The following is a 140,735-nucleotide window of genomic DNA, read 5'->3' on the forward strand; positions in this document are numbered from 1 at the left end:
ACATATATAAAAGAATGAGTCATAAATGATGAGAGAACAAATATAACAATAATGGAGTGATAGTGTGATTCAGATAGACAAATGATGTTATTTGAGTATTTTGGGAATCTCTCCTGTTTGACAATGTTGAAAGAGAAGAACATAAAATTTGATGATTTTCTTTTCCTGAGACATAGACATGTAGATACTAACTCTGAGAATAAAGTGGTTTGCACATCTTCCTCAACTTACATTGGGGTTATGTCCTGATAAACATATTGTAAGTTGAAAATGTCATGAGTTTAGGGGTGCCTGGGTGGCTCAGTCAGTTGAACATCTGACTTCAACTCTGGTCATGATCTCATGGTCCGTGGGTTCAACCCCCATATTGGAGGGCTCTGTTTTGACAGCTCAGAGCCTGGAGCCTGCTTCAGATTTTGTCTCCCTGTCCCGCTCTGCACCACCACCCTGCTCACACTCTGTCTCTCTCAGAAATAAATAAACGTTTTAAAAAAATGTCATGAGTTGGAAATGCATTTAATAAACCCAACATACCAAACATTGTATTTTAGTCTATCGTATTTTAAATATGTTCAGAATATTTACATTAGCTTACAATTGGGAGAAATCATCTAACACGAAGCTTATTTTATAATAAAATGTTGAATATCTCATGTAATTTATTGATTACTGAAAGTGAAAAGCAGAGTGGTTGTATGGGCATAGAGTGGTTATAAGTTCATCACCCGTTTGCCCTAATTACCACCTGGCTGCCTGGGAGCTGCTACTTGCTGTCTCTACCTAGCATCACAAGAGAGTATCATGCTGTATATCACTAGCCTGGGAAAAGGCCAAAATTCAAAATTTGAGCTTCAGTTTTACTGCATATGTACCTCTTTTAGACCAGCATAAAATTTAAAAAAATCATAAGTTGAACCATTATAAGACAGGGACTGCCTGTATTTTCAAATAATGGGTAAAACCCATTAAAATGTCTGAATTTAGGAAATTCAAATAGGATTGTTGTTGTGGACTCTCTTCTAAGTATATGTTCCTTGTGAATGTTTTATAATTCTCATTTAGCCATGGCACTTGGCTAACTCTTTAATTTTTTCAGGGAAGGGAGAGGACCACCACTGATACCACTTTGGGCCTATCATCAGGTTTATTGTGATGCAAGGGAAATGCTCTCTCTGCTCCCTGTGGAAATATAAGGGCTCAATTGTGTCATTTGCTGTGACTTTTGTTTGATACTGCTTAAAAACTACTTTATTCCTAAAATGTTTTTAATTGAGATATAACTGACATACATAGTTATAAGATCTTTAAAGTATAATATCTGTAAAGTGATATTTAAAGATGATTTAATGTATATATATTATATACACACAAATGTATATGTGTATATACACACATAGTTTTATAATTGAAATAATTACAGTTACATGTTTTAAATTATATAATTATAATATTTTTTCTATATCCATCTTATGTATACACACACCTCATTTTTCCTTATTGAGTCATTTGGGGTTTTTTGTTTTTTGTTTTTGAGTCATCTGTTAATGGACATGTGGATTCTTTCCATACATTGGCTATTATGTGTAATGCTGCTGTGAACATTTGAGTACAGCTGCCTTGTCAAGATAATTTTAATTCCTTTGGATATATACTTAGAAGTGGGATTGCTGGTTGATCTGGTATTTCCATTTTAGTCTCTTGAGAAACCTACACACTGTTTTCCGTAGTGGGTATATCAGTTTACATTTCTATTAGTAGTGTACAAGGGTTCCCCTTTCTCTACATTGTCAACAGCATTTATCTCCTGTCTTGTTTATAATAGACACCCTAACAATTGTGAGGTAATATCACACTGTGGTTTTGATTTGCATTTCCCTCATGATTTGTGATGTTAAACACTTTCTTATGTACCTGTTAGACATTTGTATGTGTTTGGAATACAGGTCCTTGCCCATTTTTAAATTGGGTTATGTTTTTTGTTTGTTATTTAGTTACAGGAGTTCCTTGTATATTTTGGCTATTAACCCCTTATCAGATACGTGGTTTTCAAATATTTTTCTCCCATTATATAGGTTGTCTTTTCATTTTTCTGATGGCTTCCTTTGCTGAGCAGAAGCTATTTAGTGTGATGTATCCTCACTTACTTATTTTTGCTTTTGGTGTCTCATCCAAAAAGTTATTGCCACGATCAGTGTCAAAGAGTTTATTCCTATGGAGTTTTATGATTTCAGGTCTTACATTCAAGTCTTTAGTACATTTTGAATTGCTTTCTTGTGTATGGTGTAAGATAGGGATCTAATTTTATTTCATTTTATTATTTTTTACATGTGGCTGTCCATGGTTTCCAACACCATTTGTTGAATAGACTATCTTTTCCCTGTTGTGTATTCTTGGCTTCTTTGTTGAAAATTAATTGACCAAAGATGCATGGTTTTGTGTCTGGTCTCTGTATATTGTTCTATTTTTTTATGTTTGTTTATTATGTGAGAGAGCACAAGTGAGATGGGGCAGAGAGATAAGAAAGAGAGAATCCCAAGAAGGCTCCATTCTGTCAGCACAGGGACTGATGTGGAGCTGAAACTCACAAACTGTGAGATCATGACCTGAACCAAAACCAAGAGTTGGATGCTTTACTGACTGAACTACCCAGGCACCCCTGTATATTGTTCTCTTGATCTGTCTGTTTGTGTCAATACTGTCCTGTTTTGATTATTATAGCTTTGTAATATAGTTTAAAATTAGGAAGTGTGATACCTCTGGCTTTGTTATTTATCAAGATGTCTTTGGCTATCCAGAGTCTTTTCTGGTTTCATAAAAATTTCATAATTTCCCTACTTTTGTGAAACATTCAATTGGTGTTATAGAGATTGCATTTAATCCGTGGATTGATTTGGGTGTATGGACATTTTAACTATTCTTCCAATCCATGAAAACAGAGTATCTTCTCATTTATTTGTTTCATTTTCATTTTCTTTCATTAATGTCGTGCAGTTTTGAGTAAGCAGATTTTCACCTCGTTTCAATTTATTTCTAAGTATTTTATTATTTTTAATGTTATTGTAAATCAGATGATTAATTTCTCCTTTTTAACTTTTTTAAAGTTTATTTATTTATTTTGAGAGAGAGAGTGTGAGCAGGGGAGAGGCAGAGAGAGAGAGAGAGAGAGAGAGGGAGAGCGAGGATCCCAAGCGGGCTCTGCACTGCCAGCACAGAGCCTGATGTGGGGATTGAACTCAAACCACAAGATCACAACCTGAGCAGAAACCAAGAGTTGGACACTTCCCTGTCTGAACCTCCCAGGTATCTAATTTCTCCTTTTGATAGTTTATTGTCAGTATATAGAAACAGGACTGATTCCTGTATATTGATTTTTGTATCCTGCAATTTTACTGAAATTGTTTACTAGTTTTAAAGGTTTTTTGTTGGATTCTTTGCAATTTTTTATATATAATATCAGGTCATCTGCAAATAGTGACAGTTTTCCTTTTTCTTTCTGATCTGTATTCCTTTTATTTATTTTTCTTACCTAATTGCATTGTCTGGGACTTCTAGTACTGTGCTGAATAAAAGTGGCAAGAGTGGCAGTTTTGTCTTGTTTCTTAGAGGAAAAGCTTTCTGCTTTTTACTATTGAGTATGATGTTAGCTGTGGGTGTGCCATACATGGCTTTTTTTAAATATTGCAATATATTTCCTGTAAACCCACTTTTATGAGAGTTTTTATCATGAAGAGATGATGATTTTTTTTCAAATGCTTTTCTGCAACTGAGCTGATTCTATGACTTCTTTCTTTCATTTTGTTTTTATGGTATATTTATTTATTTGCAGATGCTGAACCATACTTGCATCCCTGGAATAAATCTCATTTGATCATGGTCTTTGATCTTTGTAATGTTTTGTTGAATTTGGTTTGCTGATACTTTGTTGAAAAGTTTTACATCTGTATTCATCAGGGATATCAGCCTGTAATTTTCTTGCGTGTCCTTGTCTAGTTTTGGTATCAGGGTAATGCTGGCCTCATAAAATGAGTTTGGGAGTGTTCCCTTCTCTAGGTTTTGGAAGATTTTAAGAAGGATTGGTATTAGTTCTTACTCAAATGCTTGGTAGAATTTACTAGTGAAGCCATCTGGTCCTGGACTTTTCTTTGTTGGGATGTTTTTGACTACTGATTGAGACTCCTTAAGAGTAATTAATCTGTTCAGATGTTTTCTTTTTCCATGATTCAGTCTTGAAGTTTTATGTATTTTAGAACTTTGTCTATTTCTTCTAGATTATCCAGTTTGTTGGCATACATTGTTTATAATACTCTTATGATTCTTTGTATTTCTGTGTCTCAGCCATTATGTCTCTTCTTTTATAATTTTATTTATTTTTGTCTTCCTTTTTCTTGGTAAGTCTAGTGGAAGTTTTTTTCTGTTTTGGTTATCTTTTACAAAAACTTGCTCTTAGTTTCACTGGTATTTTCTATTGTCTTTAGTCTCTATGAATTTCTGCTCTGATCTTTGTTATTTCTTTCCTTTTATTAACTTTTGGCCTAGTTTGTTCTTTTCCTTGTTCCTTGAAGTGTAAAGTTTGTTTATTTGAAATCATTTTTTTTCTGATTGTAGGTGTTTACCACAATAAATTAGCCTCTTAACACTGCTTTTGCTGCATACTTAAGTTTTTTTATGTTGTATTTCCATTTTAGTTTGTCTCAGGATACTTCTTTATTTCTCTTTTGATTTTTTAATTTTTTTTTGGAATATTTGTAAATTTTACAGTTTGCTTGTAATTGATTTCTAGTTTAATACCATTGTGCTAAGGAAAGCTGTTTAATAGGAGTTCAATCTTCTTAATTATTAAGACTTGTTTTGCGGTCTAGTATCTGTCTCATAGAACAGCAGTTTGTATTCTGCTGTTTTTGAATAGAATGTTCTGTGTATATCTGTTAAGTATATCTTGTCTAATACATAGTTGAAGTTCAGTGTTTCCTTATTGATTTTCCATCTGAATGATCTAATCATTGTTGAAAGTGTGTTATTGAAGTTCCCTGCTATTTATTGTATTGTGTATTTTTCCTTTGGATCTGTCAATATTTATATATTTAGGTGTTAATGTTGGGTGTATAAGTATTGACAATTGTCATATCCTCTTAATGAGTTGATCCCTTTATCCTTATATAATGACTTTCTATGTCTCTTCTTACAAACTTTGGCTTGAAATATATTTTTTTCTGATATAAGTATAGCTACCCCTTCATTATTTTGGTGTTTGTTTGCAGGGAATATCTCTTTCCATTCATTCATTTTTGTTCTGTGTATGTCTTTAAAGCTTACTTGAATCTCTTCTAGGCAGTATATAGTTGGGTCTCGTTTGTTTATTTAATTTTATTTTTAATTAAAAAATCAGTTAAGCCACTTTGTCTTTTGATTGGAGATATTAATCCATTTGCATTTAATGTACTTATTGAGGGGTGAGTGTGAGCATCGCACTGGGCTCTGTGCTGACAGCTCAGGGCCTAGAGACTGCTTCATATTTTGTGTGTCACTCTCTTTCTGTCCCTCCCCAACTCGTGCTCTGTCTCTCTCTCTCAAAAATAAATTAAAATTATAAAAAAAAACACAAAAGGCTAATGTACTTATTGATAGGTTTGGACTTAATGGTGCTATTTTAATTGTTTTCTAAATTGTTGTTTTGTAATGCCTTTGTTTCATTTCTCCTCTCTTAATCTATTATTTTGTAATGTGATAATTTTTTATAGCAGCATGCTTTGACACCTTTCTTTTCATCTTATGTGTATCTAGTATAGACTTGTCCTTTGTGGTTACCATGAGGATTACATAAAATGTCTTTTATGTACAGCAGTCTATTTTAAGCTAATAACTTTAAATGTATACCAATGTGCCCCTAACACAACATATTACGTTTTTGATGTCACAGCTGGCATCTTTTTTACATTGTCTATCCATCAACAAATTATTGTTATTATAGTTGTTTAATTGTTTCTTTTAATCTTTATTGTAGTTATAAGTGATTTACTCATTACTATTACAACCTTAGACTATTCTCAATTTATATTTTTACGTTTACTAGTAATTTTTATACTTTAATATGGTTTCTTATGATTAATTAATATCCTTTTTGTTTCAGCCTGAAGAACACCCTTGAACTTTTATTATAGGGCTGTTCTGGTGGTGATAAACTCTTTGATCTTTTGTTTGCCTGGAAAGTTCTTAATCTCTTTTAATTCTGAGGTCGGAGGAACTACTTTGCTGGGCAGAGTATTCTTGCTTTGTTTTTTTGTTTGTTTGTTTTGTTTTGTTTTTTGTTTTTTTTTAAGCAGTTTGAATATATCCTTATTCTCTCTCTTGTCAGTAAGGTTTCTGTTGAAAGATTTATTGATAGTCTTATGGAGGTTGCCTTGTATGTAACAAGTTCCTTTCGTAACAAGTTCCTTTCTCTTGCTGCTTTTAAGATTTTATTCCTAGTCTTTGAAAATGTAATTAGAATGTGTTTTTTTTATGAATCTTTTTGGGTTTCTTTTATGTAGTATTTTCTGGGATTTGTGGATCTGGATATCTGTTTCTTTCCCCATTTTAGGGAAGTTTTCAAGCATTATTTCTTTGAAAAAGCCTTCTGATCCTTGTTTCTATCTCTTCTTTTTCTGAGACATCTATAATGTGTATTATTGGTCACATTGCTGGTGTTTCCTAAGTCCCTTAAGCTATCTTCACTTTTTCAATAATTTTCTACTCTGACCGGATAACTTACCGTTTACTCAATTTTGCTAATTTTTCTTTCACTTGTTTTAGTCTACTTTTAGACCCTTCTATATGTAGTTTTTTTAGTTTAGTTATTGTATTCTTTAGCTTTGTGAATTTAGTTTGCTACTTTTTTTGTTTACAGTTTTTGAGGTATACCTACATACAATGTTACATTAGTTTTAGATGTACAACAGAGTGATTTGACAATGCTGTACATTATGTAGTGCTCACTACAGGAAGTGTAGTTAACCATCTGTCACCATACAAAATTATTGCAAGATTATTGACTATATATTTCCTATGCTGTACTTTTACTAGTGACTTATTTTATAACTGAAGATTTGTACCTCTTAATCTCTTTAACCTGTTTAGCTCATCCCCCCCAACCCTCTCCTCTGGCAATCATCAGTTCTCTGTATTTATGAGACTATTTTTGTCTATGTGTGTGGGGTGTGTGTATATCTGTGTTCATTTCTTTTGCTTTTTGGATCACACATATAAGTGAAATCATATGGTATTTTTCTTCCTTTGATTTATTTCACTTATCATAATAACCTCTAGGTACATCTATGTTGTTGTGAATGGCTAGATTTCATTCTTTTTTACAACTGAGTAACATTCTATTGTATATGCATGCCACATCATCGTTATCCATTAATCTGCTTGATACATTAAAGAAAAAAAAAATTAGGGGCCTCTGGCTGGCTCAATCAGTAGAGAGTGAGACTACCGATCTCAGGTTGTAGGTGCAAACCACACATTGGGTGTAGAGATTACTTAAGAATAAAATCTTGTAAAAATTTTTACTATCTCTGTTGAAATTTTCACTTTGTTTATGCATTGCTCTCCTGACCTTGCCAAATATGTCTGTGATCATTATTTTGAACTCTCTTATCAGATAAATAACTTACCTTTTAATTAGATTTGTTAACATTAATTAGATTTATTAGAATAGTCTCTTCTAGATGAACCTCATTGATCAATTCAGCCTAAGTTCCTAGTTATCTTTCAAAGCTTTGTGATGTCCAAGCCTTCTTTGTGGCTCTCATTAGTTGTGGATGTAGCAAGACTCATTAGTGTCTGTACCAAAGGGGAGGATCACAATCAGCACCTAATTACAGGCTGATTAGAACCTTGCATCTTAGGCAGCAGGTGGGAAACTATATAATTAAACTCCTTCCAGAGGTTAACCTGTGATATGGACTTTTTTGTCTGTTCCGTTGGATGTGGGCCTGGATATATAGCCATTGGAGTGTGCTCCTAAACCATTAAAAACTACTTTGCTAAAGTCCTGTGGAACTTGTGAATGCAAGCCCTCTTGGCTGTTAGAGCCAGGTGATCTTGCGGCCTGTCCCTCAGGTGACTGCTACAAAAACTGGGGCACCAGATATCTGTAGAAAGTTCTTCCAGGGATATAATGGTAATTTGGTTTTATTATTGGAGTGGGATAAAGGGAGAAGGTGTGAGACATGTCCACCCACTTCCTTGTCCTCTGTGAAAGATTTCAGCCAGATCCTAGATATTTGCCAGATTAGAAGCCTGGCCCTCAGGCAGCAACTTTTATAGTATTCAGATAAACCTCTTATGGGAAAGCTAGGGAAATGGGCAATTTTATTTTCTCCTTATGAACTGATCTCTGATGGGATAGCCTCTTAGAAATTGCTTATTTGTTTGCTACAGGCCTGTGGGACTTGTGAATGGAAGCCCTTTTAGCTATGGAGTCAGACTGACCCTTCCTCAGTTCACAGCTATGAAAGCTCACTAGACTAGTGAGAGGAGGCAGTGGTGTCTACTTCCCAGTCTGTGGGAAAGATGATGGCCAACCCCTAGAGCATACTAAATTAGATGACTGGCCTTTAGGTGGCAGCTTTCAAATAATGCGGGGAAGTCTTTTTTCAGAGAAAGACTGTGAGATGGGCAATATTGCCTGTTCTCTCCTGGGCTGATTCCTGGATTGATAGCCCTGATGAATGCTTGCATGCCTGGTAAGAATTACTTCTTTGTTTGCTATACTCTTGTGAGGTTTTTGGATGCAAGCTTCCTTGGCTTTTAGAGCTAGGGGTTTTGTAAACCCAACCCTCTCTCTGGTGGGAGTCTTAAAAGTTGGGGTGCTAGATACAAGGTTCAAGCCCTTTGCTATTCAGGAAGAAGCTAGAAGTTGGGGGTTGCTTAATGATTGATTGTGTAGTGTTATCCTTGGGGTTTGTTTATGGTGACAGTGTGTCTCCGCCTGTACTACCTGTTTCCGTGTGGCGATTTTCTCATTTGTCCAATGTGTAGGAGTAGCTAGCTAGTTTCTAGATCTCTTTCAGAGGAAATTGCCCAATATATAGCTATACATTCAGTCTGTCCGAGAAAGGAGATAAGCTCAGGAGTCTCCCGAGTCACAATCTTGAGTGGTTCTCAATAGTTTGAATTGTGGTTCTCAGTCAACATTTTTGCCTTTGCTCTAACATTTTTTTCCAAATTCAAAGTATTTTCTTCAATAGTATTTTTAATAACGCAAGTTTATTTGACCTTGGTAAAATGCCTTACTTTAATGACAGTGTAAAAATATTTACTTCTGCCAGATCTTTTCCTCAGGTGTGAAATCATTATTCAGGAGTTGTATTTTAGTTCTTTGTGGACTTAGTCTTTCATATAAGGATTGCTTAACTTTAAAACAGAACTAAATTAAGAACATATAATTGTGGAATATCAGAGAAAATGTCATTAGCTACACAAATACATATGTCCTTCACTGTTTTTTTTTCTTTAAAGATATTTTAGTTTATTGATTTCCAATTTTTATTATGGTTATTTAAACATATTCTCTATTAGTTGAATGATTTTTGAGACTTGGTTTTTGGCCTAATATGTGGTTGATCTTGGTAAATATACCATAGAAAATTTGAACAAAAGTACAGTTGTTCTAAAATCCTTGGCTATAGTGTTTTATAAATGTCCATTAGGAGAGGGTTGGTGGTGTTCACATCTTCCATGACTGATATTTTATCTTGTACTATAAATTAATGAAAGAGTTGAAGTTAAATTCATCAGTTATGATTGTGAATTTGTGTTCTACTTCATTTCTTTTGGTTTCATTTCACATAATTTGAAACTTTTATTAGTCACAAACATTCATGATTATTAATGTATTCCTTATAATTTGACCCTCTTATATTATAAAATGTCTCTATCTCTGGTAACATAGTCTTGAAATTTATCTGAAATCAATACAGCCACTCTAGCCTTCTTATGCTTCCTGTTTGTATGGAAATCTTATCTTTTTTTTTTTTTAGCCTGTATGTTTATATGTAAAGTTTTGTCATTTTAGATGGCATATAGTTGGTATATGTTTTAAGTTTTAGAAGTTGGATTAGTTATTAAATTTACATTTAATTTTTGAAACAATAGATTAATGTCTACCATTTTTATCATTTATTTTTAAGTCTGAACTCTCCTGCATTGTCTCTCTCCTGTTTGTTTTTGTTGTTGTTGTTCTGTTTCCTCTTTCCTGCATTCTTTGGTTGTTTGAATTTCTTTTTCAGAATTCCATCTTCTTTTACCTTTTTAACTCTACCTCTTTATATATTTTAGGGGGTATTCTAATGATTAAGATATAGATATTTAATTGTTTGCAATATTTTGAGACTAAATCTTATATCACTTTACAAAACACAAGAATCTTGCAACCATATATGTCAATTTTCCTAGTCTCTGACCCTTTTTATGCCAGTTGTCAGATATCACATGTGCCATTAATCCTACAGCCAATGATAAAATTGTTCCAAGTAGGTATGTTTTTGAAAACATCATTTTCAAACAAAATTCAAAACATTTTCAAAACAAAAATTCTATTTATTTATTAACCAGTTCCAGTGGTCTTCTATCCTGAAGATCCATGTTGCCTGCTGTTATTATTATCTGCCTTCCCAATGAATTTTCTTTAGCACTAGCACTACTGGTGATAATTTTTCTGTTTTCTTCCATCTCATAGGTTTCTTCTATCTGAGAATGTCTTTATTTAGCATTAAAAATTTTTTTTAAGTTTGTTTAGTTTTGAGAGAGAGACAGTGAGCCAGGGAGGGGCAGAGAGAGGGGGAAACACAGAATCTGAAGCAGGCTCCAGGCTCTGCGCTCTCAGCACAGAGCCCAATGCAGGGCTTGAACTCAAGAACTGGAAGATCATAACCTGAACCGAAGTCGGATGCTCAATTGACTGAACCACCCAGGTGCCCCTTTATTTAGCATTTTTAAAGCATTCTTTAGTGAGGTATATTGTTACTGAATATATAATTATCGTTTGACTTTTTTATCCCTAGAATTTTAAAGATAATATTAAAGATAATACTGCATATTTTTTTAGTTTTTTATTTATTTGTTTTTTAACATTCACTTTTGAGAGAGAGAGACAGAGCATGTGTGGGGGAGGGGCAGAGAGAGAGTCCAGTTGCAGAATTGAAAGCAGGCTCCAGGCTCTGAGCTGTCAGCACAGAGCCCAACATGGGGCTCAAACCCATGAACTGTGAGGTCATGACCTGATCCAAAGTCAGACCCTTAACCAACTGAGCCACGCAGGCACCCCTGTTTTTTTTAATGTTTGTGTATTTTTGAGAGAGAGAAAGAGAGTGAGCATAGGTGGGAGAGGGGCAGACAGAGGAAGACACAGAATATGAAGCGGGGTCCAGGCTCTGAGCTTTCAGTGTGGAGCCGGCCGATGGGCTCAAACTCACAAACTGTGAGATCATGACCTGAGCTGAAGTGAGATGCTTAACCAATGAGCCACCTAGGTGCCCGTTGCATATTTTTTTCATTGAATATAACCACTTTCTTTGGATTGCAGAAACAAAACTTTGGCTAACAAAGCAGGATTTGATACTTTAACAAAGGGTATTTCTGAAGAGCTCTTAACAGTTTTATTTGTCTTCCTCTCTGTTTCTCTTTCACAGTTTTGATAAAATGAGCTCCTTTGGCAGGGAATACACAACGTTTTATATAATATAATCATACCATGTTTTTAAATGACTGGTTTAGCTTTCATATTTCCAGCGAAAAAGTAAGAGAGTGTGTGGATAATTATGTTAAGGAGAAAAGCCAAGAGAAAATGATTAGGGTGAATTGATGACAGAAATATCATTTCATTTAACTAATTGGTAACCCTACCATTATGGTCAAAGAATAGAAATATGGAATATTTTGTGTAGTATACACTGTTATTAACATTTTATGTGACTTCTCTTACTGTAGAATTAATCTTGAAATACCATCTTTTTATTGAAGATAAGTGGGACATAGGCATGTTACAACTTGTGAATTTGGGAAATATAAAATTTGATTTGAATGGCATTTTTTGTCACTTTGGCATGACTCCCACATGTCAACCCCATGACAATCATTCAAGAAAGTAAAGCTGTTGCAGTTTTTGCCATGCATACCATCAAAACATATGATTGTTCTATGATGTTATGAGAAATTTAGAAATAAAATTCCAGTGGACATGTAAGATAAATATTCCATGTTTTTGTGGAAACAAATGCTCAGTCTTGAGAAACACTATGATGTTGTTATGTCTTATGTTAATGATTCTTAAATTCTGCCCAATTCTACTTTTATCTCTCATCCATCTACCTATCGATTTATTTTCCATAATCTGTCTGTAGTATATCTCTTCCTATCAATAATCTATCATCCATCTTACTCCATCTTACTTGTTTACCTATCATCTATCTATGTATCTGCCTGTCTATATATCTTTTTTTAAATGTTTATTTATTTTGAGAGAGGGACAGAGAGATAGTGTGAGTGGTGGAGGGGCAGAGAGAGAGGGAGACACAGAATCCAGGCTCTAAGTGGTCAGCACAGAGCCTGATCCAGGGATCTAACTCATGAACTGTGAGATGCTAACCTGAGCTGAAGTCAGACACTCAACCCACTGAGCCACCTGGGCACCACTGCCTGTCTATGTATCTAATGGCAGGATGGATATATAGTTATAAGAGGCAGAAGAACATAGAAATGGAGGACCAAGGGAGTTACTTTGCATGTGTGTGGACAGTGGTAACAGTGGTCTCTTTGGTGATGATGTATAGAAAGAGAAAGCAAAAAGAGAGCATGACTACTGAGGGCCATTAAGTCAGAGACCTACCCAGAAAGAATTCTGGCCTTATTACCATACTTGATTTCAGAAAACCAGAACAAAGCTTCCTCATCCTATAAGCTGGAAATGGGAAAATATAAACTAAATATAATGACTCTGCTTTTCCAGCCTTCCTATACTTCCATATTTTAATAATCAAGTTTTAATTACTTGGAATTATTGCCTCAGTCTGTATTATACTAGACCATGAATTGGCAAATCTTTTCTGTAAAGGAGCAAATGACAGTTTTACTTTTTCAGGCTGTATAATCTCTGTTGCAATTAATCCATCCTGCTGTTGTAGTATGAAAGCAGACAAACACAGTGTGTAATTGAATAAGTGTTGCTGTATTCCAGTAAAACTTTACAACAGCAGCCTATAGGCTTGAATTACCAATTCCTGAACTATAGCATTGGTTAAACAAGAACCTGAATAATGATCAGATTAACTCAGACACATAGTAAAAATATCTAAGAATTACTTCTCCATTTTATTTTCATTAAAATTATTTTCCCTCCTTTGCCGTATTTTCTTCACAAGAGAGTCCTATGAGTGCTACATTCCACCATAATCTAAACAATGTAAAACCAGCACTGTATAAAGAATTAGAGTGACATGAACTCCTTTCCTGTTATAACCAATAAATTATATTTCAAAATTGAATGTATTTCTCTCATATTCCATCTGTAAGGTTGCCAAGGAATTTGTGACCAAAATCTTGCCTGATTTCTTTTCTCCTTCAGCATAGTTTGAATCAAAATGGTATCTCTGAGCTTCCTTCATTGTATCCAGCCTCCTTATACAATGACTTTAGTCTATTCTGATTTCATCTGAGCAGTTGTAATTGTTTCAGCATCCCAGAACAGGATTCATATATTCTAAATCTATTATTTAACCTAGTTTATAAAAACTTGAAATAGTCAACAGTACACGTCTTCCAAGTTTACTCTTGTTTTCTCATGTTAATTGCATGGAGGGTTTAGACGAGAAAAAGTCTCTAAAATCTGGTAACTTAAAATTACACTTGGGCTATTTCTGTTTTTGAAGTCAAATAAAACATATATTTACTTAAAATTTATATGACCAATTTTGTGTTAATATTCTATGCAAGCCTCACTCAGATAAGCATCCCAGTACATAATTGGGATATAGATAGGAATAATTCAGAAAAGAAAAGCATTGTGAATGGCCAGGAGCATATAATATGCTCAACCATACCAATCTTTATAATATATATGAAATAATTATAAATTATTATAAATATATAATAAAATTAAATGTGTTTTTGCACATACACACACACCCATAATGCAATAAGTCAACAATTGTCTTTTTTCACCTATCAGATTAAAAGGTATATTTGTTAACCAACCATGGAAAATTTGGCAGTCCTGGTGTTTTATAATCTTTCCAGAAGACAGTGGAAAATAGATGGAAATTAGCACATTTTGACTTACAATTTTATTTTTAAAAATTTACCTAAGTGTTCAAAGATGTATGTAAACTCAAGGATAATCATTACAGCCTTAGTTGTACTTGTAAAATTGTTAGTAACCTGTTTATCTAAAGTCATGATTTTAAGTAAATTAATGTTGATACATTTATCCAACTTGTTTATATTCTATTCTATCTGGTAATGTATGTTTAAATTAATTGGTTTGAAAACCCAGGCTTTATATACCCATTATTGAGTACCAAGTATGTTTGAGGCAATAACATTGTATTTCATTCTTGTAAAATGATATACAAATGTGATTGTGCAGATATGGTCAATAAACCAATTTTATAGGAAGAATATTTTAAAATGTTGATAATGAGTTCTGGTCATTATTTTGCTATTTCATTTTTGTGTTTGTGTGTGTGCGTGTGTGTGATTTCAAATACACGTATTTCAATTACAAATAGCATTTATTGAGTTCTTAGTGTAGGTACCAAATGCCAAGATAAATGCTTTCATGAACTATCTCAATTAATTCTAATAGTAATTGTACAGATATTTATTACTTTTTAAAAAATAAAATAGAAACAGTCTGTGCTAGAAACTGAGTCTGATTGTGTAAATAGGTTGTGTTTGATTATGTGATTCATACTATTACTTTCAACTTAAAAAAAAAAACCCCACAACCCTATGGTATAACAGCCATTGGAAGATAATTAAAAGTGCTTGTATTTTGCCTAACCCATTGAGTAAAACAATGTTTTGGGGAAGAATGCATATTTCTGAGGTTATATTCATTCTCCCTGTGTTTTTAAGGTCAGAGCCATAAGAATTTTCCAGTGCAATTCCTCATGCTAAAAAGTATAAGTATTGAGATATTGTAAGAATAGGAGAAAATTATGCCAAGATACTGGTTTGTGGAAAATTCCATGGTGTAAAGCTACAGACAATGATCTCTGGAAATATGGGGAGGCAGTGCTTAGGAGATGGGATACTGTCTTCCTCAGCAGAAACCACTTCATAGATAGAGCTCTGGGATCCCATGGGAGCACAGTTCAAAGTACAAACCAATGGCCAACAGGAGGAGTGTCACTAAATGGAAGAAACCACCTTTGGAAGAGATATAATGATAGGCAATATCCAAACATAAATACTGCAGATAGTAGGGGGAAAGCCAGTGAGGATCTCAGAGTGAAGACACAATCCCCAACTGATAGAAACTTAAATGTTATAATCTCATATTGGAATATTTTGTGTGTGTAATTTATGACCATATAGTCTGGATTCTAAACTATCTCCTTTGACTATATGTTTCATAATCAGTTCACTTTCCCCCAGTTATCTCCATTCATTCTAACCCTTTTCTGAAGCGCACACTTTGTGTTTTGCAAGTATAATTATCAACTCATAGCTAATAGGTAAAATGTTGGCCAAAATAATAAAGAGAATTGTGACAAATTCTGCCTGACTATGCCACAACAGTGGCTAGATTATGTTTAGAAAAATTGGTTTATAGTTTCTAACTTTGCCTTTTTATCTTCTGGTATTTTGAGGGGGAAATGGACTATTTAAGATACTCCCAGTTGGGGCTCTGGAACATCGTGGAAACCAAAGGAGGAGTAGAAGTACAGAAGGAGAAAGCTTTCATAGATGGGTAAGGCTGCGTCTGTTGAAGAGGACTGCTGGACACAGCAGTGAGCCATCTCTGGTTTTGACTGATAAAATTCAGAGATGTGTGAACATGTAAAATCTCTTTAAGAATGAAAAGAACTGGTTAATAATAATGATGTTTATAACATTAATCTGAATGAACGAGTGAATGAATGGATAAGTAGTGTAGAAACTGAAGTCCCATTAGACATAAAGTTGTAATAAATGTGGTAGAAGTGATATAAAATATTTGGGAATGATCATAATAATTGTTTCAACCAGGAAACATCAAAGGATGCTAAAATTTCTTGGAGAAAGTTTGAGGAGAAACAAGATACTTTTATAGATTGTTATTATCTCCTCCATGATATACTTATTATTTACAAAGAGAAGATAACCAGGTTCTCCACCACTAAGTTGACACTACCTGAATTAAGTAAGAGATAAAAGATAATACCATCAGTGATGGAATCATCTGGCATCACTATAGGAAGCACCTAGAAGAACGTAGCCTTATTTCTGTAGTATCTCAGACAAAAGTGAATAAATGTGAATCAACTCTGGAGAACATATTAGATTCAGCTGGCATGACATTATACAAAACAAAAAACCCCTCCACAAAAACACTGGGATTTAGTCTTTAAACATAATATCTAGATTAAGTTAGACTAAATAGATATGAAAACTGAATACAATATTGATTCAGGATTTCTATAAAAGACATTAAAGGGAAACTGGAAAAATTCTAAAAAAGTTCATAAATAGATTATAGTATTATATAAGGCAGATATTAATTACCAACTTTGATAACAATACTGTAGCTATGTAGTAGAAAATCCTTGTTTTGAAGAAATTAAAATGATTTAGGGGATAAAAGCGAATCATAGCTTGCAATGTATTTGGTCCAAATGCAGGTGCATACAGGTATTACTTAGCAAAGTTCAGCCATGTTGATCAGGTATCAGATACCCATTCCTTTTTTATGGATGAGCAATATCCCATTGTATGGATATATCAGATTTTGCTTATCTATTTATCATTTAGTGGATATTTGCATTTCCCCTTTTTGTTTATTATGAACAACTTTGCTATGAACATTTGTATAGAGGCTTTTGTATACACGTATTTTTTTAAATTATTTTTTAGGGGTGAAAATATGGTAAATCTATGTTACTATTTTGAGGAACTGCCTGACCAGGACTTTTAATATCATATTTGTTGCATCTGTGCACAGTTAATATTCTGTTGAATATTGGTGGAAATTCTTATTGTAGACATAATTAATTAAATTGAATAAGTTTGATATACACAGTTGAAGTCTATTTCCTCACACTTTGTTTATTCAATGGGTGTATATGTTTTTCATCGTTGCACATTTTTGCTTTTGTATTCTCAGGTTTAAATGTTATGGAATCAATGTAGGTTTGAATAAAAAGCATTTCCTTGCCTTATAACATTAAGATATAGAACAGGTATCTAGAAAAAAATGAATTAAATAATACTCAAGGATAGTAGGGATTGTTCAGAGGAGTAGTATTTTGCCACAGAAATTATACTGGTTTTCTTCATAATATTCATGTAGAACTGCAATGAAAAACTTCCTCTTGTGGGCTTCATCGTTGATGTGGTGCATCAACCAAGTGGTTCAGTATGTTTTAGGGTTATTTTATGTTACATTATATATGTTTTTTAGTGTGATTTCATGAATGACTTCAGGGTCTATCCTTTCTCACAAGCATCAAGTGAAAAGTGTCCTTTTGAATGATAATGCTTGGATTGTACATTCATACATTGTGAAAAATCTGAAGAAAATGAAAAACAAAGTCACTGTTGGTGAAAGGTACACTGTTTCTTTTCTAAACAGACGAGGGTGGTCTTCTACTTACTATTTTAGAGCTAGCCTGCAATTTTGATGAGTTTGAATTATACCACTCTTGTATGTATTAAACATTTAATCTATGAATATCTTGTTCGTTGGTTAAATGGTGTTCCTGTGCATATGTGCCTGCTAATAAATATACAGGTTTAATACACAGGAGTGTGCAGTGGGTATTATGAACACTAGTCCCAGTGTTCTGTCCCAGACTGTTTTCAAGTTTATATTTGTACTTGTTATGTAATTTATTTTTATTTTACCTACATTAAATTTCATTTTTTGTCATGTGCAGTTATATGGGTTGTGACAAATTAATAGTATATAAAACACCATAATTTTGATATGGAGGGGTTCCATTGCCCCTAAAATCCTCTTTGTCGACACTCTGTAGTCAACCCTCATTTGACTCCATAATCTCTTACAACACTGTTTTTATAGTTTTGCCTTTAACAAAATGTCACTCAAGTAGAATCAAACAGGGACACCTCGGTGTTAAGCATCTGACTTCAGTTCAGGTCATGATCTTGGGATCTGTGAGTTCAAGCCCTGCATCAGGCTCTGTGCTAACAGCTCGGAGCCTGGAGCCTGCTTCGGATTCTGTGTATCCCTCTCTGACCCTCCCCTGCTCTTGCCTCTGTCTATGTCTTTCCCTCAAAAGTAAATAAACATTAAAAAAATGTTTTTAAGTAAATGGAATGAAATGTTGTATAGCCTCTGAAGTCCAGCTCCTGTTCCTAACACTTCGAGTTCCCCAGTTCACTTGAATTTATCCTTCAAAGACCTCTGCTAGCCTATCCATGAATTCCCAGGATTGCATTCTCTGTTAAATAAGGATCAGCCATGCTTATTCCATATTAGTCCTCTTATGTCTTGCCTTTATGATGTTCTTTTCCATTTGTTTTTTATAATTTCCATTATCTTATGAAATTTTCCATCTGTTATTTTTATTCTTACCATTGTTTCATCAGTTTTTGTGTTGTTTGTAATAGATTTTCAAAGTTCTTATCTATTACTTCCCAAATATAAGGCTCACAACACCCTTGTCATGTGCTCTTCATTTTACCCACCAAAGAGCATTTTCATCAAGTCTTTATTTGGTAGAATATAATTTTAGAATTTCTCAAAGAGAAAATTGCTGTGGCACTAATTTCCATAGTAGAGAGGATTGTTGACTATTTACAGAGTGAATAATTCAAAGAGGAAATAAGTGAAGAAATGAGATGGCAAAGATGGCAAAGGACCAAGCAGCTGTGATTTATGTGGCAAGTGTTAGAAGTGTGGGGATGCATTATGGTGATCACTACAGAATCGATGAATTTCATGTATTTTATGATCTTATTTATATTATTTGTGGTGTTTTGCTGCAGGTCAAAGACTGGAACAACTTACCATACTTCAGGGAAAAGAGATGAACAGCTGTTCTGATGCTTTTGAAATCACACAGGATTTGTGGCCAGTGATGTCAGAAATTCGGGATTCTAGGCTCATTATTTCAGAGGCCCAAGGTAGAATATTTTTATAATAGGCTTCTCCCCCACAAGTGCCTAGTTTCTTAAATATTCATTATTGTTAATTTCCCTCATTAAGCAAAAAAAATCTCTTTGAAGTAACCTGAATAATCTCAGGGAATCATTGATATATATGCAAATTATCTTGTAGAGATAATTAAATGTGCCAAAATATTTATTTATCTTTTTATTATTGGAAAATCAAGAGTATTTTCCAAATGTTTCTACTCATATTCTACTATAATCACACCTTTTTTGCTACCACATTTGTAAATACTTCCCCATTACTCCTTGAAATTTCAGTTGACAATTTTTTTTTATTTTCCCAATAGATTTTATGTAATTTTATTAGAAAAGTCATATGCTTTTTTTGCCCTGTGTACATTAGAGTTCAATTATTTAGATACTAAATAAACTATCCATTACACATTTACTTTATAATTCAGTAGATAAGACTGAAGAAAATAAGCCTGGCTATGGAAATGCTTATTTGTTTGGGAGGATGTTTGTCTGGATCAATGATGAGCACAATTGTCTGAGGATGCTGAGGGACTCATTCCAGATGTCAATCTGAGGTCCAGATGAGTGGCCCTCTAATAGGACAAATAAGACTCTCAGAGCCTGGCTGTATTTGATGATCCTAAGTGACAACACAATACCACTGTGAGCATGCCTTTTATTTCTTTTGGTGCAGGGCATTAGCCTTCTATCTCATGAAGCAGTATGAAACTTTAGATATACTGTATGACCCAAAACTTGCTTCATTTTGTTCACTTTGAATGGAGAGTTGTACGTAGGTATTAGTATATAGGAAATATGTTCTTAAGTAATAAATGAGGAAACAAAAGAAAGGTTGAATTAAGAGGTCAAGCAACTGTGACGAGTACTGAAAGTTTCACTAGTGTTGGCTGAAAGAAGGGAACACTGCATACCTATATTAAATATTGACAATGGAATCAATTTTAGTGTTTGTTATTTTTCACTGTAGAAATTTTTCAGAGACTGTGTCTTTGCTTTTCTTTCTGTCATGTTTTTCTGAGTTAGACGGGGTGGAATGAAGTCCTCCACTTCTAAGAAGAGCAGTGAGTAACTATACCAGCTTTCTTTAAATTCATATGTCATGTGATCTGTGCCATACCCTAAGGTCTCTGTGTTCATCTTTTCAATGACTTTCTGGAGAATATTTTCATTATGTGTCCTTTTATTTGGTGAGTGTATCCACCCTCATTTCCAAATTGTAAATTTTACTTTATCAGAGTTTTGTGTGGATTAACAAAATAAGGAACTTTGGAAAATTGTTTAGTTGTTTTGTTTTGTATTGCAGTGAAATACTATTTTATGAATTAAGGTATGCTTGGAAGTTCCCTTAAAAATTACGATGGTTTTGTAATGTTGATCCCATGATTAAGATTATCATAGTCAGATCATTTTGGTCAGATTTATAAGATCATTATGGATCATTATTGCTACTTTTTTCATCATTGAGATTTTACATTAATTAGATATTTTTGATGTGGACAATTATATGCTAGATTTTATGAGCTCTTTCTAAGGCCTTCATTTAATTGATAAATACCCAAACACAATAAAGTTTTTCTAAAACACAAAGCAGTTCAATTTTCCATATAATATTTGTCTCATAAACGATATTAGGTTGAATTAATCAGGTGGATAGATAATGAAATTTCATATATTAAATTATTAATCATTATTTTCTGTTAAATTTGAAACATCTGTCAATAAGGGAAATAGTCTGTATCTTCCTTGGCATGATTACATAGAAGGTTTTATGTTACCTTGAGGTTGGTGTTCATACTTTGGGAATAGGTAAATGGTTTTTTTCTTGATAAAGTTCTTGTCATACATTGTTTCAATGAGAAATTGTTTTTGTGTTCTCTTTATGCTTATATATGTGTTTATGTATGTATGTATTTTAATGTGTGTATTTATTTCTCCAGAATCTAGCAAGACAATTCAAATGAACTCAATGAATAAAATAACCATGAACACTAATAATTGTAACATCAGAAAATAAAAAAGCCCTACCAGATACTGAAATGGACTCTAAAACTTCCATTATTAAAAAAAAAAAATTGAGAAAAAAATTGAGAATGAATGTAAATGAAAGGAATACTAGCACATAATTTGGTCTAATAAATATCCTACAAATACCCACTTTTATATTTTACTATCTGTATATTTATATAATACTTACATTAATGTATGTTTGCAGTGCATAGCTGCTATCTCCAAGTACCGAAGTATATCAACATACAATATTTATGCTGTTAAGGGTAGGTATTAAAAGTGTACTACCCAATGTGTTTTTTTCTAAGTACTTTCTTCCAAGACTGGGAACAAGACAACAATGTCCTCTCCCATCACTTCTATTTATATTGTTCTGTACAGTAATGACCATGCAACAGGGCAAGAAATGTAAATAAAGGCATAAAGATCACAAAGTAAGAAACAAAGATTTCTTTGCAGACAACTCAATTACTTATGTTAGAAAATCCCAAAGAGCCTACAATAACACTCCCAGAACTGAAAACTTAGTTTAGCAAGTTTGCAAGATACAAGGCCAATATACAAAAGTCAATTATATTACTATATAATAGCAACAAACAATTGAACTTTGAGATAAATCCCATTTATAATAGCACAAAAAATGAGGGACTTCTGTAATGCAATAAAATATGTACAGTATCTTTGCAAAACACTGATCAAGTTATCAAAGAAGACCTAAATAAAAGTAGAGATATATTCTGTTTATGGGTCAGAAGTTTCAAAATAGTGGAACTGTCAGTTACCCCAATTTCATTTGTAGATTCAGTATAATCCAAATAAAAAATATTGCAATTTCTTTGTAGATATCAACAAGGTCATTCTAAAATTAATGTCAAAGGTAAAACAACTATAATAGCAAAAGATATTCTGAAAAACTTATAAAGTCAGAGACTTTACACTATGTTATTTTAAGGCTTACTATAAAACTATAGTAAAAATTAACACATAGGGCAAAGAAGATAATATCTGTTAAAGATAGTCATGGAGAAAGATACCTGGGTGGTTTCTGGAATGCTGGTAGTGTTTGTTTCTGGATATGTTTATTGATTACCTGCTGTTTTTGGAAGATGCAAATTTATTGATTTCTATAATTTAATGCATGCACTTTGCTGTATCTATATTATACTTCAATTGAAAGTTTGAAATATCAAATAATACTAGTCTAAATATTGGTTAATACACTTGTAGTAATATTGTCCTATAGACTGATGATTGATTTTCTTAGGGTGTGTCAAGAGTCTCTCTTTGGGGCACCTGGCTGGCTCGGTCACTAGAGTTTACTACTCTTGATTTTTGGGGTTGTGAGTTCAAGCCCCACATTGGGCATAGAGCTAACTTTTAAAAAAAGAGTGTTATCTCTTTAACACAGGCATTTCAGCAAATAATATCAGGTAGTATTTTTTATTCACATTTTTTATATAATTGAGTATTTTTTCATGTGTTTATTTACATATCCATTTTTCTCTTATGATAATGTGCTTAGGTATTCAGAAGTCTTAATATTGAAGGTATTTTATTCTTGTTACTTTTGACATCAAAATCTTTTTAAGTTATTATAAATTCTGTTTTTTTTTTATTTTGGTGTATATTTCTTTGAATTTTAACATGTGTGGATTTTTGTATTGATGACCAAAATCAGTATACAGAACTGTTGTTTATTTTGTCCTTTAACTCCCCAAATTTCCTTAACCCTTTACAGTTATATCCTACTCCTGGTATACACTAATTAATTTTCTCTATTCCTATGGTTTTGTCTTTTGGGAATGTTAGATAAATGAAATCATACCTAATGTAACTTTTAGGATATTTCACTAAGCATCATTCCCCTGAGATACATTGAAGCTATAGTTTGAATCAATAGTCTCTTTTTTATTGTAGAACAATATTCCATTCTGTGGATGTACACCATTTATTTATCCATTCATCCATTGAATGGCATTCGTGTTGTTTCCAGTTTGGGTCTATTATGAGTAAAACTGCTATGAAAATTCATCTATAGGTTTCTCTGCAAACCTAAGTTGTTTTCAATAGCAGGGATCAGCAAACTTTCTCTTGAAGTGTCAGATAATACACTGTCTAGATTTCAGGTCCATACAGTCCCTGTCGCAGAGTACACATCTCAGTTACTGCAGCTTAAATTAATGAGTGTGGCTGTGTTCCCATGAAACTTTACTTACAAAAGTGGCAGTTGGCCATTGGGACATATTTTGCCAACCCTTGCTATACAGTAAATATTCATTATTGAGTTTTGCTATATTGTGTGGTGAGTATGTTTAATTTGATAGAAACTGCCTAAATATTTTCCTAAGTTTTGGGATCATTTTATATTCCTGACAGAAATGCATAGGACATCCTGTTGCTCTGCATCTTTATGAGCACTTGGTACAGTCAATATGTTTTACTTTAGCCATTTAAAAATTTTTTAATATTTACTTATTTTTGAAAGAGAGACAGAGTGCAAGTGAGGGGAGGGGCAGAGGGAGAGGGAGAGACAGAATCTGAAGCAGGATGTGCTGATGGCTCAGAGCCTGATGTGGGGCCCAAACCCATGAACTGTGAGATCATGACCTGAGTGGAAGTCAGATGCTTACCTGACTGAACCACCCAGGCACCCCTTACTTTAGCCATTTTAAAATGTGTGTGCATAATCTAACCAGAAAATTAACAAGAAACCAGTGACTTTGAATGACACACTGGACAAGATGTACTTAACAGATACAAGAAAATGCAAGAAAAGCATTTGACAACATACAGCATCCATTCTTGATAATCACCCTCAACAAAGTAGGGATAGAGGGAAGGTACCTCAACATCATAAAGGCCATATATGAGAGACCCACAGCTAATATCATCCTCGGGAAAAAATAAGAGCTTTTCCCCTACAGTCAACTTATCCTAAGAAACAGATTCTTACACATTCTTTTCCAGTGCACATGGAACATTCTCCACAATAGATCACACACTGGGTCACAAATCAGCCCTCAACCAGTACAAAGAGATCAAGATCATTCTGTGCATATTTTTAGACCACAACACTATGAAACTGGAAGTCAGCCACAAGAAAAAAAATTGGAAAGACCACAAATACATGGAGGCTAGGGGCTAAAATGGCTCAGTCATTTAAGTGCCTGACTCTTGATTTTGGCTCCAGTCATGAACTAGTGATTTTTGGGACCAAGCCCTATGTTGGGCTCTGTGCCGACAGTGTGGAGACTGCTTGGGATTGTCTGTCTCTTCCCTATGCAACCCCCCCACCTCTCAAAATAAATAAATAAATAACATAAAAAATAGCATCCTACTAAAGAATGAATGGGTCAATCAGGAAGTTAAAGAAGCAATTAAAAAAAGTACATGGAAGCAAATAAAAATGAAAACATGGCTGTCCAGAATCTTTGGAATGCAGCAAAGGCAGTCCTAAAAGGAAAGTATATTGCAATACAGGCCTACCTCAAGAAGGAAGAAAAGTATCAAATACACAATCTAACTTTATACCTAAAAGATCTAGAAAGGAACAGCAAATAAAGCTTAAAGGCAGCCAAAGAAGTGAAATAATAAAGATTAGAGCAGAAATAAAAGATACAGAAACAAACAAACAAAAAACAGTAGAACAGATCAATGAAACTAAAAGCTGGTTCTATGAAGAATTAATAAAATTGGTAAACCCCTTGCCAGAATTTTCAAAAAGGAAAGAGAAAGGACCCGAATACATAAAATCACAAATGAAAGGGGAGATATTATAACAAATACCACAGAAATACAAATGATCATAAGGGAATATTATAAAAAATTATATAAAATAAACTTTGGAAGGGCAATTTGGAAGAAATGGGAAAATTTCTAGAAAAATACAAACTACCAAAATTTAAACAGGAGAAATAGAAAATTGTAACAGACCCATAAACAGCAAATAAATTGAATCAGTAATCAAAAATCCCCCAATAGGGGCCCTTGGGTGGCTCAGTTGGTTGAGTATCGACTTCGGCTCAAGTCATGATCTCAGAGTTTGTGAGTTTGAGCCCCACATCAGGCTTGCTGCTGTCAGTGCAGAGCCCGCTTCAGATCTTCTGTCTCCCTCTCTCTCGGCCCCTCCCCTGTTTGTATTCTTCTCTCTCAAAAATAAAATGTTAAAAAAAATCTCCTCATAAACAAAAGGCCAGGGCCCAATGAATTCCCAAGGCAGTTTTACCAGACATTTAAAGAAGGTGTAATACCTGGGACAAAACATAAGAGACTCTGAAATATGGAGAACAAACTGAGGGTCATTGGATGGGTTGTGGGAGGGGGGATAGACTAAATGGGTAAGGGGCATTAAGGAATCTACTCCTTAAATCATTGTTGCACTATATGCTAATTAACTTGGATGTAAATTTAAAAAAATAAATTAATAAAAAATAATGAATAGGTAATACCTTTCTTCTCATATTGTTCCAAAAAATATAAATGGAAGAAAAACATCCAAAAGTCTTCTATGAAGTTAGCATTACCTTGATCCCAAAACCAAAGACCCCACTAAAAAGGAGAATTACAGGCCAATATCCCTGATGAAAATGGATGCAAAAATTCTCAACAAGATACTAGAAAATCAAATACAACAGTACATTAGAGGAATTATTCACCACAGTGGGGTTTATTCCTGGGCTTTCAGGGCTGGTTCAATATTCACAAATCAATCAGTGTAATACACCACGTTGATAAAATAATGGATAAGAACCCTATGGTCAGGAAAAAGGCAGGAATGTCCAGTCTCACCAGTACTATTTAACATAGTCCTGGAAGTCTTAGCCTCAGTACTCAAACAAAAAGAAATAAAAGAGATGCACATTGGCAAGAAGGAAGTCAAACTTTCACTATTTGCAGATGATGTGATGCTCCATGTAGAAAACCCAAAAGTCTCCACCAAAAAAATTGATAGAACTAACACTTGAATTCAGCAAAGTCACAGGATATAGAATCAGCATACAGAAATATGTTGAATTTTAGGGGCGCCTGGGTGGCTCAGTCGGTTAAGTGGCTGACTTCGGCTCAGGTCATGATCTTGTGGTCCGTGAGTTCGAGCCCCGCGTTGGGCTCTGTGCTGATAGCTCAGAGCCTGGAACCTGCTTCTGTTTCTGTGTCTCCCTCTCTCTCTGCCCCTTCCCCATTCACGCTCTGTCTCTCTCTGCCTTTCAAAAATGAATAAGTGTTAAAGAAAAAAAAAGAAATATGTTGAATTTTATACACAAATAATGAAGCAGCAGAAAAAGAAAAGAATCAATCCCAGTTACAATGACATCAAAACCCATAAGATACCTAAGAATAAACCTAACCAAAGAGGTAGAAGATCTGTACTTTGTATTTTTTTAATTAATTAATTAATTAATTAATAGAGAAAGGAAGAGGCAGAGAGCGGGGGTTGGTGTGGGAAAGAATCCCAAGCAGACTCCACACTATCAGTGCAGAGTCTGATGTAGGGCCTGAACTCACGAACTGAGATTATGACCAGAGCCAAAGTCAAGAGTTGGATGCTCTACTGACTGAGCTACCCACACTCTCTGAAGATCAAGAAATGGAAAACATTCTGTGTTCATGGGTTGGAAGAACAATCATTTTTAAAATATCTATACTACCAAAAGCAATCTACACGTTTAATGCAATCCCTATTAAAATACCACCAACATTTTTTCACAGATCTAGAACAGATAATCCTAAAATTTGTATGGAATCACACACACACACACACACACACACACACACACACACACATACACACACAGCACAAATATCCCAAGCAATCCTGAAAAGGTAAAGAAAAGCTGGAGGCATCATGATTCCGGACTTCAAGCTATATTACAAAGCTGTAGTCATCAAGACAGTATGGTACTAGCACAAAAATAGACACATATACATCAATGGAACAGAATAGAAAACCCAGAAATGGACCCACAGCTATATTTTCAAGTAACCTTCGACAAAGCAGGAAAGAATATCCAGTGGGAAAAAAGACAGTCTCTTCAAATGGTTTTGGGAAAACTGGACAGCAACAAGCAGAAGAATGAAACTGGACTGTTTTCTTATACCATACACAAAAATAAATTCGAGATGGGTGAAAGCTAAATGTGAGACCATAAAGCATGAAAATCAAGAGGAGAACATAGACACCAACGTCTTTGACCTCAGACATAGCAACTTCTTCCTAGACACATCACTAGATGCAATGGAGACAAAAGCAAAAATAAACTGTTGGGACTTCATCAAGATTAAAAGCTTCTACACAGTGAAGGAAAAAAATCAACAAAAATAAAAGGCAGCCTACAGAATGGGACAGGACATTTGTAAATGACCTATCTGATAAAGGCTAGTATGCAAAATCTATAATGTGCTTATCAAACTCAGAACCTAAAAAACAAATAATCCAGTTAAGAAATGGACAGAAGACATGAATAGACATTTTTCCAAAGAAGACATCCAGATGACTAACAGACAAATGAAAAGATGCTCATCAGGGAAATACAAATCAAAACCATAATGCAATACCACCTCACACATGTCAGAACGGCCACAATTAACCACACAAGAAACCACAGATGTTGGTGAGGATGAGGAGAAAGGGGAACCCTATCGCACTGTTGGTGGGAATGCAAACTGGTGCAGCCACTTTCAAACAGGGAGGTTCCTCAAAAAAAAATAGAACCACCCTACAACATAGCAATTGCATTACTATTTACCCAAAGTATACAAAAGTACAGATTTAAAAGTGTACATACACTCTGATGTTTATAGCAGCATTTTCAATAGTCAAACTATGGTAAGAGCCCAAAGATGAATGAGTGTGTGTGTGTGTGTGTGTGTGTGTGTGTGTGTGTGTGTAAAATGGAATATTACTCTGCCATCAAAAAGAAATCTTGCCATTTGCAAAAATGTGGATGGAACTAGTATATTATGCAAGTGAAATAAGTCAGAAAGGTATCACAGGATTTCACTTGTGATATTTAAGAAACAAAGCAGATAAACATTTGGGAGGTGAGGTGAAGAAAAAAGAGAGGGGTAAAGAAACTGCAAGAGACTCTTAGAGAGCAAACTGAGTGTTAATGGAGAGAAGTTGAGGAGGATGGGCCAGATGGGTGATGGGTATTAAGGAGGGCACTTATTATGCTGTTGTATGTAAGTGAGGAATTACTGAAATCTACTCCTGAAACCAGTACTTCAGTGCATGTTAACTAGAATTTAGATAATAATTTGAGAATAAAATAAAAATTAAAACTGTGTGCACCATTCTAATGAATAATGATATTGAACATTCATTTTGTGCTTCTCACCCATGTATCTTTAAGTTTCAGTTTATATTTTTGCTCTTTTTCTAACAGGATTGTTATTTTCTTATGCTGAGATTAGAGAGTTTGCCATATACCATGAAAGTCTTTTGTGTTAGATACGTGATTTCTAAGTATTTTTTCATAGTCTGTGGCTTATTGTTTTCATCCTCTAACAGTGTATTTCTCACAGGAAAGGTTTATATTTTTGGTTGCATGTTTAATAGCTAACTCCAGGTCATAAGGATTTTCTCTTAGGATATCTCCTATAGTTTAGTGTTTCATAAAGATGTATAATTTAGACCTATATTCATTTTGAGTTGATTTTTCAGTGTTTATTTATTTGTGTGTGTGAGAGAGAGACAGAGTGCAAGTGGAGGAGGGACAGAGAGAGAGGGAGACACAGAATCTGAATCAGGCTCTAGGTTCTGAGCTGTCAGTATAGACCCTGATGTGGTGCTCGATCCCATGAACCTTGAAATCATGATTTGAGCCAAAGTTGGATGCTTAGCTTACCAAGCTACTCAGGTATGCCTATCTTGAGTTAATTTTTGTATATGGTGTGAGGATTAGTTTGAGGCTTTGTTTTGATTTTTTGTTTTTGTTTTGTCCTTGGTGTTGTATGATAATTATTCTAACACCATTTGCTGATAATCAAATTGAGTTCTTCTTGTATCTGTGAAAAAACAAATGGACATTTTATATGGATCCGTTTCTGAAATCTGTCCTATACATCTCTGTGCCTACTCCTTGATTAATGTATATTTATAATATTTTTTAACTATAGTTTGATTTCTCTAACATAATTCTTCCTTATCAAAAACTGCTTTGGTTATACCTTTGCCTCTATATATATATATATATATATATATATATATATATATATATATAAAATCAGCCTGTATCTACAAAAAAATCTGCTCTAATCTTAATAGCTATTGCAGAAGATCTTTAGAAAACTGTGGGTATAATGAACAATTTTCCTATGTTGAATCTACCAGTCTATAAATATGATATCTCTTTTACATTTATTTAGGGCGTCTTTCATTTTTTTAAACTTGATTTCTTTATTTTGTGAAAGTAACAGAGCATGCACATGAGAAGGGAAAGAGGAAAGGGAAAGAGAGAATCCCAAGGATTTTTCTCCACGTGTAGAGTTGGCTCCTAGAGGGGCTTGATAGTCCTACTGGCTCAGTGGTGTGGCTCTGCCTGGCTCATGTCTCTGGAAGACTCTGAGGCCATAGTCTTATCTCTCAGAGCTTCCTAGCCTGCCTGGTTCAGTTAGCCAGGCAGCCCCAAATGTGCTCAGATTGATGATGCCTCCATCAACACCATTCCGTGGAAAGCTGAACAAAAAGAATGAGAACTCACTATAGTCATTCTCATCGAAATTGAGGTCCAGAACGTTATCTGCCCCAGGGAACATAAGCGTGAGGGACAGCAGCTTCCCCTGGGTCACACTCCTTCAACTACCAGCACCGAGGACCTCAGCATAGGAGAGCTTTCCTGAGGCCTCACGGTCCAGGAACTGTTTCCCCAGCTTACTGGGACATCCAGGGCTCGCAGGTCCTGAGGGGGATGGCCAGTGTCTTGGGTCGCATGGGGCAAATGGTCCCCAAGGCCTACTAGGATTTCAATGGCATGACTGATGCCAGCCCTGGGAGCCGAGGGCAGGGACCTGTGTGGGCCAGGATGGCACCTCGGGCATAGCTCATGGCCGAGAGTGTTGAGTTGCCAAGCATGGGAGCTTGCCTAGCCTTGCGGGGAACCCCAGCTTGAGCCAGATGGGATTCCTGGATGAGCGCCTTCCCTCGCTGGCATATGTGGAGTGGCCCATGGCTCGGGGTGGTGGGCCAAGGCATAAGTCTGGTTTGCAGCACGTGCCACCTTGGGAATAAACCCCGGTCCACACACAAGTCGGCAAGCAATGCCTGTGCTTTGGGCCCAGGGTGGAAGTCAAGATGCTGTGCTGACCATTGGACTGGACGGTAAAGGCACGGTCTGCAGAGGACTGCACCCTGGGTGATTCCATAGGCCTGCTCAGATCTAGTGTCTCATGGTATTCCCAGGTCAGTTGTGGGTTCCTGGGAAGGCTCAGGCCTCCTCTCAGGGGGTGAAGCATGTCTACCAGGGCTGGCCTCAGGGTGCACAGATTAGCCACTGCGGTCCCACTCCTGTGTGCACTCCTGGCCCTGGGGCTCCCAAGGAAGGGCACCCAGCGGCGGTGTTCATGCCTTTCAATGGGCCCTGGACGAAGAACTTATTGCCAACCAGTCCTGCCATGGAGACCTTGTCTCTGTGGTCACAGAGCTGGGGAGGTGAAAGAGTTACTCTACAAGGTTCTGTCTATTGGACTTGACACAGTTGTTCCATGTCTGTTCTGGTGGGTTGGAGACTCCTCTGTGGTGGCCTCGCAGCTGGGCGGGGGCCTGAGAGCTACAAGGCCAGGCACAGTGCCATGGCAGCACATGGAGTTGGGAAGGGGTTGGCCTCCCTTTGTGACAGAGACGTCTTCTCTCACTGTGCCCTTGGCCTGTGGGGCTGCAGCCCTTGTGCTCACTGTGAGGGCCACACTGGTGTTCCTGGACCATGGGAAGGGGACATGTTGCCTGCAGCGGGCCGCATCCTTGCAAAGGCCAAAGTCTGTCTGCGGATGCCCACGCTGCAGCATCCTGTGGCCAACAGGGGAGTCCGTTGGGCAGAGGGTGCCAGAGGGTAATTCCATGCGGGCAGGAACACGCTCCCATGGACCGGGCAGCCCAGGGGATGCTCATTCCCTTGGAGGCCAAGGCCCTGGCACCCATTGGCTCTGGCCTTACCGACACGCTGGGCTAGAACACGGCTGTGGTTCAGTCGGGATTGTCACTGGTGTTTGGTGGGGGCAAGGCCCATGCCGCTCAGGTCATTCTGGCAAAGTGGAGAGGAGTGGGCACCTGTTGTCATGTGGCCACCTCGGGGGGCTCTGTGTTGGCCTCTGCCCCATAGCCTGGAGGCCAGGGCGGCCAGCCTCCCTGCGGGCAGTTTTTGGGTTTTCCTTTGACCCCTGAGTTTCCATCCAGTGCTGGCGTCCAAGTTGCCAGGGTGGCCAGCTGTGGGAGTGGATGGGTGTCTGGGCCGGTGGGCGCTTCTTGGCCAGAGTGGCTTTGGGAGAGGGAAACCCTGCCCAACGTTAGTGGCCCAGAATTGTCCAAGGAGGCTCCGTGGTGTGCAAGGCCACCGGTCCTGTGCTGTTGCGTGGCGGGACTCCAGGGCCAGGATCTGCGCACCAGGTATGTCCGTGGAGGGCCCCAGGCCTGCACGGCGGAGCAGCCACACACACCCCTAGCCCAACCTCCCAGCACACACTGACCCTCCACACACAAGAAGAGGCACACACTCCTGCTCCTACAGTCCCCTGTGCCCGCAGCTTCTTGCCTATTCGCAGACAGCCCCAAGGGGCCATGGGACAGGACAGGCAGAGAGGCACAAGGCTTGGTCATGGATTCCTTCTGCACTGTGTGGTGAGTGGAGGCCCTGGGTACCTTGCTCACTCCCACGGATGATTGTTCCCCTTTTCTCAGGTGCAGTGGACATGTCAGGCTTGCCATCGGCCAAGAGAAGAAGGCCTTCCTGGCCCCCGAGTGCCTGTGGTTGGCGGGACCACCAGAAGAAGTGTGCCCCACTATGGGCACCTTGCCGACAGGAGTGACCAGACGGTAAGCCTTCCCCAGTGTAAGCTTGTACCGTGGGCTTTAGGCTTTCACGGGCCTGCCCAAGAGGCCACCAGTGAAGGTTGCCAGCAGGGCGTGTGGGGTTTTGATGCCAGAGGGGCCTGCCCGTTCCTCTGGCTTAGTGGCATGGCTCTGCATGACCCGGACTGCGGGTGGACTCTGAGTCCCTCGGCTTGTCCCACTGAGCTACTCGGCCCACATGGGTCAGCTGTGCAGGTGGCCCCAAATGTGCTCGGATCGATGATGACTCCCTCAACAGCATTCCTTGGAAAGCTGAACAAAATGAGTGAGAACTCCCTACCGTCTTTCTCATCGAAACTGAGGTCCAGCACGTTGTCTGCCCCAGGGAAGGTAAGCGTCAGGAACAGCAGGCTTCCCCTTGGTCACACTCCTTCAAGCACCAGCACCCATGGCCTCTGCCTAGGAGAGCCTCGCGGGGGACTCATGGTCAGGGAAGCATTTACCACCTGAGCAAGGTTTCCAAGGCACAGAGGTCCTGAGGGCAATGACTGGTGTCTGGGGTCAGTGGGGCCTCTGCTCCCCAAGGCCTCGGACTCAAAGGCATGTCTGTGGCACCAGAACGGGGAGTCAAGGGCTGGAGACTGGGCCAGAACAGACCCTGGGGCATAAGCTCATGGAAGTGTGGGTTGAGAGGCCAAGCATGTCAAGCTTACCTGGTCCACGGGTGGGGGTGTGGAGCCCCAGCCTGAGGCAACGGTGATCCCTGGATGAGTCCTTTCTCTCACTGACACATATGGAGTGGGCTCCTGGCTTGGGCTGGTGGGCTAAGGCAGGAAGCCAGGCTGTGGCACCTGCCAGCTTGGCATCCTTGGCCCTACCTGGCGACAAACAAGGCAGCAAGCAGTGCCAGCACTCCGTGCCCAGGGCGGAATACAAATTGCTGTGCTGGCCATTTGCCTGGATGGTAATGGTACAGTCCAGAGAGGGCTGCACCCTGGGAGACCGCACGGGCCTGCCCAGCTCAGGTGTCTTGTTGAGTTCCCAGGCCATTCATGGTTTCCGCGGAGGCGTCAGTCCTCCTATTGCAGAGGGCAACACGTGGCTCCCAGGGCCAGATTCAAAGTGCACAGGTGTGGCATGGCGTTCCCCTTCCTGCGGGCAGTCCTGGCCCCTGGGTTCCCAAGGAAGGGCACCCATTGGTGGTGTTCCTTGGGCCTTTCAGTGGGGTCCTGGCCAAAGAAGCTACCCCGGCTGGGTGTGCCACGGAGACCTTGTCTGCTCGGCACAGAGCTGGTGAGGCGAAAGTGATACTCTGGGATATTCTATCCCTTATTTGGCACAGTGTGTCTCACATCCTCTCGGGTGGGCCGCAGACCCCTCTGTGGTGGCCTGGCAGCCAGGCACTGGCCTGCTAGCTCTGAAGCCAGGCGCTTTGCCTCAGCCCCATGGGCCGCTTGGCAGTCGTCCGCCTCCCTTTGGGAAGGAGATGTGTTCTCCTCTCAGTGTGTCCCTAGCCTGCAGAGCTGCAGCCTAGGGCTCTTTGTGAGGGCCACGCAGGTGTTTCTGGGCTGTGGGAAGGGGCCACATCGCCTGCAGAGGGCCACATCCTTCCAAAGGCCAAAGCCCATGGGAGGCTGCCCTTCCTGGAGTATCCTTCTGCTGATGGGGGCGTCCATTGGATGGAGGGCGCTGGAGGGACTTTCCATGCAGGTAGGGACACACTCCCGCGGATCAGGCAGCCCAGGGAATGCTCGTTCCCATGTGGGCCGGGGCCTGGGTGCCCACTGGCCCTGGCCTCACCAATACCTTGGGCAAGAAAGTGCCTGTGGTTCGGTCGGGTTTGGCACCTGATTTGGTGGGGGCTAGGCCTGTGTAGCCTAGACGCTGAGGGCATTCTGGCAGAGTGGAGAGGAGCGGGAAGCTCTTGTCGTGTGGCTACCTCAGGGGGCTCTGTGTTGGCTTTGGCCCTGTAGCCTGTGGGCCAGGGCAGCCAGCTTCCCTGTGGGCGGTTTTTCCATCCCGTGCTGGCATCCATGGTCCACACTGACAGGGTGGCTAGTGGCGGAAGAGGATGCGTGTCTGGACTGGTGGGTGCTGCTTGGCCAGAGTGGCTTTGGGAGAGGGAAACCCTGCCCAATATTAGTGGCCCAGAGGTGTCCAACATGGCTCCCTGGAGTGCAAGGCCACCGGTCCTCTGCCGTTGCCTGGCGGGACACTGGGACTAGGATCTGTGCACCACAGGTGCTCTTGCAAGGCCCCAGGCCCTCACGGTAGAGCGGCCACACATGCCCCCTAGCCGAAACCCCCAGCACACACTGACACTCCATGCACAGGAACAGGCACACACTCCTGCTCTTACAGTCCCCTGTGCCTGTGGCTTCTTGCCCATCCGTGGGCAGCCCCAAAGGACCAAAGGACAGGACAGGCAGAGAGGCACAATGCTTGGTCATGGATTCATTCCATCCTGTGTGGTGAGGGGAGCCCCTGGGTACTTTGCTCACTCCCACGGGTGATTGTTCCTCTTTTCTCAGGTGCATTGGACAGGCCACGCTCGCCGTTGGTCGAGAGAAGGCCTCCCTGGCCCCCAAGTGCCTGTGATTGGCGGGACCACTGGAAAAGGTGTGCCCTGCTATGAGCATCTTACTGACAGGAGCACCCAGACGGTAAGCTATCTCCAGTGTCAGCTGTGCTGCTGGCTTTAGACTTTGGGAACTTGTCGAAGAGACCGCTAATGAAGGTTGCCCCCAGGGCGTGTGGGGTTTTGATCCCAGAGAGGCCTGATCATTCCTCTGGCTCAGTGTCAAGGCTCTGTATGGCCCAGGTGGTGGGCAGACCCTGAGTTCTTCGGCACACCAGGGTCAGGTGTGCAGGTGGCCCCGAATGTGCTCGGATCGATGATGACTCCCTCAACAGCATTCCTTGGAAAGCTGAACAAAATGAGTGAGAACTCCCTACCGTCTTTCTCATCAAAACTGAGGTCCAGCACGTTGTCTGCCCCAGGGAAGGTAAGCATCAGGGACAGCAGGCTTCCCCTTGGTCACACTCCTTCAAGCACCAGCACCCATGGCCTCCGCCTGGGAGAGCCTTGCTGGGGGCTCATGGTCAGGGAGGCATGTACCACCTAAGCAGGGTTTCCAAGGCATGCAGGTCCTGAGGGCAATGGCCGGCAACTGGAGTCACTGGGACAGCTGGTCCCCAAGGCATTGGACTTGAAAGGCGTGTCTGTGGCACCGGCCCAGGGTGTCGAGGGCTGGGTCCTGTGTGGGCCAGGATGGCCCCACGGCATAGCTTGTGGCAGTGTGTGTTGAGAGGCCAAGCATGGCAAGTTTGGCAGGCTGTGGGGAGCGCGGGAGCCCCAGCCCGAGGCAGCAGCAATCCCTGGAGGAGTCCTTCTCTCACTGATGTACGTGGAGCGGCCCCTGGCTTGGGCTTCTGGGCCAAGGCAAGAGGCCAGGCTGTGGCACCTACCAGGTTGGAAACATCAGCCCTGCCAGGCGCCACACAAGGCAGCAAGCAGTGCCAGTGCTTCAGGCCCAGGGTGGAAGTCAGGATGCCGTGCCGGCCGAAGGCCTGGACGGTAATGGCACGGTCCAAAGGGGACCACGCCCTGGGGGAGTGCCCGGGCCTGCTCAGCCCTGGTGTCTTGTTGCGTTCCCAGGTCAGTCATGGGTTACGTGGAGGCCTGCAGCCTCCTCTTGTGGATGGCAAAGCGTAGCTCCCAGGGCCAGCTTCAGGGTGCACTGGTGTGACACGGTGGTCTCCGTCCTGAGGGCCCTCCTGGCCGCTGGGCTCCGGAGGAAGGGCGCCCAGTGGTGATGTTCCTCAAGGATTTCAGCGGGGCCCTGGCCAAAGAAGCTACTCTGGCTGGGCCTGCCACGGAGACCTTGTCTCCTTGGCACCTTGCTGGTAAGGCAAAAGTGATACTCTTTGATGGTCTCTCCCTTGGAGTCGGGCACAGTGTGTCTCAAGTCCTCTTGGGTAGGCCGCAGATTCCTCTGTGGTGGCCTGGCAGCCGGGCAGGCATGAGAGTTCTGAGGCCAGTTGTAGTACCTTGGCCCCATGGGCCACTTGGAAAAGGTCAGCCTCCCCTTGGGAACGAGATGTGTTCTCCTCTCAGTGTGCCCCTGGGCTGTGGGGCTGCAGCCTAGCGCTCTTTGTGAGGGCCATGATGGTGTTCCTGGGCCGTGGGAAGGGGCCACGTCACCTGCAGAGGGCCACAGCCTTGCAAAGGCCAAAGCCTATGGGCAGCTGCCCTCCCTAGAGCATCCTGCCACTGACAGGAGCCTGTGTTGGGCGGAGGGCACCAGAGGGACTTTCTGTGCAATCACGAAACACTCCCCTGGACTGGGCAGCCCATGGGATGCTATTTCCCTTGTGCCTGGGACCCTGGCGCACACTGGACCTGGCCTCGCCGACACCCCGGGCAAGAAAGTGCCTGTGGTTTGGTCAGGATTGGCACCGGATTCAGTGGGGACAAGACCGGTGTAGCCTAGCCACTCAGGCCATACTGGCAGAGTGAAGAGAAGCGGGCAGCTGTTGTTGTGTGGCCGTCTTGGAGGGCTCTGAGTTGGCTTCTGCCCCGTAGCCTGAGGACCAGGGCGGCCAGACTCCCTGCGGGTTGTTGTTGGGTTTTCCTTTGACTCCTGAGTTTCCATCCCGTCCTGGCGTCCACGGTCCATGTTGACAGGGTGGCTAGTGGTGGGAGAGGATGCATGTCTGGGCCAGAGGGCTCTGCTTGGCCAGAGTGGCTTTGGGAGAGGGAAAACCTGCCCAACGTTAGTGGCCCAGAGGCGTCCAACATGGCTCCCTGGTGTGCAAGGCCACTGGGCCTGTGCCATTGCTTGGCAGGACGCCAGGGCCAGGATCTGCACACCAGGCATGCATGCCCTTGCAGGGACTCGGGCCTCCCAGTTCAGCAGCCCCATACACCCCCTAGCCCAGCCTCCCAGCACACATGACCCTCCATGCACACGAAGAGGCACATGCTCCTGCTCCCACAGTGCCCTGTGCCCGTGGCTTGTTGCCCGTCCGCAGGCAGGCCCAAGGGGCCGAGGGACAGGACAGGCAGACAGACTCAAGGCATAGTCACAGATTACTTCTGACCTGTGTGGTGAGCGGAGCCCCTGGATACCTTGCTCACACGCACGGGCAATTGCTCTCCTTTTCTCAGGTGCAGTGGACACACCAGGCTCACCATTGGCCGAGAGAAGAAGGCCTCCCTGATCCCCGAGTGCCTGTGGTTGGCAGGACTGCCAGAAGAGGTGTTGCCCGCAACGGGCACCTTGCTGACTGGAGCGAGAAGACGGTAAGCCATCTCCGTGTCAGTTGTGCTGCTGGCTTTAGGCTTTCGCAAGCCTGTCCAAAAGGCCACTAAGGAAGGTTGCTGGCAGGACGTGTGGGGTTTTGAACCCAGAAGGGCCTGTCCTTTAATGGCTCTGCACGTCCTGGGCCACGGGCAGACCCTGAGTCCTTCGGCTTGTCCCGCTGAGCCATCCGGCCCACCAGGTTCGGCTGTGCAGGTGGCCCCGAATGTGCTCGGATCGATGATGACTCCCTCAACAGCATTCCTTGGAAAGCTGAACAAAATGAGTGAGAACTCTCTACCGTCTTTCTCATCGAAACTGAGGTCCAGCACGTTGTCTCCCCTAGGGAAGGTAAGCGTCAGGGACAGCAGGCTTCCCCTTGGTCACACTCCTTCAAGCACCAGCACCCACGGCCTCTGCCTAGGAGAGCCTCATGGGGGACTCATGGTCAGGGAAGCATTTACAACCTAAGCAGGATTTCCAAGGCATGCAGGTCCTGAGGGGAATGGCCGGCGACTGGGGTCACTGGAGCAGCTGGTCCCCAAGGCGTTGGACTTGAAAGGCGTGTCTGTGGCACCAGCCTGGGGTGTCGAGGGCTGGGACCTGTGTGGGCCAGGATGGCCCCACGGGCATAAGCTCGTGGCAGTGTGTGTTGAGAGGCCAAGCATGGCAAGCTTGCCTGGCCCATGGGTGGGTGTGCAGAGGCCCAGCCCGAGGCAGCAGTGATCCCTGGACGAGCCCTTTCTTTCCCTGACATTTGTGGAGCAGGCACCTACTCGGGCTGGTGGGCTAAAGCAGGAAGCCAGGCTGCGGTACCTGCCAGCATGGCATCCTCGCCCCTACCAGGTGACAAACAAGGTGGCAAACAGTGCCAGCACTTCGTGCCTAGGGCGGAATACAAGTTTCTGTGCTGGCCATTTGCCTGGATGGTAATGGCACAGTCCAGAGAGGGCTGTGCCCTGGGAGACCTCAATAGCCTGCTCAGCTCAAGTGTGTCATAGCGTTCCCAGGTCTTCCATGGGTTCTGCAGAGGCCTCAGGCCTCCTCTTGACGACGGCAAAGTGTGGCTCCCAGGGCTGGCTTCAGGGTGCACGGGTGTGGCATGGCGGTCCCCCTCTTGAGGGCCCTCCTGGCTTCTTGACTCCTGAGGAAGGGTACCCAGTGGTTGTGTTCCTCAGGGCTTTCAGCAGGGCTCTGGCCAAAGAAGCTACCCCGGCCAGAGACCTTGTCTCCTTGGCACGGTACTGGTGAGGTGAAAGTGATATTCTCAGTCTCACTTGGACTCAGGCACAATGTGTCTCACGTCCTCTCTGGTGGGCTGCAGACTACTCTGCGATGGCCTTGTGGTCAGGCACGAGCCTGCGAGGTCTGAGGGCAAGCCCAGTACCTCGGCCCCATGGGCTACTTGGAAGACATCTGCTTCCCTGTGGGAAGGAGTTGTATTCTCCTCTCATTGTGACCCTTTCCTGTGGGGCTACAGCCTAGCGCTCTCTGTGAGGGCCACGCTGGTGTTCCTGGCCTGTCGGAATGGGCCACATCGCCTACAGAGGGCCACATCCTTGCAAAAGCCAAAGCCTGGGGGCAGCTGCCCTCCCTGGAGCATCCTGACACTGATGGGGGTGTCCGTTGGGAGAAGGGCGACGAAGGGACTTTCTGTGAAAACAGGAACACACTCCTGAGGACGGGCAGCCCAGGGGATGCTCGTTCCATTGCGGCCCAGGGCCCTGGTGCCCACCGGCCCTGGACTTACTGACACCATGGGCAAGAAAGCACCCATGGTTCAGTCGGGTTTGGCACCATATTTGGTGGAGGTTAGGACCATGTAGCCTAGCCATTCAGGGCATTCTGGTAGAGTGGAGAAGAAATACACCTGTTGTCGTGTGGTTGCCTCGGAGGGCTCAGCTTTGGCTTCAGCGCCGTAGCTGCAGGCCAGGGTGGCCAGCCTAACTGTGGGTGGTTGTTAGGTTTTCCTTGGACCCCTGAGTTTCCATTCTGTGCTGGGGTCCAAAGTCCACGTTGACAGGGTGGCCAGTGGCGGAAGAGGATGCATGTCCGGGCCAAGCGCATTGCTTGGCCAGAGTGGCTTTGGGAGAGGGAAACCATAACCAACGTTAGTGGCCCAGAGGCATCCAACGTGGCTCCCTGGTGTGCAGACCACCAGTCCTATGCCATTGTGTGGTGGGATGCCAGGGCCAGGATCTGCGCACCAGGTCGGCTCTTGGGTGGCCACAGGCCCAAACGGTGGAGCGACAACACATACCTCCTAAACCAACCTCCCAGTGCACTCAGACACTCCATGCACATGAAGAGATACAAGCTCGTGCTCCTCCAGTCCCCTGAACCCAAAGCTTCTTGCCTATCTGCAGGCTGCCCCAAGGGACTGAGGGAAATAACAGGCAGAGAGGCGCAAGTCTTGGTAATGGATTCCTTCTGCCCTGTGTGTAGACTGGAACCCCTGGGTAACTTGCCCATGCCCATGGGTGATTGCTGCACTTTTCTCAGGTGCAGTCGACACGCCAAGCTCGCCACCGGCTGAGAGAAGAAAGCCTCCCTGGCCCCCGAGTGCCCGTGGATTGCGTATCTACCGGAAGAAGTGTGCCCCACTATATACAATTTCACGAAAGGAGCACCCAGACGGTAAGCCTTCTAAAGTGTCAGCTGTGCTACTGGCTTTAGGCTTTCCAAAACCTGCCTGAGAGGCCGCTAATGAAGGTGGCCCGCTGGGAAAGTGGGGTTTGCAACTCAGGGGGGCCTGTCCGTTCCTCTGGCTCAGTGGCGTGGCTCTGCACGGCCCGGGCACCGGGAGGACCCTGAGTCCCTCGGCTTGCCCCGCTGAGCCACCCGGCCCACCTGGGTCAGCCGGCCAGGCCGCCCAGAATGTGCTCGGATCGATGATGACTCCCTCAACAGCATTCCTTGGAAAAGCTGAACAAAATGAGTGAGAACTCCCTCCCGTCGTTCTCATCGAAACTGAGGTCCAGCACGTTGTCCGCCCCAGGGAAGGTAAGCGTCAGGGACAGCAGGCTTCCCATTGGTCACACCCCTGCAAGCAGCAGCGCCCACGGCCTGCGCCTGGGAGAGGCTCGCGGGGTGTCTCCGGGTCAGGGAGCCGTTTCCCCACCTTCGCAGGCTTTCCACGGCTCGCAGGCAAGGAGCCTGAGGGCAATGAGCGGCATCTGAGGTCGAGTGGGGCAGCTGGTGCCCAAGGCCTAGGACTTCAAAGGCGTGTCTGTGGCACGGGCCCTGGGAGCCGGGGGCAGGGACCTGGCTGGCAGGGCCTGCGGGCAGTGGCTGGCGACTGGGGTGGAGTGGGGCAGCTGGTCCCCCCCAAGGCCTAGGACTTCACCGGCGTGTCTTGTGGCACCGGCCCTTGGGAGTCGAGGGCTGGGGCCTGCGAGGGCCCGGAGGGCTGTGCGGGCCTAAGCGCGCGGCGGTGTGTGTTGAGGGGCCGGGCGAGGCAAGCCTGGCGGGCCGTGGGGGGGCGCGGGAGCCCCAGCCCGAGGCGGCGGCCATCCCTGGACACGAGCCCTTTCTCTCACTGACGTACGTGGAGCGGCCCCTGGCTCGGGCTTCTGGGCCGGGGCAAGAGGCCGGGCTGCGGCACCGGCCAGGTTGGAACCATCGGCCCTGCCCGGCGGCCACGCAAGGCGGCAAGTGGCGCCGGCGCTTCGGGCCCAGGGTGAAGCCGGCATGCCGGGCCGGCCGAAGGCCTGAACGGGACTGGCACGGTCCAGAGGGGACCGCGCCCTGGGGGAGTGCCCGGGCCTGCTCAGCCCTGGTGTCTCGTGGCGTCCCCGCGTCCGTCGTGGGTTACGCGGAGTCCTGCGGCCTCCTCCCGTGGATGGCACAGTCAGTGGCTCCCAGGGCCGGCTTCAGGGTGCAGCGGTGTGGCACGGCGGTCCCCCTCCTCAGGGCCCTCCTGGCCGCTGGTCTCCGGAGGAAGGGCGCCAGGGGTGGTGGCCTTTCAACAGGGGCCCTCAACAGGGCCCCGGCCAAAGAGGCTGCCCCCCAGCCCCCGCCCGGGCCTGCCACGGGGGCGCTGTCTCCTCGGGCACGGAGCTGGTGGGGCCAAAGTAGACACCCCGGGAGGTGCTGCCCCTTGCAGTCGGGCACGGTGTGCCTCCCGTCCTCTCGGGTGGGCCGCAGGTTCCTCTGCGGTGACCTGGCAGGCAGGCGCGGGCCTGCGATCCCTGAGGCCAGGCGCGGTGCCTCGGCCCCGCGGGCCGCTTGGCAGAGGTCCGTCTCCCGTGGCGAGGGCGACGTGATCTCCTCTCGCTGTGGCCCTGGCCTGCGGGGCTGCAGCCCTTGTGTTCCCTGTGAGGGCCACGCGCGTGTTCCTGGGCCGTGGGCAGGGGCCACGTCGCCTGCCGCGGGCCGCATCCTTGCAAAGGTCAAAGCCTGTCTGCGGCTGCCCTCCCTGCAGCTTCCGGCCGTCGGCGGCCCGGTCCATTTGGCAGAGTTGGCGGGGCAGGTGGGAACACACTCCCACGGAGCGGGCAGCCCAGGGAATGCTCGTTCCCTTGCGGGCCGGGGCCCTGGCGCCCCGTGGCCGTGGCCTCGCCGACTCCCTGGTAGGGAACGCGCACGCGGCTCGGTGGGCTTTGGCGCCGGCGTTAGTTGGGGGCCGGGCCCGGGCAGCCTAGCCGCCCCGGCCATTCTGGCGGAGTGGAGAGGTGGGGGCACCGTTTGTCCCGTGGCCGCCTGGGAGGGCGCTGCCTCGTCCTCTGCCCCGTAGCCTGCGGGCCAGGGCGGCCAGACTCCCTGGGGGGCAGGTTTTGGGTTTTCCTGGGACCCCTGAGGTTCCATCCAGTGCTGGCTTCCACGGTGCACGTGGAAAGGGTGGGCAGCGGCGGGAACGGATGCGTGTGGAGGTCGGTGGGCACCGCGTGGCCAGAGAGTGTTTGGGAGGGGCAGAGCCTGGCCCGCGTCAGTGGCCCAGAGGCGTCCAGCGCGGCTCCCTGGTGTGCAAGGCCACCGGGCCTGTGCCAGTCGCCTGACGCGACGCCGGGGCCAGGACCTGCGCCCCAGGCACGCGTGCTCTTGCAGGGACCCAGGCCGCCCGGCTCAGCAGCCCGCTACAGCCCCTAGCCCAGCCTCCCAGCACACATGACCCTCCGTGCGCACGAAGAGGCACGCGCTCCCGCTCCCACAGTGCCCTGCGCCCGTGGCTTGTTGCCCGTCCGCAGGCAGCCCCAGGGGGCCGAGGGACAGGACAGGCAGACGGACGCAAGGCGTGGTCGCGGATTCGTTCTGCCCGGCGTGGCGAGCGGAGCCCCTGGGTACCTTGGTGACGCCCGCGGGCGATTGCTCCCCCTTTCTCAGGTGCAGTGGCCACGCCAGGCTCGCGGTCGGCCGAGACACGAAGGCCTCCCTGGCCCCCGAGTGCCTGTGGTTTGCGGTACGGCCGGAAGAAGCGTGGCCCGGAACGGGCACGTTGCTGACGGGAGCGTCCAGACGGTAAGCCTTCCCCGGGGGTCAGCTCGTGCCCCTGGCTTTAGGCTTTCCCGGGGCTGCCCGAGAGGCCGCTAGTGCAGGTGGCCCGCTGGGCACGTGGGGTTTTGCTCCCAGAGGGGCCTGTCCGTTCCTCTGGCTCAGTGGCGTGGCTCTGCACGGCCCGGGCACCGGGAGGACCCTGAGTCCCTCGGCTTGCCCCGCTGAGCCACCCGGCCCGCCTGGGTCAGCCGGCCAGGCCGCCCAGAATGTGCTCGGATCGATGATGACTCCCTCAACAGCATTCCTTGGAAAAGCTGAACAAAATGAGTGAGAACTCCCTCCCGTCGTTCTCATCGAAACTGAGGTCCAGCACGTTGTCCGCCCCAGGGAAGGTAAGCGTCAGGGACAGCAGGCTTCCCATTGGTCACACCCCTGCAAGCAGCAGCGCCCACGGCCTGCGCCTGGGAGAGGCTCGCGGGGTGTCTCCGGGTCAGGGAGCCGTTTCCCCACCTTCGCAGGCTTTCCACGGCTCGCAGGCAAGGAGCCTGAGGGCAATGAGCGGCATCTGAGGTCGAGTGGGGCAGCTGGTGCCCAAGGCCTAGGACTTCAAAGGCGTGTCTGTGGCACGGGCCCTGGGAGCCGGGGGCAGGGACCTGGCTGGCAGGGCCTGCGGGCAGTGGCTGGCGACTGGGGTGGAGTGGGGCAGCTGGTCCCCCCCAAGGCCTAGGACTTCACCGGCGTGTCTTGTGGCACCGGCCCTTGGGAGTCGAGGGCTGGGGCCTGCGAGGGCCCGGAGGGCTGTGCGGGCCTAAGCGCGCGGCGGTGTGTGTTGAGGGGCCGGGCGAGGCAAGCCTGGCGGGCCGTGGGGGGGGCGCGGGAGCCCCAGCCCGAGGCGGCGGCCATCCCTGGACACGAGCCCTTTCTCTCACTGACGTACGTGGAGCGGCCCCTGGCTCGGGCTTCTGGGCCGGGGCAAGAGGCCGGGCTGCGGCACCGGCCAGGTTGGAACCATCGGCCCTGCCCGGCGGCCACGCAAGGCGGCAAGTGGCGCCGGCGCTTCGGGCCCAGGGTGAAGCCGGCATGCCGGGCCGGCCGAAGGCCTGAACGGGACTGGCACGGTCCAGAGGGGACCGCGCCCTGGGGGAGTGCCCGGGCCTGCTCAGCCCTGGTGTCTCGTGGCGTCCCCGCGTCCGTCGTGGGTTACGCGGAGTCCTGCGGCCTCCTCCCGTGGATGGCACAGTCAGTGGCTCCCAGGGCCGGCTTCAGGGTGCAGCGGTGTGGCACGGCGGTCCCCCTCCTCAGGGCCCTCCTGGCCGCTGGTCTCCGGAGGAAGGGCGCCAGGGGTGGTGGCCTTTCAACAGGGGCCCTCAACAGGGCCCCGGCCAAAGAGGCTGCCCCCCAGCCCCCGCCCGGGCCTGCCACGGGGGCGCTGTCTCCTCGGGCACGGAGCTGGTGGGGCCAAAGTAGACACCCCGGGAGGTGCTGCCCCTTGCAGTCGGGCACGGTGTGCCTCCCGTCCTCTCGGGTGGGCCGCAGGTTCCTCTGCGGTGACCTGGCAGGCAGGCGCGGGCCTGCGATCCCTGAGGCCAGGCGCGGTGCCTCGGCCCCGCGGGCCGCTTGGCAGAGGTCCGTCTCCCGTGGCGAGGGCGACGTGATCTCCTCTCGCTGTGGCCCTGGCCTGCGGGGCTGCAGCCCTTGTGTTCCCTGTGAGGGCCACGCGCGTGTTCCTGGGCCGTGGGCAGGGGCCACGTCGCCTGCCGCGGGCCGCATCCTTGCAAAGGTCAAAGCCTGTCTGCGGCTGCCCTCCCTGCAGCTTCCGGCCGTCGGCGGCCCGGTCCATTTGGCAGAGTTGGCGGGGCAGGTGGGAACACACTCCCACGGAGCGGGCAGCCCAGGGAATGCTCGTTCCCTTGCGGGCCGGGGCCCTGGCGCCCCGTGGCCGTGGCCTCGCCGACTCCCTGGTAGGGAACGCGCACGCGGCTCGGTGGGCTTTGGCGCCGGCGTTAGTTGGGGGCCGGGCCCGGGCAGCCTAGCCGCCCCGGCCATTCTGGCGGAGTGGAGAGGTGGGGGCACCGTTTGTCCCGTGGCCGCCTGGGAGGGCGCTGCCTCGTCCTCTGCCCCGTAGCCTGCGGGCCAGGGCGGCCAGACTCCCTGGGGGGCAGGTTTTGGGTTTTCCTGGGACCCCTGAGGTTCCATCCAGTGCTGGCTTCCACGGTGCACGTGGAAAGGGTGGGCAGCGGCGGGAACGGATGCGTGTGGAGGTCGGTGGGCACCGCGTGGCCAGAGAGTGTTTGGGAGGGGCAGAGCCTGGCCCGCGTCAGTGGCCCAGAGGCGTCCAGCGCGGCTCCCTGGTGTGCAAGGCCACCGGGCCTGTGCCAGTCGCCTGACGCGACGCCGGGGCCAGGACCTGCGCCCCAGGCACGCGTGCTCTTGCAGGGACCCAGGCCGCCCGGCTCAGCAGCCCGCTACAGCCCCTAGCCCAGCCTCCCAGCACACATGACCCTCCGTGCGCACGAAGAGGCACGCGCTCCCGCTCCCACAGTGCCCTGCGCCCGTGGCTTGTTGCCCGTCCGCAGGCAGCCCCAGGGGGCCGAGGGACAGGACAGGCAGACGGACGCAAGGCGTGGTCGCGGATTCGTTCTGCCCGGCGTGGCGAGCGGAGCCCCTGGGTACCTTGGTGACGCCCGCGGGCGATTGCTCCCCCTTTCTCAGGTGCAGTGGCCACGCCAGGCTCGCGGTCGGCCGAGACACGAAGGCCTCCCTGGCCCCCGAGTGCCTGTGGTTTGCGGTACGGCCGGAAGAAGCGTGGCCCGGAACGGGCACGTTGCTGACGGGAGCGTCCAGACGGTAAGCCTTCCCCGGGGGTCAGCTCGTGCCCCTGGCTTTAGGCTTTCCCGGGGCTGCCCGAGAGGCCGCTAGTGCAGGTGGCCCGCTGGGCACGTGGGGTTTTGCTCCCAGAGGGGCCTGTCCGTTCCTCTGGCTCAGTGGCGTGGCTCTGCACGGCCCGGGCACCGGGAGGACCCTGAGTCCCTCGGCTTGCCCCGCTGAGCCACCCGGCCCGCCTGGGTCAGCCGGCCAGGCCGCCCAGAATGTGCTCGGATCGATGATGACTCCCTCAACAGCATTCCTTGGAAAAGCTGAACAAAATGAGTGAGAACTCCCTCCCGTCGTTCTCATCGAAACTGAGGTCCAGCACGTTGTCCGCCCCAGGGAAGGTAAGCGTCAGGGACAGCAGGCTTCCCATTGGTCACACCCCTGCAAGCAGCAGCGCCCACGGCCTGCGCCTGGGAGAGGCTCGCGGGGTGTCTCCGGGTCAGGGAGCCGTTTCCCCACCTTCGCAGGCTTTCCACGGCTCGCAGGCAAGGAGCCTGAGGGCAATGAGCGGCATCTGAGGTCGAGTGGGGCAGCTGGTGCCCAAGGCCTAGGACTTCAAAGGCGTGTCTGTGGCACGGGCCCTGGGAGCCGGGGGCAGGGACCTGGCTGGCAGGGCCTGCGGGCAGTGGCTGGCGACTGGGGTGGAGTGGGGCAGCTGGTCCCCCCCAAGGCCTAGGACTTCACCGGCGTGTCTTGTGGCACCGGCCCTTGGGAGTCGAGGGCTGGGGCCTGCGAGGGCCCGGAGGGCTGTGCGGGCCTAAGCGCGCGGCGGTGTGTGTTGAGGGGCCGGGCGAGGCAAGCCTGGCGGGCCGTGGGGGGGGCGCGGGAGCCCCAGCCCGAGGCGGCGGCCATCCCTGGACACGAGCCCTTTCTCTCACTGACGTACGTGGAGCGGCCCCTGGCTCGGGCTTCTGGGCCGGGGCAAGAGGCCGGGCTGCGGCACCGGCCAGGTTGGAACCATCGGCCCTGCCCGGCGGCCACGCAAGGCGGCAAGTGGCGCCGGCGCTTCGGGCCCAGGGTGAAGCCGGCATGCCGGGCCGGCCGAAGGCCTGAACGGGACTGGCACGGTCCAGAGGGGACCGCGCCCTGGGGGAGTGCCCGGGCCTGCTCAGCCCTGGTGTCTCGTGGCGTCCCCGCGTCCGTCGTGGGTTACGCGGAGTCCTGCGGCCTCCTCCCGTGGATGGCACAGTCAGTGGCTCCCAGGGCCGGCTTCAGGGTGCAGCGGTGTGGCACGGCGGTCCCCCTCCTCAGGGCCCTCCTGGCCGCTGGTCTCCGGAGGAAGGGCGCCAGGGGTGGTGGCCTTTCAACAGGGGCCCTCAACAGGGCCCCGGCCAAAGAGGCTGCCCCCCAGCCCCCGCCCGGGCCTGCCACGGGGGCGCTGTCTCCTCGGGCACGGAGCTGGTGGGGCCAAAGTAGACACCCCGGGAGGTGCTGCCCCTTGCAGTCGGGCACGGTGTGCCTCCCGTCCTCTCGGGTGGGCCGCAGGTTCCTCTGCGGTGACCTGGCAGGCAGGCGCGGGCCTGCGATCCCTGAGGCCAGGCGCGGTGCCTCGGCCCCGCGGGCCGCTTGGCAGAGGTCCGTCTCCCGTGGCGAGGGCGACGTGATCTCCTCTCGCTGTGGCCCTGGCCTGCGGGGCTGCAGCCCTTGTGTTCCCTGTGAGGGCCACGCGCGTGTTCCTGGGCCGTGGGCAGGGGCCACGTCGCCTGCCGCGGGCCGCATCCTTGCAAAGGTCAAAGCCTGTCTGCGGCTGCCCTCCCTGCAGCTTCCGGCCGTCGGCGGCCCGGTCCATTTGGCAGAGTTGGCGGGGCAGGTGGGAACACACTCCCACGGAGCGGGCAGCCCAGGGAATGCTCGTTCCCTTGCGGGCCGGGGCCCTGGCGCCCCGTGGCCGTGGCCTCGCCGACTCCCTGGTAGGGAACGCGCACGCGGCTCGGTGGGCTTTGGCGCCGGCGTTAGTTGGGGGCCGGGCCCGGGCAGCCTAGCCGCCCCGGCCATTCTGGCGGAGTGGAGAGGTGGGGGCACCGTTTGTCCCGTGGCCGCCTGGGAGGGCGCTGCCTCGTCCTCTGCCCCGTAGCCTGCGGGCCAGGGCGGCCAGACTCCCTGGGGGGCAGGTTTTGGGTTTTCCTGGGACCCCTGAGGTTCCATCCAGTGCTGGCTTCCACGGTGCACGTGGAAAGGGTGGGCAGCGGCGGGAACGGATGCGTGTGGAGGTCGGTGGGCACCGCGTGGCCAGAGAGTGTTTGGGAGGGGCAGAGCCTGGCCCGCGTCAGTGGCCCAGAGGCGTCCAGCGCGGCTCCCTGGTGTGCAAGGCCACCGGGCCTGTGCCAGTCGCCTGACGCGACGCCGGGGCCAGGACCTGCGCCCCAGGCACGCGTGCTCTTGCAGGGACCCAGGCCGCCCGGCTCAGCAGCCCGCTACAGCCCCTAGCCCAGCCTCCCAGCACACATGACCCTCCGTGCGCACGAAGAGGCACGCGCTCCCGCTCCCACAGTGCCCTGCGCCCGTGGCTTGTTGCCCGTCCGCAGGCAGCCCCAGGGGGCCGAGGGACAGGACAGGCAGACGGACGCAAGGCGTGGTCGCGGATTCGTTCTGCCCGGCGTGGCGAGCGGAGCCCCTGGGTACCTTGGTGACGCCCGCGGGCGATTGCTCCCCCTTTCTCAGGTGCAGTGGCCACGCCAGGCTCGCGGTCGGCCGAGACACGAAGGCCTCCCTGGCCCCCGAGTGCCTGTGGTTTGCGGTACGGCCGGAAGAAGCGTGGCCCGGAACGGGCACGTTGCTGACGGGAGCGTCCAGACGGTAAGCCTTCCCCGGGGGTCAGCTCGTGCCCCTGGCTTTAGGCTTTCCCGGGGCTGCCCGAGAGGCCGCTAGTGCAGGTGGCCCGCTGGGCACGTGGGGTTTTGCTCCCAGAGGGGCCTGTCCGTTCCTCTGGCTCAGTGGCGTGGCTCTGCACGGCCCGGGCACCGGGAGGACCCTGAGTCCCTCGGCTTGCCCCGCTGAGCCACCCGGCCCGCCTGGGTCAGCCGGCCAGGCCGCCCAGAATGTGCTCGGATCGATGATGACTCCCTCAACAGCATTCCTTGGAAAAGCTGAACAAAATGAGTGAGAACTCCCTCCCGTCGTTCTCATCGAAACTGAGGTCCAGCACGTTGTCCGCCCCAGGGAAGGTAAGCGTCAGGGACAGCAGGCTTCCCATTGGTCACACCCCTGCAAGCAGCAGCGCCCACGGCCTGCGCCTGGGAGAGGCTCGCGGGGTGTCTCCGGGTCAGGGAGCCGTTTCCCCACCTTCGCAGGCTTTCCACGGCTCGCAGGCAAGGAGCCTGAGGGCAATGAGCGGCATCTGAGGTCGAGTGGGGCAGCTGGTGCCCAAGGCCTAGGACTTCAAAGGCGTGTCTGTGGCACGGGCCCTGGGAGCCGGGGGCAGGGACCTGGCTGGCAGGGCCTGCGGGCAGTGGCTGGCGACTGGGGTGGAGTGGGGCAGCTGGTCCCCCCCAAGGCCTAGGACTTCACCGGCGTGTCTTGTGGCACCGGCCCTTGGGAGTCGAGGGCTGGGGCCTGCGAGGGCCCGGAGGGCTGTGCGGGCCTAAGCGCGCGGCGGTGTGTGTTGAGGGGCCGGGCGAGGCAAGCCTGGCGGGCCGTGGGGGGGGCGCGGGAGCCCCAGCCCGAGGCGGCGGCCATCCCTGGACACGAGCCCTTTCTCTCACTGACGTACGTGGAGCGGCCCCTGGCTCGGGCTTCTGGGCCGGGGCAAGAGGCCGGGCTGCGGCACCGGCCAGGTTGGAACCATCGGCCCTGCCCGGCGGCCACGCAAGGCGGCAAGTGGCGCCGGCGCTTCGGGCCCAGGGTGAAGCCGGCATGCCGGGCCGGCCGAAGGCCTGAACGGGACTGGCACGGTCCAGAGGGGACCGCGCCCTGGGGGAGTGCCCGGGCCTGCTCAGCCCTGGTGTCTCGTGGCGTCCCCGCGTCCGTCGTGGGTTACGCGGAGTCCTGCGGCCTCCTCCCGTGGATGGCACAGTCAGTGGCTCCCAGGGCCGGCTTCAGGGTGCAGCGGTGTGGCACGGCGGTCCCCCTCCTCAGGGCCCTCCTGGCCGCTGGTCTCCGGAGGAAGGGCGCCAGGGGTGGTGGCCTTTCAACAGGGGCCCTCAACAGGGCCCCGGCCAAAGAGGCTGCCCCCCAGCCCCCGCCCGGGCCTGCCACGGGGGCGCTGTCTCCTCGGGCACGGAGCTGGTGGGGCCAAAGTAGACACCCCGGGAGGTGCTGCCCCTTGCAGTCGGGCACGGTGTGCCTCCCGTCCTCTCGGGTGGGCCGCAGGTTCCTCTGCGGTGACCTGGCAGGCAGGCGCGGGCCTGCGATCCCTGAGGCCAGGCGCGGTGCCTCGGCCCCGCGGGCCGCTTGGCAGAGGTCCGTCTCCCGTGGCGAGGGCGACGTGATCTCCTCTCGCTGTGGCCCTGGCCTGCGGGGCTGCAGCCCTTGTGTTCCCTGTGAGGGCCACGCGCGTGTTCCTGGGCCGTGGGCAGGGGCCACGTCGCCTGCCGCGGGCCGCATCCTTGCAAAGGTCAAAGCCTGTCTGCGGCTGCCCTCCCTGCAGCTTCCGGCCGTCGGCGGCCCGGTCCATTTGGCAGAGTTGGCGGGGCAGGTGGGAACACACTCCCACGGAGCGGGCAGCCCAGGGAATGCTCGTTCCCTTGCGGGCCGGGGCCCTGGCGCCCCGTGGCCGTGGCCTCGCCGACTCCCTGGTAGGGAACGCGCACGCGGCTCGGTGGGCTTTGGCGCCGGCGTTAGTTGGGGGCCGGGCCCGGGCAGCCTAGCCGCCCCGGCCATTCTGGCGGAGTGGAGAGGTGGGGGCACCGTTTGTCCCGTGGCCGCCTGGGAGGGCGCTGCCTCGTCCTCTGCCCCGTAGCCTGCGGGCCAGGGCGGCCAGACTCCCTGGGGGGCAGGTTTTGGGTTTTCCTGGGACCCCTGAGGTTCCATCCAGTGCTGGCTTCCACGGTGCACGTGGAAAGGGTGGGCAGCGGCGGGAACGGATGCGTGTGGAGGTCGGTGGGCACCGCGTGGCCAGAGAGTGTTTGGGAGGGGCAGAGCCTGGCCCGCGTCAGTGGCCCAGAGGCGTCCAGCGCGGCTCCCTGGTGTGCAAGGCCACCGGGCCTGTGCCAGTCGCCTGACGCGACGCCGGGGCCAGGACCTGCGCCCCAGGCACGCGTGCTCTTGCAGGGACCCAGGCCGCCCGGCTCAGCAGCCCGCTACAGCCCCTAGCCCAGCCTCCCAGCACACATGACCCTCCGTGCGCACGAAGAGGCACGCGCTCCCGCTCCCACAGTGCCCTGCGCCCGTGGCTTGTTGCCCGTCCGCAGGCAGCCCCAGGGGGCCGAGGGACAGGACAGGCAGACGGACGCAAGGCGTGGTCGCGGATTCGTTCTGCCCGGCGTGGCGAGCGGAGCCCCTGGGTACCTTGGTGACGCCCGCGGGCGATTGCTCCCCCTTTCTCAGGTGCAGTGGCCACGCCAGGCTCGCGGTCGGCCGAGACACGAAGGCCTCCCTGGCCCCCGAGTGCCTGTGGTTTGCGGTACGGCCGGAAGAAGCGTGGCCCGGAACGGGCACGTTGCTGACGGGAGCGTCCAGACGGTAAGCCTTCCCCGGGGGTCAGCTCGTGCCCCTGGCTTTAGGCTTTCCCGGGGCTGCCCGAGAGGCCGCTAGTGCAGGTGGCCCGCTGGGCACGTGGGGTTTTGCTCCCAGAGGGGCCTGTCCGTTCCTCTGGCTCAGTGGCGTGGCTCTGCACGGCCCGGGCACCGGGAGGACCCTGAGTCCCTCGGCTTGCCCCGCTGAGCCACCCGGCCCGCCTGGGTCAGCCGGCCAGGCCGCCCAGAATGTGCTCGGATCGATGATGACTCCCTCAACAGCATTCCTTGGAAAAGCTGAACAAAATGAGTGAGAACTCCCTCCCGTCGTTCTCATCGAAACTGAGGTCCAGCACGTTGTCCGCCCCAGGGAAGGTAAGCGTCAGGGACAGCAGGCTTCCCATTGGTCACACCCCTGCAAGCAGCAGCGCCCACGGCCTGCGCCTGGGAGAGGCTCGCGGGGTGTCTCCGGGTCAGGGAGCCGTTTCCCCACCTTCGCAGGCTTTCCACGGCTCGCAGGCAAGGAGCCTGAGGGCAATGAGCGGCATCTGAGGTCGAGTGGGGCAGCTGGTGCCCAAGGCCTAGGACTTCAAAGGCGTGTCTGTGGCACGGGCCCTGGGAGCCGGGGGCAGGGACCTGGCTGGCAGGGCCTGCGGGCAGTGGCTGGCGACTGGGGTGGAGTGGGGCAGCTGGTCCCCCCCAAGGCCTAGGACTTCACCGGCGTGTCTTGTGGCACCGGCCCTTGGGAGTCGAGGGCTGGGGCCTGCGAGGGCCCGGAGGGCTGTGCGGGCCTAAGCGCGCGGCGGTGTGTGTTGAGGGGCCGGGCGAGGCAAGCCTGGCGGGCCGTGGGGGGGGCGCGGGAGCCCCAGCCCGAGGCGGCGGCCATCCCTGGACACGAGCCCTTTCTCTCACTGACGTACGTGGAGCGGCCCCTGGCTCGGGCTTCTGGGCCGGGGCAAGAGGCCGGGCTGCGGCACCGGCCAGGTTGGAACCATCGGCCCTGCCCGGCGGCCACGCAAGGCGGCAAGTGGCGCCGGCGCTTCGGGCCCAGGGTGAAGCCGGCATGCCGGGCCGGCCGAAGGCCTGAACGGGACTGGCACGGTCCAGAGGGGACCGCGCCCTGGGGGAGTGCCCGGGCCTGCTCAGCCCTGGTGTCTCGTGGCGTCCCCGCGTCCGTCGTGGGTTACGCGGAGTCCTGCGGCCTCCTCCCGTGGATGGCACAGTCAGTGGCTCCCAGGGCCGGCTTCAGGGTGCAGCGGTGTGGCACGGCGGTCCCCCTCCTCAGGGCCCTCCTGGCCGCTGGTCTCCGGAGGAAGGGCGCCAGGGGTGGTGGCCTTTCAACAGGGGCCCTCAACAGGGCCCCGGCCAAAGAGGCTGCCCCCCAGCCCCCGCCCGGGCCTGCCACGGGGGCGCTGTCTCCTCGGGCACGGAGCTGGTGGGGCCAAAGTAGACACCCCGGGAGGTGCTGCCCCTTGCAGTCGGGCACGGTGTGCCTCCCGTCCTCTCGGGTGGGCCGCAGGTTCCTCTGCGGTGACCTGGCAGGCAGGCGCGGGCCTGCGATCCCTGAGGCCAGGCGCGGTGCCTCGGCCCCGCGGGCCGCTTGGCAGAGGTCCGTCTCCCGTGGCGAGGGCGACGTGATCTCCTCTCGCTGTGGCCCTGGCCTGCGGGGCTGCAGCCCTTGTGTTCCCTGTGAGGGCCACGCGCGTGTTCCTGGGCCGTGGGCAGGGGCCACGTCGCCTGCCGCGGGCCGCATCCTTGCAAAGGTCAAAGCCTGTCTGCGGCTGCCCTCCCTGCAGCTTCCGGCCGTCGGCGGCCCGGTCCATTTGGCAGAGTTGGCGGGGCAGGTGGGAACACACTCCCACGGAGCGGGCAGCCCAGGGAATGCTCGTTCCCTTGCGGGCCGGGGCCCTGGCGCCCCGTGGCCGTGGCCTCGCCGACTCCCTGGTAGGGAACGCGCACGCGGCTCGGTGGGCTTTGGCGCCGGCGTTAGTTGGGGGCCGGGCCCGGGCAGCCTAGCCGCCCCGGCCATTCTGGCGGAGTGGAGAGGTGGGGGCACCGTTTGTCCCGTGGCCGCCTGGGAGGGCGCTGCCTCGTCCTCTGCCCCGTAGCCTGCGGGCCAGGGCGGCCAGACTCCCTGGGGGGCAGGTTTTGGGTTTTCCTGGGACCCCTGAGGTTCCATCCAGTGCTGGCTTCCACGGTGCACGTGGAAAGGGTGGGCAGCGGCGGGAACGGATGCGTGTGGAGGTCGGTGGGCACCGCGTGGCCAGAGAGTGTTTGGGAGGGGCAGAGCCTGGCCCGCGTCAGTGGCCCAGAGGCGTCCAGCGCGGCTCCCTGGTGTGCAAGGCCACCGGGCCTGTGCCAGTCGCCTGACGCGACGCCGGGGCCAGGACCTGCGCCCCAGGCACGCGTGCTCTTGCAGGGACCCAGGCCGCCCGGCTCAGCAGCCCGCTACAGCCCCTAGCCCAGCCTCCCAGCACACATGACCCTCCGTGCGCACGAAGAGGCACGCGCTCCCGCTCCCACAGTGCCCTGCGCCCGTGGCTTGTTGCCCGTCCGCAGGCAGCCCCAGGGGGCCGAGGGACAGGACAGGCAGACGGACGCAAGGCGTGGTCGCGGATTCGTTCTGCCCGGCGTGGCGAGCGGAGCCCCTGGGTACCTTGGTGACGCCCGCGGGCGATTGCTCCCCCTTTCTCAGGTGCAGTGGCCACGCCAGGCTCGCGGTCGGCCGAGACACGAAGGCCTCCCTGGCCCCCGAGTGCCTGTGGTTTGCGGTACGGCCGGAAGAAGCGTGGCCCGGAACGGGCACGTTGCTGACGGGAGCGTCCAGACGGTAAGCCTTCCCCGGGGGTCAGCTCGTGCCCCTGGCTTTAGGCTTTCCCGGGGCTGCCCGAGAGGCCGCTAGTGCAGGTGGCCCGCTGGGCACGTGGGGTTTTGCTCCCAGAGGGGCCTGTCCGTTCCTCTGGCTCAGTGGCGTGGCTCTGCACGGCCCGGGCACCGGGAGGACCCTGAGTCCCTCGGCTTGCCCCGCTGAGCCACCCGGCCCGCCTGGGTCAGCCGGCCAGGCCGCCCAGAATGTGCTCGGATCGATGATGACTCCCTCAACAGCATTCCTTGGAAAAGCTGAACAAAATGAGTGAGAACTCCCTCCCGTCGTTCTCATCGAAACTGAGGTCCAGCACGTTGTCCGCCCCAGGGAAGGTAAGCGTCAGGGACAGCAGGCTTCCCATTGGTCACACCCCTGCAAGCAGCAGCGCCCACGGCCTGCGCCTGGGAGAGGCTCGCGGGGTGTCTCCGGGTCAGGGAGCCGTTTCCCCACCTTCGCAGGCTTTCCACGGCTCGCAGGCAAGGAGCCTGAGGGCAATGAGCGGCATCTGAGGTCGAGTGGGGCAGCTGGTGCCCAAGGCCTAGGACTTCAAAGGCGTGTCTGTGGCACGGGCCCTGGGAGCCGGGGGCAGGGACCTGGCTGGCAGGGCCTGCGGGCAGTGGCTGGCGACTGGGGTGGAGTGGGGCAGCTGGTCCCCCCCAAGGCCTAGGACTTCACCGGCGTGTCTTGTGGCACCGGCCCTTGGGAGTCGAGGGCTGGGGCCTGCGAGGGCCCGGAGGGCTGTGCGGGCCTAAGCGCGCGGCGGTGTGTGTTGAGGGGCCGGGCGAGGCAAGCCTGGCGGGCCGTGGGGGGGGCGCGGGAGCCCCAGCCCGAGGCGGCGGCCATCCCTGGACACGAGCCCTTTCTCTCACTGACGTACGTGGAGCGGCCCCTGGCTCGGGCTTCTGGGCCGGGGCAAGAGGCCGGGCTGCGGCACCGGCCAGGTTGGAACCATCGGCCCTGCCCGGCGGCCACGCAAGGCGGCAAGTGGCGCCGGCGCTTCGGGCCCAGGGTGAAGCCGGCATGCCGGGCCGGCCGAAGGCCTGAACGGGACTGGCACGGTCCAGAGGGGACCGCGCCCTGGGGGAGTGCCCGGGCCTGCTCAGCCCTGGTGTCTCGTGGCGTCCCCGCGTCCGTCGTGGGTTACGCGGAGTCCTGCGGCCTCCTCCCGTGGATGGCACAGTCAGTGGCTCCCAGGGCCGGCTTCAGGGTGCAGCGGTGTGGCACGGCGGTCCCCCTCCTCAGGGCCCTCCTGGCCGCTGGTCTCCGGAGGAAGGGCGCCAGGGGTGGTGGCCTTTCAACAGGGGCCCTCAACAGGGCCCCGGCCAAAGAGGCTGCCCCCCAGCCCCCGCCCGGGCCTGCCACGGGGGCGCTGTCTCCTCGGGCACGGAGCTGGTGGGGCCAAAGTAGACACCCCGGGAGGTGCTGCCCCTTGCAGTCGGGCACGGTGTGCCTCCCGTCCTCTCGGGTGGGCCGCAGGTTCCTCTGCGGTGACCTGGCAGGCAGGCGCGGGCCTGCGATCCCTGAGGCCAGGCGCGGTGCCTCGGCCCCGCGGGCCGCTTGGCAGAGGTCCGTCTCCCGTGGCGAGGGCGACGTGATCTCCTCTCGCTGTGGCCCTGGCCTGCGGGGCTGCAGCCCTTGTGTTCCCTGTGAGGGCCACGCGCGTGTTCCTGGGCCGTGGGCAGGGGCCACGTCGCCTGCCGCGGGCCGCATCCTTGCAAAGGTCAAAGCCTGTCTGCGGCTGCCCTCCCTGCAGCTTCCGGCCGTCGGCGGCCCGGTCCATTTGGCAGAGTTGGCGGGGCAGGTGGGAACACACTCCCACGGAGCGGGCAGCCCAGGGAATGCTCGTTCCCTTGCGGGCCGGGGCCCTGGCGCCCCGTGGCCGTGGCCTCGCCGACTCCCTGGTAGGGAACGCGCACGCGGCTCGGTGGGCTTTGGCGCCGGCGTTAGTTGGGGGCCGGGCCCGGGCAGCCTAGCCGCCCCGGCCATTCTGGCGGAGTGGAGAGGTGGGGGCACCGTTTGTCCCGTGGCCGCCTGGGAGGGCGCTGCCTCGTCCTCTGCCCCGTAGCCTGCGGGCCAGGGCGGCCAGACTCCCTGGGGGGCAGGTTTTGGGTTTTCCTGGGACCCCTGAGGTTCCATCCAGTGCTGGCTTCCACGGTGCACGTGGAAAGGGTGGGCAGCGGCGGGAACGGATGCGTGTGGAGGTCGGTGGGCACCGCGTGGCCAGAGAGTGTTTGGGAGGGGCAGAGCCTGGCCCGCGTCAGTGGCCCAGAGGCGTCCAGCGCGGCTCCCTGGTGTGCAAGGCCACCGGGCCTGTGCCAGTCGCCTGACGCGACGCCGGGGCCAGGACCTGCGCCCCAGGCACGCGTGCTCTTGCAGGGACCCAGGCCGCCCGGCTCAGCAGCCCGCTACAGCCCCTAGCCCAGCCTCCCAGCACACATGACCCTCCGTGCGCACGAAGAGGCACGCGCTCCCGCTCCCACAGTGCCCTGCGCCCGTGGCTTGTTGCCCGTCCGCAGGCAGCCCCAGGGGGCCGAGGGACAGGACAGGCAGACGGACGCAAGGCGTGGTCGCGGATTCGTTCTGCCCGGCGTGGCGAGCGGAGCCCCTGGGTACCTTGGTGACGCCCGCGGGCGATTGCTCCCCCTTTCTCAGGTGCAGTGGCCACGCCAGGCTCGCGGTCGGCCGAGACACGAAGGCCTCCCTGGCCCCCGAGTGCCTGTGGTTTGCGGTACGGCCGGAAGAAGCGTGGCCCGGAACGGGCACGTTGCTGACGGGAGCGTCCAGACGGTAAGCCTTCCCCGGGGGTCAGCTCGTGCCCCTGGCTTTAGGCTTTCCCGGGGCTGCCCGAGAGGCCGCTAGTGCAGGTGGCCCGCTGGGCACGTGGGGTTTTGCTCCCAGAGGGGCCTGTCCGTTCCTCTGGCTCAGTGGCGTGGCTCTGCACGGCCCGGGCACCGGGAGGACCCTGAGTCCCTCGGCTTGCCCCGCTGAGCCACCCGGCCCGCCTGGGTCAGCCGGCCAGGCCGCCCAGAATGTGCTCGGATCGATGATGACTCCCTCAACAGCATTCCTTGGAAAAGCTGAACAAAATGAGTGAGAACTCCCTCCCGTCGTTCTCATCGAAACTGAGGTCCAGCACGTTGTCCGCCCCAGGGAAGGTAAGCGTCAGGGACAGCAGGCTTCCCATTGGTCACACCCCTGCAAGCAGCAGCGCCCACGGCCTGCGCCTGGGAGAGGCTCGCGGGGTGTCTCCGGGTCAGGGAGCCGTTTCCCCACCTTCGCAGGCTTTCCACGGCTCGCAGGCAAGGAGCCTGAGGGCAATGAGCGGCATCTGAGGTCGAGTGGGGCAGCTGGTGCCCAAGGCCTAGGACTTCAAAGGCGTGTCTGTGGCACGGGCCCTGGGAGCCGGGGGCAGGGACCTGGCTGGCAGGGCCTGCGGGCAGTGGCTGGCGACTGGGGTGGAGTGGGGCAGCTGGTCCCCCCCAAGGCCTAGGACTTCACCGGCGTGTCTTGTGGCACCGGCCCTTGGGAGTCGAGGGCTGGGGCCTGCGAGGGCCCGGAGGGCTGTGCGGGCCTAAGCGCGCGGCGGTGTGTGTTGAGGGGCCGGGCGAGGCAAGCCTGGCGGGCCGTGGGGGGGGCGCGGGAGCCCCAGCCCGAGGCGGCGGCCATCCCTGGACACGAGCCCTTTCTCTCACTGACGTACGTGGAGCGGCCCCTGGCTCGGGCTTCTGGGCCGGGGCAAGAGGCCGGGCTGCGGCACCGGCCAGGTTGGAACCATCGGCCCTGCCCGGCGGCCACGCAAGGCGGCAAGTGGCGCCGGCGCTTCGGGCCCAGGGTGAAGCCGGCATGCCGGGCCGGCCGAAGGCCTGAACGGGACTGGCACGGTCCAGAGGGGACCGCGCCCTGGGGGAGTGCCCGGGCCTGCTCAGCCCTGGTGTCTCGTGGCGTCCCCGCGTCCGTCGTGGGTTACGCGGAGTCCTGCGGCCTCCTCCCGTGGATGGCACAGTCAGTGGCTCCCAGGGCCGGCTTCAGGGTGCAGCGGTGTGGCACGGCGGTCCCCCTCCTCAGGGCCCTCCTGGCCGCTGGTCTCCGGAGGAAGGGCGCCAGGGGTGGTGGCCTTTCAACAGGGGCCCTCAACAGGGCCCCGGCCAAAGAGGCTGCCCCCCAGCCCCCGCCCGGGCCTGCCACGGGGGCGCTGTCTCCTCGGGCACGGAGCTGGTGGGGCCAAAGTAGACACCCCGGGAGGTGCTGCCCCTTGCAGTCGGGCACGGTGTGCCTCCCGTCCTCTCGGGTGGGCCGCAGGTTCCTCTGCGGTGACCTGGCAGGCAGGCGCGGGCCTGCGATCCCTGAGGCCAGGCGCGGTGCCTCGGCCCCGCGGGCCGCTTGGCAGAGGTCCGTCTCCCGTGGCGAGGGCGACGTGATCTCCTCTCGCTGTGGCCCTGGCCTGCGGGGCTGCAGCCCTTGTGTTCCCTGTGAGGGCCACGCGCGTGTTCCTGGGCCGTGGGCAGGGGCCACGTCGCCTGCCGCGGGCCGCATCCTTGCAAAGGTCAAAGCCTGTCTGCGGCTGCCCTCCCTGCAGCTTCCGGCCGTCGGCGGCCCGGTCCATTTGGCAGAGTTGGCGGGAGGGAATTCCCACGCACGTGGGAACACACTCCCACGGAGCGGGCAGCCCAGGGAATGCTCGTTCCCTTGCGGGCCGGGGCCCTGGCGCCCCGTGGCCGTGGCCTCGCCGACTCCCTGGTAGGGAACGCGCACGCGGCTCGGTGGGCTTTGGCGCCGGCGTTAGTTGGGGGCCGGGCCCGGGCAGCCTAGCCGCCCCGGCCATTCTGGCGGAGTGGAGAGGTGGGGGCACCGTTTGTCCCGTGGCCGCCTGGGAGGGCGCTGCCTCGTCCTCTGCCCCGTAGCCTGCGGGCCAGGGCGGCCAGACTCCCTGGGGGGCAGGTTTTGGGTTTTCCTGGGACCCCTGAGGTTCCATCCAGTGCTGGCTTCCACGGTGCACGTGGAAAGGGTGGGCAGCGGCGGGAACGGATGCGTGTGGAGGTCGGTGGGCACCGCGTGGCCAGAGAGTGTTTGGGAGGGGCAGAGCCTGGCCCGCGTCAGTGGCCCAGAGGCGTCCAGCGCGGCTCCCTGGTGTGCAAGGCCACCGGGCCTGTGCCAGTCGCCTGACGCGACGCCGGGGCCAGGACCTGCGCCCCAGGCACGCGTGCTCTTGCAGGGACCCAGGCCGCCCGGCTCAGCAGCCCGCTACAGCCCCTAGCCCAGCCTCCCAGCACACATGACCCTCCGTGCGCACGAAGAGGCACGCGCTCCCGCTCCCACAGTGCCCTGCGCCCGTGGCTTGTTGCCCGTCCGCAGGCAGCCCCAGGGGGCCGAGGGACAGGACAGGCAGACGGACGCAAGGCGTGGTCGCGGATTCGTTCTGCCCGGCGTGGCGAGCGGAGCCCCTGGGTACCTTGGTGACGCCCGCGGGCGATTGCTCCCCCTTTCTCAGGTGCAGTGGCCACGCCAGGCTCGCGGTCGGCCGAGACACGAAGGCCTCCCTGGCCCCCGAGTGCCTGTGGTTTGCGGTACGGCCGGAAGAAGCGTGGCCCGGAACGGGCACGTTGCTGACGGGAGCGTCCAGACGGTAAGCCTTCCCCGGGGGTCAGCTCGTGCCCCTGGCTTTAGGCTTTCCCGGGGCTGCCCGAGAGGCCGCTAGTGCAGGTGGCCCGCTGGGCACGTGGGGTTTTGCTCCCAGAGGGGCCTGTCCGTTCCTCTGGCTCAGTGGCGTGGCTCTGCACGGCCCGGGCACCGGGAGGACCCTGAGTCCCTCGGCTTGCCCCGCTGAGCCACCCGGCCCGCCTGGGTCAGCCGGCCAGGCCGCCCAGAATGTGCTCGGATCGATGATGACTCCCTCAACAGCATTCCTTGGAAAAGCTGAACAAAATGAGTGAGAACTCCCTCCCGTCGTTCTCATCGAAACTGAGGTCCAGCACGTTGTCCGCCCCAGGGAAGGTAAGCGTCAGGGACAGCAGGCTTCCCATTGGTCACACCCCTGCAAGCAGCAGCGCCCACGGCCTGCGCCTGGGAGAGGCTCGCGGGGTGTCTCCGGGTCAGGGAGCCGTTTCCCCACCTTCGCAGGCTTTCCACGGCTCGCAGGCAAGGAGCCTGAGGGCAATGAGCGGCATCTGAGGTCGAGTGGGGCAGCTGGTGCCCAAGGCCTAGGACTTCAAAGGCGTGTCTGTGGCACGGGCCCTGGGAGCCGGGGGCAGGGACCTGGCTGGCAGGGCCTGCGGGCAGTGGCTGGCGACTGGGGTGGAGTGGGGCAGCTGGTCCCCCCCAAGGCCTAGGACTTCACCGGCGTGTCTTGTGGCACCGGCCCTTGGGAGTCGAGGGCTGGGGCCTGCGAGGGCCCGGAGGGCTGTGCGGGCCTAAGCGCGCGGCGGTGTGTGTTGAGGGGCCGGGCGAGGCAAGCCTGGCGGGCCGTGGGGGGGGCGCGGGAGCCCCAGCCCGAGGCGGCGGCCATCCCTGGACACGAGCCCTTTCTCTCACTGACGTACGTGGAGCGGCCCCTGGCTCGGGCTTCTGGGCCGGGGCAAGAGGCCGGGCTGCGGCACCGGCCAGGTTGGAACCATCGGCCCTGCCCGGCGGCCACGCAAGGCGGCAAGTGGCGCCGGCGCTTCGGGCCCAGGGTGAAGCCGGCATGCCGGGCCGGCCGAAGGCCTGAACGGGACTGGCACGGTCCAGAGGGGACCGCGCCCTGGGGGAGTGCCCGGGCCTGCTCAGCCCTGGTGTCTCGTGGCGTCCCCGCGTCCGTCGTGGGTTACGCGGAGTCCTGCGGCCTCCTCCCGTGGATGGCACAGTCAGTGGCTCCCAGGGCCGGCTTCAGGGTGCAGCGGTGTGGCACGGCGGTCCCCCTCCTCAGGGCCCTCCTGGCCGCTGGTCTCCGGAGGAAGGGCGCCAGGGGTGGTGGCCTTTCAACAGGGGCCCTCAACAGGGCCCCGGCCAAAGAGGCTGCCCCCCAGCCCCCGCCCGGGCCTGCCACGGGGGCGCTGTCTCCTCGGGCACGGAGCTGGTGGGGCCAAAGTAGACACCCCGGGAGGTGCTGCCCCTTGCAGTCGGGCACGGTGTGCCTCCCGTCCTCTCGGGTGGGCCGCAGGTTCCTCTGCGGTGACCTGGCAGGCAGGCGCGGGCCTGCGATCCCTGAGGCCAGGCGCGGTGCCTCGGCCCCGCGGGCCGCTTGGCAGAGGTCCGTCTCCCGTGGCGAGGGCGACGTGATCTCCTCTCGCTGTGGCCCTGGCCTGCGGGGCTGCAGCCCTTGTGTTCCCTGTGAGGGCCACGCGCGTGTTCCTGGGCCGTGGGCAGGGGCCACGTCGCCTGCCGCGGGCCGCATCCTTGCAAAGGTCAAAGCCTGTCTGCGGCTGCCCTCCCTGCAGCTTCCGGCCGTCGGCGGCCCGGTCCATTTGGCAGAGTTGGCGGGGCAGGTGGGAACACACTCCCACGGAGCGGGCAGCCCAGGGAATGCTCGTTCCCTTGCGGGCCGGGGCCCTGGCGCCCCGTGGCCGTGGCCTCGCCGACTCCCTGGTAGGGAACGCGCACGCGGCTCGGTGGGCTTTGGCGCCGGCGTTAGTTGGGGGCCGGGCCCGGGCAGCCTAGCCGCCCCGGCCATTCTGGCGGAGTGGAGAGGTGGGGGCACCGTTTGTCCCGTGGCCGCCTGGGAGGGCGCTGCCTCGTCCTCTGCCCCGTAGCCTGCGGGCCAGGGCGGCCAGACTCCCTGGGGGGCAGGTTTTGGGTTTTCCTGGGACCCCTGAGGTTCCATCCAGTGCTGGCTTCCACGGTGCACGTGGAAAGGGTGGGCAGCGGCGGGAACGGATGCGTGTGGAGGTCGGTGGGCACCGCGTGGCCAGAGAGTGTTTGGGAGGGGCAGAGCCTGGCCCGCGTCAGTGGCCCAGAGGCGTCCAGCGCGGCTCCCTGGTGTGCAAGGCCACCGGGCCTGTGCCAGTCGCCTGACGCGACGCCGGGGCCAGGACCTGCGCCCCAGGCACGCGTGCTCTTGCAGGGACCCAGGCCGCCCGGCTCAGCAGCCCGCTACAGCCCCTAGCCCAGCCTCCCAGCACACATGACCCTCCGTGCGCACGAAGAGGCACGCGCTCCCGCTCCCACAGTGCCCTGCGCCCGTGGCTTGTTGCCCGTCCGCAGGCAGCCCCAGGGGGCCGAGGGACAGGACAGGCAGACGGACGCAAGGCGTGGTCGCGGATTCGTTCTGCCCGGCGTGGCGAGCGGAGCCCCTGGGTACCTTGGTGACGCCCGCGGGCGATTGCTCCCCCTTTCTCAGGTGCAGTGGCCACGCCAGGCTCGCGGTCGGCCGAGACACGAAGGCCTCCCTGGCCCCCGAGTGCCTGTGGTTTGCGGTACGGCCGGAAGAAGCGTGGCCCGGAACGGGCACGTTGCTGACGGGAGCGTCCAGACGGTAAGCCTTCCCCGGGGGTCAGCTCGTGCCCCTGGCTTTAGGCTTTCCCGGGGCTGCCCGAGAGGCCGCTAGTGCAGGTGGCCCGCTGGGCACGTGGGGTTTTGCTCCCAGAGGGGCCTGTCCGTTCCTCTGGCTCAGTGGCGTGGCTCTGCACGGCCCGGGCACCGGGAGGACCCTGAGTCCCTCGGCTTGCCCCGCTGAGCCACCCGGCCCGCCTGGGTCAGCCGGCCAGGCCGCCCAGAATGTGCTCGGATCGATGATGACTCCCTCAACAGCATTCCTTGGAAAAGCTGAACAAAATGAGTGAGAACTCCCTCCCGTCGTTCTCATCGAAACTGAGGTCCAGCACGTTGTCCGCCCCAGGGAAGGTAAGCGTCAGGGACAGCAGGCTTCCCATTGGTCACACCCCTGCAAGCAGCAGCGCCCACGGCCTGCGCCTGGGAGAGGCTCGCGGGGTGTCTCCGGGTCAGGGAGCCGTTTCCCCACCTTCGCAGGCTTTCCACGGCTCGCAGGCAAGGAGCCTGAGGGCAATGAGCGGCATCTGAGGTCGAGTGGGGCAGCTGGTGCCCAAGGCCTAGGACTTCAAAGGCGTGTCTGTGGCACGGGCCCTGGGAGCCGGGGGCAGGGACCTGGCTGGCAGGGCCTGCGGGCAGTGGCTGGCGACTGGGGTGGAGTGGGGCAGCTGGTCCCCCCCAAGGCCTAGGACTTCACCGGCGTGTCTTGTGGCACCGGCCCTTGGGAGTCGAGGGCTGGGGCCTGCGAGGGCCCGGAGGGCTGTGCGGGCCTAAGCGCGCGGCGGTGTGTGTTGAGGGGCCGGGCGAGGCAAGCCTGGCGGGCCGTGGGGGGGGCGCGGGAGCCCCAGCCCGAGGCGGCGGCCATCCCTGGACACGAGCCCTTTCTCTCACTGACGTACGTGGAGCGGCCCCTGGCTCGGGCTTCTGGGCCGGGGCAAGAGGCCGGGCTGCGGCACCGGCCAGGTTGGAACCATCGGCCCTGCCCGGCGGCCACGCAAGGCGGCAAGTGGCGCCGGCGCTTCGGGCCCAGGGTGAAGCCGGCATGCCGGGCCGGCCGAAGGCCTGAACGGGACTGGCACGGTCCAGAGGGGACCGCGCCCTGGGGGAGTGCCCGGGCCTGCTCAGCCCTGGTGTCTCGTGGCGTCCCCGCGTCCGTCGTGGGTTACGCGGAGTCCTGCGGCCTCCTCCCGTGGATGGCACAGTCAGTGGCTCCCAGGGCCGGCTTCAGGGTGCAGCGGTGTGGCACGGCGGTCCCCCTCCTCAGGGCCCTCCTGGCCGCTGGTCTCCGGAGGAAGGGCGCCAGGGGTGGTGGCCTTTCAACAGGGGCCCTCAACAGGGCCCCGGCCAAAGAGGCTGCCCCCCAGCCCCCGCCCGGGCCTGCCACGGGGGCGCTGTCTCCTCGGGCACGGAGCTGGTGGGGCCAAAGTAGACACCCCGGGAGGTGCTGCCCCTTGCAGTCGGGCACGGTGTGCCTCCCGTCCTCTCGGGTGGGCCGCAGGTTCCTCTGCGGTGACCTGGCAGGCAGGCGCGGGCCTGCGATCCCTGAGGCCAGGCGCGGTGCCTCGGCCCCGCGGGCCGCTTGGCAGAGGTCCGTCTCCCGTGGCGAGGGCGACGTGATCTCCTCTCGCTGTGGCCCTGGCCTGCGGGGCTGCAGCCCTTGTGTTCCCTGTGAGGGCCACGCGCGTGTTCCTGGGCCGTGGGCAGGGGCCACGTCGCCTGCCGCGGGCCGCATCCTTGCAAAGGTCAAAGCCTGTCTGCGGCTGCCCTCCCTGCAGCTTCCGGCCGTCGGCGGCCCGGTCCATTTGGCAGAGTTGGCGGGGCAGGTGGGAACACACTCCCACGGAGCGGGCAGCCCAGGGAATGCTCGTTCCCTTGCGGGCCGGGGCCCTGGCGCCCCGTGGCCGTGGCCTCGCCGACTCCCTGGTAGGGAACGCGCACGCGGCTCGGTGGGCTTTGGCGCCGGCGTTAGTTGGGGGCCGGGCCCGGGCAGCCTAGCCGCCCCGGCCATTCTGGCGGAGTGGAGAGGTGGGGGCACCGTTTGTCCCGTGGCCGCCTGGGAGGGCGCTGCCTCGTCCTCTGCCCCGTAGCCTGCGGGCCAGGGCGGCCAGACTCCCTGGGGGGCAGGTTTTGGGTTTTCCTGGGACCCCTGAGGTTCCATCCAGTGCTGGCTTCCACGGTGCACGTGGAAAGGGTGGGCAGCGGCGGGAACGGATGCGTGTGGAGGTCGGTGGGCACCGCGTGGCCAGAGAGTGTTTGGGAGGGGCAGAGCCTGGCCCGCGTCAGTGGCCCAGAGGCGTCCAGCGCGGCTCCCTGGTGTGCAAGGCCACCGGGCCTGTGCCAGTCGCCTGACGCGACGCCGGGGCCAGGACCTGCGCCCCAGGCACGCGTGCTCTTGCAGGGACCCAGGCCGCCCGGCTCAGCAGCCCGCTACAGCCCCTAGCCCAGCCTCCCAGCACACATGACCCTCCGTGCGCACGAAGAGGCACGCGCTCCCGCTCCCACAGTGCCCTGCGCCCGTGGCTTGTTGCCCGTCCGCAGGCAGCCCCAGGGGGCCGAGGGACAGGACAGGCAGACGGACGCAAGGCGTGGTCGCGGATTCGTTCTGCCCGGCGTGGCGAGCGGAGCCCCTGGGTACCTTGGTGACGCCCGCGGGCGATTGCTCCCCCTTTCTCAGGTGCAGTGGCCACGCCAGGCTCGCGGTCGGCCGAGACACGAAGGCCTCCCTGGCCCCCGAGTGCCTGTGGTTTGCGGTACGGCCGGAAGAAGCGTGGCCCGGAACGGGCACGTTGCTGACGGGAGCGTCCAGACGGTAAGCCTTCCCCGGGGGTCAGCTCGTGCCCCTGGCTTTAGGCTTTCCCGGGGCTGCCCGAGAGGCCGCTAGTGCAGGTGGCCCGCTGGGCACGTGGGGTTTTGCTCCCAGAGGGGCCTGTCCGTTCCTCTGGCTCAGTGGCGTGGCTCTGCACGGCCCGGGCACCGGGAGGACCCTGAGTCCCTCGGCTTGCCCCGCTGAGCCACCCGGCCCGCCTGGGTCAGCCGGCCAGGCCGCCCAGAATGTGCTCGGATCGATGATGACTCCCTCAACAGCATTCCTTGGAAAAGCTGAACAAAATGAGTGAGAACTCCCTCCCGTCGTTCTCATCGAAACTGAGGTCCAGCACGTTGTCCGCCCCAGGGAAGGTAAGCGTCAGGGACAGCAGGCTTCCCATTGGTCACACCCCTGCAAGCAGCAGCGCCCACGGCCTGCGCCTGGGAGAGGCTCGCGGGGTGTCTCCGGGTCAGGGAGCCGTTTCCCCACCTTCGCAGGCTTTCCACGGCTCGCAGGCAAGGAGCCTGAGGGCAATGAGCGGCATCTGAGGTCGAGTGGGGCAGCTGGTGCCCAAGGCCTAGGACTTCAAAGGCGTGTCTGTGGCACGGGCCCTGGGAGCCGGGGGCAGGGACCTGGCTGGCAGGGCCTGCGGGCAGTGGCTGGCGACTGGGGTGGAGTGGGGCAGCTGGTCCCCCCCAAGGCCTAGGACTTCACCGGCGTGTCTTGTGGCACCGGCCCTTGGGAGTCGAGGGCTGGGGCCTGCGAGGGCCCGGAGGGCTGTGCGGGCCTAAGCGCGCGGCGGTGTGTGTTGAGGGGCCGGGCGAGGCAAGCCTGGCGGGCCGTGGGGGGGGCGCGGGAGCCCCAGCCCGAGGCGGCGGCCATCCCTGGACACGAGCCCTTTCTCTCACTGACGTACGTGGAGCGGCCCCTGGCTCGGGCTTCTGGGCCGGGGCAAGAGGCCGGGCTGCGGCACCGGCCAGGTTGGAACCATCGGCCCTGCCCGGCGGCCACGCAAGGCGGCAAGTGGCGCCGGCGCTTCGGGCCCAGGGTGAAGCCGGCATGCCGGGCCGGCCGAAGGCCTGAACGGGACTGGCACGGTCCAGAGGGGACCGCGCCCTGGGGGAGTGCCCGGGCCTGCTCAGCCCTGGTGTCTCGTGGCGTCCCCGCGTCCGTCGTGGGTTACGCGGAGTCCTGCGGCCTCCTCCCGTGGATGGCACAGTCAGTGGCTCCCAGGGCCGGCTTCAGGGTGCAGCGGTGTGGCACGGCGGTCCCCCTCCTCAGGGCCCTCCTGGCCGCTGGTCTCCGGAGGAAGGGCGCCAGGGGTGGTGGCCTTTCAACAGGGGCCCTCAACAGGGCCCCGGCCAAAGAGGCTGCCCCCCAGCCCCCGCCCGGGCCTGCCACGGGGGCGCTGTCTCCTCGGGCACGGAGCTGGTGGGGCCAAAGTAGACACCCCGGGAGGTGCTGCCCCTTGCAGTCGGGCACGGTGTGCCTCCCGTCCTCTCGGGTGGGCCGCAGGTTCCTCTGCGGTGACCTGGCAGGCAGGCGCGGGCCTGCGATCCCTGAGGCCAGGCGCGGTGCCTCGGCCCCGCGGGCCGCTTGGCAGAGGTCCGTCTCCCGTGGCGAGGGCGACGTGATCTCCTCTCGCTGTGGCCCTGGCCTGCGGGGCTGCAGCCCTTGTGTTCCCTGTGAGGGCCACGCGCGTGTTCCTGGGCCGTGGGCAGGGGCCACGTCGCCTGCCGCGGGCCGCATCCTTGCAAAGGTCAAAGCCTGTCTGCGGCTGCCCTCCCTGCAGCTTCCGGCCGTCGGCGGCCCGGTCCATTTGGCAGAGTTGGCGGGGCAGGTGGGAACACACTCCCACGGAGCGGGCAGCCCAGGGAATGCTCGTTCCCTTGCGGGCCGGGGCCCTGGCGCCCCGTGGCCGTGGCCTCGCCGACTCCCTGGTAGGGAACGCGCACGCGGCTCGGTGGGCTTTGGCGCCGGCGTTAGTTGGGGGCCGGGCCCGGGCAGCCTAGCCGCCCCGGCCATTCTGGCGGAGTGGAGAGGTGGGGGCACCGTTTGTCCCGTGGCCGCCTGGGAGGGCGCTGCCTCGTCCTCTGCCCCGTAGCCTGCGGGCCAGGGCGGCCAGACTCCCTGGGGGGCAGGTTTTGGGTTTTCCTGGGACCCCTGAGGTTCCATCCAGTGCTGGCTTCCACGGTGCACGTGGAAAGGGTGGGCAGCGGCGGGAACGGATGCGTGTGGAGGTCGGTGGGCACCGCGTGGCCAGAGAGTGTTTGGGAGGGGCAGAGCCTGGCCCGCGTCAGTGGCCCAGAGGCGTCCAGCGCGGCTCCCTGGTGTGCAAGGCCACCGGGCCTGTGCCAGTCGCCTGACGCGACGCCGGGGCCAGGACCTGCGCCCCAGGCACGCGTGCTCTTGCAGGGACCCAGGCCGCCCGGCTCAGCAGCCCGCTACAGCCCCTAGCCCAGCCTCCCAGCACACATGACCCTCCGTGCGCACGAAGAGGCACGCGCTCCCGCTCCCACAGTGCCCTGCGCCCGTGGCTTGTTGCCCGTCCGCAGGCAGCCCCAGGGGGCCGAGGGACAGGACAGGCAGACGGACGCAAGGCGTGGTCGCGGATTCGTTCTGCCCGGCGTGGCGAGCGGAGCCCCTGGGTACCTTGGTGACGCCCGCGGGCGATTGCTCCCCCTTTCTCAGGTGCAGTGGCCACGCCAGGCTCGCGGTCGGCCGAGACACGAAGGCCTCCCTGGCCCCCGAGTGCCTGTGGTTTGCGGTACGGCCGGAAGAAGCGTGGCCCGGAACGGGCACGTTGCTGACGGGAGCGTCCAGACGGTAAGCCTTCCCCGGGGGTCAGCTCGTGCCCCTGGCTTTAGGCTTTCCCGGGGCTGCCCGAGAGGCCGCTAGTGCAGGTGGCCCGCTGGGCACGTGGGGTTTTGCTCCCAGAGGGGCCTGTCCGTTCCTCTGGCTCAGTGGCGTGGCTCTGCACGGCCCGGGCACCGGGAGGACCCTGAGTCCCTCGGCTTGCCCCGCTGAGCCACCCGGCCCGCCTGGGTCAGCCGGCCAGGCCGCCCAGAATGTGCTCGGATCGATGATGACTCCCTCAACAGCATTCCTTGGAAAAGCTGAACAAAATGAGTGAGAACTCCCTCCCGTCGTTCTCATCGAAACTGAGGTCCAGCACGTTGTCCGCCCCAGGGAAGGTAAGCGTCAGGGACAGCAGGCTTCCCATTGGTCACACCCCTGCAAGCAGCAGCGCCCACGGCCTGCGCCTGGGAGAGGCTCGCGGGGTGTCTCCGGGTCAGGGAGCCGTTTCCCCACCTTCGCAGGCTTTCCACGGCTCGCAGGCAAGGAGCCTGAGGGCAATGAGCGGCATCTGAGGTCGAGTGGGGCAGCTGGTGCCCAAGGCCTAGGACTTCAAAGGCGTGTCTGTGGCACGGGCCCTGGGAGCCGGGGGCAGGGACCTGGCTGGCAGGGCCTGCGGGCAGTGGCTGGCGACTGGGGTGGAGTGGGGCAGCTGGTCCCCCCCAAGGCCTAGGACTTCACCGGCGTGTCTTGTGGCACCGGCCCTTGGGAGTCGAGGGCTGGGGCCTGCGAGGGCCCGGAGGGCTGTGCGGGCCTAAGCGCGCGGCGGTGTGTGTTGAGGGGCCGGGCGAGGCAAGCCTGGCGGGCCGTGGGGGGGGCGCGGGAGCCCCAGCCCGAGGCGGCGGCCATCCCTGGACACGAGCCCTTTCTCTCACTGACGTACGTGGAGCGGCCCCTGGCTCGGGCTTCTGGGCCGGGGCAAGAGGCCGGGCTGCGGCACCGGCCAGGTTGGAACCATCGGCCCTGCCCGGCGGCCACGCAAGGCGGCAAGTGGCGCCGGCGCTTCGGGCCCAGGGTGAAGCCGGCATGCCGGGCCGGCCGAAGGCCTGAACGGGACTGGCACGGTCCAGAGGGGACCGCGCCCTGGGGGAGTGCCCGGGCCTGCTCAGCCCTGGTGTCTCGTGGCGTCCCCGCGTCCGTCGTGGGTTACGCGGAGTCCTGCGGCCTCCTCCCGTGGATGGCACAGTCAGTGGCTCCCAGGGCCGGCTTCAGGGTGCAGCGGTGTGGCACGGCGGTCCCCCTCCTCAGGGCCCTCCTGGCCGCTGGTCTCCGGAGGAAGGGCGCCAGGGGTGGTGGCCTTTCAACAGGGGCCCTCAACAGGGCCCCGGCCAAAGAGGCTGCCCCCCAGCCCCCGCCCGGGCCTGCCACGGGGGCGCTGTCTCCTCGGGCACGGAGCTGGTGGGGCCAAAGTAGACACCCCGGGAGGTGCTGCCCCTTGCAGTCGGGCACGGTGTGCCTCCCGTCCTCTCGGGTGGGCCGCAGGTTCCTCTGCGGTGACCTGGCAGGCAGGCGCGGGCCTGCGATCCCTGAGGCCAGGCGCGGTGCCTCGGCCCCGCGGGCCGCTTGGCAGAGGTCCGTCTCCCGTGGCGAGGGCGACGTGATCTCCTCTCGCTGTGGCCCTGGCCTGCGGGGCTGCAGCCCTTGTGTTCCCTGTGAGGGCCACGCGCGTGTTCCTGGGCCGTGGGCAGGGGCCACGTCGCCTGCCGCGGGCCGCATCCTTGCAAAGGTCAAAGCCTGTCTGCGGCTGCCCTCCCTGCAGCTTCCGGCCGTCGGCGGCCCGGTCCATTTGGCAGAGTTGGCGGGAGGGAATTCCCACGCACGTGGGAACACACTCCCACGGAGCGGGCAGCCCAGGGAATGCTCGTTCCCTTGCGGGCCGGGGCCCTGGCGCCCCGTGGCCGTGGCCTCGCCGACTCCCTGGTAGGGAACGCGCACGCGGCTCGGTGGGCTTTGGCGCCGGCGTTAGTTGGGGGCCGGGCCCGGGCAGCCTAGCCGCCCCGGCCATTCTGGCGGAGTGGAGAGGTGGGGGCACCGTTTGTCCCGTGGCCGCCTGGGAGGGCGCTGCCTCGTCCTCTGCCCCGTAGCCTGCGGGCCAGGGCGGCCAGACTCCCTGGGGGGCAGGTTTTGGGTTTTCCTGGGACCCCTGAGGTTCCATCCAGTGCTGGCTTCCACGGTGCACGTGGAAAGGGTGGGCAGCGGCGGGAACGGATGCGTGTGGAGGTCGGTGGGCACCGCGTGGCCAGAGAGTGTTTGGGAGGGGCAGAGCCTGGCCCGCGTCAGTGGCCCAGAGGCGTCCAGCGCGGCTCCCTGGTGTGCAAGGCCACCGGGCCTGTGCCAGTCGCCTGACGCGACGCCGGGGCCAGGACCTGCGCCCCAGGCACGCGTGCTCTTGCAGGGACCCAGGCCGCCCGGCTCAGCAGCCCGCTACAGCCCCTAGCCCAGCCTCCCAGCACACATGACCCTCCGTGCGCACGAAGAGGCACGCGCTCCCGCTCCCACAGTGCCCTGCGCCCGTGGCTTGTTGCCCGTCCGCAGGCAGCCCCAGGGGGCCGAGGGACAGGACAGGCAGACGGACGCAAGGCGTGGTCGCGGATTCGTTCTGCCCGGCGTGGCGAGCGGAGCCCCTGGGTACCTTGGTGACGCCCGCGGGCGATTGCTCCCCCTTTCTCAGGTGCAGTGGCCACGCCAGGCTCGCGGTCGGCCGAGACACGAAGGCCTCCCTGGCCCCCGAGTGCCTGTGGTTTGCGGTACGGCCGGAAGAAGCGTGGCCCGGAACGGGCACGTTGCTGACGGGAGCGTCCAGACGGTAAGCCTTCCCCGGGGGTCAGCTCGTGCCCCTGGCTTTAGGCTTTCCCGGGGCTGCCCGAGAGGCCGCTAGTGCAGGTGGCCCGCTGGGCACGTGGGGTTTTGCTCCCAGAGGGGCCTGTCCGTTCCTCTGGCTCAGTGGCGTGGCTCTGCACGGCCCGGGCACCGGGAGGACCCTGAGTCCCTCGGCTTGCCCCGCTGAGCCACCCGGCCCGCCTGGGTCAGCCGGCCAGGCCGCCCAGAATGTGCTCGGATCGATGATGACTCCCTCAACAGCATTCCTTGGAAAAGCTGAACAAAATGAGTGAGAACTCCCTCCCGTCGTTCTCATCGAAACTGAGGTCCAGCACGTTGTCCGCCCCAGGGAAGGTAAGCGTCAGGGACAGCAGGCTTCCCATTGGTCACACCCCTGCAAGCAGCAGCGCCCACGGCCTGCGCCTGGGAGAGGCTCGCGGGGTGTCTCCGGGTCAGGGAGCCGTTTCCCCACCTTCGCAGGCTTTCCACGGCTCGCAGGCAAGGAGCCTGAGGGCAATGAGCGGCATCTGAGGTCGAGTGGGGCAGCTGGTGCCCAAGGCCTAGGACTTCAAAGGCGTGTCTGTGGCACGGGCCCTGGGAGCCGGGGGCAGGGACCTGGCTGGCAGGGCCTGCGGGCAGTGGCTGGCGACTGGGGTGGAGTGGGGCAGCTGGTCCCCCCCAAGGCCTAGGACTTCACCGGCGTGTCTTGTGGCACCGGCCCTTGGGAGTCGAGGGCTGGGGCCTGCGAGGGCCCGGAGGGCTGTGCGGGCCTAAGCGCGCGGCGGTGTGTGTTGAGGGGCCGGGCGAGGCAAGCCTGGCGGGCCGTGGGGGGGGCGCGGGAGCCCCAGCCCGAGGCGGCGGCCATCCCTGGACACGAGCCCTTTCTCTCACTGACGTACGTGGAGCGGCCCCTGGCTCGGGCTTCTGGGCCGGGGCAAGAGGCCGGGCTGCGGCACCGGCCAGGTTGGAACCATCGGCCCTGCCCGGCGGCCACGCAAGGCGGCAAGTGGCGCCGGCGCTTCGGGCCCAGGGTGAAGCCGGCATGCCGGGCCGGCCGAAGGCCTGAACGGGACTGGCACGGTCCAGAGGGGACCGCGCCCTGGGGGAGTGCCCGGGCCTGCTCAGCCCTGGTGTCTCGTGGCGTCCCCGCGTCCGTCGTGGGTTACGCGGAGTCCTGCGGCCTCCTCCCGTGGATGGCACAGTCAGTGGCTCCCAGGGCCGGCTTCAGGGTGCAGCGGTGTGGCACGGCGGTCCCCCTCCTCAGGGCCCTCCTGGCCGCTGGTCTCCGGAGGAAGGGCGCCAGGGGTGGTGGCCTTTCAACAGGGGCCCTCAACAGGGCCCCGGCCAAAGAGGCTGCCCCCCAGCCCCCGCCCGGGCCTGCCACGGGGGCGCTGTCTCCTCGGGCACGGAGCTGGTGGGGCCAAAGTAGACACCCCGGGAGGTGCTGCCCCTTGCAGTCGGGCACGGTGTGCCTCCCGTCCTCTCGGGTGGGCCGCAGGTTCCTCTGCGGTGACCTGGCAGGCAGGCGCGGGCCTGCGATCCCTGAGGCCAGGCGCGGTGCCTCGGCCCCGCGGGCCGCTTGGCAGAGGTCCGTCTCCCGTGGCGAGGGCGACGTGATCTCCTCTCGCTGTGGCCCTGGCCTGCGGGGCTGCAGCCCTTGTGTTCCCTGTGAGGGCCACGCGCGTGTTCCTGGGCCGTGGGCAGGGGCCACGTCGCCTGCCGCGGGCCGCATCCTTGCAAAGGTCAAAGCCTGTCTGCGGCTGCCCTCCCTGCAGCTTCCGGCCGTCGGCGGCCCGGTCCATTTGGCAGAGTTGGCGGGGCAGGTGGGAACACACTCCCACGGAGCGGGCAGCCCAGGGAATGCTCGTTCCCTTGCGGGCCGGGGCCCTGGCGCCCCGTGGCCGTGGCCTCGCCGACTCCCTGGTAGGGAACGCGCACGCGGCTCGGTGGGCTTTGGCGCCGGCGTTAGTTGGGGGCCGGGCCCGGGCAGCCTAGCCGCCCCGGCCATTCTGGCGGAGTGGAGAGGTGGGGGCACCGTTTGTCCCGTGGCCGCCTGGGAGGGCGCTGCCTCGTCCTCTGCCCCGTAGCCTGCGGGCCAGGGCGGCCAGACTCCCTGGGGGGCAGGTTTTGGGTTTTCCTGGGACCCCTGAGGTTCCATCCAGTGCTGGCTTCCACGGTGCACGTGGAAAGGGTGGGCAGCGGCGGGAACGGATGCGTGTGGAGGTCGGTGGGCACCGCGTGGCCAGAGAGTGTTTGGGAGGGGCAGAGCCTGGCCCGCGTCAGTGGCCCAGAGGCGTCCAGCGCGGCTCCCTGGTGTGCAAGGCCACCGGGCCTGTGCCAGTCGCCTGACGCGACGCCGGGGCCAGGACCTGCGCCCCAGGCACGCGTGCTCTTGCAGGGACCCAGGCCGCCCGGCTCAGCAGCCCGCTACAGCCCCTAGCCCAGCCTCCCAGCACACATGACCCTCCGTGCGCACGAAGAGGCACGCGCTCCCGCTCCCACAGTGCCCTGCGCCCGTGGCTTGTTGCCCGTCCGCAGGCAGCCCCAGGGGGCCGAGGGACAGGACAGGCAGACGGACGCAAGGCGTGGTCGCGGATTCGTTCTGCCCGGCGTGGCGAGCGGAGCCCCTGGGTACCTTGGTGACGCCCGCGGGCGATTGCTCCCCCTTTCTCAGGTGCAGTGGCCACGCCAGGCTCGCGGTCGGCCGAGACACGAAGGCCTCCCTGGCCCCCGAGTGCCTGTGGTTTGCGGTACGGCCGGAAGAAGCGTGGCCCGGAACGGGCACGTTGCTGACGGGAGCGTCCAGACGGTAAGCCTTCCCCGGGGGTCAGCTCGTGCCCCTGGCTTTAGGCTTTCCCGGGGCTGCCCGAGAGGCCGCTAGTGCAGGTGGCCCGCTGGGCACGTGGGGTTTTGCTCCCAGAGGGGCCTGTCCGTTCCTCTGGCTCAGTGGCGTGGCTCTGCACGGCCCGGGCACCGGGAGGACCCTGAGTCCCTCGGCTTGCCCCGCTGAGCCACCCGGCCCGCCTGGGTCAGCCGGCCAGGCCGCCCAGAATGTGCTCGGATCGATGATGACTCCCTCAACAGCATTCCTTGGAAAAGCTGAACAAAATGAGTGAGAACTCCCTCCCGTCGTTCTCATCGAAACTGAGGTCCAGCACGTTGTCCGCCCCAGGGAAGGTAAGCGTCAGGGACAGCAGGCTTCCCATTGGTCACACCCCTGCAAGCAGCAGCGCCCACGGCCTGCGCCTGGGAGAGGCTCGCGGGGTGTCTCCGGGTCAGGGAGCCGTTTCCCCACCTTCGCAGGCTTTCCACGGCTCGCAGGCAAGGAGCCTGAGGGCAATGAGCGGCATCTGAGGTCGAGTGGGGCAGCTGGTGCCCAAGGCCTAGGACTTCAAAGGCGTGTCTGTGGCACGGGCCCTGGGAGCCGGGGGCAGGGACCTGGCTGGCAGGGCCTGCGGGCAGTGGCTGGCGACTGGGGTGGAGTGGGGCAGCTGGTCCCCCCCAAGGCCTAGGACTTCACCGGCGTGTCTTGTGGCACCGGCCCTTGGGAGTCGAGGGCTGGGGCCTGCGAGGGCCCGGAGGGCTGTGCGGGCCTAAGCGCGCGGCGGTGTGTGTTGAGGGGCCGGGCGAGGCAAGCCTGGCGGGCCGTGGGGGGGGCGCGGGAGCCCCAGCCCGAGGCGGCGGCCATCCCTGGACACGAGCCCTTTCTCTCACTGACGTACGTGGAGCGGCCCCTGGCTCGGGCTTCTGGGCCGGGGCAAGAGGCCGGGCTGCGGCACCGGCCAGGTTGGAACCATCGGCCCTGCCCGGCGGCCACGCAAGGCGGCAAGTGGCGCCGGCGCTTCGGGCCCAGGGTGAAGCCGGCATGCCGGGCCGGCCGAAGGCCTGAACGGGACTGGCACGGTCCAGAGGGGACCGCGCCCTGGGGGAGTGCCCGGGCCTGCTCAGCCCTGGTGTCTCGTGGCGTCCCCGCGTCCGTCGTGGGTTACGCGGAGTCCTGCGGCCTCCTCCCGTGGATGGCACAGTCAGTGGCTCCCAGGGCCGGCTTCAGGGTGCAGCGGTGTGGCACGGCGGTCCCCCTCCTCAGGGCCCTCCTGGCCGCTGGTCTCCGGAGGAAGGGCGCCAGGGGTGGTGGCCTTTCAACAGGGGCCCTCAACAGGGCCCCGGCCAAAGAGGCTGCCCCCCAGCCCCCGCCCGGGCCTGCCACGGGGGCGCTGTCTCCTCGGGCACGGAGCTGGTGGGGCCAAAGTAGACACCCCGGGAGGTGCTGCCCCTTGCAGTCGGGCACGGTGTGCCTCCCGTCCTCTCGGGTGGGCCGCAGGTTCCTCTGCGGTGACCTGGCAGGCAGGCGCGGGCCTGCGATCCCTGAGGCCAGGCGCGGTGCCTCGGCCCCGCGGGCCGCTTGGCAGAGGTCCGTCTCCCGTGGCGAGGGCGACGTGATCTCCTCTCGCTGTGGCCCTGGCCTGCGGGGCTGCAGCCCTTGTGTTCCCTGTGAGGGCCACGCGCGTGTTCCTGGGCCGTGGGCAGGGGCCACGTCGCCTGCCGCGGGCCGCATCCTTGCAAAGGTCAAAGCCTGTCTGCGGCTGCCCTCCCTGCAGCTTCCGGCCGTCGGCGGCCCGGTCCATTTGGCAGAGTTGGCGGGAGGGAATTCCCACGCACGTGGGAACACACTCCCACGGAGCGGGCAGCCCAGGGAATGCTCGTTCCCTTGCGGGCCGGGGCCCTGGCGCCCCGTGGCCGTGGCCTCGCCGACTCCCTGGTAGGGAACGCGCACGCGGCTCGGTGGGCTTTGGCGCCGGCGTTAGTTGGGGGCCGGGCCCGGGCAGCCTAGCCGCCCCGGCCATTCTGGCGGAGTGGAGAGGTGGGGGCACCGTTTGTCCCGTGGCCGCCTGGGAGGGCGCTGCCTCGTCCTCTGCCCCGTAGCCTGCGGGCCAGGGCGGCCAGACTCCCTGGGGGGCAGGTTTTGGGTTTTCCTGGGACCCCTGAGGTTCCATCCAGTGCTGGCTTCCACGGTGCACGTGGAAAGGGTGGGCAGCGGCGGGAACGGATGCGTGTGGAGGTCGGTGGGCACCGCGTGGCCAGAGAGTGTTTGGGAGGGGCAGAGCCTGGCCCGCGTCAGTGGCCCAGAGGCGTCCAGCGCGGCTCCCTGGTGTGCAAGGCCACCGGGCCTGTGCCAGTCGCCTGACGCGACGCCGGGGCCAGGACCTGCGCCCCAGGCACGCGTGCTCTTGCAGGGACCCAGGCCGCCCGGCTCAGCAGCCCGCTACAGCCCCTAGCCCAGCCTCCCAGCACACATGACCCTCCGTGCGCACGAAGAGGCACGCGCTCCCGCTCCCACAGTGCCCTGCGCCCGTGGCTTGTTGCCCGTCCGCAGGCAGCCCCAGGGGGCCGAGGGACAGGACAGGCAGACGGACGCAAGGCGTGGTCGCGGATTCGTTCTGCCCGGCGTGGCGAGCGGAGCCCCTGGGTACCTTGGTGACGCCCGCGGGCGATTGCTCCCCCTTTCTCAGGTGCAGTGGCCACGCCAGGCTCGCGGTCGGCCGAGACACGAAGGCCTCCCTGGCCCCCGAGTGCCTGTGGTTTGCGGTACGGCCGGAAGAAGCGTGGCCCGGAACGGGCACGTTGCTGACGGGAGCGTCCAGACGGTAAGCCTTCCCCGGGGGTCAGCTCGTGCCCCTGGCTTTAGGCTTTCCCGGGGCTGCCCGAGAGGCCGCTAGTGCAGGTGGCCCGCTGGGCACGTGGGGTTTTGCTCCCAGAGGGGCCTGTCCGTTCCTCTGGCTCAGTGGCGTGGCTCTGCACGGCCCGGGCACCGGGAGGACCCTGAGTCCCTCGGCTTGCCCCGCTGAGCCACCCGGCCCGCCTGGGTCAGCCGGCCAGGCCGCCCAGAATGTGCTCGGATCGATGATGACTCCCTCAACAGCATTCCTTGGAAAAGCTGAACAAAATGAGTGAGAACTCCCTCCCGTCGTTCTCATCGAAACTGAGGTCCAGCACGTTGTCCGCCCCAGGGAAGGTAAGCGTCAGGGACAGCAGGCTTCCCATTGGTCACACCCCTGCAAGCAGCAGCGCCCACGGCCTGCGCCTGGGAGAGGCTCGCGGGGTGTCTCCGGGTCAGGGAGCCGTTTCCCCACCTTCGCAGGCTTTCCACGGCTCGCAGGCAAGGAGCCTGAGGGCAATGAGCGGCATCTGAGGTCGAGTGGGGCAGCTGGTGCCCAAGGCCTAGGACTTCAAAGGCGTGTCTGTGGCACGGGCCCTGGGAGCCGGGGGCAGGGACCTGGCTGGCAGGGCCTGCGGGCAGTGGCTGGCGACTGGGGTGGAGTGGGGCAGCTGGTCCCCCCCAAGGCCTAGGACTTCACCGGCGTGTCTTGTGGCACCGGCCCTTGGGAGTCGAGGGCTGGGGCCTGCGAGGGCCCGGAGGGCTGTGCGGGCCTAAGCGCGCGGCGGTGTGTGTTGAGGGGCCGGGCGAGGCAAGCCTGGCGGGCCGTGGGGGGGGCGCGGGAGCCCCAGCCCGAGGCGGCGGCCATCCCTGGACACGAGCCCTTTCTCTCACTGACGTACGTGGAGCGGCCCCTGGCTCGGGCTTCTGGGCCGGGGCAAGAGGCCGGGCTGCGGCACCGGCCAGGTTGGAACCATCGGCCCTGCCCGGCGGCCACGCAAGGCGGCAAGTGGCGCCGGCGCTTCGGGCCCAGGGTGAAGCCGGCATGCCGGGCCGGCCGAAGGCCTGAACGGGACTGGCACGGTCCAGAGGGGACCGCGCCCTGGGGGAGTGCCCGGGCCTGCTCAGCCCTGGTGTCTCGTGGCGTCCCCGCGTCCGTCGTGGGTTACGCGGAGTCCTGCGGCCTCCTCCCGTGGATGGCACAGTCAGTGGCTCCCAGGGCCGGCTTCAGGGTGCAGCGGTGTGGCACGGCGGTCCCCCTCCTCAGGGCCCTCCTGGCCGCTGGTCTCCGGAGGAAGGGCGCCAGGGGTGGTGGCCTTTCAACAGGGGCCCTCAACAGGGCCCCGGCCAAAGAGGCTGCCCCCCAGCCCCCGCCCGGGCCTGCCACGGGGGCGCTGTCTCCTCGGGCACGGAGCTGGTGGGGCCAAAGTAGACACCCCGGGAGGTGCTGCCCCTTGCAGTCGGGCACGGTGTGCCTCCCGTCCTCTCGGGTGGGCCGCAGGTTCCTCTGCGGTGACCTGGCAGGCAGGCGCGGGCCTGCGATCCCTGAGGCCAGGCGCGGTGCCTCGGCCCCGCGGGCCGCTTGGCAGAGGTCCGTCTCCCGTGGCGAGGGCGACGTGATCTCCTCTCGCTGTGGCCCTGGCCTGCGGGGCTGCAGCCCTTGTGTTCCCTGTGAGGGCCACGCGCGTGTTCCTGGGCCGTGGGCAGGGGCCACGTCGCCTGCCGCGGGCCGCATCCTTGCAAAGGTCAAAGCCTGTCTGCGGCTGCCCTCCCTGCAGCTTCCGGCCGTCGGCGGCCCGGTCCATTTGGCAGAGTTGGCGGGAGGGAATTCCCACGCACGTGGGAACACACTCCCACGGAGCGGGCAGCCCAGGGAATGCTCGTTCCCTTGCGGGCCGGGGCCCTGGCGCCCCGTGGCCGTGGCCTCGCCGACTCCCTGGTAGGGAACGCGCACGCGGCTCGGTGGGCTTTGGCGCCGGCGTTAGTTGGGGGCCGGGCCCGGGCAGCCTAGCCGCCCCGGCCATTCTGGCGGAGTGGAGAGGTGGGGGCACCGTTTGTCCCGTGGCCGCCTGGGAGGGCGCTGCCTCGTCCTCTGCCCCGTAGCCTGCGGGCCAGGGCGGCCAGACTCCCTGGGGGGCAGGTTTTGGGTTTTCCTGGGACCCCTGAGGTTCCATCCAGTGCTGGCTTCCACGGTGCACGTGGAAAGGGTGGGCAGCGGCGGGAACGGATGCGTGTGGAGGTCGGTGGGCACCGCGTGGCCAGAGAGTGTTTGGGAGGGGCAGAGCCTGGCCCGCGTCAGTGGCCCAGAGGCGTCCAGCGCGGCTCCCTGGTGTGCAAGGCCACCGGGCCTGTGCCAGTCGCCTGACGCGACGCCGGGGCCAGGACCTGCGCCCCAGGCACGCGTGCTCTTGCAGGGACCCAGGCCGCCCGGCTCAGCAGCCCGCTACAGCCCCTAGCCCAGCCTCCCAGCACACATGACCCTCCGTGCGCACGAAGAGGCACGCGCTCCCGCTCCCACAGTGCCCTGCGCCCGTGGCTTGTTGCCCGTCCGCAGGCAGCCCCAGGGGGCCGAGGGACAGGACAGGCAGACGGACGCAAGGCGTGGTCGCGGATTCGTTCTGCCCGGCGTGGCGAGCGGAGCCCCTGGGTACCTTGGTGACGCCCGCGGGCGATTGCTCCCCCTTTCTCAGGTGCAGTGGCCACGCCAGGCTCGCGGTCGGCCGAGACACGAAGGCCTCCCTGGCCCCCGAGTGCCTGTGGTTTGCGGTACGGCCGGAAGAAGCGTGGCCCGGAACGGGCACGTTGCTGACGGGAGCGTCCAGACGGTAAGCCTTCCCCGGGGGTCAGCTCGTGCCCCTGGCTTTAGGCTTTCCCGGGGCTGCCCGAGAGGCCGCTAGTGCAGGTGGCCCGCTGGGCACGTGGGGTTTTGCTCCCAGAGGGGCCTGTCCGTTCCTCTGGCTCAGTGGCGTGGCTCTGCACGGCCCGGGCACCGGGAGGACCCTGAGTCCCTCGGCTTGCCCCGCTGAGCCACCCGGCCCGCCTGGGTCAGCCGGCCAGGCCGCCCAGAATGTGCTCGGATCGATGATGACTCCCTCAACAGCATTCCTTGGAAAAGCTGAACAAAATGAGTGAGAACTCCCTCCCGTCGTTCTCATCGAAACTGAGGTCCAGCACGTTGTCCGCCCCAGGGAAGGTAAGCGTCAGGGACAGCAGGCTTCCCATTGGTCACACCCCTGCAAGCAGCAGCGCCCACGGCCTGCGCCTGGGAGAGGCTCGCGGGGTGTCTCCGGGTCAGGGAGCCGTTTCCCCACCTTCGCAGGCTTTCCACGGCTCGCAGGCAAGGAGCCTGAGGGCAATGAGCGGCATCTGAGGTCGAGTGGGGCAGCTGGTGCCCAAGGCCTAGGACTTCAAAGGCGTGTCTGTGGCACGGGCCCTGGGAGCCGGGGGCAGGGACCTGGCTGGCAGGGCCTGCGGGCAGTGGCTGGCGACTGGGGTGGAGTGGGGCAGCTGGTCCCCCCCAAGGCCTAGGACTTCACCGGCGTGTCTTGTGGCACCGGCCCTTGGGAGTCGAGGGCTGGGGCCTGCGAGGGCCCGGAGGGCTGTGCGGGCCTAAGCGCGCGGCGGTGTGTGTTGAGGGGCCGGGCGAGGCAAGCCTGGCGGGCCGTGGGGGGGGCGCGGGAGCCCCAGCCCGAGGCGGCGGCCATCCCTGGACACGAGCCCTTTCTCTCACTGACGTACGTGGAGCGGCCCCTGGCTCGGGCTTCTGGGCCGGGGCAAGAGGCCGGGCTGCGGCACCGGCCAGGTTGGAACCATCGGCCCTGCCCGGCGGCCACGCAAGGCGGCAAGTGGCGCCGGCGCTTCGGGCCCAGGGTGAAGCCGGCATGCCGGGCCGGCCGAAGGCCTGAACGGGACTGGCACGGTCCAGAGGGGACCGCGCCCTGGGGGAGTGCCCGGGCCTGCTCAGCCCTGGTGTCTCGTGGCGTCCCCGCGTCCGTCGTGGGTTACGCGGAGTCCTGCGGCCTCCTCCCGTGGATGGCACAGTCAGTGGCTCCCAGGGCCGGCTTCAGGGTGCAGCGGTGTGGCACGGCGGTCCCCCTCCTCAGGGCCCTCCTGGCCGCTGGTCTCCGGAGGAAGGGCGCCAGGGGTGGTGGCCTTTCAACAGGGGCCCTCAACAGGGCCCCGGCCAAAGAGGCTGCCCCCCAGCCCCCGCCCGGGCCTGCCACGGGGGCGCTGTCTCCTCGGGCACGGAGCTGGTGGGGCCAAAGTAGACACCCCGGGAGGTGCTGCCCCTTGCAGTCGGGCACGGTGTGCCTCCCGTCCTCTCGGGTGGGCCGCAGGTTCCTCTGCGGTGACCTGGCAGGCAGGCGCGGGCCTGCGATCCCTGAGGCCAGGCGCGGTGCCTCGGCCCCGCGGGCCGCTTGGCAGAGGTCCGTCTCCCGTGGCGAGGGCGACGTGATCTCCTCTCGCTGTGGCCCTGGCCTGCGGGGCTGCAGCCCTTGTGTTCCCTGTGAGGGCCACGCGCGTGTTCCTGGGCCGTGGGCAGGGGCCACGTCGCCTGCCGCGGGCCGCATCCTTGCAAAGGTCAAAGCCTGTCTGCGGCTGCCCTCCCTGCAGCTTCCGGCCGTCGGCGGCCCGGTCCATTTGGCAGAGTTGGCGGGAGGGAATTCCCACGCACGTGGGAACACACTCCCACGGAGCGGGCAGCCCAGGGAATGCTCGTTCCCTTGCGGGCCGGGGCCCTGGCGCCCCGTGGCCGTGGCCTCGCCGACTCCCTGGTAGGGAACGCGCACGCGGCTCGGTGGGCTTTGGCGCCGGCGTTAGTTGGGGGCCGGGCCCGGGCAGCCTAGCCGCCCCGGCCATTCTGGCGGAGTGGAGAGGTGGGGGCACCGTTTGTCCCGTGGCCGCCTGGGAGGGCGCTGCCTCGTCCTCTGCCCCGTAGCCTGCGGGCCAGGGCGGCCAGACTCCCTGGGGGGCAGGTTTTGGGTTTTCCTGGGACCCCTGAGGTTCCATCCAGTGCTGGCTTCCACGGTGCACGTGGAAAGGGTGGGCAGCGGCGGGAACGGATGCGTGTGGAGGTCGGTGGGCACCGCGTGGCCAGAGAGTGTTTGGGAGGGGCAGAGCCTGGCCCGCGTCAGTGGCCCAGAGGCGTCCAGCGCGGCTCCCTGGTGTGCAAGGCCACCGGGCCTGTGCCAGTCGCCTGACGCGACGCCGGGGCCAGGACCTGCGCCCCAGGCACGCGTGCTCTTGCAGGGACCCAGGCCGCCCGGCTCAGCAGCCCGCTACAGCCCCTAGCCCAGCCTCCCAGCACACATGACCCTCCGTGCGCACGAAGAGGCACGCGCTCCCGCTCCCACAGTGCCCTGCGCCCGTGGCTTGTTGCCCGTCCGCAGGCAGCCCCAGGGGGCCGAGGGACAGGACAGGCAGACGGACGCAAGGCGTGGTCGCGGATTCGTTCTGCCCGGCGTGGCGAGCGGAGCCCCTGGGTACCTTGGTGACGCCCGCGGGCGATTGCTCCCCCTTTCTCAGGTGCAGTGGCCACGCCAGGCTCGCGGTCGGCCGAGACACGAAGGCCTCCCTGGCCCCCGAGTGCCTGTGGTTTGCGGTACGGCCGGAAGAAGCGTGGCCCGGAACGGGCACGTTGCTGACGGGAGCGTCCAGACGGTAAGCCTTCCCCGGGGGTCAGCTCGTGCCCCTGGCTTTAGGCTTTCCCGGGGCTGCCCAAGAGGCCGCTAGTGCAGGTGGCCCGCTGGGCACGTGGGGTTTTGCTCCCAGAGGGGCCTGTCCGTTCCTCTGGCTCAGTGGCGTGGCTCTGCACGGCCCGGGCACCGGGAGGACCCTGAGTCCCTCGGCTTGCCCCGCTGAGCCACCCGGCCCGCCTGGGTCAGCCGGCCAGGCCGCCCAGAATGTGCTCGGATCGATGATGACTCCCTCAACAGCATTCCTTGGAAAAGCTGAACAAAATGAGTGAGAACTCCCTCCCGTCGTTCTCATCGAAACTGAGGTCCAGCACGTTGTCCGCCCCAGGGAAGGTAAGCGTCAGGGACAGCAGGCTTCCCATTGGTCACACCCCTGCAAGCAGCAGCGCCCACGGCCTGCGCCTGGGAGAGGCTCGCGGGGTGTCTCCGGGTCAGGGAGCCGTTTCCCCACCTTCGCAGGCTTTCCACGGCTCGCAGGCAAGGAGCCTGAGGGCAATGAGCGGCATCTGAGGTCGAGTGGGGCAGCTGGTGCCCAAGGCCTAGGACTTCAAAGGCGTGTCTGTGGCACGGGCCCTGGGAGCCGGGGGCAGGGACCTGGCTGGCAGGGCCTGCGGGCAGTGGCTGGCGACTGGGGTGGAGTGGGGCAGCTGGTCCCCCCCAAGGCCTAGGACTTCACCGGCGTGTCTTGTGGCACCGGCCCTTGGGAGTCGAGGGCTTGGGCCTGCGAGGGCCCGGAGGGCTGTGCGGGCCTAAGCGCGCGGCGGTGTGTGTTGAGGGGCCGGGCGAGGCAGGCCTGGCGGGCCGTGGGGGGGCGCGGGAGCCCCAGCCCGAGGCGGCGGCCATCCCTGGACACGAGCCCTTTCTCTCACTCAAGTACGTGGAACAGTTTATGTGTTGGTTGTGGAACACGTCTTTAGACCCTTTTGTTGTTGGGATCTTCTTGTGAATCTCTTTCAGTTTTCTCACCCAATGTGTCTCTGACTACTCTTCTTAATGCCTCAGTGTCCTGTCAAGTTTTTGTTCTGCCCTTTTCCCGGATAGTAATGTTAGGGAAAGCAGGGTGCCACATTCTTGGTAATTCTGTCTGCATTCTCTTCCCTAGTGTCACATTTTGTTCCCAGTTCCTTCCTTGTTTCCTGACTGATATCTGGCTTTTGATGTGGATGGCAAACCGTGGCTCAAAGTCCAGACTTCAGTGTGCATGATTTTTGTACTGTAGTCCTTCTGTTGTGTGCTCTCCTATCCCTTTGTGCCTTAAAGATCTGCTTTCATTGGTGGTGTTCTTCATGAGTGTAAGCATGGCATTGGATGAAGACCTATCTCTGGTCATTCCTGACTTTGTGACAATGTCTCCTTTGTCATGGTGCTGCTGACATGACAGTGTTACTCTCGGAGTTTCTGTTGTACTTGGGCACAGGTGTCTCCCATACTTTTAGGTGGAGTTGGCACTTTTCTGCAGAAACCTACCAGCACATTGGGGCTTATGTTTTGCGATGCTAGGCGCAATGCCCCTGCTGGATGGGAATCTTCGGAGAGGTGCCCCCACCTGTGAACAAGGCATGTTGTCTTCCAACAAGTGCAGTGTACCTCTCACCTGCGGGGCTGCAGCACTTGAGCTTTGTGAGGGCCATTCCACTGTTCCTGGTCCTAGGCAGAGGGCGCACGTCTTATGCCATAGCCTGGGTCCTTTCAAAGACCAATGCATTGGTGGCTTTCCTCACTGAAGAATTGTGCCCCCAATGTGTGGGTCTGTTTTTTTGGAAGTGCTGAAGAGACTACCCATGTAGGCTTGATCAGGCTGCTGTGGACCAAGCAGCCAATAGATTGCTCGTTTCTTCACAGCTCTGGGCCCTGAAGTCCACTGTCCTTAGCCATGCCGGTTCTCTGGCTGGGATTGCACCCTGATTTCATTGGGGTTGTATACTGACATTTGGTGAGGAAGGCATGTGCTTCGTTGCTGCAGAGGGTGTTTTGTCAAAATGGATAAGTATGGGCACCTGGCCTATAATCCTTTGGCCGCCTCACATGGCTATGCCTAGGCTTCTGCCTAGTTGCCCGCACTGGAGGTTTACCAGCCTTACTTTGGGATGTTTTGGTTTTCCACTGACTGCTGAGGTTCATTCAAGTGTGCTTCCAGTGTAATGGCTTGCTGGCCTCCACAGTCCATGTTGTCATGGTTACCAGCGGCAGGAGAGGAGGGGTGTACACCAGATACCGGTATGCTATGCTTGGCAACAGTGCTTTAAGAGAGGGAATCACTGGCCAGTTTCAGCCACCCCTAGAGATCAAAGGTGAACTCTGATTTGCAAGGAAATATGTCTTGTGCTGTTTTGTGGCAGGACATCAAGTTATGGATTTGCACACCAAGTAAGCTCTTGCAGGCATGGAGACCTCCCTAGATGAGCAAAAACACCCTCTCTGAACCACACCACTGAACAGACTCATACACAACCTGTACACTCACACACACAAACACACACACACACCCAAACTCACAGACAGGCACATGCACCTGCTCACATAGTCCCCTGTATACATGGCATCTTGCCCATCTGAAGGCAGCCCAAAGGGACAGAGGGACAGGACAGGCAGACGCAAGGTGTAGTCACAAATTCATTCTTCCCAGTGTGGCAAGCTGAGCACCTGGGTATGTTTCTCACACGTGAATGCGATTTCTCCACCCTTTTCAGGTGCCTTCTCATGTCTTCAGGTTGCATATGTATGGAGCAGAGGTCCCTGACTTGTGTGTACTCCTGGCATCTGTGTTCCCATGGAATGGTGGTCAGTGGTGGTGTTCTTCATGCCTGAAACTGGGGCTGGCTGAAAACATATATCTGGCTGGTTTTGCTCCAGGTGTCTCAGTCAAATATTGCTTTGGAGATCTTTTCTCCTCACGCAGGGATCTGGCGAGGTGCAAGTGTTACTCTGGGACAGTCCGTTGGACTCAGACACAGGTGTGTCACATCTTGTTGGGTGGGGTGGAGACGTCTCTCTTGGGAGCCTACCAGCAGGACGGGTACCTGAGTGATCTCCCGAGAGGTTCAGTGCCCCAGCCGTACCAGGAGCTTGGAGAAGGTCCACATTTCCTTGTGAAGGAGATGTGTTCTCCTATCATTGTGCCTCGCCTGCGGGGCTGCAGCCCTTGAGCTCTGTGTGGGCCATGCTGATGTTACGTATTGGCAGGACAGAGCCCACATCGCATGCCACAGGCTGGATCCCTGCAAAGGCCAAAGTGTTGGTGGCTGTCTTAGCTGAAGGATCCTGCTCCCAATGAAGGAGTCAATTTTGAGGAGAGTGTTAGCAGGACCTGTGGTATAGGCATGAGCAGGCTCCTGTGGACCAAGAAGCTAAGGTTTTGCATGTTTCCTTCCAGGTCAGGGCTCCCGAACCTGCTTCCTGTGGCCATGTCAGTTCCCTGTGTGGAATCAGCCCTGGGTTCAGTCGAGTTTTACACTGGCTTTTGGTTGGGCAAGTGTAGTGTTTTGTTTTGTTTTGTTTTTCTCACAGAGGGTATTTTGGAAGCCTGCACATTTTCTGAAAGAGGTTCCTGAAGGAGTTAGCCATCTTGATGGTTACAGGGATATGGGATTTATATTACAGGGCTATTGTTGGTGGTGATTCAATTAGACTTTGGCATGTATGGAGACTGCTAGACATATCTGGGTAAGATATACCTATATTGCTCCTGTATTAGGAATGTTGTGTGATTTGCCTCTGTCCCAGGCATTCCATGGCTGGATGCCTGTAATAGACATGGATCTCTAGTGTGTGTTCAGTGAAAATAATGCAGGCTGCCTGTTATCTTGGGGTGTACAGTGTTTCACAGTGGGTATACGCACCAGGACGTGATCATCTTCATGGTTCCCAGTTGTGGTTTGAGTAGTGTGTTGATTCTGTGGACAAATGTCTTTTCCTCCACTCTTCCCCTCTCCCCCCACATGCCTCCCATTGGCATGGACTTGAAAGTGTTTTGAGGAGACAATTGTTTAGTTTGTGTTGCCAGTCCCTATCCAGTTCCCTTAAAGTAGGGGTTTTCCACTGGAAGGCAGTGGGGAAGTGGAAATTAGGGAGTTCAGTGCCATGAGAAAGGCTCTTAAAATGGTGGCATGAGAAATTTCAGATTGGGGGAAAGAGCTGACTGGTTTTATGCCCCGAAGCTATTTAAATGCTTCTTGTTTGGTTATGCAAGTTGCTAGGTACTTCCTTGGAGGGGAGTTGCTTTTGGGTGGAGGGGTTCTGGTCTGGGGAACATCCCATGGGAGGGCAAGGTAGACGTGGTCCACATTGGGCCTTGGGTATTGGGTTCGGGAGCTGATATGTGGTGTGTGAGGATAAGAATAGATTCTATGCACAGCACTTTTGCCCGGGATTGGTGCATCAGCCCAAACCCATGCCTGGATGCATCCATGTTTGGACACGTGCCCCACATGCATGGAAGGAGCCCACGAATCATAGGGAGAGATAGAGAAAGTGGTCCCAGTGGGTGTCACTCCCCTGGATGCCTATGGACCTGTGTGACTTTCTGAAGCTTGTGTTGTCTCTTCTCATCATTTCCCAGGTGGAATAAGCAGGATGCAGATATCAGGGATAGTAAGCTAGGCCTATACTGTGTAAAATGTGATGCCAGCCAGCCATGACTCCCCAGTAGGCACAGGGCATGTTTTGTGTGGTCATGGGGGCACAGTCATCGTGGTGTTAAGCAGTGCTTCTCTGCCAAATCCTACTGGTTTTCTTTCCAGGGCACACCAAGCTGCCTACCCAGTCCTGGGCCTGACTCCTCTTGTTCCCCGGGGACTTGGCCCTGGGGTTCCCCCAAGGGTCAACATGTTTGAACTCCTCAGCTGTCCTTGGGTGGAGTCCAGCAATGTTAAATGTTCAATGCCCTTAAATGTGCTTGGATTGACTATGATATGCATTCCTTGGACATTTGAACAAAATAAGTGAGGAATCCTTACCATCACCCTCATTGAAACTGATGTCTAGCATGTGAGTCTGACAGTGAACACACAGGAGGGACACATGCCGTTCATTAGCTTTGGTGGCAGCTGCGAGTGTGTATAATGTATGCAAGTGGCCCCCTTCAGGCAGGAAAGGCTCACTGGCAGGGGGAGACCCTGCTCCCATCTGTAAGGGGTTATCTGGGGGAACCAGGGCCATCAGAGTGCACACATCTGGCACCCCTTAGAGGAGCTGGTGAGGGTACATATGACAGTTCAGCTTACCCACTAGCCCGCATTTGGGCTGCCTTTAAGCCATTGAGGGCCTACCCCCACCGCTTTATTTCCTTGTCCTTTTAAGGGCTCGGAAGGTTTATATAGATAAGAGAAGGGTACGAGGCCAAGCCCAGACAATTCCCCCTTCACAGCTTCTCCCTGAGATTAGGACAGGTAGCTTCTTGTGTCAGTTGGGCAGACTCAGGGAGCTTTGGGTCTTGGGAGGTTGACACCAACTAAGCTGACTGAACCTTTTGGGAGAGAGGGTCCTATAGGAGGTGGCCATGATCATGGTTACAGGGACATGGGAGTGACATCATGGGGCTATGGCCAGGGGTGATGTTATCAGTCTGAGGCAGAGATGGAGATGGCTAGACACTTCTCAGGAAGGTTTCTGTATGGCTCCTCAGGGAAGGATGGGTGGGTGATTCTTCCACTGTCCCAGATTTTCCCTGATGGGAGGCCCATAATAGATAAGGATCCCTGGTGTAGGTTCAATGATGATCACACAGGATGCTTATTATCTTGGGGTGTGAATTGTTTCGTTGTGGGTGTAGATGACACCAGCAGGTGGTTGCTTTCATGGTGCCTGGCTGTGATCCAACAGGCCGGTTGATTCTGTGAACAAATGTCCTTTCCCTCCCCACCACCTGCCTCCCATTGGTGTGGAGCTGAAGGTGTTTTTGGGGAGAGTTGGGTTTCGTTTGTGTAGCCATCCCAATCCACTTCCCTAAGGGAAGGGATTTTCTGCTGGAAGGCAGTGGGCACCACCTCATGGAAAGCAGGGAAACCATTGCCATGAGAATGGCTCTTGGAATAGGGGCATGAGAGACCTAATCCTATTTGATCATGGTGAATAATTCCACTTGATCATGGTGAATAATTCTTTTAACGTACTGTTGAATTTTTTTTGCTAGTATCTTGTTGAGAATTTTTGCATCCATGTTCATCAGGCATATTAGCCCATAATTCTCCTTTTATGTGGAGTCGTTTTCTGGTTTTGGAATCGAGTTAATGTCAACTTCATAGAATGAGTTTGGAAGCTTTACCCCCATTTTTTTTTTTGGAACAGTTTGAGAAGAGTACATATTAACTCTTCTTTAAATGGTTGGTAGAATTCCTCCAGGAAGCCATCTGGCCCTGGACTTCTGTTTGTTGGGAGATTTTTGATAACTGATTCCATTAATTTGCTGGTTATGGGACTGTTCAAATTTTATATTTCTTCCTGTTTGAGTTTTGGTAGTGTGTGAGTGTCTAGGAATTTTTCCCTTTCTTCCAGATTGTCCAGTTGATTGGCATATAATTTTTTCATGGTATTCTCTTATAACTGTATTTCTGTGTGTTGGTTGTGATCTCTCTTTCCTTTGTGATTTTATCTATTTGGGTCCTCTCTCTTTTCTTTATGATAATTCTGGCTAAGGGCTTATAGATTTTATTTATTCTTTCAAAAAACCAGCTTTTACTTTCATTGATCGATTCTACGTTTTTTCTTTCTATATCATTTATTTCTGATATAATCTTTATTATTTCCTTCTGCTGGCTTTGGACTTTATTTGCTGCTCCTTTCCTCTCTCCTTTAGGTATAATGTTAAGTTGTATATTTGGGATCTTTCTTGCTTCTCGAGATAGGCCTGATTGCAATGTACTTTCTTCTTAAGACTGACTTTGATACATCACAAAGGGTTTGGACTGTCGTGTTTTCATTTTCATTTGCTTTCCATGTATTTTTTTATTTATTCTTTAATTTCCTAGTTAACCCATTCATTTTTAGTATGATGTTCTTTAACCTCCATATATTTGAGGGATTTCCAAATTTTTTCTTGTGAATGATTTCAACTTTCATAGTGTTGTGATCTGAAAATATGTATGATGTGATCTTGATCTTTTCGTACCGGTTGAGGGCTGATTTGTGACCCAGTATGTGATCTATTCTTGAGAATGTTCCATGTGTACTCCAGAAGAATATGTATTCAAGGGATGCCTGGGTGGCTCAGTCAGTTGGGTATCTGACTTCGGCTCAGGTCATGGTCTCACAGTTTGTGAGTTCGATCCCTGTATCAGGCTCTGTTCTGACAGGTCAGAACCTAGAGCCTGCTTCAGTTTCTGTGTTTCCCCCTCTCTCTGCCCCTCCCATACTCATGCTCTGTCTCTCTGTCTCTCAATAATAAATAAACGTTAATTTTTTTTAAAAAAAGAAGAATGTGTATTCTGCTTTAGGATGAAATTTCTGAATGTATCTGTTAAGACCATATTGTCCAGTATGTCATTCAAATCCATTGTTTCCTTCTTTATTTTCTACTTAGATGATCTGTTCATTGCTATAAGTGAGATATTAATGTATTCTACTATTATGGTATTATTATTATAAATGGGTTTCTTTATGTTTATTATTAATCAATTTATATATCTGGGTATTTCAAGTTGGGGGCATAAATATTTACAACTGTGAGATATTGATGGATAGACCCCTTAATTATGGTATAATGCCCTTGTTCATCTCTTATTACAGTCTTTGTTTTAAAGTCTAGTTTGTCTGATATAAGTATGGCTACTATGATTTCTTTTGACATCCATTAGTATGATAGATGGTTCTCCATCCCCTTACTTTCAATCTGCAGATGTCTTCAGGTCTAAAATGAGTCTCTTTCAGGTACAATATAGATGGATCTTGGTTTTTTATCCATTCTGAAACTATGTCTTTTGACTAGAGCATTTAGTCCATCTACATTCAGAATGGTTATTGAAGGATGAAGCTGGTGCCATTGTGTTGCCCATAAAGTTGGTGTTTCTGGTGCTTTTCTCTTGTTCTTTATTGTCTCTGTTGCCTTGGTCTTTTTTTTTTCTCCACTGAGAATCTTCCTTAAAATTTCTTGCAGGGCTGCTTCAGTGATCACAAACTCCTTTAGTTTTCATTTGTCTGGGAAAGTCTTTACCACTCCTATTCTGAATGACAGCCTTGCTAGGTAAAGAATACTTGGCTGCATAATTTTTCTATTCAGTACATTGAATATTTCCTGCCACTCCCTTCTGACCTGCGAAGTTTCAATAGATAGGTCTGCTGGTAACCTTAGGTGTTTACCTTTATAGATTAAGGAACTTTTTGTCCATAGCTGTTCTCAGAATTCTCTTTATCTTTGTATTTTGCAAGTTTCTCTATGATATATCATAGTGTTGACCTGTTTCTGTTAATTTTGATGGGAATTCTCTGTGACTCTTGGACTTGAATGCCTGTATCTTTCCTCAGATTAGGGAACTTCTCAGCAATAGTTTGTTCAAATAAAACTTCTGCCCCTTTTTCCCACTCTTCTTCTTGTGGGACTCCTATGATATGGATATCATTTCATTTCATGGAATCACCTAATTCTCTAATTCTCCCCTTGTGACCTAATAATTTCCATTCCCTCTTTTTTCAGCTTCATTATTTTCCATAATTGTATCTTCCATATCACCTGTTCTGTCTTTTGCTTCTTCAATCCTCATCGTCACTTTATTCAGTTTGTTTTGCATCTCAGTTTTAGCAATTTTTATTTCTTCCTGACTAGATGTTAGGTCTTTGATATCTGCAACAAGTGACTGTCTGGTGCCCTCTATGTTTTTTTCAAACCAAGCTAGCAGTCTTATGACTGTTGTTCTAAATTACTGTTCAGATTTGGGGCACCTTGGTGGCTCAGTTGGTTAAGTGTCCAACTTTAGCTCATGTCATGATCTTGTGGTTCATGGGTTCAAGCCCCACGTCAGGCTCTGTGCTGACAGCTCAGAGCCTGGAGCCTGCTTTGAATTCTATGTCTTCCTCTCTCTCTGTGCCTCCCACACTAATACTCTTTCTCTTTCTCTCTCAAAAATAAACATTAATTGTTTAATAAATAAAATAAATAAATTATTATTCAGATTTATCACTTACATCTGTTTTGAGCAAGTTCCTGGATGTGTTTTTTTCTTGACCTTTCTTTTGGGGGAGAATTTCTCTGTCTTGTCATTTTTTATAAATTTCTGTGTCTGCATGTTTTTAATGCTTGTTATGTTTCCTGCACCTAAGAGCACTGTTATATTAAAAATGGCTTATACACTGTCCAGTGCCTGTCAGTTCAGGAAGTGTTTCTGGTGCATGATGTGTGCGCTCTGCTGATGTGTTTTAGCTGCTCTTCCCGACTGGTCAGTCCTCTGCAGATATCCTCCTTGCTTGCAGTGGTCGGGTTCAACACCCCAATCTGGGACCCAGCAAGGCATGGGACCCAGAAAGACATGGACCCACTCTACCCTCCAGAGGAGATCCCTACAGCACTGTGCTTGGCACTGTTCTGTCTCAGAAAATCCATTGCATGGCCACACAGGTACCTGGAGCTTATGGTGAAACACAGTAAAAAGCTGCAGCCACTTTATCTGCCCTCTGCACACACCTGTGTACCCTGTGGTTGAATGGTCACTTAAAGGCACCAGCAAAGTCTTTTGTCCTTGGAGAGGCATTATACCCTCTTTCAAATGCTCTCCAAGAAGGGTAACTTTCTCCCCCAGTTCAACCAAAGGGATCCCCACACCACACTGTCTGATATCCACTCCTGGGCTTCCCCTTTATTCTCCTCAGGAAAACCACAACCAGCCTGGATACACTCCAGCAAATGGTGCAGACTTTGAAGAACTCAGAAATTGAGTTCCACTGTTTATAAAAGCTTGTAATAGTCAGTTTTTCACTATTCCCCCATCAATGGTTTTGAGGGAGTGCTTTTCTTGTGAAAACTCAATGCATTGCTCTCTCTCACTGTTTCCTTCTCCTCTCTGCAAAAATGGCTCCTACCCTTCTGCAGCACCACACCTTTTCTCTTCCCCAATTCCCTTCTCTGCACCATATACCTGCCACATTGTCTCCCTAAAATTGTACAGAATGTTCTCTTAATCCTCAAATCAATTTTTTAGGTGTCCAATGTGATTTGATGTTGATCTAGCTCTGTTCAAGTGATGAGACTAGATTTCGGTCCCCCTACTACACCACCATCTTCTGCACTGTGATTTTGTAAGTTTTTTTTTTTTTAATTTTTTAAAACGTTTATTTACTTTTGAGACAGAGAGAGACAGAGAGAGAGAGAATGAGAGAGAGAATGAGTGGGTGACAGGCAGAGAGAGAGGGAGACACAGAATATGAAGCAGGCTCCAGTCTCTGAGCTGACAGGACACAGCCTGACATGGGGCTTGAACCCACAAACTGTGAGATCATGACCTGAGCCAAAGTCGGATACTTAACCAACCTAACCACCCAGGTACCCCAAGTGTTTTTAGATTATTTTCTTTTTTTTTTCAAGATTGATTAAAATCTATTGATTCATACTAAGTTCACTTAATATATTCCTCTTATGTCAAGACTAATAATGAGACTATCCTATGAGATTTTTATATCATTTTCATTTATAAAGTTTCTCTCTCTTTTTTTTAAGATTCTTATTACTTATGTGACATTGGCTTAATTTTATTTTGTTCCACATGTTTTTTAGTTATAATATGAACATGTTTATCATCACTAATTTTAAATACTTGTTAGACAACTAAATACTTGTTTTAATCTTTTATTGGTATATGTTTATTTTATGTTCTCATTCTATTTATACTGTGAAGCATTAATAATCTGGTGAGCCATTCATGCTGTCTTTTTTTATTTCCAGAATTTTTTTCTCTTTTCTTCTTAATATAGTATTTAAAACTATCCAAGCAAATTAATTAATAAAGTTAAATTTAAATTTAGGTAAACAGTGAATCTTACCATCTTTTGCTTGGTTGAAAAATAGTCATTATTCTCATATATATACATACATATATATATACATACATATATATATGTATGTATATATATGTGTATATATATGTATATATATACACTTTATTACTATATAGTTCAAGGTGGACAGAGATGGGTTTCATATAAAATATGACATGAAGAAGCACTTCAGGCATAGTTAGGCCAAAACATCCTCAAGGGCCAGTGGGAATTCTCACATCGGTAAGCATTTTGTCCTGAAGATACTGGAATACCTCTCAGGGTATTGTAACACTTCAGTGACAATGAGCCTCTGGTTATTCTACTCAGAAATGTGGTCACCAGTGATTCTGGTCTCCATGATTAATTTAGTGTTGATCAATGTCTCTTAGTATAACAGAATCCTGAATTCTCAGTGTATGCCATGTATCTCATTATAATGGTCCCTTTTATAAGTGTGCCTGGATAAATGATGACTCCACAAATGGATTTTGTTGGAATATGAACAAAGTGAGTAACAAAAATTAATTTTATGAGCTGAGGTCTAGTCCATGAATCATGCTGAATAAAAATGTGGAAAGGAATTCAGTTTGGTCAGCAAATGTTATTTTAAAAAATGCTATGGTATTGTAAAACAAACATGCTGGCATATTCTAGAGGAAATGAGTTGTAAAAAGATGTATATAACCAACTGTGGGATGATATAACTACTCTTTGTGTACTTGACTGCCAGTGTTTACACATGTGTCATAAGTAGACCCTGGGGAACCACCACATAAATAATGAGTCCCATGAGAAATGTTTGTGACTACGCTTGAGTTATTCACATGTTTGAGCTGCTGGAAACTTCTGAGTGATGATGGGTGTCTTTAGTGAGCTTAGATTGTCAAAATCCAAAGATATTATGAAATTTTACTTATCATTTTCTATTAAGTAAAACAATGTGTGTTTCAAGAGTAGGCACTCTATGTTAAATCCTCACAGTATATTTTAATTTCCTTGTCAACCCACATACTAGGATTGGAACAGTTGGTTACATATTGTTTTCTTTGTTTTTTCTATGATCTAAGCAAGAAATTTCATATACTTTTGAGTGATGGCTTCAACTACATGGTAGATTAAACATTTTTATATGTGAGACAGTTATATTTTAAATTCTTGTATTCTTACATGAATTACATTAGCCTTTTTCATTTATCATATATGGGTTTCTAATGTGTGTAGAGAAACACCATAGTTATAATAAATCATTTCTCAGTGAATTTACTGGGGAAATTTTTAGACAAATATCTTAGAAAAAATTATTTCTGTACTGTTGAGATCAAAATTGTGAGCATAACAATTGTCATCAGATGGCCCAATGAATATCAATGAATAATTCTTATAATTTTTTATAACTAAATATTCCATTAGGAAAATTTTGTTTTGCAATTTCTCTAACTTCCTATATACTTTGTAGATAGAGTGTAGTATCAGAATTCCATGGAATCTCATCATTGCACCAATGAAGTGCTGATTTTGAAGTGATCCCTTATCTGGGAAGGGAAAAAACAATATACTCCTAATTTTAATACCAGACTTGTAGCAAATTTATGTATCTCTGTTGTCTTATTATTTTTTAAGTAATCCAAATTTAATTCAATTAGTGTATAGTTGGTTAATACAAACTATTATTAGCATTAATAATTGTGGGAATATGTGAAGTTTCAGTCTCCTTTATTTTTCAGATTTTACTCTTTCTTCTACTTTGAATAACCAGAAATATCCTATAGTAATAATAAATTAGTGTATTTTTACAGAAAGGTACATAGTGAGTACTCCTGCCTAGTGCAACTTTGACAAATGGTCATATATGCCATTCATCTTTCCACATTTATACTTTTTAACCAAAGGTAGGTGTGGGCCAAAAACTAGGTTTCATATGTATGAATTTAATCCTTCTCCTTGATGTATGACATGAGAGAAACTGTTGGGAATAATTCTGCCTCCCATCCTCAAGGGCCAGTGGGAATTCTAACATCAGTAATCATTTTGTCCTGAAAGTGCTGACATTTCTCTTAGGGAATCATAATACTTCAGTAACACTCCAGTAATACTGGCTACTCTGGTCAGCCATGGGGCAGGGTAAGCATTTCTCAAGGTGATAGAATCCTGAGTTCTTGAGTGTCTGTCACATATCCATTCTAAAGATCTATTTTATAAATATGCCCACATCAATAAAGACTTCAAAAAAAGTGGATCTTGTATAAATCTGAAGAAAATGAATAACAAGTCACTTCTATGAACTGAGCTCCAGAATAGGGACCATGCAAGGCTAAAACTGTGTAAAGAATTCAGTTGGTCAGGTAGTAGTACCAACAGGGTACTTGAAAACTAACCTGACTACATATTAAGCAAACTTAATTGCAGTTAATTATAGTTGTCTATAAATATCTAATTGTTGGGTAAAATGATAAAATTCTATTTGTTTCACAGGTAGCATCCATATACTCATACTAAACAGACCATGTAAAACAAGCACATGAGTAATTATCTCAGTGGAAAATGGTTGTGCCTATGTAGGACATTCATGCTATTTACTTAGATGCTACAATATGCTTAATAAGGAGCGGTCTATTGATGTCAATTAGATAGCTTATTTGAAGAACTTATGACTCTTATTTGGCATATATCTCTTAAATAAAATAAACAATTGGTAATTTTAAAGTTGGTTTTATTACTGTGAATGTTTTAGAGTGTTTTAATTTGATTGATGTTGCAGTCACAGGAAGTGGAATAGTTGTTTTTGCTATCAGCCAGGAGGCAATTTTCTAGACATTAGAGTAAAGGATTCAGGTAGATGCTACATAAAACATTTTAAAATCATGAAATAATTAATTTCCAGTTCTTGGTATTCAAGGTAGATTTAATTTGCTAATATTTCCCCAGCCAATTTTATATGTATTTAAAGGTGGATTATAGATCCACAGCTAATATCATCCTCAAAGGGAAAAAACTGAGAGCTTTTCCCCTAAGGTCAAGAACACAATAGGGATGTCCACTCTCACCACTGTGGTTCAAGATAGTACTGGAAGTCCTAGTCTCATCAATCAGACAACAAAAAGAAATAAAAGGCTTCCAAATTGGCAAAGAAGAAGTCAAACTTTCACTCTTCGTAGTTGACATGACATTCTATGTGGAAGACCCAAAAGACTCCAAAAAACTGCTAGAACTGATACACAAATTCAATGAAGTCACAGGATATAAATCCACATACAGAAATCCATTGCATTTCTACACACCAATAATGAAGCCGCATAAAGAGCAATCAAGAAATTGATCCCATTTACAATTGCACCAAAAGCCATAAAATATCTAGGAATAAACCAAACAAAGAGGTAAAGGATATATATGCTGAAAACTATAGAAAGCTTATGAAAGGATTGAAGAAGTCACAAAGAAATGGAAACACATTCTTTGCTCAGGAATGGGAAGAACAAATATTGTTAAAATATCTATACTACCCAAAGCAATCTACACATTTAATGCAATACCTGTTAAAATAACATCAGCATTCTTCACAGCTGGAACAAACAATTCTAAAATTTGTGTGGAACCAGAAAGGACCCCAAAGAGCCAAAGTAACGTTGAAAAAGAAAACCAAAGCTGGAGGCATCACAATTCTGGAGGCAAACCATAAGCTGTAATCATCAGGACAGTATGGTACTGGAACAAAAACAGACATATAGATCAAAGGAACAGAATAGAGAACCTACAAATGGACTCACAAATGTATGGCCAACTTCAACAAAGCAGGAAAGAATATCCAGTGGAAAAAAGTCTCTTCAACAAATGGTTCTGGGAAAACTGGGCAGATACATGCAGAAGAAACTGGACCACTTTCTTACACATACACAAAAATGAGCTCAAAATGGATGAAAGACCTAAATGTAAGATAGGAAACCATCAAAATCCTAGAGGAGAAAACTGGCAGAAACCTCTTTGACCTCAGCCACAGCAACATATTACTAGCCATATCTTCAGAGGCAAGGAAAACAAAACCAACAATGGGACCTCATAAAGATAAAAGCTTCTGCACAACAAAGCAGTAAACAAAACTAAAAGCCAAGTGATGGAATGGGAGAAGATATTTGCAAATGACCTATCAGATAAATGGTTAGTATACAAAATCTGTAAAGAGCTTATCACACTCATCAGCCTCCCCAGTGAAGAAATGGGCAGAAGACATGAATAGACACTTTTCCAAAGAAGACACCCAGATGGCTAACAGACACGTGGAAAGGTGCTCAACATCACTTATCATCAAGGAAATACAAATCAAAACCAAAACGAGATAGCACCTCACACCTGTCAGAATGGCTAAAACAAACAACTTGGGAAATAGCAGATGATAGCGAGGAGTCAGAGAAAAGGGAAAACTTTCGCACTGTTGGTGAGAATGCAAACTGGTCCAGCCACTCTGGAAAATAGTCTGGAGGTTCTTTAAAAAATTAAAAATAGAACTACCCCAGAGCACCTGGGTGGCTCAGGACTCTTGGTTTCGGCTCAGGTCATCATCCCACAGTTCATAATATCAAGCCCTGTATCAGGATCTATACAGACAACATGGAGCCTGCTTGGAATTCTCTATTTCCCTCTCTCTCTGCTCCTCCCCCCTCTCAAAATAAATTTTAAAACATTCAAAAAATAGAACTACCCTACAAACTAGCAATTGCACTACTACATATTTATGCCAAGGATACAAAAATGCTGATTTGAAGGGACCCATACACCCCAATGTTTATAGCAACTCTGTCCACAATAGCCGAATTATGGAAAGAGCTCAAATATCCATAGACTTATGAACATATAAAGGTGTGTGTGTGTGTGTGTGTGTGTGTGTGTGTGTGTGTGTGTGTGTGATAGAATATTGCTCAGTGATCAAAAAGAATGAAATCTTGCCATATGAAACATCATGGATGGAACTAGGGTGTATTATGCTAAGTGAAATAAGTCAGTCAGAGGTAAATATATGATTTCACTCATATGTGGAAATTAAGAAACACAACAGATGAACATGGGGAAAAGAAGAAAAAATAAGATAAAAACAGAGAGGGAGACAAACCATAAGAAACCCTTGAATACAGAGAACAAATGTAGGGTTGCTGGAGGGGGTTGGGTGGTGGAATGGGCTAAATGGATGATGAGCATTAAGAAAGGCACTTGGGATAAGCACTGGGTATTATATGCAAGTGATGAATCACTGAATTCTACTCCTGAAACCAATACTACATTATATGTTAACTAACCTGAATTTAAATTTAAAAAATAAAGATGGATTATAGTTATAATGAATGATCCTAAGGGGAATAATTGGGGAAACATTGACCTCAGTATCTTCTAAATAAAAGATGACTTCTGCTTCAGGAGTGACTATAATTTTCTTGCCATGTAGGTTGTCACGTGCATATCTATGGTTAATTCCTTGTAACCTGTTAATAGTAAACTTTCAATTAGAAAGTTTTTATTTTCAACTTCCATAATTTACTCCAAGCATAATAGGTTGGAAATTACGTTGGAATTGCTTGAAATTGTTCCTGCCACACCATTTGAATTGCTGATGTTGTTACTTGTACAAATTTCCTCTTCTGGAAATGTTCAGAACACTGATTTCCAGGCTTAACATTGCAATTTTTAATAAATTTATTTTTCATGAATCATTTTTATTTTTAACTTTTGATTTAAATCTAGGTTAGCTAACATATGGTGTAATATTAGTTTCAGGTGTACAATATAGTGATTCAACACTTCTACACAACACCCCGTGCTCATTGCAGCAAGTGCACTCCTTTAAAAACACTTTTTAACTAATCAATAATGTAATTGGTTTTGCAAAAACTCTATGAATACAACAAATGTGAGGTTTAATAATTTGCTGAGTCATCTGAGGCTTCTGTCTCATTTCTAATAATATCAGAAAAATCCTAGTAGAGTAATCAATTAGTATATTTTACGTGCAGGTACATGATGAACCATCCAGTCTTTTCCACGGTTGACAAATGGACATGTATACTTCTAATATTTCTGTATTTTTACTCTATTTCCGCAGGTTAATGTGAACCAAAACCTTGGTTTCATATGAATAAAAAGTATCTCCTTCCTCTTGAGATGTGACAAGGAACAAAGTATTGGGAATAATTCTGCCATCTCATCCTCAAGAACCAGTAGGAATTCTACCACCAGTAAGCATTTTGTCCTGAAGATATTGACACTTCTCTCAATACACTGTAGCACTCCTATTACGTTATGACTCTGCCTGTGCTTGTCAGCCATGAAGCCAGATCATTAACTGTGATGACTGGTCTCCATGATTAAATACTATGGTTTAGTGTGTTTCGGGGTGAAATAATCTGGGGTACTCAACGTCTGTCATATATGTCAGGATCAAGATTTTTTTTAAGTATGCCTGGAACAATGATTCTCATTGGAATCTGAACAAAATGAGTGAGAAAGTCACTTCTGTGAACTGAAGTCCAGCACAAGACACCATACTAGGCCAAAATGTGGAGGGGGTTCAGTTTGGTCAGCTGGTGTTACTAATAGGCCTATAGTAATTGAATTCTATCCTGATTGCATATATTAAGGATAATGAACTATACAGAGATCTATCAATTTCTGATTTAGGAATAACATGACAACTCTTTGAGTGCTTGGATGGCAGTATCCATATATTCATAGTAACCAGACCCTGGAAAACCAGCATGTGAGGAGAGAGACCAGTGGTTATGCCTACCCTTGAGCCATTCACACATTTTTCTTACATGCCAAAATCTTCAGAGTGAGGAGCAGTTGATTGACATCAACTAGGTAATTAACGTAAAGGATATGAGTGTTTACTGATTTATGTTTTAAGTAGAAGAAATGTGTAAATTGAAGAGTAGTTTATATTTGTCAAAACTTCTTAAAGCATGTTTTAATCTCCTTGCTGATGAAATCACAAGAATTGCAACACATTTTTCCCTCTGTCACCCTAATAGACATTTGGGCTGTGGACTTAAGTAGATGCTGCACTAAACATTTTTAATTATAAAATGATTACATTTTTAATTCTTGGTGTTTTAGGTACATTTTACTGCCTAATATTCATATTTTGTTAGTAAGCTTCATAGTTAGCATTGAAGGGAACATCGTTTTATTATTTATTTATTTTTGGGTTTTTTGGGGGTTTTTTGGTCTCTTTTTTTATTATTATATGAAATTTATTGTCAAATTAGTTTCCATGCAACACCCAGTGCTCATCCCAAAAGATGCCCTCTTCAATACCCATCACCTACACTACCCTCCCTCCCACCCCCCCCCCCCATCAACCCTCAGTTCTCAGTTTTTAAGAGTCTCTTATGCTTTGGCTCTCTCTCCCACTCTAACCTCTTTTTTCTTTTTTTCCTTCCCCTCCCCCATGGTTTTCTGTTAAGTTTCTCAGGATCCACATAATAGTGAAAACATATGGTATCTGTCTTTCTCTGTATGGCTTATTTCACTTAGCATCACACTCTCCAGTTCCATCCAGGTTGCTACAAAGGGCCATATTTCATTCTTTCTCATTGCCACGTAGTACTCCATTGTGTATATAAACCACAATTTCTTTATCCATTCATCAGTTGATGGACATTTAGGCTCTTTCCACAATTTGGCTATTGTTGAGAGTGCTGCTATAAACATTGGGGTACAAGTGCCCCTATGCATCAGTACTCCTGTATCCCTTGGGTAAATTCCTAGCAGTGCTATTGCTGGGTCATAGAGTAGGTCTATTTTTAATTTTTTGAGGAACCTCCACACTGTTTTCCAGAGTGGCTGCACCAGTTTGCATTCCTACCAACAGTGCAAGATGGGGGGACATCCTAGTTTTAATGCCTGATGCTGATGGAGGCCATTTGGGGAAACTTTGAGACCAAGGTCTTATGACCTTCAATGCTTCCCTGTTTCAAGGACTGAGCATAAATTTTGTTGTTACATAGATAGTCACATGACTATAGTTTATTTTTTATAATTTGTTATTAATAAATTTCCAATTATGGTGGTTTTGTTTGTCAAAGTTTCTAATTTCCCTGTATATTTTTTATAGATTTAGAAGTGATACTGGAATTGGATGGAATTCCTATTACTGCTCCAATGAACTACTGATTTTGTTACTTGTTACCAGCTCACTTCTATGGGAATAATCAGAACAGTGCACTCCAGAGGTAACATTGCATGTTTAATAAAATTTATTATTTATTATTATTTACATTCTATGATTTATCTTTAGCAAACAAAATTACAAATGATTTTGAGAATCTGTTAATACAAACAATGTGAGGCCTTTATAACCTTAGTCATCTGAGGATTCTGTGTACTTCCCCCCACCCCCAAAATTTGTATGCTTCTTCTATTAAATAATATCAGAAGATCTTACTTGAAAGATAGTATTACTATATACTTATGTATAGTAAACCTCTTGTGTTGTACATGATACAGATGGATATGTATGCTTCTCATTTTTCCCTAATTTTATTCTATGCTAGCAGATCAACATGGACTAAGAACTCAGTTTCATATAAAATCTTTTATTTCTTCCCCTTGAGACATGAAATGAAAGAAAGTGTTAGGAAAATTTCTTCCTCCCATCCTCAAGCGTCAGTGGGAATTTTCTTGCTGGTAAGCATTTTTCCCCAATGATACTGGCATTCCTCCCAGTAAATTATAACACTCTAATGATAAGAATTTGGCTAAGTTAGTTAGTCATGAGGCTGGGTCCTTGACAGTAGTGGCTAGTCTCCATAATTGAATAGTATGATTCAGTGTGTCCTAGTGAGACAATCCTAATTTCTTAATGTCTGCCTTTTTATATCAGGATCAAAATTCCTTTTGCAAATGTGCTTGGATCAGTGATGACTTCAAAAATGGGTCTTGTTGACATCGGAAGAAAATGAATGACAAAATCACTTCTGTGAGCTGAGGTCCAGCACAGGGACCATAATGCTAGACAAAAAAAAAAAAAAATGTGGAGGAGAATTCAATTTGGTCAGGACATAGTACCAAATAAAAAAGACTATAGCATTGGAAAACTAGCATGCTGATGAATGCTAGAGGAAATGAATTGTACAGAGGCAATAAATAACCATTATGGAATGACATGGCAACTCTGAGTGCTTGACTGGTAGCCTTCATAAGCCCACAGTAAACAGACTGTGGAGAACCAGCACATGAGTAGTGAACACTGTGAGAAATAGTTGTGCCTACACATGAGCTATTTACACCATTTCTTTAGTCATAGTCATTTGTGAGAATCAACATGTTTAGGTCTTATTAGATAGTCAATTAGAAATTATTCATTTTTTCTACTCATTTATCTCTTAAGTAGAATAATTATGGGAAAATCGAAGAATAGATTATATTTATTGGATGATCTTATATGTTTTAATTTGCCTGCTAGCCCAGTTGCAGGGATTAGAACTTTTTTTTTCTTTTTCTTGTCACTCAGGAAGAAATTTTCTAGATATTTCATGATGGATTAAACTAGGTATTTCATTAAACGTTTTAACATTAAATTATTAAATTTCTAATTATTGAAGTTTTATGTTGATATAATTGGCTAATGTTTATATTCCATCAATGGGTTTATATGCATAAAGATAAGTTATAATTGTAGTGAGTAATGCTGGGGGTGCTCTGGGTCTAATACCTTGAGACCGATGTATTAGAAATTTGACTTTCTCTACCACCTTTTTCTGAGTAAAAGCATAATTTTTCTAGTTATGTAGTCAAGGGAATATATGGTTAATTCCTTAACTACCTCTCATCAGTAACCATTCAACTGGAAAGGTTATTTCACAACTTTTTAAATTTCCTCTGTGCTTTTGTAGAATGGAATAATTTTATGAATGTCATAGAATACTCACTATTGTAGCAAAGAAGTGCTGATTTTGTCATTTTTATCTGTTCCTTTTCTCTGGAATGGAACAAACCAATGCACTCCAAGGGTTATAATCAATTTTAAATAAATACTTTTATGGCTTTTTAAGTAAAATACTTATCTGTAATTAAGTAGATAATTGGTTTTGTGAAGTAGCTGTTAATCCAATGTGACTTCTTAATTATCAGTGAGCCATCCAATATTTTGTCTCTTTTATTTCCAAGATTTTTATGACTTCTCTTTTTGAATAACAACAGAAACATCCTAGTTAAATAACATGAGTTCTTTTGATATGAAGGTGTATTATAATCCTTTCTGTGTTATGAATGTTTGACAAAAGGATGTGTATACACATCTTTCCATATTTTTACTCTGTTTCCACAGGTTGACAAGAACACTAGCTGGGTCTCATATGAGTTTATTCCCTTTTCTTGAAAGAATTCCAACAGGAATTCTAACATTAGTATTTTGTCCTGAAAATACTGGAATTCCTCTTAGGACATTCTAACATTCATATGACAGTAAAACTCTGTACTAATCAGTTGTGAGATTGAGTCATTGACTGTGATGACCAGTCTCCGTGATTAAATGGTATAGTTGTGTCCCAGGGAGACGGAATCTGGAGTACTCAGTGTCTACCACATATCTTAGGATCAACATCCCTTTTATAAATGTGGAATCTGAACAAAATGAGTGACAAAATCACTTCTGTGAGTTGAAGTCTGCTGAAGGATCCTGTAAGGCAAATACATATATTTGTCAGGTAGTAGTACAAGCCAGGTCTGTGGTATTTGAAACCTAAGCTGATTGAATTGTACAGAGATCTATACATATCTAATTTAGGAATGACATGGTACTCTGTGAATGCTTGGCTGGCAGCAACCATAGACTCATGATAATCAGACACTGGGGGACCAGCACATGAGTACTGAGACCAATGAGTTATGTTTTTGTCTACCCTGAAGCCATTCACCTGATTTCTTTATATGCTGCAATCTTGTAAGGCATAGTCCATTGAGGTAAATTAGATAGTCAATTCAAAAGATATTAAGTCATTAGTTAACAATTATTTTTTTAGATAAAGGAAACATAATGGAAGCTGAACAATAGTTTCTATGTATGAGAATGTCTCAGAGAGTATCTTAATTTGCTTGTTAATCCAGTCACAAGAATTCATAGTGTTTGATTTCTTGTCACCCAAAGAGAATTTTTCTAGACATTTCAGTGATGGAGTCAAGTACATACTGCATTAAATATTTTTAAATTTTTTTTAATGTTTATTTATTTTTGAAAGAGTGAGAGAAAGACAGAGTGGAAACAGGGAATGGGGCAGAAAGAGAGGGAGACACAGAATCTGAAGCAGGATCCAGGCTCCTAGCTGTTAGCATAGAGCCTGACACGGGGCTTAAACTCATGAACCGTGAGATTATGACCTGAGCTGAAGTTGGATGCTTAACCAACTGAGCCACCCAGGTGCCCCTGCATTAAATATTTTTAATGGTGAAATTATTGCATTTCAAGTTCTTAGAATTTTAATTGTTAATATTCATATTACTTTGGTCTGTTCATTTCTGTTTAAAGGGAGATCCTAGTTTTGATGAATGATGCTTAGAATTCTTTGGAGAAACTTTGACTAGGTCTTAGAACAAATAACTTTGTATACTATTCTATTCCATGGAACAAGTATACTTTTTTATTGTCATGGTCAATGAATGTATGTAATTACATATAACCTCTTATCAATAAACACTGAATATAAAAGTTTTTTTTCTTTTTCAGCTCCTCTGATTGTCCTTGTGGTTTGTAGGTTGGAAGTTAAGATAGTAATTTCATGGAATTCTTGCCATCTCACCAAAGAACAGTTGATTTTGTCACTTTTACCAGCTCTCTTATCTGAGAAGAAATGCAATGATGCACTCTCATGGTAGTTCTGAAAATTTGAGAAATGGTTGTGCCTACACATGAGCCATTTACACATTTGTCTGAGCTGCATAATTTTCTCAGTGATTATTGATTCCTTGAGGGCTGTTAGATGGTCAAAATTAAAAGAGATTATGGATTTTTGCCTTTCTTTTCTATGTTATGTGATAACAAATATATGAAAATTAAGCAGTAGGTATGCATTTTGTCCCAATAATACTGATATTCTTTTAAGGAACTATAATAATCCAAATGACAGTGAGATTCTGTCTATGCTAGCCAGCTATTGATTGTGTTTGCTGGTCTCTCTGACTTCAAAACATGATCACAGTGTCCAGTGATGTCAGAATCCTTAGTGTTTAGTTTCTGTCACCTATTTCATGCTCATAGTCATGGTTATAAACATGCCTAGATAAATGATAGCATCAATAATTTATCTGTTGGAATATATGGAAAACATGAGTGACAGAAGCACTTTTCTGAAACTGAGTTCAAGACATATAAAGGCTATATAACGAAGTTAGTGTTAACCTGAAATTATGATAATTTGAAATATACTTTATAAAGAGTAGGATGAGTCCTCAATAATAACTCAAAAATACTAAAAGAAGTACAAAGAATTTAAACAGTGTAATAGGAAAAAACTTACTTAAAACAAAAGAAAGCAGCTAAGAATGAACATAGGAACCAAAAAGATGTAAGACATATCAAAAAAAGAAAAATGGCAAACATAAATCCCACCCTATGACTATTATATTAAATTTAAAAGACAGAAACTGAAAGATTCCATCAAAAATTAAATAGCTATATATTATTTATGAAAGATACAATTTAGAATGAAACACAAAAACAGTTTGAAACTAAAATGATGGATAAAACTGTATTACTCAAGGAATATCCAAAAAGGAACTGGAATGGCTATTCTGACATCAGAGAAAACAGACTTTAATGTAAACTATTATTAGAAATGAAAAAGAATATTATATAGTATTAGAAATGAAAAAGAATATTATATAGTGATGGATGGTTTAATTAATCAGATAGATGATAGATTGGTAGATGATAGGTAGATAGATAGATAGATAGATAGATAGATGATAGATATAAAACATAATCAGCTAACCACAGTGCCTCAAATAACAAAGGAAAAACAGACATGGTTGAAGGGATAAGTAGATAGTTCAGTAATAATAACTGGACACTTTAGTACCTTCTTCTTAATAATTGACAGACCAATTAGAGAATCAGTGTGGTTATAGCATACTTGAGCAATCTTACCAATAAATTTGATCTGATACACACACACACACACACACACACACACACACTCAGCAACAGCAGAAAACAAACTATTTTCAAAAACATCTGGAGTATTCTCCAGCATAGACCATATGCTACATCATACAACTAGACTCAATAAATTTAAAAATATTAAAATCATGTAAAGTATGGTCTATAGCCATAGGGGAATTAAATTAGAAATCAAAACAAATAAATCTGGGAAATCACCAAATATTTGAAAATTAACATACTTCAAAGAACCAATTGGTCAAAGATAAAATCATGAAAAAAAAAACTAGAAAACATTTAGAATTGAATGGGATACATAAAAAGAGATGCTTAGAAGAAAATTATAGTTTTAAAAAAAATTTTAAGGGGTGCCTGGGTGGTTCAGTCAGTTGGGTTTCGGACTTTGGCTCAGGTCATGATCTCATGGTTCATGAGTTCGAGCCCCACATTGGGCTCTGTGCTGACATCTCAGAGCCTGGAGCCTGTTTTGGATTATGTGTCTCCCTGTCTCTCTGTCAAAAATAACCCTCCCCTGCTCACACTCTGTGCCTCTCTCTCTGTCAAAAATAAACATTAAAAATTTGTTTTAAGTTTATTTATTTTGAGAGAGCACGAGCAAGTGAGGGGAAGAGAGAGGAAGAGAAAGATAATCTGAAGCAAGCTTTGTGCCATCAGTGCAGAGCCTGGTGCAGAGACTGATTCAGGGCTCAAATTCACAAAATGTGAGATCATGACCTGAGCCAAAATCAAGTTGGTGGCTTAACCAAATGAGCCACCCAGGTGCCCTAGAAAATTTATAGTTTTAAATGACTATCAGAAAAGAGTAAATATAAATACATCAAATAAATAACCTAAACTTCCGCTTTAAAAAATAAGAAAAAGACTAAACTAGAAAATCAAGTGAAAGGAAGTAAATAATAAATATTTGAGCAAAAATCAATGAAATAAAAACAAAACCCAGAATTACTAGGAAGAAAACCCATGAGACCAAAAATTGGATTTCTGCAAAGATTAATGAAACTGACAAGCTTTAGTTAAACTGAACAAGAAACAAAGTGAGAAGACATAAATAACTAGAGTTAGGAATGAAGGAGGGGCATCACTACTGACTGTGGACTCCATTAGAAATGTTATTTGTCTCGTGTTTTCTTGAGGGGAGATGGATATGGAAGAATCCAAGGTTTTAGTTGCACTTAAGACTCAGCAACTAAACACTGATACTTAGATTTCCATCGTCAACAATGGTTATCTCTGCAAATCTTCCAGAAGTTCCCTTGACAATATAATATCACTCATTCATATTTATCTATGTTTTTAGCCAATATTTAACTAGTCAATAATTTAATCTATTTTAGGAGAACTTTTGTAATCACATCACATGTATACATTAATAATATGGTGAGTCCTCCATGATTTTCATTCCTGTGTATTCTAGAATTTTTGACATTTATGTGCTTAGCCCAAAGCATAAAGGCATAGTTCCTTTTTTGGGCATAAAGATTATATTGGACCAAAGTGAGATATGTGATTGAGAGAACATCTCTGAGCCCTCAGTAGTGTGTCCTGTTGAGTATGAGCATCAGAAGAGAATGGGAAACTACCCCAAACACATTTCATGATAAGCTGGAAGACTCTATATGCTCCCTACCTGTTTAGTTATTTTTCTCCAATTACTATACACCATGATTCTCAACATAGTTGATGTCATACTTCTGAGGTGAAAAGTAATTCTTGGGAACAAAAGAAATCTTAAATATTATAGTGGTTTATGGCCCTCCAAACAGTCACCATTCACATACACACATAAGCAGATATACAGAATATTTGTGGTATTAAAATTGGTGGGGGGGGAGGATTGAAAACTAGGGGAAAATGTCTAAAAAGGATATCCAATCACGTGATAATAAAAAACGGTTGAGACACACTGTCATACAAGTCTAAAGAAATTAATATATTTCTGTCATCTAACTGTGTAACAATCAAGTGTAATAGAAGCCAGAGCAGTCGCTATACTTTGCCAAGATTTCCTCAGTAGTAACAGGCTTTGCAGAGACAGTAATTTTAGAAGATTGTGTTTCTTTTCCCATTTAGACTCACCTAATATCTTTCTCTTCCATGATACATTATCCTAACTTAGATCTTAATACTTTTTGAAGAACTGTGTCTCTATGGTTCCTTTGAAGGGAAAGTCTACTTGTCTTCCATTAGGACTTTAAGAAAAGTCTAACGTCCATATTCATGTATTTTCCAACAGCAATTTTCAGGACCAAATTTACTCTTAAACGAGAGAATTATGTATGCACAGTGATATACTATTACTCTGGCCCCAGGATTTATAAACGTTCAGCAGGAGCCAAAGTTCTATTGGAAACAAATTATCTAGAGCTACTAACATGTATGCCAATGTATGATGAAATATGTAGATCTTATAAAAATAGCATCTTTAAAATATCTGTAATTGAAAATTTAGGTAAGATTATTTTGGGGAAAATATGTTTGAAAATAGAAATATAAGCTGCTACATTATGATAAATGTTTCTAAACTTGTCAGGAAACAGGAAATGAAATAAGACGATATTACATCAGCATGTTTATATTCTGAAGACAAAAGCATGTTTTAACAATTATGTTTTTTGCCTACTTTTTTCTTTAATGTAAATTTTAAAATTTTATACCTTTACATAAAGCTAGTATTTCAAGATATTTTAATGGTTGACATGATGAAAAAGAAACCTAAATACATTTGATTAAAGTTGAGATATGGTGTTCTGCAGATGACTTCAGAAAGACATTGTTAGGACATTGCTTTAGGATACACACAATTCTTTATTTTTTACTGAGTAATCAGCAAATTTGAGATCAGAAAATCAAATGTAAGCCATTGTTCTGTGCATTTTTGAGGATACTCTGAATATATTAATGAAGTGTGCTCTTCATTTTATAACACCTATACTTTATTGTTTTATTGAAGTTGTTTAAAACTGATGATTTACAGTATGAGCTTTCTTCACAATCATAGATAAAAATATTGTATTTATGAATTCTTTTAGATGAAGAGTGGTTAGAACATTTATGATTCTTGCACAGGAATGTATCCTTTCACGAGATTATTGCTTTGGAGTAAATATTAGACTGTTATTATAAAGGAGATATTTAGTTTAATCCAATCCTTCCAAATATTTACATGTTATTGACATACATATTTTCTTCTAAAGATGGTCTTGTGAAAATTGATAAGCTAGAAACAATTTTCTTTTGCCAATGGAACTGTGGGAGCTTCTCTTGGACTTCATGAGATGGTAATAGAAAAACCATGTTTTTATTGAGATATATATATAAATGTTTGATAACATTTAGCCCTTAATAGAAAAAGAATATTTTACCTTGATAAAATAATTACTAGCCAGCCATTTTTTGGGTCTATTCAATGTCAGGTGGAAGGGAGAGCAATGCATGTTTGAAGGTTGTGCATGTGACACACAAGAACTTAGCAATATCCACTCTTTCCAGTCTGTATAGCACTATACCCACAATTTGTACATGTTTTATTGTTAAATTAGATTACATGTACATGTGTTTGTGTAATATTTAAAAATATATAGTTTATATGTACATATAGGTAAAATTTATACTATGTATGTATATTTTGTCTTAAAATGTTATTTTTCCTCTTGTTTTCCCCTGCCAGGTAATGATGGGGCCTAAAAGGGAAGAGAAATTATCTATGCCTTTTCCTTTCTTGAATTCTATCTCCAGAGAGTAAGATGATAACTTAATTTTAAGTCAGTGATTTGCCATTCCTACCTGTGGTCTTTTGGACACCCTTGCAGGTATGACTGTATTATCAGGGAACATCATGTTTACTGGAAAAAAGCCCAAGATGGATAGGATCTGATAGATCTTCCTCTTCTTAAGCTTGATAACATTTGGTTGTAGCTAAGTATTATTAAAAGCCCATCTAATATCCAGTTAATAGTGGGCATTACAGTAACTAGGAGTTATAGCTGTGGGTAATAACAGGTATCCCTAAATGGAGGACTTTCTCAACAACCCTAAACCCTCAACAGTCCTAAAACTGTATCTATCTCTATGAGACCATTTACTAAGTTACTTCTCAGGTCTTTATTTCTGTGCTTGATTCATCAAATGGGCTTTTAATTTCTTAATGGCCTGACATTTTTAGTTTACTTTTGTGGTACAAGTAATTATAGATTTCCAGGCATGGAATATGTTCTCAATAAACTTTTACTGAGAATAGATACATAAATAGATTATACTGAGCGATTTTGTAAGTAGCCTGGCCAAATAAGCAGAAAATAATAAATGATGGGGGGAAAAGAGACATAATGTTCAGTGGGATTCAGGCAATCCAGTCAATTTTGGAAATGCACAAGATATAAGGGTCTGATATAATATCCTTATACTGAAATGTATAGAGCTATGGAGCAGCTAGCTATAGTTTCTGAGTTGTGTGAGAGTAAGAAGCAGCTTCCAAATAAAATCAATAAAGAGTACCAAAGAATAACTTCCCAGCCTCCAGCTGAATTACCTTTTTCATTGGAAGTGTAATTTTTCATTTTTTTCCCCTCAGAAGATCACTTCTTGGGAACTCATTTGGAGTGAATGATACCAGTAAATCCTTGAAACAAGACTCTTCAGACAAAGGGGCTGTTGTCCAAATGCTACCCTCTGAAGGTAAGGTTTTTTTTCAGAATATTCCTTGCTTTCTAGGAGCAACCATGTCTGGGCAGAAAATTAGATGTTAATTTTCTGAAGATTAATGACTTCTGGTTATATTCTAGTTGACTTCAAGGGCCAGAATGCATAGTGAGTTAAGAGATACAGCTTTTCTTATATACATTCATAGATTTTCTACATTTCAGTTAGTATAGTTATGGTTAATAAGAAAGATTTTCTTAACTTTTCTTATCCAATAAACTAAGCTCCTAATTGGCTGGATCCAATGTGTTAACAGAGTCAGTTTCATGAGTTTCAGTGGTTCTCAAAAACCATTAGACTGGAGGGAAGACAACTATTTTCTTCTGAAATAATTGGCCAAATGAATGAGTGACCTAGAACTTTAAGAAGCCAATACAGAGGGAAAGAGATGAAAATCTGAGATAGTTGGAGGTGCCTATCACTTTTTAGCCCAGCAAGGAAGAAAAAGTAGCACTGATGTTTGATTTAGGGAGATTTAAAGTAATTTTTCTGGCCAATGTGGACCCAGCAGCTGAAAATGTGGCTTTCTGTGTGTCCCCTGGGTAGATTCATTCCAGGATATGTACAGGTAGAGTATATAAGAATTTCATAGCCCCCAACAAGCTCCTTAGAAAAGTCCCACAACTTTGCCAATTTTCCCTCCTGTATCCTTGCAGGTGATGACCACAAATGTGAGGTGGATTTATTATTGAGGGTGCCATTACTTCTACTACAAGCTTCACCAAAACAATGATACAGTCTTCTTTATGCTTGGAAACTCGTCTCTTTCCTGTGTTGCAGTGGACACCTCCTGCAGATAAGAAATGCTTAACTGAGAAATGCTCATGTTGGGATATCATCGATGAGACTTTAATTTGGGCATGGTGACTGTTTCCCTTGCTGCCACTTGACTCAATCCCAGGAGCCTCAGTAGAGGAAATATTATTGCACAAGAATCTCAAAATGATGTAATTGCTCAGTGCTCCCATAAATATACATTTATAATTTCCATTTGCCATATGGTAAAATTTAAATATTGGATATATTGAAAAGAAACTTTACACAATTTTTTTTCAAAACTTCAAAGTGTATCTAAATATCTAATATATAAATTAAGTTCCCTCCTCCCTCCCAATTCTACCCCCCCAAAGTTTTCTTCTATTAAGGGAGTTGTGTGCACTCTTTAAGTGGATAGATGCACACATACAGTCACACAGACACATACACACAAACTATTTTGAGGGGTTCTGAAAGTAGGGCCATATTGTATACATTCTTCTGCAAATTGTTTTTAATTTAACAGTTTTAATACCCTTTTCTATTTCAGTAATACACATCTGTGTCATTTGTTGAATGACTGCACGACTGTTTTGTAGGTGAAATATAATTAAATGTTATAAGCATTTCTCATTCATAGATATTTATGTTAGCACCAAATTTCTGTGCAATGAAACTCCCTATCAATAATTCTGCACTTGTCTATTATATCATAATAAATTACTTAGCAGTTCAAATACTGGGATTAAGGATATGCACATTTCAAATTATTACAAGATTTCCTTAAAATGTGGTGACAACTTTATCCTCAAATGGCAATGAATGAGATTGCCAGCTTTCCCCACAACTTCACAGATAATGGATTTTATAAATATTTAAATTTTTTGCCAATGTGATAGCCCAAACTATTGTCTTAAATTGTATTTCTTTTGTTTTTGAGTTTGATCATTTTTTCATGTTTATTAGCCATCTGTATTCTTTAATTTCCTCTTTATGTCCAATTTTGGGGGTGGGGGTTTAGATTTCTGGTTTTGAAGAGCTCATTTATTACTGGGAGAATAAGCTTTGGATTGTGAAGCATTATAGATATTTTTATGCACTTTTATACTTCATTTTTGTTGTAAGAATGTGTATGATTGTTATATGTCCAAGTATAACCATGTTTGCTTTTATGGCTTCTGAGTTTCATGTCATTTTGGAAAAAATATTTATACTGATTTCATAAAACCGTTCACCTATGTTAACTTCTTATTCTTTTGTGTTTCTTTTATTCAAATTCTTAAATCATGAGAAATTTTTTTGATTTGAAATCTTAAAGTTGCCAAGTTATTTGCCATTACTTGCGATTATTTGCCAGTAATTGCCCATTTATCTGTAATGCCATCTTGCACATATGCTGTATTTCATCTGTGACTGGCACCATTTTTTTTCTGTGGATATGTGTGTCTCTTCTTCTGCCTCCTGTCTCATGTGTCTTCTCGTTGGAAGAAATTACAGTTTAGACTGCAATTTCATCAACTTAAGTAAATTAATTTAGGGGGAATTGATTTTTAGTAATATAAGTCTTCCTATCCAAGGACAAGGTATGTCTTTCTTTTTATTCAGCAATTTTAATTACTGTTAACATTTTCAATTTGTGATTTTTTTTCAGTTTATTTTCTTAGTTGATATTTTTTCTAAATCTGAAAATTTTGTTTTGGGGGGAAGGTGGTCACCTTATTCTTCTCATGACTTTTCAGATTTTGTCAAAGTACATACCAAATCATTTGCAAATACTGATCATTTTGATTCTCTCCTTCCAAGTGATCTTGATTTAATTATGTTGATAATGTTCACTGACTGGTACTTTCAGAGCACTTAAACAAATGTGGAACTTTTACCCACCATTGATTTAATCAAACCTTGTGTTTGACCAGTATATTGTTGCTGGTCTATTAACCAAAAAGACTCCAAGAAAGAACGATGATCAAGAAAAGCTGAGTGACTAAGTAAACTTACTGCAGCAAGGGAAAACACCACTTTGACAACGTTTAGTAGTGTTTCAAAAGTAGGCTTTGGGGTCTGGGTTGATGTGGTTTGAGGTGGGTTTTTCAAAAAATGGAAATGGTTAAGAATGGACAAAATTTGGCATACAAAAGTTTAAGATTGGTAAAAGAGTAACATGAGGTCCTTGATGGGAGTGTAGATAATCAAAATTTTTGTCTGATAAATAAGCTGTTTGCCTACATGAGTAAGATATTTTCAATAATAGAAGAGCTATAGCTTAGATGGGAAAACTGTCAATGTATTTATTGGTTTGTAGTTCTATCTTGTGTATAGGACTCTGCTAGGGGTGGTATCAGGTCCTAAACTTAATAGGTAAGTTATTTTTATTTAGGTGGTCTCAATCATTAATGCAATATTTGAATTTTAAATTTGAGATATTTTTGTGTATCATATTAGGTAAGTTTCCCACCTTTTATATTTTTAAGAAATTTCATCAAAACCAGGTGGTAATGTAATAAATATTTTTTCCTAAAAAAAATGTATTATTCTTCAATTAAACTTCTATTATTGTGAAATAATTATATTATTGAAACTTTATTTTATTAATTGAATTAATAATTTGGTAAAAATGTTTTGGTAAAAAATGTTTTGCTCTAAATTTACTAAATTATGAATATCTTAATTTGATTTGGACTTTTTGCAAGTATACTATTAAATGAAGTTGATCCATGATTTTCTGTCCTATTTTTGTCATGGTTTTATATCAGATTTTCTGGTTGTGTTAAATTAATTTTGAGGATATTCTGTGCTATAGAATGGGTTGAAAACCTTTAGCATTAATATGAATGGCTAAGTGAACACATCAATTAAATAATCTGAACTGTCCTTTCTTCTGGTGGTTTGAAGTAGAACTGAGGCTATCTATAAAATTTTCTCACTTTTTTCTATAGTGACTGTTTGTTTTATGTCTGGCATCTTATATTTAACTTGGTTTATCCTAGAACATCACAATCCAAGCAGATTTTCCAACAAAGTAACGTGAAGTTATACAAAGGGTTCTTTCATCACTCTCTTAATTTCTCATTTCAACTGATACCCATTTTCATTCCAGTTTTTGTTTTGCTATGCCTTTTTTTTTAATGAAGTAAATCTGACTCGTGGATTTTTAGCATCATTAGTTGATCCTTTTCTTCTCCCCCAGTCAGCTTGTTGGTACAACTTATCAGTGTGTTTTTTTAACTGTTTTAATTTATTTATATATTTTTCTGTAGTTCTTTGCGTTTTCTAAATAAATTCTTAAACATGTATAATCCACTTATTCACTTGTTTTCTTTTGTAATGAAGATATGTTCTATTGTGAATTTTATAAAACTACTCACTGTGAACACAGGGTAAACATGCAGAGTATAAGGAGAAAAGAATGATAAACTTGCACCAGGAGCCCAGGTCCCACCATTATCAATAGTTTGCCAAAGTGTCTTCATGTTAATTGTATACCCATGTAATTAGTACCTTATTCAGGAGGTAGAATATTTTTATTACTTGAGAACCTCCCCTATTGTCTCCTTCTAGCCACATTTAATTCTCATAGGAAACAATGTTTTTATTTTTAGTGTTATACATTAGTTTTATCTGTTCTTGAGATTAATATAAATGGAAACACAGTATGTGTCTAGCTCCATCCACTCATCATAATCATATTGGAATTCATCCATGTTATTTCCAGTATCAGTAGATTTTTAAATTTTTCTTTCTAATTGCAGAAAAACATTCCATTGAATGGACATATTTCAATTTGCATACCCATTCTCCTGTTGATGGTCATTTGTGGGTTTTTTTCAGTTTTTAGCTACTTTGAATATATTAGCAGATCTCTTCCGTAATCGCCTAAAAATGGAATGTGATTGATTATAGGATAGATTTTGTTTAACTTCATAAGGAACTGCCAAAATGTATATTAAATATTTGGAAGTATTTTAGACTTTCAGACAGTCTGTGATATCTTCAGCTAATATCCATCACTATTAAAATTAAATATTCTTATTCTTTTATGTTTTACCTATTTCAGTGGGTGTGAGGTGGTATCTTATTGTGCCTTCAATTTTCAACTTGGTCACTTAAAAAGATAAACAATTTTTCATGAGGTTAGCTGCCAGTTATAAATCTTCTTGGTAAAATTTCTTTTTATTTTTCCAAATTTAACTTTTTATTTATATTTTGGTTAGTTAATATACAGTACAATATTGGTTTCAGAAGTAGAATTCAGTGATTCATCACTTACATACAAAACCCAGTGCTCATCATAACAAGCACCATCCTCAATACCCATCACCCATATAACCCATCTCCCACCCACATCCCTCCATCAACCCTCAGTTTTTTGTCTATCTTTAAACATCACTTGTGGTTTGTTTACCTTTCTTCTCTTTTATTCCCTCCTTCCCATATGTTCATCTGTTTTGTTTCTTAAATTCCTCAGATGAGCGAAATCATATGGTATTTTTCTTCCTCTGATTGACTTACTTCACTTAGCATAATATAGTTCAGCTTCATCCATGTCATAGCAAATGGCAATATTTCATTCTTTTTGATGGTTGAGTAATATTCCATTGATATATATACCACATCCTCCTTATCCATTATCAGTCGATGGACATTTGAGCTCTCTCTGTAGTTAGGTTATTGTTGATAATTCGTCTATAAACATTGTGGTGTACGTACACCTTCAAATCTGTATTTTTGCATCCTTTGGGTAAATACCTACTTGTGCAATTGCTGGATCATAGGGTAGTTCTATATTTAGTTTTTTGAGGAAACTTCATAATAATCTCCAGAGTGGCTGCAACTGTTTGCTTCCCACCAAAAGTGCAAGAGGGTTCCCCTTTCTCTGCATTCTTGACAGCACCCATTGTTTCTGTGTTGTTAATTTTAGCTATACTGACAGGTATGCAGTGATTTCTCATTGTGGTTTTGATTTGTATTTCCTTGATGATGAGTGATGTTGAGTCTATTTTCATGGGTCTGTTAGTCATATGGATGGCTTCTATGGAAAGATGTCTATTCATGTCTTCTGACCATTTCCTAACTGGATTATTTTGTTTTTTTGGTTGTTGACTTTGATAAGCTCTTTTTTAAAAAGTTGTAATGTTTATTTTTGAGAGAGAGACAGAAAGCAAGGGAAGGGCAGAGAGAGAGGGAGGTGCAAAATCTGAAGCAGGCTCCAGGATCTGAGCTGTCAACACAGAACCTGAAGTGGAGCTCAAAATCACAAACTGTGAGATCATGACCTGACTTGAAGTTGGATACAAAAGACTGAGCCACCCAGGTGTCCCAATAAGCTCTATAGATTTTGGATACTAACCCTTTATCAGATATATTGCAAATATCTTCTCCCATTCTGTAGGGTGCCTTTTGGTTTTGTTGATTGTTTCTTTTGCTGTGCGGAAGCTTTTTCTCTTGAAGTCCCAATAGTTCATATTTGCTTTTGTTTCCCTTGGCTCTGAAGACAAGACTAGTAAGACATTGCTGTGACCAAGGTCAAAGAGGTTGCTGCCTGTTTTCCTCTCTAGAATTTTGATGGCTTCCTGTCACATTTAGGTCTTTCATTCATTTTCATTTTATTTTTGTATATGGTGTAAGAAAGTGGTCCAGTTTCATTCTTCTGCATGTTGCTGTCCAGTTTTCTCAACACCATTTGTTGAAGAGACTGTCTTTTTTCCATTGGATGTTCTTTACAACTCTGTCAAAATGAGTTGACCATATAGTTGTGGGTCCATTTCTGTTTTCTGTACTGTCCCATTGATCTATGTGTCTGTTTTTGTTCCAGTAGCATACTGTCTTGATGACTACAGCTTTGTAATATAGCTTGAAATCTGGAATTGAGATGCCTCTAGGTTTCTTTTCTCTTTCAGGATTGCTTTGGCTATTCAGGGAATTTTGTGGTTCTATACAAATTTTAGGATTTTTTGTTCTAACTGTGAAAATTCTGGTGTTATTTTGATAGGGATTGAATTAAATGTGTAGATTGCTTTAGGTAGTATAAACATTTTAATAATACTTGTTCTTCCAATCCATAAGCATTGAATCTTTTCCATTTCTTTATGTCCTGTTCAATTTCTTCCGTAAGTGTTCTTTAATTTTCAGCATACAGGTTTCTTACCTCTTTAGGTAGGTTTATTCCTAGGTATCTTATTGTTCTTGGTGCAATTGTAAATGGGATTGATTCCTTGATTTCTTTTTCTATTGCTTCGTTATTGGTGTATGGAAATTCAACAAATTTATGCACTTTGATTTTATATCCTGTGACTTTGCTAAATTCATTTCTTAGTAGTAGCAATTTTTTGGAGTGGTCTTTTGGTTTTTCTACATAGAATATCATGTTATTTGGAAATAGAAAGTTTTACTTCTTCCTTGCCTTTTTGCATTCCCTTTATTTATTTTTTTGTTTTCTGACTGATGAGGCTAAGACTTCCAGTACTATGTTAAATAGTAATGGTGAGAGTGGACATCCTTGTCTTGTTCCTGACCACAGGAGAAAGGGTCTCAGTTTTTCCTCATTGGGGATGATATTAGCTATGGGTCTTCCATATATGGCCTATATGATGTTGAGATATGTTCCTTCTATCCCTACTTTCTTGAGGGTTTTAATGCTTTTTCTGCATTTTTTGACAGGAGAGGATCATATGGTTATTATCCTTTATTTTATTAATGTAGTGTATCATGTTGATTGATTTGCACTATTGGACAAGCTCTGCAGCCCAGGAGTAAATCTCACATGATCATAGTGAATAATTAATATACTGTTGAATTCAATTTGTTAGTATCTTGTTGAGAATTTTTTCATCCATTTTCATCAGGAAAAGTGGCCTGTAATACTCATTTTGCGTGGGGTCTTTGTCTGGTTTTGGAATCAAGGTAATGCTGGCTTCATAGAATGAGTTTGGAAGTTTTTCTTCCATTTCTAGTTTTTGGAACACTTTGAGAAGAATTGGTATTAACTCTTCCTTAAATGTTTGTTAGAAATCCCCTGGGATGCCATCTGGCCCAGGACTCTTGTTTGTTGGGAGAATTTTTATAATTAATTCAATTTCTTGCTTGTATGGGTCTGCTCAAATTGTCTATTTCTTCCTGTTTCAGTTTTGGTCATTTGTGAGTTTCTAGGAATTTGTCCATTTCATCCAGATACACAGTTTGTTGGCATATAATTTTTTATAGTATTCTCTTATCATTGTTTGTATTTCTGTGGTGTTGGTTGTGATCTTTCCTTTTTCATTCATGATTATATCTATTTGGGTCCTTTCTCTTTTCTTTTTTGGGTCCTTTCTCTTTTCTTTTTGACTAGAAGTTAATAGATTTTGTTTATTATTTCAAAGAACAAGCTCTTACTTTCTACTGTTTTTTTGTTTATATATCATTTATTTCTGCTCTAATTTTATTATTTCCCTTCTGATGGTTTTAGGTTTTATTTTCTGGCATTTTCTACCTCGTTTAGGTGTAAGGTTAGGTTGTGTATTTGGAAACTTTGTTACTTCTTGAGATAGGCCTGTATTTCAATATACTTTCCTCTTAAAACCTTCTTTGCTGCATCCCCAAGTGTTTGGATTTTTGTGTTTTTATTTTCATTTGCTTCCATGATTTTTCAATTTCTTTCATTTCCTGGTTAACCCATTCATTTTTGTAGGATGTTCTTTAATCTCCATGTATTTTAGGGCTTTCCAAATTTTTTTCTTGTGGTTTATTTCAAGTTTCATAATGTTGTGACTTGAAAATATGCATGGTATGATCTTGATCTTTTTGTACCTGTTGAGGGCTGATTTATGACCCAGTATGGGATCTCTTCTGGAGAATATTCCATGTGTACTTGAGAAGAATGTGTAATCTGCTGCTTTAGGATGAAATGCTCTGAATGTATGTCTTAAATTATTCTGATCCAGTGTTTCATTCAAAGAGATTGTTTCCTTGTTTATTTTCTGTTTAGATGATCTGCCCTTGCTGTAAGTGGGGTGTTAAAGTCACCTACTATTGTTGTGTTATTATCAATGAATTTCTTCATGTTATTTTTAAAATTTATTTATACATTTGGCTTTTCCAATTGGGGGCATAAGTATTTACAATTGTTAGATATTGACCCCTTAATTATGATATAATGCCCTTGTTCATCTCTTGTTACAATCTTTGTTTTAAAGTCTACTTTGTCTGATGTAAGTATAGTTACTACAGCTTTCTTTTGACATCCATTAGTGTGATATATGTTTGCTCATCTCCCCACTTTTCAATCTGCAGATCCCTGAGGTCAAAAATGAGTCTCTTGTAGGCCACATATAGATGTATCTTGCTTTTTTTTTTTATCAATTTAGAAGCCCTATGTGTTTTGATAGGAGCGTTTAGTCCATTTATATTCAGAGCGAATATTGAAATATATAAATTTAGTGCCATTGTCTTGCCTGTAGAGTTGGTGTTTCTGGTAATGTTAATATTTTCTGGTCTTGTCTCTCTTGCTTTTGGTATTTTTTGTTTGTTTGTTTTATTTTTTTCTTCACTCAAGGAGTTCCCCTTAAAATTTCTTGCAAAGCTAGTTTAGTGGAAACTCTTTACTGCTCCATTTATTCTAAATTATAGCCTTGCTGGATAAAGAATCCTTAGCTGTATATTTCCCATTCAGAACGTTGAATATATGCCGTGACTCCCTTCTGGCCTGCCAAGTTTCTGTGGACAGATCTGCTGCAAAGCTGACCTGTCTTCCTTTGGAGGTTAAATACTTTTTTCCCCTTGTTGCATTCACAATTCTTTCCTTGTCTGTGTATTTTGTAAATTTGACCATGATATAGGCCTTGGTGATGGTCAGCTGCTGTTGAATTTAATGGGAGGTCTCTGTGCTGCTTTGATTTTATTATCTGTGTGCTTTCCAAGATTAGGGAAGTTTTTTAGCTCTACTTTGCTCACATAAACCTTCTGCCACTTTTTCTCTCTCTTTATCTTCTGAGACTCCTATGATACAAATGTTATTCTTTAATAAGTTACTGAGTTCTCTAGGCCTTGTACTGTGACCTTTGTGCCTTTGTTTCCCTTTTCAGCTTCATTATTTTCCATAAGTTTATTTTCTATATCACTGATTTGCTGCTCTACTTCATCCATCCTTGCTGTTATGGCATCCATTTGAGATTGCATCTCATTTATAGCATTTTTAATTTCAACCTGACTAGATCTTAGTTCTTAATCTCTGTACGAAGAGATTCTCTGGTGTCTTCTATGCTTTTTTTCAACCCCAGCTAGTATTCTTATAATTGTGCTTTTAAATTCTAGTTCAGAAATCTTATTTATATTTGGGTTCATTAGATCCCTGGCCATGAGTTCTTCTGTCCTTTCTTTTGGAATGAGTTTTTCCATCTGATCATTTTTTCAGGAAAAGAAAAGAGCAAAGAAAGAAAAGGAAAACGAAACAAATGAAAAGCAAAGAAACAAACAAAACAAAGCAAAACTACATCCTGGGTGTGTTTTGGTCTGCTTATTAAAAGATTCTAGGTCCAAAAATAAATAAAATAAAGTAAAATTAAGTTAAATTAAATTAAAATTAAAACAATATTAATGAAATAATAAATACAAGCAATATTAACAATAATAAATAATAAAATATAAGTACAATTAATAAAATAATGAATAAAAAATAATAATAGTAGAAAGTAAAAAAAAAGGAATATAAAAAAACTAAGAAAATAAGTGAAAAATTAATAGTAAAAAAAAAAATAAAGAATAAAAGTAAAACAGAAGTTAGATCCTATTTCCCCTAAAGCTGAAGTCTATTATCAGTAGACTTGGTGAATGCAAATTATTTCTGCTGCTCTTCTGCAGGAGGGATGTATTTCTGTGGGATGCTGATTTTCAGGCTGTCTTGTATCAGTGGAAATGTGCCTCCTGGGTGCAGGCGGGGCAGGGCTTGGCTTAAGTGGCTCTTGCCTACACTAGGTGGTGCCATTTTGCTCCCTGAAGGCTTTCAGTTCTGAAGGGCAGAATGACTTTGGCTGTGCCCTGCTCTATATCTCTGGAGCTGAAAGTTAGCACCATCCACAGTCAGGAAGTCCTCACAGAAGAGTAATTAATTACCCCTCTTGTGTCCCCAGTTTTCATCAGAACCCCACATTCACCTTTACTGTGTCCAAGCTTTTTTTAATCTCAGGAGCATGTCTGAGTTTCAAAACTCCAAATTTTAGGGATTCCCACAGTGTATACCCACACTGTTCCTCTTGGGAAGAGTCTTGTCATACTTTTGCCTGACCAAGTGAAAACAGTGGTGGGCCTGTGTGGCTGTTCAGAGTTTATGTCAAAACAAAGAAGAAGGCCGACACCCTTGCTTACTGCTGTCAGCCAGAATGAGTCCCCTCTCTTATCCCTGGAAACAGCACAGCATGTTGGCATATCCCAAGGGATTCTCAGACCATGCTGTCACTCCTGGTATTCTACACCTCTTTACCACTTGAACACTTTTATGCCTGGCACTTCCCACTAATAGAGAAATGCAGAAGAAAAGTAGAAGTACTCAGATGCTTTTACTACTTTGCCTCTGTAAGCAGGCTCCCTCCCGGTAGCTGCACCCAGAGCAATATATTGCCTTGTAAACTCTCTACACTTTCTACCTTCCAAATGGTGGTCTCTTTCCTATACGTAGTCTCAAAGTTTTTGTTCATTTAGACATCTAATTGATTTATTAGGTGTTCAGAATGATTTGATAACTATTTAGCTGTGTTCAAGGGATGAGACATTCTTAGGGTCTCCCTACTCCTCCACCTTCTTAACCCCCTAATGTACTTTTTTCTTCCATGTTTGTTTGTATTTATTCATTTATTTTCAAGTTTGTATTTAAATTCTAGTTAGTTAACATATTGTGTAGTATAGGTTTCAAGAGTAGATTTTAGTGATTCATCACTTACATGTAACACCCAGTGCTCATCATAACTGCCCTCCTTATTACCCATCAACCATTTAGCCCATCTCCCTCCCACATCCCTTCATCAGCCCTAAGTTTGTTCTCTATAGTTAAGTCTTATTATTTGCCTCCCTCTTTCTCCTCCCCCTCTCCCTATATTCATCTGTTTTGTTTGTTAGATTCCACATATGAGTGAAATCATATGGTGTTTGTCTTTCTCTGATTTATTTCACTTAGCATAATATACTTTAGCTCCATCAATGTTATTGTAAATGGCAAGATGTTATTACTTCTGATGGCTGAGTAATATTCCATCACACACACACACACACACACACACACACACACACACACACAATACATCTTTACCCATTCATCCATTGATGGACATTTGGGTTCTTTCCATAGTTTGGTTATTGCTGATAATGCTGCTATAAACATCAAAGTGTCCTGTTGAATCTGTGTTTTTGTATCCTTTGGGTAAATGCCTAGTAGTGCAATGCTGGGTCGTAAGGCAGTTCAAGGAATCTCCACGCTTTTTTCTACAGTGGGTACAGTGGCTCTACCGGGTTGTATTCTCACCAAAAGTGTGGGTGTTCCCCTTTCTCCACATCCTTCCCAAAACCTTTTGTTTCTTGTGTTGTTAATTTTAGCCATTCTGACAGGTGTGAGGTGATTTTTCATTGTAATTTTGATTTTTATTTCCCTAATGGTAAGTGATGATGACCATCTTTTCATATGTCTGTTGGCCATCTGTATGTCTTCTTTGAAAAAATGTCTATCTCTTCTGTTAATTTTTAATCAGATTATTAATTTTTGTGGTATTGAGTTTGATACATTCTTTATATATTTTGGATGCTAACCCTTTATCTGATATGTCATTTGTAAATATCTTCTCCCATTCCATAGGTTGCCTTTTAGTTTTGTTGAATTTTTTCCTTTGCTGTGCAGACACTTTTTATTTTGATGAAGTCCCAATAGTTTATTTTTGTTCTAATTCCCTTGCCACAGGGGACGTTTTATAGTAAGAAGTCTCATTAGCTTCTTATGTATCTGAAGACGTTTTATTTATTACACTTTTATGACTATCATGACTTCTTAATGTATTTTTTCCTGTTATTATGTTTCCCTTTATTTTAGATATATTCATTGTCTTGAAGTTTGCTTTGTCTTAGAATAGTAATACCAACTTTCCTATGATTATCACTTGTCTGATATGTCTTTCCACCTATTTACTTTTAATCTGTGTCTTTATATTTATAGTGTAACTGTTGTAGAGTGCATATGGCTGGGTCTTAATTTTTATCTAGTTTAACCATCAATGCCTTTTAAACCTTTTGAAATCTTTTGGTCTATTTACATTAAATATACCTGTTGATATATTTGGATTTATTCCTATTATTTACCTACTTTTCTCCCCTATTTGTCCCTTTTAGTTTACACCTTTCTCCCTGCTTTGCTTCCTTCTTTTTGCAAATAATTAAATAATTACAAAATTATTGAACTAATTGAATGTATATTAGTATTCTATATCAACTTCTCTATTTACCTGTTACTTCTCTCTTTTTAAAATTTATTTATTTGAATTCAAGTTAGTTAACATACAATGTAGTACTGGTTTCAGGAGTAGAACCCAGTGATTCATCACTTACATATGACACCCAGTGTCGTGCCTTCCTTAATGCCCATCATTTATTTAGCCCATCTTCCCACCCACCTCCTCTCTGGCAACCTTCAGTTTGTTCTCTGTATTTAAGAGTCTCTTATGGTTTGTCTCCCTCTCCCTTCCCTTCCCCTATGCTCACCTGTTGTGTTTCTTACATTCATTACACGTGAGTGAAGTCATATGATATTTGACTTTCTCTGATTGCCTTAATTTGCTTAGCATAATACTCTCTAGTTCCATCCACATTGTTGCAAATGGAATTATTTCATTCTTTTTGATAGCCAAGTAATATTCCATTATATATATATGTGTGTGTGTGTGTGTGTGTGTGTGTGTGTGTGTGTGTGTATCTCCATTCATCAATTCATCAGTTGATGGACATTTGGGCTCTTTCCATACTTTGGTTACTGTTGATAGTGATGCTATACACATTGGGGTGCATGTGCCCCTTCAAATCAGCACTTTTGTATACTTTGGATAAATACTTAGTAGTGCAATAGCTGGATCATAGGCTAGTTCTATTTTTAATGTTTTGAGGCACTTTCATACTGTTTTCCAGACTGGCCTCACCAGTTTGCATTCCCATCAACAGTGCAAAAGTTTTCCCCTTTCTCCAACTCCTTGCCATCATCTGTTGTTTCCTGAGTTGTTAATTTTAGACATTCTGACATTCTGACAGGTATGAGATTGTACCTCATTGTGGTTTTGATTTGTATTTCTCTGATGATGAATGATGTTGAGCATCTTTTCATGTGTCTGTTAGCTATCTGGGTGTCTTCTTTGGAAAAGTGTCTATTCTTGTCTTCTGCCCATTTCTTCACTGGATTATTTGGAGGAATTTTGCATGTTGAGTTTGGTAAAGTCTTTGTAGATTTTGGATACTAACCCTTTATCTGATAGGTCATTTGCAAATATCTTCTCCTATTCCATCGATTGGCTTTTAGTTTTGTTGATTGTTTCCTTTGTTGTGCAGAAGCTTTTATCTTTATGAAGTCTCATTTTTGATTTTTGCTGTTGGTTCCATTACCTCTGGAGACATGTCAAGTAAGAAGTTGCTGCAGCTGAGGTCAAGGAGGTTGCTGACTATTTTCTTCTCCAGGATTTTGATAGTTTCCTTTCCCACACTGAGGTCTTTCATCCATTGTGAATGTATTTTTGTGTATGGTGTATGAAAGCCATCCACTTTTATTCTTCTGCAAGTCATTGTCCACTTTTCTCAGCACCATTTGCTGAAGATACTTTTTTCCATTAGATATTCTTTCCTGCTTTGTCAAAGATTAGTTTGTTGTACAGTTGTGGATCCATTTCTGGGTTTTCTATTCTGTTCCATTGATCTATGTGTCTGTTTTTGTGCCAGTACCATACTATCTTGATGATTAAAGCTTTGTAATACAACTTGAAATCTGGAATCGGGATGCCTTCAGTTTTGTTTTTCTTTTTCAATATTGCTTTGACTATTCAGGGTATTTTGTGTTTCCATACAAATTTTAGTATTGTTTGTTCTAGCTGTGAATAATGCTGGTGTTATTTTGATAGGATTGCATTGAATGTATAGATTGCTTTGGGTAGTATAGACATATTAACAATGTTTATTCTTCCAGTCCATGAGCATGGAATGCTTTTCCATTTCTTTGTGTCTTCTTCAATTTCTTTCATAAACTCTCTATAGTTTTCAGCATACAGATCTTTTACCTCCTTGGTTAGGTTTATTCCCAGGTATCTTATGGTTTTAGTTCTATTGTAAATGGGATTGATTCCTTAATTTCTCTTTCTGCTGCTTCATTATTGGTGTATAGAAATGTAACCAATTTCTGTACATTGATTTTATATCCTGTGAACTTGCTGAATTCATATATTAGTTCTAGCAGGGCAGGAACATAACAGAGAAGTCCACTCTCACCACTGTTGTTCAATATATTACTGGAAGTCCTAGACTCAGCAATCAGACAACAAAAAGAAATATAAGGCATACAAATTGGTAAATAAGTCAAACTTTCACTCTTCATAGATGACATGATACTCTTATATTTTAGCTCTACTTTTATGTATTTTTGTTTAGGGGTTCCCATATGGATTATAATATGTAGCTTAACTTATGTTAGTCTTAGAGTTAATATTGTATAATATTTAAAGCGTATAATTTAAAGTGTAAAAAACTTTCAGCAAAGTAGTTATACTTAGTATTCCTTTGTCCTTTGTTCTCATCATATTTTATGTCTACATATGCTATCAAATCTATATATTAAAATTTTCCTTTCTGCAATCAGTATTTTAAGTAAATTGAGAATATATTTGTAATTACTTATATGATTGTCATTTCTACTTTTTCTTTTTTTTCTGTTTCCATCTTCTGCTCTTTTTCTTCAGCCTGAAGAACTTCTTTTAGTATTCTTGCAGTGGTAGTGTATTAACAACAAATTTTCTCACCTTCCATTTGTTTGAAAAAATATTTTAATATCATTTTTATTGAATATACAATTATAGTTGGACATTTTTTTCTTCTTTTAGCACCTTAAGCATGGCATTTTATTGCTTTCTGGCCTCCGATGTTTTGAGAATTCATTCATCCTTGAATCATTATTTATGTTTATTTATTGTATCTGTGTTCCTGTGTATCTGTTTAAGGTTTTTCTTTATCTTTGTATTTAAGTGCGGTTTTCTTTGTATTTATCTTGTTTGGTGTTCACCAAACTTTTTGATTGTAGACTGATGTTCCTCATGAAATTTGAGATACGTTCAGCCATTGTTTTTTCCAGTATTTTTCCCCCTTACCAGGCCCTCTTCTCATAGTGGACTACAACTATGTCTATGTTAGAATACTACTTTATTTTTGCACACATTAGTGATGTGTTCATTTTTTTAAATATTTTTTTGAAATTTCCAACTCAGTTATTTCTCTATTGATCTGGCCTCTGGTTCACTATTCTCTGCTTCACTAGAAATAAAAGTCTATTTATTATCCATTATCCATTTTCCAATTTTACTTTAAATATTTTACTTCTGTATTTTTCTTTTTTAGTTCTAGAATATTAATTTTGTTCATTTTTGTAATTTCCGTTTCTCTGCTTATATTCCTATATATTCATCCATTATGAGAATCTTTTCCTTCAAATATTTAAATACATTTTAATGAGTTGTTTAAAGTCCTTATCTGTTAATACCACATCTGAGTCATCTTAGATATTTTTCTATTGACATAAATGTCATTGGAATCTTGGGGAAAGAGAAAAGGAAGCAGAAAAATAATTTAAGATATATGTTGGTTAATAAAATACATGTTTTATCTTTTCTTTCAATATTTGAAAACTATGTTATTATCATTAAAACCTAAGATTATAATAATGGTTTGTGGGTGTTGTAACATACACAAATACAATCTGCATCACAATAGTACATAAGATAGAGCAAGGATGATGTAACTATAGTAATGCATGTTTCTCATATTTTACATAAAGCTGTACTACATAAACTCTATGCGGACCCTGATAACCTGAATATGCATACTATACCCATAAACAAATACAAAAAATTGTACAGAACTATAGCTAAAAAGCCAATAGCAGGATTAAAATATAAGGATAAAAATAATTTATTAACTAAAACTAAATCAGAAAATAATAAAGGGAGGAACAAAATATACAAGGATCTATAGAAAACAAATAGCAACATGGTGGCCCTAAAGCAAACTATAGTGATAATTACTTTAACTATACTCTTGTTTGTAATTTTCTTGATTGGTCAAAAACTGAGTAGTGTTTTAAATTTTCTCTGTTGTTTTACTTAAATCCCATGGATTTTCTGCAATTTTTGCTCTATAAAATTTGATGGTATAATATTTATCTTTAATGGGGTCAGGAATTGTGTGTGTGTGTGTGTGTGTGTGTGTGTGTGTGTGTGTGTGTATTATACCTTTTTGTCCATCCTCATTTTATAATTATACTCATTAGATAAACCACAGTAGCCTGAGGACTTCTGGAGAGAAGTTTTAAAATATGAGAATTTTATACCACCTTTGTTACATTATACTCCCATTCAAAATCTTTAATTAGGTGCACCTGGATGACTCAGTCAGTTAAGTGACTGACTCTTGGTTTCAGCTCAGGTCATGAACTCATGGTCCATGGGATGGAATCCCACAGCATGTTCTGTGCTGACAGTGAATAACTTGTTTGGGATTCTCCTTCTCTCTGTGTCCATCCCCTGCTTGCACTCTCTCTGTCTCTCTCAAATAAATAAACTTAAAAATAAGTTATAAAATCTTTAATCAAATGTCACCGAAGTTTACTAGATATATTGCATGCTGTGATTAGCTTTCTATAAACAACTTTGCATTCTCTGCACAAATCAGTGTCAATGAAATTTTAAAAAATAAAACTATATGCTAGGCAAAAAACTTCATTAACCTTGATTCAAGCTTTATTCCTAGGCTTCTTCAGCTTAATTACCTACGAAGAATGAAATGTGTATAAGCAAAAACTGCCACGAGCTGCAGTGTCCAAGGGGTGTGGGCTTAAAAATGTTCAAGATCTAGATTTTATCAGATTCATTAATAAAATTTTAAAAATCAATCATAATATAAAATAGCAGCTCCCAGTAATTTCTTCAACTTTTATCTCCTTCAGAAGGTGACTTAATTAAGTTTGTTTCATTCTTAGAAGGTTTATCTAAATTCTCCACAAGATCTAGAACTTCATCATCAACATCTTTTCTGGCAGCAAGTGTTGCTTTTCCATCCATGGATTTTTTTTGAGTAGAGTTTCATCCAGTCTTCTTAAACTACACAGAATGTGTGGATCAAGTTGGCTTAAGATACCGGGTAGTTTTTCTGTCAGCTGCTTTGTCTCAGCATGGCATGTATTGGTGAAAGTGTTTGCTGTCAGGAATGCCTGAACTTTAGGGTTGTTAAAGTGGATCCTTAGGTTGTGAACATAATGACTTACCTTAACAAAGGTAAGAAGAACTGCAGTTTTTTATCATCTGCTATAGCTGTTCTACAAACCACCTTCTTCTTTGGGGGAGCAGTTCCCTTCCCACCAATGCACACTTGTGCTTGCAGTTTGGGGAGTTTCTCCTGGTTCATGATAGTTTCTTTCATCTTGGAGTGGAAATGGAACTGAGGAAGGGGCTAGGATTGATGCTCAGTGTGTCTCCGGCAGACTAGCTGAGATTAGGTGCACACCTACAGGGACACAAGATGTCAACTCTTGATTATACCTTTTATCAAGAGTATCTTATTCTTCTGTTTAAATATCCTGTTAGTCTCAGACTTGTCTTTTTTTAATAAAACATTTTTTGTGTTTTTTTATTATGATTTTTAATATGATTTTTAAATAACATTATTCTTATGTAACAGGGGATATTATTTTTATTTGCATTTGCCATTTTATAATTATTTTTAAGTGGTTTGTGATATTTCATTTCACTTTGATTATTTTTATATAACTTACGTTTCCTCCATTCTATTCATTTAAAAAATAGGTTCCTTGGGGCACCTGGGTGGCTCAGTCAGTTAAGCATCCGACTTCAGATCAGGTCATGATCTTAGGGTTTGTGGGCTTAGGCCCCACATTGGTCTTTGTGCTGATAGCTCAGAGCCTAGAGTCTGCTTCAGATTCTGTGTCTAACCTCTCTCCCTGCTCCTCCCTTGCTCACGTTCTGTTTGTCTCTCAGAAATGAATAAACGTTGAAAAATAAAAAAGCCTGTGTGTTTTGATTAGGCTGCTTACATGCCTTTAAATTATGTGGTGAAACAATGTTTATTTGCTCCTTTTTTATTATTTTATTTTTTAATTTAAATTTAATTTACTTAAAATACAGTGCAATATTGGTTTCATATGTAGAATTCAGTGACTCATCACTTATATACAATACCCAGTGCTCATCACAGCAAATGCCCTCCTTAATAACCATCACCCACCTAACCCATTCCCCACCCACAACCTTCCATCAACATTCAGTTTGTTCTCTATTGTTAATCATCACATGTGATTTGTTTCCCTCTGTTCTCTTTTATGTCCCCCTTTCACATATATTCATCTGTTTTGTTTCTTAAATTCCATATACAAGTGAAGTCATATTGTATTTGTCTTTCTCTAATTGACTTATTTTGCTTAGCATTATACATTCTACCTCCATCCACATCATTGCAAATGGCAAGGTTTCATTCTTTGTGAGGGTTAATATTCCATTGTGTATATATACAACCTCTTTATCCATTCATCAGTCCATGGATATTTGGGCTCTCTCTATAGTTTGGCTATCATTGATAATTCTGCTATAAACATTGTGGTTCATGTATCCCTTTGACTCTGTATTTTTGTATCTTTGGGGTAAATACCTAACTGTGCAATTTCTGGATCATAGGGTAGTTCTAGTTTTAGTTTTTTTTTTTGAGAAACCTCCATAATGTTTTTCACAGTAACTGTACTTGTTTGCTTCCCACCAACAGGGCAATAGGACTCCTCTTTCTCTCTATCCTCTCCAACACCAGTTTTTTTTTCCTGTGTTGTTAATTTTAGTCATTCTGAATCATGTGAGGTCGTATCTAATTGTGGTTTTTATTTGTGTTTCCCTGATAATGAGTGACATTGAGCATCTTTTTATGTCTCTGTTAGCCATCTGGATGGCTTCTATGGAAAATATCTATTCATGTCTTCAGTCTGTTTCTTAACTGGGTTGTATGGTTTTGGGGTGTTGAGTTTGATAAGTTCTTTATAGATTTTGAATACTAACCCTTTATCAGGTATGCCATTTGCAAATATTTTCTCCCATTCCATAGGCTACATTTTAGTTTGTTCATTGTTTCTTTCACTGTACAAATTTTTTAGTTGATCAACTTCATAGAGGCGTCCTTGTTTGAAAGAAGGAAATAGCACATGTCTACAAATTCCTTATTTATGTAATAATGAGTATGATAAATGTTTTCGTGGCACACTTAAAACTGGTAGATTCTGTGCTTTTAAATGTTTATAAAACTTGCATTTTAAAAGTGGGTGATGGGGATTGAGGAGAACACCTGTTGGGATGAGCACTGGGTGTTGTATGGAAACCAATTTGACAATAAATTTCATTTAAAAAAAAGTGAATGCACAAAGATGTTTCTAAATTAAATATTTGCATGAGGATGCTACAGAAAGTTTTCAGTACATTTGTACATTTCAAGCGCTAGAGAACAAAGGACATTAAATATAATTTTAAAAACATAATTATCTTTTGTGACTCATAACTAGGCAGAAGTTGAATAAGTAAAAATAACTAAAAAACTAAACCAAGATATCGACATTATCACTATTTATAATTGAATATTGGTGTATGTAATATAATAATTATAAAATCAATAAGTGAAAATAAATACAAGTTAAAAAAACTAAAAAAAAGATTTCCAATTATCCCAGAAGATATATATTACAATACTATACATTTGATACCATATACATGTTTTTATACATGGCTAAATGACATTCATACCACCATTTGCTCTTTTAAATAGTAAATTATGTAAATAAAGCAGCTTAGAAAGTTTGGGACATAATGCTGCTGCGAACAGATGCTGGGGATGGCAGCAATAATGATAGTTCTTATAGTAACTGGTTGAGGCAATATTTTTATCTATATACATCTTAACTGAAGAACTATTGACCTAATCATTATACCTTGATGCTGTCCACACTCTAGTTTCTCTTTGTTGGCATAAACAGAAAGTTTAATCCCATGGTCACATATTATATTTGTACAAGTTTATTCATTTATTTGTACAACTACATTAAATTACACAAAGTTAAATTATTAAAATATTTTATCTGATTCTGTTTCACAGCACTAGATACCATATGATCAACAATTAATTACATATCAAAGAGAATTTGATTGTCTCCTCTTGCTCTATGGTACCACCTTCATATCACTATTTTATCTCTTTCTCGCTCTCTCTCTATTACCAGTATGATGTTCTAAGTAAAAATTGTTCAAGGAGAACTCTGGAAATAACATCATTCCTAAGCTTTAATATTATTACCACTTTGCTTTTTCTCATAATTGTTTTATCATTCATATCTCTCAGTTATTAATGAAAGATATACAACCCAATATCTTAAAGAAGGACAATGGAGTTCATAAGTTTTTCTAACCATACTGAGTCTATCTTCAGTCTCAGAGGAATACAGGAGTTTGATCTAAAGAATAATCTGGCCTTGTGCTTTCTTTCCATTTCTTAGTTCTATGTTTCTTGGTTTTGCTTAATCCTACAGTATTTTTTTAATTATCTTATTGGAAAAGCAATTTGAAGCTCTAGGTTTAGTTATCTTCTTTGTAAGCATAGTAAAATGTGAACTTTTCTCTTCCCTTGACTATATAGAAGTCCAAGAATAGAGGAATGGACCTAGATTGATTCAGAAAGATATTTACTGACTCTGCGTAGTTTGGTCATAACCCCAGTAGAGGTATGGCACCCCATGATTATCAGCTCTCTAGCAGTATTTCATAGTGTGGAAAAGAATGTTCCCTAACAGAAAAGGAAAGGAAGTGAGTTGTAAACATGATTGGGCAACTATAGTGTATAAGTGCCACCACCAACCATTAGTGTGCCAAGTGCTCAATACAAGTCTTTGTGACCATATACATTACATTAATAATTACTACCAGCTTACATGATCAAACAAATCCACATACCACCAAATATTCATTATAGCCTGATGGACAACAGCAATGAATTTCAACTGAAATGAATTAATTGGTCAATTAATCTAGATGTCCCTGTTTTGCCTTGGGGGAAGAACTTAGTTTTCTAGTGGGCTTAGAAGATGTATAATGACAGTGGTAGAGAGTTCCTTCTTTGTGTACTATAATGACTTAGAAATTCATTTTATCAATGAATCAAGGAATTGTTATTCTTTTGTGGTTAGGCTTTAGGTTTCTAATTTGTATATACAATTCCCTTAGAGCTACAGGCTAATGGGTGGTTTGATTGAGGGAACACCTTGGGATAGAAAACATCATTAGGCACCACTACCAATGATGGTGCCTAAATTATGACTCCATCTTTAGAGAGAAAGTGGTTCTTTCTGCCTTGGCCTCAGGGTGCAGAAATGGGTAATAAAGGATAGTATTTAAACATCACTTTATTTCTGGGGCAATAACCTACTAAGTGGACTGTTCTAAGGGCTAGTGTTGTATACCTTCCATTAAAGAAAGGATCATGTATAGGGAGATATTGATAAATATTTCTAATCTCACTTTTGGGGAAGAATATGTCTATTGAAAGTTTTCTATCTCCATGACTATTTGGTTCTCAGTCTTCTTACATTTTGTAGAAAGAAAAGGCTTCTCCAGAAATTTGTATGCTATTGTCTGAATTTAGAAAGGCAACTTGGAATGACACTTATTTATTCATGTCAGCACCCTCATGAATAGTTAACATACCCTTAAAAACATTATATATTTTGATAAAGACTCTAAGGCCCCAATCCATGAATATCCAAAAAGCTATATTAATGCACTGCTTGGCATTATTTCAAAATAATTACCAGTTTTCCACTGGAAAGGCTATTCAGTTAGACATAGGATATTAGAATATGGTAGAACTTCCTCAATTGAATGAGACGAGTGAAGAAAATAATGTGTATGAGACACATAAATTATTATTCTGTCCTTTGATTATTTTGCTTTTAATTATGTGAGCCCCGATATCTCCCCATTTTCCACTTCAGTGATACTCTTCAGGCAGTTGTAGAATTGTGTGTGTAAAATTAAATTACCATTTCATATTCTAACACTTAAAATGAAAGAATTTGAGAAGGAAACCACATATCTGATATAGATATAGGTTATTAGTGGGGTGCTTGGGTGGCTCAGTCCGTTGGGCATTCGACTTCAGCCTAGGTCATGATCTTTCCATTCCTGGGTTCAAGCCCCACGTCAGGCTCTGTGCTGACAGCTCAGAGCCTGGAGCCTGTTTCAGATTCTGTGTCTCCCTCTCTCTACCCCTCCCCCACTCAATGTTCTGTCTTTCTCTCTCAAAGAGAAATAAATATTTTTAAAAAATTTTAAAATAAATAGGCTATTAGCCTGTAATACAAATGGAAGGGTTTCATACATATAAATGAAAACAGTACCAATTAAAGAAAAATATTGGGGCCTCATCCATTTCTCTAATTGTAGTTAGAGTATAGGTTTTAAAATTTTAGTGGCAGGCATATAAATGCAATATTAGCAAGTTTCAACTTGAAGGAGTTACTTGTGTCCTGGGTTGGCCACATGGGAAATGGCATTAATTGCATGTTTTATTTATACAATTAAAAGTGGTATTGCTGATTTTTTTTTGTCTCTGGTTCCTCTCCTGAAAATTCTGTAAAAGACATCAATATCTGTTGTCAGACCATGGGAAACTCACTTCACCATGTTCCACACTCTTCTGGGAAGGACTAACCTTCCTCTACTCTGGTTTGGAGAAAAATTACATTCATTATTAACAAAATTAAAGATATAAATTAAAAAAAATATTTGGGAACCTGGGTGACTTGGTTAAGTGGCTCTTAATTTCAGCTCAGGTCACGGTCTCGTGTTTCATGAGTTTGAGCCCTATGTTGGGCTTCCGGCTGACATTATGGATCCTGCTTGGAATTCTCTCTCTCCCTCTGTCTCTGCCACTCCCTTGCTTATGCTCCCTCTCTCAAAATAAGCAAATAAAACTTTTTAAAAAAATTAGAAATATATCCTCTAAATAAAACTTCAGGAAAAATTCAAATCATTATTTTTAGAGCTGTTTGTAATTTCACCCAGTTGTCATTTTTTTATTTAAATTACTGTCAACATTTTTATCATCTTAGGTAATCTATAAGCTTCCTTTATATTCTTTTTTCATTCTAAGTGCTTCCCACATTTTGTGATCATATGTCCTTAATAAATGCAACTTCAGTACTTTGGATGATTTATTATTGAATAATTGAAGGAATGGGCAATTGCATACACATAATTATATATACATAATTATTTATAATATAATAATATTCAGTAATATATATATTATACATACAAACAAATAAAAAGCTGTATAGAAATTCATAAATGTGCAATTGCTATATTTATATGTATATATGTATATATATATATATATATATTCCATTCTTTAGTGTTTTAGTGAGTATGCATAAAAGTGTAAGTTCAAAAGATAGAATAAAAAAACTTACCTGGAGTGAGTATTAGAGATGCAAGTGATATATAGAGTAAAAGGGCATCAACAGCTTCATATTGGCTATCAACACTATTCTAAACTCCATGGAAGCAATCAGAGAAAGAGTTGTATTCTTCCTGTGTCTGGTACAATACCAGACATAGAAGAGATGCTACAGCAATGTTTTTCTGTTCAATTAATCACCAAAAATACATAAATGATTGAATAAATGGGCAAAATAATTTTTTGCTTACCTTCTGTCTGAAGTTTCTCATAGTTATTATCTTTATGAAAGAAAGAGTTGTATCAGGAGAGAGACCATAGCTAAAATCATGATGAGACTTAATTTTTAAGCAAAAAATGGATCTTTTTTTAACCAATTATAAGTGAAGAAAGTTTAAAACATAATACTATGTGTGCTTAAACTGATGCAATTATTTTATTTTTGCTCTTGTTTAATTATTATTAATTTGATTATTGTTTGATTTATATTCTATATTGAATAAGCAAATAGATGCAGAGGTAAATGTGATAATACTAACTATCCTATTATTACCATTTGTTGAGGTCCTGTACCAGCCACATACTTTATCCCCATGTCATCTTTCTAATATGCATCTATCATCTACTATTTATCTATCATCTATCTACACACACACACACACACACACAAGGTTTAAATTAATCTAATTAAGGAAAAACTCCAGTATTTAGAGATCAAAAAAGTTGATCTGGAACATACTTTGACCTAGTGGCAGATAAGCTTACCTCCAACATTTGAGAAGAATTCCCATTAGAATAATATGACTTTACTCCCTCATAAACTCTACCTACTTTTCCTTTTCCCTTTTAATTTCTACTTCTGGGTAAGATGTATTAAACACTTAGTGTATCTATAAGCTCCAGAAACTCAGAGAACAACTTTCAACATTAAAAAAAAAAAAAGAAACAAAACTAAAACCATAATACAGATTTTTTTATGTTACTAAATAACCAGGAACAAGCTGAAGAAAGTTAGGGAATATACCACTTAACAAATCATACAGGAAAGAAAAGAACTGGGGTGAAAGTGATATAAGAATAATATCATCATCATCATCATCATCATTATCATCAATGACACACTTTATGGTAACAAGTCTATTCTAGTACTTGTGGTTGCTGATTTGTGTAATTCTGCCATATAACCTTTAGCATGAACCTAAATGTCTCCTTCATTACAAATATAAGAAAAACAAGATAATTACTAAGTAACATACATATTAGTCTAATTTTGTCTACTGGATTCAAATCTGTGTTCTCAGATATCACTAAGTGTACCAACATGGAATATGTTTTAAATCTATTCACCCTAAAGTATTTGTGGATACTGTAGTATGAGACAGAATTTTTTTTGAAAGTGGAGAAAAAAGCATGGGCAAAAGGGTAAGACTCTCTGTAATCATGAAAATAAAATGTATTAATAGATACAAATGCATACTTTTAAGGAAATGGATACTAGAATGCATTATCTAGATTCAAAGTCCCATTTACCATCCCTTCCTTGTTGTCTCTGTGGTGAGAGGTGAGATTTGTTAACAATTACCAAAATTAAATGAGGTCTGTTGGTGAAATATTTATTTTAGAACAGTATCTGGTGCATTATGTGTTCAATAAATATTACTTGTGACTCTTTGTGGAAACATACATTTAAAAATAATTATTTATGTTATGTATTTCAAATGCTGGCTCCTGAAAAATATCATCAAAAGTACAATGCTGTCTTTTGATAGCAAGAGAAAGTCCACCTTGGCAGAGTCCCAACAGTATATCAAAAAAGAATAGACATTTTGAAGTTTCACTGAAGGTGGGTCTTTCATTTGGGGTGCAGGGATGGAGGGGCTTGAAGAGAAAAGAAAAAAATATAGAATTCCCCTTGAGTGGTAGGTCTTCAGATCTCACATTAAGGACTAATTTTTCTTTCTCTAGAATTAAGTTATATAAGGCTCTCTTCTCCTTAAAAGAGAAATTAATTGTCCAAAATAGAACTTTGGTGATGTCAGAGACTATAATGAAGGCAGACTTGTTAAAAACTTTTTATTTATTGATTGATTGATTGATTGATTGATTGAAAAGGAGAGGGAAAGAGAAGGCAAGTGGGAGAAAGGCAGAGAGAGAGAGAGAATCCCAGGCAGGCTCCTTGCTGTCAGCGCAGAGCCTAATGCAGGACTTGATCTCGCAACTGTGAAATCATGACCTAAGTCAAAATCCAGTGTCAGACATTTAACCAACAGAGCCACCCAAGCACCCTTGAAGGCAGACTTTAATTTACCAAGGTAACAAGCTCCAGTGCAGAGTACAGGACATATGTGCTCACTTAAGCAGCACATATGCTAGAGTAGAGGACATAGCCCAGAAGACTTTTGTTTCACTAATCCAGTATAAGTCTTTCAGTTACCCAATGATCTGTTTAAAGCCAAAATATTTCTATGGATTGTAAAGCTGTAATGTTTCAGTATTATTTGTCAAGAATAGTTTAGTGCCAGACAATAAATTTTATCTTATCAATACCATTTGTAGATCTAAAACAAAAGAAATTGCAGTGGATCTTATAAGATCTGAGAAATTTAGATACCTCTATATAAATACTATCTGCTCTCAAGTTCTCATGCAAGTTCTAGTTCTGTGAAAGTTTAGTTACAAAAACTGACTTCCGCCAGAGATCATCCAGTACTTTTAGGTAGACACAAGAAACTTATTTTCCAGGTATAGGATAGGCATTTTTAAATTTCTGTCTATCATGTTGCTGTGTTTGCCTTGCCATATATTTGTTAAGTCTCAGTTACTGATTTATTTTCAGGAATTGGAAAAAAGAGAAATTAGGTGTCTCACAAAGGAAAATGTGTACAAACCCAACAGTCAATTTATTGCATGCATTAACCACTTCATACAAAAATCATAAATCATTAGACTTATACTAAAAAGTAACTAAAATGCAAAATAAATAAAATATAAATAACAAATGTTTTATAAGTAACATAGTTAAATGTAACCTGAAAATAAATAAGAAAAGAATGAAAGAATGCAGATTAAAACATGTCAATTTATAATACTGTTCTGTGGGTCTTGAGTGGAAACTGTCTACATTTTATACAATCATCTACTCAATTTCAAGGTCTTAGGTAAAAGTAATTTTCCTCCAAAGACCATCTACTTCCTAAGATTTCTCAGCTTGAAGCCTCCAGCAATGATTTAAGATGGTGTATCCCTCTTTGAATGAGAGACATTGATCTAAGTAACAGCCTGATGAAATTTTACTTCTGAACTAGTTTTAACCATGCCTAATTGGTCCTTTCGGAGTTTGAAGGCTTTTTCTCCTAAGTTTTAAACCAGATCTTTAAAATTTAATGGTTGTTTATGAGAATATTGAGGAAGGGCTATTTGTACCTCATGGTTTTATAGGAGGTCCTAATCTAAAATCAAGCCAGCAGTTTTCACTATTTTAGTTACTGTGGCTATTGCCACTGAGTCAAAACAGATACTTTAGTAAGCTGGTCTCTGAGGATTCTAATAAAGTTGTCATAACACCAAGAGCTTTGTCCACATTGCTCGTTTACAAATTTGTAGAAAGTTTTATAATTACAACTAGATGGTTGACTAAGTTACCTGCGATATATGGCCAAGATTACTTAGAATAGTGCAGAGTCTAGAAGCAGAGGTAGTATTCCTAGACTCATAGGTTGTCCTGTTATTAACTCAAAAGGAAAACTTCAATGAAGTCCAGAAGTTACATTTATTGCCATTTAAGCAAATCTTAGACAATGGGAGTTTGAGAGTCTCTGAGAATTTTGTGAATATGAGCTTAAGACTTCTGTTTATTCTACCTTTCATGAAGATTTGAGTGGTATGGACAATAAGGTTACTATATGACTGGTAGAGCTGTACAGAACTCTCTAGTAATAGTCTCAGTAAAATGGTTGTGCTTGTGCCCACTATTATAGGGATATTTGGGGAACACAAAATCCAATGTAATATATTGCTACTAGCAAATCTAGAAGTCTCCAACAAGGTTTTAATCCACCCCCCAAAGAATCAGACAATTACAGCATATAATCAAAATGCATTGCAGAAGGTGTTTATGAAATATGGAAGTGTTCAAAGAGCCCGGAGTATTTAGCTCTTGCCCATGTCTCACCTCTACAGTTTTATAAATAATGACACATGAGACATACACCACACACACTTTTAGTAATTTTAGTACATTTTATCCACCAATGTTGACCGAGCACAATAGCCAACTTGTCCTTGCTATGGGGAATACGTTTATATTAAATTTTTGCAATTTTCCATTTGAGGTCCTCTGGCACTACTAAGCGCCCATCCTGAGAGCGTCAGAAATTATTCGCATGTAATTTACCTCTGGTAACTCTTTACTGACACTTGAACCAATGTATGGTATTCTGTAATAACCCGTTTGAGCCTCTCAAAATATTTAATAATGAGGAATGGGTCTTAGTACCTGGTGGGGCATTTTTTTTTAGCTTTCATGGTATCCCTTTTTATGAATTTTTCCTTTTTATTATAGCCAATTCTTCAGAAACTTTCAGAGGATTAAAAGGTTATTTTGCTGACCATTCTTTTTTAAAATTTATTTATTTAAATTAAAGTTAGTTAACATACAGTGCAGTATTGGTTTCAGGAGTA

General features: G+C 48.1%; 1 protein-coding gene, 1 long non-coding RNA gene, 21 other non-coding genes and 1 pseudogene across 39 annotated transcripts; all 24 read left to right on the forward strand.

The window, feature by feature from the left end:
- Positions 1-19,844: 19,844 nt before the first annotated feature.
- On the forward strand, positions 19,845-19,911 carry LOC122239998. The gene has a single exon (XR_006219381.1). It is a non-coding gene; the product is annotated as a small nucleolar RNA SNORD109A (small nucleolar RNA).
- A 10,084-nt stretch (positions 19,912-29,995) lies between these two features.
- LOC122239897 lies at positions 29,996-30,088 on the forward strand. The gene has a single exon (XR_006219284.1). It is a non-coding gene; the product is annotated as a small nucleolar RNA SNORD116 (small nucleolar RNA).
- Positions 30,089-32,632: 2,544 nt separating this feature from the next.
- LOC122239877 lies at positions 32,633-32,725 on the forward strand. The gene has a single exon (XR_006219260.1). It is a non-coding gene; the product is annotated as a small nucleolar RNA SNORD116 (small nucleolar RNA).
- Positions 32,726-35,247: 2,522 nt separating this feature from the next.
- On the forward strand, positions 35,248-35,340 carry LOC122239878. The gene has a single exon (XR_006219261.1). It is a non-coding gene; the product is annotated as a small nucleolar RNA SNORD116 (small nucleolar RNA).
- Positions 35,341-37,896: 2,556 nt separating this feature from the next.
- Positions 37,897-37,989, forward strand: LOC122239876. Its single transcript, XR_006219259.1, has one exon. It is a non-coding gene; the product is annotated as a small nucleolar RNA SNORD116 (small nucleolar RNA).
- A 2,519-nt stretch (positions 37,990-40,508) lies between these two features.
- On the forward strand, positions 40,509-102,342 carry LOC122239409. 17 transcript variants are annotated; one of them, XR_006218467.1, is made up of 34 exons: positions 40,509-40,665; positions 42,985-43,119; positions 43,395-43,487; positions 45,808-45,942; positions 46,218-46,310; positions 48,631-48,765; positions 49,041-49,133; positions 51,454-51,588; positions 51,864-51,956; positions 54,277-54,411; positions 54,687-54,779; positions 57,100-57,234; positions 57,510-57,602; positions 59,936-60,070; positions 60,346-60,438; positions 62,759-62,893; positions 63,169-63,261; positions 65,582-65,716; positions 65,992-66,084; positions 68,405-68,539; positions 68,815-68,907; positions 71,241-71,375; positions 71,651-71,743; positions 74,064-74,198; positions 74,474-74,566; positions 76,900-77,034; positions 77,310-77,402; positions 79,736-79,870; positions 80,146-80,238; positions 82,572-82,706; positions 99,786-99,918; positions 100,361-100,543; positions 101,799-101,916; positions 102,241-102,342. XR_006218467.1 is itself a non-coding variant. In XM_042988272.1 (31 exons), exons 1-31 carry the CDS (start codon positions 40,597-40,599, stop codon positions 83,249-83,251), a joined length of 3,666 nt encoding a protein of 1,221 aa, XP_042844206.1. In that variant the 5' UTR covers positions 40,509-40,596; the 3' UTR covers positions 83,252-83,448. The 17 variants fall into 17 exon arrangements, 15 of the variants coding, with proteins under 15 accessions (XP_042844206.1, XP_042844220.1, XP_042844219.1 ...); XR_006218466.1 differs by lacking the exon at positions 100,361-100,543 and having other exon boundaries at positions 102,241-102,259; XM_042988272.1 differs by lacking the exons at positions 99,786-99,918; positions 100,361-100,543; positions 101,799-101,916; positions 102,241-102,342 and adding an exon at positions 82,982-83,448.
- Positions 40,548-40,641, forward strand: LOC122239879. Its single transcript, XR_006219263.1, has one exon. It is a non-coding gene; the product is annotated as a small nucleolar RNA SNORD116 (small nucleolar RNA).
- Positions 43,370-43,463, forward strand: LOC122239880. Its single transcript, XR_006219264.1, has one exon. It is a non-coding gene; the product is annotated as a small nucleolar RNA SNORD116 (small nucleolar RNA).
- On the forward strand, positions 46,193-46,286 carry LOC122239882. Its single transcript, XR_006219266.1, has one exon. It is a non-coding gene; the product is annotated as a small nucleolar RNA SNORD116 (small nucleolar RNA).
- Positions 49,016-49,109, forward strand: LOC122239883. Its single transcript, XR_006219267.1, has one exon. It is a non-coding gene; the product is annotated as a small nucleolar RNA SNORD116 (small nucleolar RNA).
- On the forward strand, positions 51,839-51,932 carry LOC122239884. Its single transcript, XR_006219269.1, has one exon. It is a non-coding gene; the product is annotated as a small nucleolar RNA SNORD116 (small nucleolar RNA).
- On the forward strand, positions 54,662-54,755 carry LOC122239885. Its single transcript, XR_006219270.1, has one exon. It is a non-coding gene; the product is annotated as a small nucleolar RNA SNORD116 (small nucleolar RNA).
- Positions 57,485-57,578, forward strand: LOC122239886. The gene has a single exon (XR_006219271.1). It is a non-coding gene; the product is annotated as a small nucleolar RNA SNORD116 (small nucleolar RNA).
- LOC122239887 lies at positions 60,321-60,414 on the forward strand. Its single transcript, XR_006219272.1, has one exon. It is a non-coding gene; the product is annotated as a small nucleolar RNA SNORD116 (small nucleolar RNA).
- On the forward strand, positions 63,144-63,237 carry LOC122239888. The gene has a single exon (XR_006219273.1). It is a non-coding gene; the product is annotated as a small nucleolar RNA SNORD116 (small nucleolar RNA).
- On the forward strand, positions 65,967-66,060 carry LOC122239889. The gene has a single exon (XR_006219275.1). It is a non-coding gene; the product is annotated as a small nucleolar RNA SNORD116 (small nucleolar RNA).
- Positions 68,790-68,883, forward strand: LOC122239890. Its single transcript, XR_006219276.1, has one exon. It is a non-coding gene; the product is annotated as a small nucleolar RNA SNORD116 (small nucleolar RNA).
- On the forward strand, positions 71,626-71,719 carry LOC122239891. Its single transcript, XR_006219277.1, has one exon. It is a non-coding gene; the product is annotated as a small nucleolar RNA SNORD116 (small nucleolar RNA).
- Positions 74,449-74,542, forward strand: LOC122239893. Its single transcript, XR_006219279.1, has one exon. It is a non-coding gene; the product is annotated as a small nucleolar RNA SNORD116 (small nucleolar RNA).
- LOC122239894 lies at positions 77,285-77,378 on the forward strand. The gene has a single exon (XR_006219281.1). It is a non-coding gene; the product is annotated as a small nucleolar RNA SNORD116 (small nucleolar RNA).
- On the forward strand, positions 80,121-80,214 carry LOC122239895. Its single transcript, XR_006219282.1, has one exon. It is a non-coding gene; the product is annotated as a small nucleolar RNA SNORD116 (small nucleolar RNA).
- LOC122239896 lies at positions 82,957-83,050 on the forward strand. Its single transcript, XR_006219283.1, has one exon. It is a non-coding gene; the product is annotated as a small nucleolar RNA SNORD116 (small nucleolar RNA).
- LOC122239898 lies at positions 87,638-87,722 on the forward strand (annotated as a pseudogene).
- Positions 102,343-109,517: 7,175 nt separating the features above from the next.
- LOC122239410 lies at positions 109,518-112,573 on the forward strand. Its single transcript, XR_006218468.1, has 4 exons — positions 109,518-110,137; positions 110,527-110,668; positions 111,430-111,533; positions 112,214-112,573. It is a non-coding gene; the product is annotated as an uncharacterized LOC122239410 (long non-coding RNA).
- Positions 112,574-140,735: the final 28,162 nt, after the last annotated feature.

Source organism: Panthera tigris, chromosome B3 (assembly GCF_018350195.1).
Source record: "Panthera tigris isolate Pti1 chromosome B3, P.tigris_Pti1_mat1.1, whole genome shotgun sequence".
Lineage (NCBI taxonomy): Eukaryota > Metazoa > Chordata > Mammalia > Carnivora > Felidae > Panthera > Panthera tigris.

Coding starts and splice junctions, on each gene's coding strand:
- LOC122239409 (XM_042988272.1), top strand. CDS start 40,597: ATGAGTGAGAACTCCCTCCCGTCGTTCTCATCGAAACTGAGGTCCAGC. Junction 45,943..46,217: donor CTGACGGGAGCGTCCAGACG/GTAAGCCTTCCC, acceptor CTCCCTCAACAG/CATTCCTTGGAAAAGCTGAA. Junction 80,239..82,571: donor CGTTGTCCGCCCCAGGGAAG/GTAAGCGTCAGG, acceptor CCCCTTTCTCAG/GTGCAGTGGCCACGCCAGGC.